At 37.3% G+C, this 144,179-nt stretch overlaps 1 protein-coding gene across 1 annotated transcript; it reads left to right on the top strand.

The window, feature by feature from the left end:
* Positions 1–58,626: 58,626 nt before the first annotated feature.
* CYLC1 (cylicin 1) lies at positions 58,627–135,729 on the top strand. Its single transcript, XM_061137600.1, has 6 exons — positions 58,627–58,709; positions 65,673–65,726; positions 70,035–70,075; positions 71,594–71,712; positions 72,984–74,699; positions 135,619–135,729. The coding sequence occupies exons 1-6, from the start codon at positions 58,627–58,629 to the stop codon at positions 135,727–135,729; spliced, it is 2,124 nt and encodes a 707-aa protein (XP_060993583.1).
* The last annotated feature ends 8,450 nt before the right edge of the window (positions 135,730–144,179 follow it).

Below are 144,179 nucleotides of genomic sequence, written 5' to 3'. Positions count from 1 at the left end.
ATACATAATCCCTGGTTACAGGTCATGGGGCATATGATATTTATCCAAAGATAGATTACTAAGATAAACTTTAGAAAAAATTTTAGAGTGTCCTTTTGATAATTCAATTAAACCTTACATTGATACAATGTAATAGCAAGGAACTATGTGGGAAGTGAGTCAGTGAATACAAACATCCACTAATAAAATTTGGATTTAACTTTTATTTAAATGAGCTTACAGATGGCATCAGTGGTAAAGAATCTGCCTGGAAATGGAGGAGATACAAGAGATGCAAGTTTGATCCCTGGATTGGGAAGATCCTCTGGAGTGGGAAATGGCATCCCACTCCAGTATTCTTGCCTGGAAGATTCCATGGGCAGTGGAGCCTGAAGGGCTACACTCCATGGAATCACAAAGAATCAGACACAACTAAGCACAGACACAGATACACACATTCATTTAAACATAATCTTTTTCTCTCTAAATTTACCCTCATTTCTACCAAATATATCTAAATTAAGACAAATATGCTTACAAAATAAATCTGTTCTCAAAAAAATTGGCCTGATAACTTTATAAAAATAAAATTGATCATACGGGTTTTTGGCTTTGCTGAAACTTTTATAACGAGTCTTAGATTGAACTTTTAAGAAAGCTATTTATGTGTATTCCCATGGCTGATTCATATCAATGTATGACAAAACCCACTGGAAAAAAAAAATAATAATAATAATAAAAAAATTAAAAAAAAAAAAGAAAGTGAAGCTAAAAAAAAAAAAAAAAAAAGAAAGCTATTTATGTCTGCCTTCAAAGATATAATTCACCAAATTACTGCAAGTCATAATTAGTTTGAGAGGAAGGTTTAACTTACACCTGGAAAACACAGATTCAAATCAGTAATTTTTCAGACAGAAACCATAAAAATCATTGCCATACTCACCAAATCACTCTCTTATGTAACTTTTTATTAACAGTTTTATGAAACCATCAGGATTACCATTAGGATTCTTTAATTACTTACTTAATTCAACACTGTGGTCTGAAAGTCAGAAACTTGTATTTCCCTTTTTAGAAATCTTCTTTAAGAGGAAGCATTTTTGCAAAGGCATCAGAATAAAATCATAATTGTCTGTAATGACAAAAGACTTAAGGGAGCATGTTTAAAATCTGATTGCAATGCAATTTACAAAGAAACTTGGTTATTGCTGTGACATACAACAGTATAACTAAAATTACAACTGATAATATTTACCAGGACAAAAAAAAAATATTTACCAGGACATATCAAATTATTAGGAATTTCATACAATTTATAGACTACATATATTAATAGTATTTGTCATATAATATAGCCAAAGAAGATTTATTATTCATTTGACAACACTCCCCTTGTAATTTAACATACTAAATGAATATAATTGGTTTAATATCTTTCTTTGGGTGTTTCAGGGGCCCTTTGAAGCACCTTAAAGTTAGCTAGAGGTCAAAAGACTCCATTAAATTTTTGATTTCGGATGTTTTGTCAATAAATACTAAAAAGGTATAGAACACTCAGTCAAATAAGATCATAGGTCGCTGTAAAACAGTAGCTATTCACTTAGGCAAAGTAACAATAAAAGATTTAAAAGGCAATTACAGAGCAGATCACTTAAAAAGTAAAGAACTTAACATCTGTTATCAAAAGAAGTTCAACACCTTAAGAAAACTTGTCCCCTTAACAGAGAGAAAAGTCAGATTCAAGTTTTGTACCAGCTTACTTTAAGAAGCAACAATTAGAACCCTGTATGCAACAACTGATTCGTTCAGGATTGAGAAAGGACTATGACAGCAGGGTGACAATTGTCTGTTGTCACACTGTTTGTTTAACTTATACACTGAGCACATCATAAGAAATGCCAGGCTGGATGATTTATAAGCTGGAATCAAGATAGGTGGCAGAAACATCAACAAACTCACATATGAGGATTCAGTTCAGTTCAGTTGCTTGGTTGAGTCCAAATTTGCAAACCCATGAACTGCAGCACGCCAGGCTTCCCTGTTGATCACCAACTCCCAGAGCTTACTCAAACTCATGTCCATCGAGTCAGTGATGCCACCCAATCATCTTGTCCTCTGTCATCTCTTTTTCCTCCCACCTTCAATCTTTCCCAACATCAGGGTCTTTTCCAATGAGTCAGTTCTTCACATCCGGTGGCCAAAATATTGGAGTTTCAGCTTCAGCATCAGTCTTTCCAATGAATATTCAGGACTGATTTCCCTTAGGATGAGCCAATTGGATCTCTTGGCAGTCCAAGGGACTCTCAAGAGTCTTCTCCAACATCACAGTTGAAAAGCATCAATTCGATATGCGGAAAATACCAAGCACTCTAGTGGCCGAAAGCAAAGAGGAACTAAAGAGCCTCTTTCTTGATGAGGGTGAAAACCACTACAATATTGTAAAGTAATTAGCCTCCAACTAATAAAAATAAATGAAAAACAAAAAACAAAACAAAACAAAAACAAAAACAAACAAAAAAAAAAAACTAAGACCATAGCATACCTTCCCACTAATTCATGGCAAATAGAATGGGAAAAATTGGAAGTAGTGACAGATTTCCATCTCTTGAGCTCTAAAATCACTGTGGATGGTGACTGCAGCCATGAAATCAGAAGAAGATTGCTTCTCAGCAGGAAAGCTATGACAAGACTAGATAGTGTGTCATAAAGCAGAGACATTACACTGCCGACAAAGGTCCATATAGCCAAGGTTATGGTCTTCCCAGTGGCCATGTACAGTTGTGAGAGCTGGACCATAAAGAAGTCAGAGCACCAAAGAATTGATGCCTTTGAATTATGGTGCTGGAGAAGATTGCTGAAAGTTACTTGAAGAGCAAGGAGATCAAACCAGTCAATCTTAAGGGAAATATACCCTAAATGCTTGTTGGAAAGATTGATGATGAAGCTGAAGCTAACAGCCAACTCACTGGAAAAGTCCCTAATGCTAGGGAATATCAAGGGCAGAAGGAAAAGAGGGTTTCAGAGGATGAGATGGCTGAATGGCATCACTGATGCAATGGGCATGAACTTGGGCAAATTTCAGTAGATGATGAAGGACAAGGAAGTCTGGCATGCTGCAATCCAAGGGGTCACAAAGAGTCACACATTACTGTGGGACTGAAAAACAGCAACAATTTTTGAAATGCGTTTACTTCAATTGAATTTATTTTAAATTTAGTTAACACTGGTCATACACAAAACTTCTTTTCTTAGGATCCACTTGCCACAAAACTTTTTTTTTAAATCATTTTATGTATCCATCTCTTTTCTATTCAGAAGCAGCCACTTGTAAGTCAGACCTACCTCCTTTTTCCCTTAAAAAAATGCAATTCTATTCCTCATGCCTTCTTTACTGAAAACACACATCCTACTCTACTTAAGTAGCCATGAACAGTCTTTTAAACTAGTGTTCTGTAGATTGGTAAACAAAAATCCAAACAAGAATTTCTTTTAAAAATATACTTTCTACTAGAAAGTGTCACCAAACATATTTCCTAATAGTTCTGAACATTCTATTTCTCTGTAAAAGAAAGCCGATGTTCAGTAATAAACGCTTCAGTATCATTTTACTTGGGAGTGATGTAACTATTCAATAACCTTCCATCTCTTAATTTGACCCAATCCTAGAAATTCAATTTACCAAAATCTGGAGAGTCTAAAATATAATCATCCTTAATAAAACTCATCTAAAAGCTCTTGCATTATTTATATTTTCTTTCCTTAAAAGTTTCTTCACATCAAGTTACTTTCCTTGACGACAAATTTTAAATGGATATAGCAAGATTTTATTTAATTTATATTAAACCTAAGTGCATCAAAAGTATCATATTTAATGTTGATACTTCTGGAGAGTATTCAGTTAAGTTCAGTCGCTCAGTCATGTCCGACTCTTTGCGACCCCATGAACCTCAGCACTCCAGGGCCATCACCAACTCCCAGAGTTCACCCAAACCCATGTCCATCAAGTTGGTGATGCTGTCAAACCAGTTCATCCTCTGTTGTCCCTTTCTCCTCCTGCCCTCAATCTTTCCCAGCATCAGAGTCTTTTCAAATTAGTCCGTTCTTCACATCAGGTGGCCAAAGTACTGGAGTTTCAGCTTCAGCATCAGTCCTTCCAATGAACACCCAGGACTGATCTCCTTTAGGGTAGACAGGTTGGATCTCCTTGCAGTCCAAGGGACTCTCAAGAGTCTTCTCAAACACCACAGTTCAAAAGCATCAATTTTTCGGCATTCAGCTTTCTTTATAATCCAACTCTCACATCCATACATGACCACTGGAAAAACCATAGCCTTGACCAGATGGACCTTTGTTGGCAGAGTAATGTCTCTGCTTTTTACTATGCTATCTAGGTTGGTCATAACTTTCCTTCCAAGGAGTAAGCGTCTGTTAATTTCATGGCTGCAGTCACCATCTGCAGTGATTTTGGAGCCCAGAAAAATAATGTCAGCCACTGTTTCCACAGTTTCCCCATCTATTTTCCGTGAAGTGATGGGACCAAACGCCATGATCTTAGTTTTCTGAATGTTGAGTTTGAAGCCAACTTTTTCACTCTCCCCTCTCACTTGCATCAAGAGGCTCTTTAGTTCTTCTTCACTTTTTGCCATAAGGGTGGTGTCATCTGAATATCTGAGGTTATTGATATTTCTCCCAGCAATCTTGATTCCAGCTTGTGCTCCCTCCAGCCCAGCATTTCTCATGATGTACTCTGCATATAAATTAAATAAGCAGGGTGACAATATACAGACTTGACGTACTTCTTTCCCTATTTGGAACCAGTCTGTTGTTCCATGTCCAGTTCTAACTGTGGCTTCCTGACCTGCATAAAGGATTCTCAAGAGGTGAGTCAGGTGGTCTGGTACTCCCATCTCTTTCAGAATTTTCCACAGTTTATCATGATCCACACAGTCAAAGGCTTTGCCATAGTCAATAAAGCAGAAATAGATGTTTTTCTGGAACTCTCTTGATTTTTCAATGATCCAGCAGATGTTGGCAATTTGATCTCTGGTTCCTCTGCCTTTTCTAAAGCCAGCCTGAACATCTGGAAGTTCACAGTTCACATATTGCTGAAGCCTGGCTTCGAGAATTTTGAGCATTATTTTACTAGCATGTGAGATGAATGCAATTGTATTAATATATATATTAATTGTGCTTAGTCGCTCAGTCATGTCTGACTCTTTGTGACCCCATGGACTATAGCCTACTAGGCTCCTCTGTCCATGGGGATTCTTCAGGCAAGAATACTGGAAAGGGTTGCCATGCCCTCCTCCAGGGGATCTTCCCAAATCAGAAATCAAACTGGGGTCTCTGGCATTGCAGGTGGATTCTTTATGAGCTGAGCTCCCATGGAAGCCCCTATATATTAATTAGATCAACAAATATTAATCTGTGTAGTTGCTAAGTCGTCTCCAACTCTTTGTGACCCCATGGACTGTAGCCTGCCAGACTCTCCTGTCCATGACATTCTCCAGGCAAGATTACTTGGGAGTAGGTTGCCATTTCCTCCTCTGCAGGATCACCCTAGCCCAGGATAAAACCCACATCTCCTTCATTGGAAGGCAGGTTCTTTAGCGGTGAGCCAAGAGTGAAGCCCCTAAACCTGAGTTTCTGTTTTGCATGTGTATTCATTTGTATTATTTTTATTTTATTTTTTGCTTTATTTATTTATCTTTTATTTTTATTTTAATTGGAGCCTAATTACTTTACAATATTGTGGTGTTTTTTCCATACATTCACATGAATCAGCCTTGGGTGTACATGTGTTCCCCATCCTGACTCTCCCTCCCACCTCCCTCCCCATCTCTTCCCTCAGGGTCATCCCAGTTTACCAGCCCTGAGCACCCTGCCTCATGCATCAAACCTGGACTGGTGATCTGTTTCACATATGATAGTATACATGTTTTAATGCTATTCACTCAAATCATCTCACCCTTGCCTTCTCCCACAGAATCCAATAGTCTGTTCTTTACATCTGTGTCTCTTCTGCTGTCTCACATATAGGGTCATCGTTACCATCTTTCTAAATTCCATACGTATGCGTGAATATACTGTATTGGTGTTTTTCTGACTTATTTTGCTCTGTATAATAGCCTCCAGTTTCATCCACCTCATTAGAACTATTCAAATGCATTCTTTTTAATAGCTGAATAATATTTCGTTGTGTATATGTATCACAACTTTCTTATCCATTCATCTGCTGATGGACATCTAGGTTGCTTCCATGTCCTGACTGCTGTAAACAGTGCTGCAATGAACATTGGGGTACACGTGTCTCTTTCAATACTGGTTTCCTCAGTGTGTATGCTCAGCAGCAGGATTGCTGGGTCATATGGCAGTTCTATTTCCAGTTTTTTAAGGAATCTCCACACTGTTCTCCATAGTGGTACACTAGCTTGCATTCCCACCAAAAGTGTAAGAAGGTTCCCTTTTCTCCACACCCTCTCCAGCATTTATTTTTTGTAGACTTTTGGATAGCAGCCTTTCTGACTGGCTTGAAATGGTACCTCATTGTGGTTTTGATTTGCATTTCTCTGATAATGAGTGATGTTGAGCATCTTTTCTTGTGTTTGTTAGTCATCTGTGTGTCTTCTTTGGAGAAATCTGTTTAGTTCTTTGGCCCATTTTTTTTTTTATTGAGTTGCTTATTTCTCTGAAATTGAGCTGCAAGAGTTGCTTGTATATTTTTGAGATTAATTCTTTGTCAGTTGCTTCATTTGCGACTATTTTCTCCCATTCTGAATGCTGTCTTTTCATCTTGCTTATAGTTTCCTTCATTTTGCAAAAGCTTTTAAGTTTAATTAGGTTCCATTTGTTTATTTTTGCTTTTATTTCCATTACTCTGGGAGGTTTAAATTGCACATAAGAGATATCAGACAGTAGCATTCAAGTCTCTTCTCCACTCTTGGCTACCCTAAACTCAGTGCAATGCTGTGGCATGGAGGTGGTGGTTTTACCAGTTATGTAATGGGGTCATTCAAAGGAAAGCCTTGAATGCTGCTTCCCAGTGGATAGTCTTGACCACTGAGCATGGAGTTTAATGTATGAGCAGGACTCTTGAGGAGGGAGGCAGGGATAGAGGGTGGAGTAGGTATTCCTTGAGTTCCCCAAGCTGAGTTGGAAGGGAAAGAGGATTACAGTGGCCAGACTCTTCTTGTCCCGAAATAGGCAACCTAATACTGAATCCCAAATACCTGTGCATTGCTGGGAGGTAATAATTAGAAAACACACCTTCTCTATGCCTCAAATTCCTTCCTAGAAATGGTCCATCTGCTGTCTGATGACTGCACTTGTGTCTTCCCATGCTGTTACCACCCCAGATTCCACCAACCCCAGTGCTGTCCTCATTTGCTGCACTCATAAGGCCCCTACTCCAGTGTGAACTCTCTGATGACCAAAAAGACCTGATCTATTCTTTTTTTTTTGGTTGGAGGCTAATTACATCACAACATTTCAGTGGGTAGATTTCCCACATTCACCACAATCAAAAAGCGTTTCTCCAGTGTGAATTATCTGATGATCAAAAAGACTGGATTTATTAATAAAAGGTTCCCTGCATTCACTGCACTCATAAGTTTTTCTCCACTGTGAACTCTGATGATACCAAAGGCCAGAGCTAGCAGGAAAAGATTTCCCACATTCACTGCACTCATAAGACTTTTCTCCAGTGTGGATTTTCCTAATGCAACTGGGGTGGTTCATTTGATTAAAGGATGTCCCATAGTCACTGTCCTTATATGGCATTTCTCCCCTGTGAACTTTCTGATGATAATGGATGCCATGCAGAGTTATAAAAGATTTCCCACATATGCATATTAATACCAGATATAAATTTAATATTGAATATTTCCCAGTGACTTGAACCTGAAATTAATTTAGCTTAATTTCTCTTGTATTTAGAATTGTTTGATTTGTATGCATTTACAATTCTTTAGGCAAAATAAATAAAAAACTGGAAAGAGAACTGCCATATGACCCAGAAATCCCACTTCTGGGCATACACACTGAGGAAACTAGATCTGAAAGAGACACGTGCACCCCAATGTTCATCACAGCACTGTTTATAATAGCCAGGACATGGAAGCAACCTAGATGCCCATCAGCAGATGAATGGATGAGGAAGCTGTGGTACATACACACCATGGAATATTACTCAGGCATTAAAAAGAATTCATTTGAACCAGTTCTAATGAGATGGATGAAACTGGAGCCCATTATACAGAGTGAAGTAAGTCAGAAAGATAAAGAACATTACAGCATACTAACACATATATATGGAATTTAGAAAGATGGTAATGATAACCCTATATGCAAAACAGAAAAAGAGACACAGAAGTACAGAACAGACTTTTGAACTCTGTGTGAGAAGGTGAGGGTGGGATGTTTCAAAAGAACAGCATGTATATTATCTATGGTGAAACAGATCACCAGCCCAGGTGGGATGCCTGAGACAAGTGCTCGGGCCTGGTGCACTGGGAAGACCCAGAGGAATAGGGTGGAGAGGGAGGTGGGAGGGGGGATTCGGGATGGGGAATACTCTATGGCTGATTCATATCAATGTATGACAAAACCCACTGAAATATTGTGAAGTAATTAGCCTCCAACTAATAAAAAAATAAAATAAATAAATAGAGCTCATTTGCAAATTAACCTCAACAATATTATCCAAGGACAAAGACATGTAATGAGATATACATATACCCAGACAACAAGGAATCCACCTTTATTTTCTAAACTTAGTCATAACCCAGGTATCACTGAATAAAACTCACTGATTGTAAATAACAGTTGGGATAAGAAAAAAATTTGAGTTTCATTTTCCTTTTTTTTTTTCCATTTCAGGAATCAAGGATGTCTGTATAAGTGATCTTTGGAGCTCTGGTCTCAAGGCACAGGGAACAAAAATCAGGTTCTCCTAGGACTTATTTTCTCAGGGTCATAATTCTGAAGAATTATTTTTCCTTCAAGCTAGCTTTCTCTATTGGTTTGGAATTAAACTTGTTTGAAGTCAGTTAACATTTGATTGGAATTGGGTACTTAATTAGCTGTTACTTAACTTAATTAACTAAGTTTGTGATTTTTGGAGATACTCCCTTTCCTTCCTTTAATGGTTTTGAAAAGTTGGTCACACAGTGTAACAAGAGCATTTGTGTGTAACTCAGACCAACCTAATTTGTCTTTTGACTCCAGTAGCCAAATCCTCATCTACGTCTTCCAAAAAGATGAGTTAAGTGAAGGATCCCTTTCATGGTTAGAGAATGACTCAGGTGCATTTTTTTTCTTCTTTCACAACTTCTCTAATAGTCCATAATTAATTTATTCAATCTTTGCTTGCATTGTTGAATCTCTGTCTAGTGTACAGTTTTTTGAAAAAGTGCTGAGATAAGTTCGAGTAATTTGTGAACTAACTCCTTGCATTCAGTGTGAGACTCTGGACTATGTGATTCAAAATCCATTAAGAGGTATTTCCATCCCACTTTCTCTATCCATTCCCTTGCTATGATTTCAGAAACTAACAGCTATACTGGTTGATATAGACTTGAAAATCCCAGCTTGTAGGATCAGATGGTTAGCTCAAATTCCTTAGCAAATCCTAATGGATTCTTACTTAGATGGGGAAATTTCTTAGCAAAGCCTCTAAGTTCTGCTAGAGTTCTGGGTATGTATGTAAGCACCAAGGACAGTTCATCTCCTCCTGTAATAGGTTTCTCTCTAAGGGGGCTATAAGCACTTGTGATTTTTTTATCCTCATTCACTGGATAAAGGAGCAGCAGAAGGCAGATTAATTATAAGAGAAAAAGAGATAGTATCTGGCTAGTTAATTCAGATTGAAGGAGATACGTTAGAGGAGCAGAGGGACAGAGTCAGTGACAGTGCTAGCAACCTCTTTTCTTCTGATAATAGTTTCAAGAGAAACTTCTAGATAGCTATCAAAGTAAGCATTCCATTCAGTCTGTTTGAACTTACGGCCAGCTTTTACTAACTGCACACAAAACTATCAATTTTGGAATATAAAAAGAATATCAATTTTGTCATTTTAAGTGGAGATCCTTTTAATATAGCTTCTCCAATTAAGTAGGTACTTGCATGTGTAAGTTTTGCATGTACATAACCCTGGATGTGGTGTTAGAGGTTGGGTTTCTGATGCCCTTTCTTTCTGTGTTTGAGAGGCTATATTTCCCATCTTAAATTGAATTTGTCAGGGATAAAATTTAGCAGTGAAATTATGTGGTGGGCCAGTGTGCTGCTTGTGAGCTCAACACCTCTGGGAATCACCCTAGAGTTGTCTCAGCCATCTTACATGTCTAAGTTTCTCCCTTCAGTGGTCTAAGGTCACTGCTGATGCTTGGATTGGTGAATGGACTATTCTTATCCATAACTCTTGGAAAAGCAAGTGTTTTAATTAATGAGTGGGATACCCTACGGGACCACTGCACAGTATGTGAACTTGGCCTCCACAACTCCTGTAAAATTCTCAGTCACTATAGATAATATACATGCTGTATTCTCGAAACATCCCACCCTCGCCTTCTCCCACAGAGTCCAAAAGTCTGTTCTGTACATCTGTGTCTCTTTTTCTGTTTTGCATATAGGGTTATCATTACCATCTTTCTAAATTCCATATATGTGTGTTAGTATGCTGTAATGTTCTTTATCTTTCTGGCTTACTTCACTCTGTATAATGGGCTCCAGTTTCATCCATCTCATTAGAACTGATTCAAATGAATTCTTTTTAATGGCTGAGTAATATTCCATGGTGTGTATGTACCACAGCTTCCTTATCCATTCATCTGCTGATGGGCATCTAGGTTGCTTCCATGTCCTGGCTATTATAAACAGTGCTGTGATGAACATTGGGGTACATGTGTCTCTTTCAGATCTGGTTTCCTCAGTGTGTATGCCCAGAAGTGGGATTGCTGGGTCATATAGGCGAGGGTGTGATGTTTCAAGAGAACAGCATCGAAACATGTATATTATCTAGGGTGAAACAGATCACCAGCCCAGGTGGGATGCATGAGACAAGTGCTCAGGCCTGGTGCACTGGGAGGACCCAGAGGAATTGGGTGGAATGAAAGGTGGGAGCGGGAATCAGGATGGGGAATACATGTAACTCCATGGCTGATTCATGTCAATGTATGACAAAACCCACTGCAATGTTGTGAAGTAATTAGCCTCCAACTAATAAAAATAAATGAAAAAAAAAAATTCTCAGTCACCTTAGAAAGTCATAACCAGTCCTGAGGATTCTTATCTCTTTTCTTCGGAGCAAAACTCTCATATATCTTCACTTTTATCCCAACAAATTATATTAAGGCAGCCAAATTGAGGGAAAGTATCTGATCAACCTCTTCTTTAACCACTCAGCAAAGACCACTGATTCTCCTACAACTCAAAACAAACAAACAAAACAAAAAACCTAGTATCTTTCAACCAGAACCACCCTCAGCCTCTGTATCCTTCACCTGGATGGATATTTCCTACCATCTTTCAACTGAGCCTTACCCAGTATCTTTCCATTGGGTGAGTAGTACCTGCTATTTGTCAACCCCTCCCTGCCCCCCAGTATCCTTCATTTGGGAGGGTGCAGGAGTCTGATGTATACTTTCAAATAAAACTCAGGATTGTCGACCAACATAGAAAATCTGAAAACCTGGAGAAATGCACCCAAATTCAAATGGACTTTCCAAGGAGGCAGACAAGTGCAAAGGGCCTCTGGTGGTACCAAGGCTCTGGTTCTTTGTAGAGTTCAGGCAAAGGAAAGAAGTCCACTCCGAGTCCCTTCATGGTCACCTTAAAACTGTCAAGTTAAAAGAAAAAAAAAGCACAAATGATAGTTGTGAGTTAAACTGGGGGGGGGGGGTGTTGCAAAATGGGGACTGCAGCCCAGGAAACAGCATCTCAGATGTAGCCCCAAGAAACTGCCCCAAAGAGTTTGGGTGGGGGAAAGGTCAGTATATTTGTGATTTGGCAAAGGGGGAATACACGCAATCAAGCACATATGTTTTGCTGAAGATTTCTACTATTCATAATGAGAAGTTGTCACCCTGAAAGATTTTAGTGCTTTTCTAGACTTGAGGATATATAAGAATTGGGCTCATAAAATCCATTCTTAAAATATCTAACTATCTGAAGACCTGTTCTGCCAGTTCCCCCTCCCCCCAAGCACAGAATGCCTCTTTTCTGCTCTCCGCCCTGAACTCCTTTCAGGATGTGTTGAAAATCAGCAGTTCAGCAGTGATTTGTAGAGGCAGATGGCAGTTGTCAATTTGTAGGTGACAAGCCATAAGGACATATTGGCCTCCTACCTCTTAAAATTCCCTTACTCCTCTCCCTTCAGGGAGAAGGTGTCTATAAAACACTAGTTCTCCCTTCTCCATTGTTCGATCAATGAAATAAAGTTTCTTCTCTGCTATACTGAATTCATTTTCACTTCATTGGCATAGGTGACTCTGGGTAAATGATACATTGAGGGATCACTGACCCATTGAGGATTCATAAGCATTTATATCTACACATATATATGCATTAGGCAATGCCAAATAATGTTCAAACTACTGTACAGTTAGAGAGGCAATGCCAAAGAAAGTTCAAACCACTGCATAATTGAACTTATTTCACACACTAGCAAAGTAATGCTCAAAATTCTCCAAGTTAGTCTCCAATGGTACGTGAACCAAAAACTTTCAGATGTTCAAGCTGAATTTATAAAAGGCAGAGGACCAGAGATCAAACCGACAACATTTGTTGGATCATAGAAAAAGCAAGAGAGTTTCAGAAAAACATCTACTTCTGATTCATTGACTATGCTAAAAACCTTTGTGAGGATCACAAAAAACTGTGGAAAATTCTTAAAGAGATGGGAATACCAGACCATTTAATCTGCCTATTGAGAAACTGATATGCAGGTCAAGAAACAACAGTTAGAACTGGACATGAAGCAATGAGCTAGTTCAAAATTGGGAAAGGAGTGAATGTTAAGGCTGTGTAATGTTACTCTGCTTATTTAAAGTATATACAGAATACATCATGTGAAATGCCAGGGAAGATGAAACAAGCTGGAATCAAGATTGCTGGAGATATATCAATAACCTAGGATATGCAGATGACACAAACCCTTATAACAGAAAGTGAAGAGGAACTAAAGAACCTCTTGATGAAAGTGAAAGAGGAGAGTCCAAAATCTGGCTTAAAACTCAACATTCAAAAACTAAGATCAGTACGAGAATATGGCAGAGGAATAGGATGGGAAGACCACTTTCTCCCCCACAAACTCGTCGAAAGATCATTTGAGTGCTGACCAAATTCCACAAAACAACTTCTGAATGCAGGCGGAGGACACCAGGCATCCAGAAAGGCAGCCCATTCTCTTCAAAAGGAGGTAGGACAAACTATAAAATATAAAAAGAGAGACAAAAGAGTTAGTTATGGACAGAGATGCGTCTCAGGTTGTGAAGGAGGAGAAGTTCCCAAGCACCAGGTTCAGGCTGCAGTGCTTAGGGAAAGGACTGGACCTGAATGCCCTGAGGACAATCTGAGGGACCTAACATGAGGTAGCAACCCAAACTCTGGGATAGCCAGAGAGGGGGAAAAAAAGAGAGAGAGAGAGAAAAAAAAACTTTCCCAAGGAAAGCTGTAAGGCACAATCTAGACCACTCACAGAACAAAGGACTGAATGAATACCAGAGGAGAGGAAGCCAGCTGTGTACCAGTCCCTCCTCCCACTGGAGGCAGAGGCAGGCAATTGACATCCAAAACCGGAGGGTGAGGGGCAGGCAATCTCTGCCCCAGAGAGGCATCCTTCACCAAACTGTGAGCAGGCTCCCACTTGCTAACCAAGTCTCTCTGAGATCCTGGATGGTTGACATCTGCCAGGAGGGCCGCAGTCAAAGATCAGCTCCCCAGAGGAGACACACGGCACACCTGAGATGGTGCTCCTGCAGTGCACCAAGGAAACTGAGGGGCTGGGACCGGGGAGGTGGTAAGATGTACCGCCCACATGGGGAGAGTGTGCTCGCTAAGCACCGGGTTGCCTGAGATGCTTGGACCTGGGAAGGGCACAAAATGCAGGCCCAACTGAGTCTGTGCCTTTGTGGAGTACCCGGGAACCTGAACCGGAGCAGCTTAGACCTGGGAAGTGCACACAACCCAGGGCCCGCTTTAGACAGTTCCCCTGGAGAGCAACCTAGAGCTTGAGCAGTGTAGACCGGGAAAGCAAACAGGCCATGAGTTGGGGCAAACCCAGTGTGACCCAGACACTGACAGCACTCCCCACGCACACCAGTGATAATTGTTTGCAGTGTTCCTCCCTCCCCACAGCACAACTGAACAAGTGAGCCTAAATAAGTGATCACCTTCGTCCACTTGTGTCAGGGCGGAAATTAGACACTGAAGAGGCTTGCAAACAGAGGAAGCCAAAATAAAAGAAAGAGGGAACCGTTTTGGAAGTGACAGGTGCAACAGATTAAAACCCTGTAGTTAACACTGACTACAGTGGAAGGGGCCTATAGATCTTGAGAAGAAGTATGAGCTGGAAGAAGGAACTATCTAAAACTGAACTGACCACATACTGCCTTCAACAACTCCAGAGAAATTCCTAGATATATTTTACTATTATCATTGTTTTAATTTTTCTTTTATTTTTAAGTTCTTTATTATTCCTTTAATTTTCATTTTTATAACTTACTATTACCTTGCTAAAAAGACCCAGTTTTTTCAAGAAAATTTGATATATATTTTTTATATTTTTTTAATACTGTATTTTTGAGAGTCTAACCCCCAGATTTTTAATCTTTGCTTTTTGATATTTTTTTTTTATCAACTTAGTACCTTTAAAAATCCAATCTTCAGTACCCATTTTTACTTAGGAGTGTGATTGCTGGCTTGATTGCCCTCTTCCCCTTTTGACTCTCCTTTTTCTCCCCCAGGTCACCTCTATCTCCTCCTTCCCCCTTCTCTTCTCTATCCAACTCTCTGAAACTCTTTGGTTGTTCCAGGCTGTGGAGAACACGTAGGGAACTGACTACTGGCTAGATCTGTCTCCTTTTGACTCCCACTCTTTTCCTCCTGGTTGCCTCTGTCTCCTTCCTCCCATTTCTCTTCTCTATGTAACTACATGAACTTCTCTGAATATTTCAGGATGTGGGAGCATATAGGGAATTAATTACTGACTAGATTGTTCTCTCCCCTTTTGATTCCACCTCCTCTCCTCCTGATCACCTTTATCTCCCTCCTCCCTCTTTTATTCTCTATGTAACTCTGAAAACCTCTCTGCATGTCTCTCAATGTGGAGAATTTTTTCACCATTAATCTAGATGCTTTATCATCAGTGTGGTATCAATGGAGAAGTCTTACGTCTATTGTAAGAATAAGACTGAAAGTCAGAGGCAGGGAGCTTAAATCCAAAACTTGAGAACACCAGATAACTCCTGATTCCAGGGAACATTAATCCACAAGAGCTCACCCAAAAGACTCCATACATACACTGAAACCAAGCTCCACCCAAGAGCCAATAAGATTCAGAGCAAGAAATACCAAGCTAACTGTCCAGCAACACAAGAAGATAAAACTAAGCATTAAAATACTGGCAGCCAAAAGTCACACCAAACCCAGAGACACCTCAAAACTCTATACTGGACACTTCATTGCACTCCAGAGAGAACAGATCCAGCTCCACCCACAAGAACCCTGATGGAAGCTTCATTAACAGGAAACCTTGACAAGCCATTCTTCCAACTCCAACCACAGGTAGGAACTTCCACAATAAAGAGGAACCACAAACTTCCGGCATACAGAAAACCCACACCAAACAAAGCAATCTAAACAAAATGAAAAGGCAGAGAAACATTCAGCAGGCAAAGGAACATGATAAATGTCCACTAAACCAAACAAAATAGGAGGAGATAGGGAATATAACTGAAAAATAGTTCAGAATAACGATAGTAAAAATGATCCAAAATCTTGAAAACAAAATGGAATTACAGATAAGTAGTCTGGAGACAGGATTGAGAAGATGCAAGAAATGTTTAACAAGGACCTAGAATAAATAAAAAAGAGTCAATTAATAATGAAAAATGCAATAACTGGCATCAAAAACATGCTGGAGGGAATCAACAGTAGAATAACTGAGGCAGAAGATAGGATAAATGAGGTGGAAGATAGAATGGTGGAAATAAATGAAGCAGAGAGGAAAAAAAGAATGAAAAGAAATGAGGACAACCTCAGAGACATTTGGGACAATGTCAAATACCAAAAGATTCAAATCATAGGAATCCCAGAAGAAGGAGACAAAAAGAAAGGCCATGAGAAAATACTTGAGGAGATAACAGTTGAAAACGTCACTAAAGTGGGGAAAGAAATAGTCACCCAAGTCTAAGAAAACCAGAGAGTCCCAAACAGGATAAACCCAAGGCAAAACACCCCAAGACACATATTAATCAAATTAGCAAAGATCGAACACAAAGAATAAATATTAAAAGCAGCAAGGGAAAAACAACAAATAACACACAAGGGGATTCCCATAAGGATAACAGCTGATCTCTCAATATAAACTCTTCAGGCCAGAAGAGAATGGCAGGACTTAATTAAAGTGATGAAAGATAAAAATCTAGAACCCAGATGACTGTACCCAGCAAGGATCTCATTCAAATATGAAGGAGAAATCAAAAGCTTTACAGACAAGCAAAAGTTGAGAGAATTCAGCACCACCAAACCAGCCCTCCAACAAATGCTAAAGGATCTTCTCTAGACAGAAAACACAGAAAACGTGTATAAACTCAAACCCAAAACAACAAAGTAAGTGGCAAGGGGATCATACTATCAATAATTACCTTAAATGTAAATGGGTGGAATGCCCCAACCAAAAGACAAAGACTGGCTGAATGGTACAAAAACAAAACCCCTATATATGCTGTCAACAAGAGACCCACCTCAAAACAAGAACACCTACAGACTGAAAGTGAAGGGCTGGAAAAAGATATTTAATGCAAATGAAGACCAAAAGAAAGCAGGAGTAGCAATACTCATATCTGATAAAATAGACTTTGAAATAAAGGCTGTGAAAAGAGACAAAGAAGGACACTACATAATGATCAAAGGATCAATCCAAGAAGAAGCTATAACAATTATAAATATATATGCACCCAACATAGGAGCACTGCTATATGTAAGGCAAATGCTAACAAGTATGAAAGGGGAAATTAACAGTAACACAATAATAGTGGGAGACTTTAATACCCCACTCACACCTATGGATAGATCAACTAAACAGAAAATTAGCAAAGAAATACCAACTTTAAATGATATGATAGGCTAGTGAGATCTAACTGATATCTATAGGACATCTCACCCCAAAACAATGAATTTCACCTTTTTCTCAAGTGCACATGGAACCTTCTCCAGGATAGATCACATCCTAGGCCATAAATCTAGCCTCCGTAAATTAAAAAAAAAAAATGAAGTCATTTCAAGCAGCTTTTCTGATCACAATGTGGTAAGAGTAGTTGCCAACAACAGGGAAAAAACAATTAAATATACAAAATATGGAGGCTAAAAACACGCTTTTTAATAACTAGCAAACCACAGAAGAAATCCAAAAAGAAATCAAAATATGCATAGAAATGAAAGAAAATGAAAACACAACAACCCAAAACCTATGGGATTCAGTAAAAGCAGTGCTAAGGGGAAGATTCATAGCAATATAAGCTTACCTCAAGAAACAAGAGAAAAATGAAATAAATAACCTAACTCCACACCTAAAGCAACTAGAAAAAAGAAGAAATGAAGAACCCAAGGGTTAGTAGAAGGAAAGAAATCTTAAAAATTACGGCAGAAATAAATGAAAAACAAGCAAAGGGGACAATAGTAAAAATCAACAAAGCTAAAAGCTGAATCTTTGAGAAGTTTAATAAAATAGACAAACCAATAGTCAGACTCATCAGAAAAAAAAGGGAGAAGAATCAAATCAACAAAAATAGAAACTAAAATGGAGAAATCATGACAGACAACACAGAAATACAAATGATCATAAGAGCCTACTATCATCAACTATACGCCAATAAAATGGACAACTTGAAAGAAATAGATAAATTCTTAGAAAAGTACAACTTTTCAAAACTGAACCAGGAAGAAACAGAAAATCTTATCAGACCCATCACAAGCACGGAAATTGAAACTGTAATTAGAAATCTTCCAGCAAACAAATGCCCAGGACCAGAAGACTTCACAGCTGAATTCTACCAAAAATTTAGAGAAGAGTTAACACCTATCCTACTCAAATTCTTCCAGAAAATTGCAGAGGAAGGTAAACTTTCAAATTCATTCTATGAGGCCAACATCACCCTAATATCGAAACCATACAAAGATGCCTCAAAAAAAGAAAACTACAGGCCAATATCACTGATGAACATAGATGCAAAAATCCTCAACAAAACTCTAGCAAATGGAATCCAACAACATATTAAAAAGATCATAATTCATGACAAAGTGGGCTTTATCCCAGGGATGCAAGGATTCTTCAACATTTGTAAATCAATCAATGTGATACACCACATTAACAAACAAAGATAAAAACCATATTATTATCTCAGTAGAAGTTGAAAAAGTCTTTGAAAAAAGTCAACATGAATTTATGATAAAAAACCCTCTAGAAAGCAGGAATAGAAGGAACATATCTCATTATAATAAAAGTCATATGTGATAAAACCACAGCAAACATTATCCTCAATGGTGAAAAATTGAAAGCATTTGCCCTAAAGTCAGGAACAAGCCAAGGGTGCCCACTCTCATGACTACTACTCAACATAGTTTTGGAAGTTTTAACCACAGCAATCAGAGAAGAAAAAAACTAAAAGGAATCCAGACTGGAAAAGAAGAAGTAAAACTCTCACTGTTTACAGATAACAGAATCTTCTACATAGAAAACTCCAAAGACTCCACCAGGAAATTATTAGGGGAAATCAATGAATGTTGTAAAGTTGCAGGATATAAAATTTACACACAGAAATCCCTTGCATTCCTATACACTAACAATGAGAAAACAGAAAGAGAAATTAAGGAAACAATTCCACTCACCATTGCAACGAAAAGAATAAAATACTTAGGAGTAAATCTACCTAAAGCAAAAAAAAAAAAAAAAAAAAAACCTTTATGTAGAAAATGATAAAACACTGATGAAAGAAATCAAAGATGACACAAATAGATGGAGAAATATACCATGTTCATGTGTAGGAAAAATCAATACAGTGAAAATGAGTGTACTAGCCAAAGCAATCTATAGATTCAAGGCAATCCCTATTAAGTTACCAACGGTATTTTTCAGAGAATTAGACCAAATAATTTCACAATTTGCATGGAAAAGCAAAGAACATTGAATAGCCAAAGCAATCTTGAGAAAGAAGAATGGAACTGGAGGAATCAACCTGCCTGACTTCAGACTCTACTACAAAGCTAGTCATCAAGACAGTATGGTCCTGGCACAAAGACAGGAAAAATAGATCAATGGAACAAAACAGAAAGCCCAGAGATAAATCCATGCACCTATGGACACCTTATCTTTGACAAAGGAGGCAAGAATATACAATGGAGAGAAGACAATCTCTTTAACAAGTGGTGCTGGGGAGACTCATCAACCACATGTGAAAGAAAGAAACTAGAACTCTCTCTAACACCATACACCAAAATCAACTCAAAATGGATTAAAGAGCTAAATGTAAGACCAGAAACTACAAAATTCCTAGAGGAAAACATAGGCAAAACACTCTCACGTAAATCTTAGCAGGATCTTCTATGACCCACCTCCCAGATTAATGGAAATAAAAGCAACAATAAACAAATGGGACCTAATGAAACTTAAAAACTTTTGCACAATGAAGGAAACTATAAGCACGGTGAAAAGGCAGCCTTCAGAATGGGAGAAAATAATAGCAAATGAAGCAACTGACAAAGAATTAGTCTCCAAATTATTAAAGCAGCTCCTACACCTCAATCCCAGAAAAATAAATGACCCAATCAAAAAATGGGGCAAGGAACTAGACAGACATTTCTGCAAAGAAGACATACAGATGACTAACAAACACAAGAAAAGATGCTCAACATCACTCATTATCAGAGAAATGCAAATCAAAACCACAATGAGGTACCATCTCACACCGGTCAGAATGGCTGCTATCAAAATGTCTACAAACAATAAATTCTGGAGAGGGTGTGGAGAAAAGGGAACCGTCTTATACTGTTGGTGGGAATGCAAACTAGTGCAACCACTGTGGAGAACAGTGTGGAGATTCCTTAGAAAACTGAAAATAGAACTGCCATATGACCCAGCAATCCCACTGCTGGGCATACAAACTGAGGAAACCAGAACTGAAAGATACACATGTACCCCAATGTTCATTGAAGCATTGTTTACAATAGCCAGGAAATGGAAGCCGCCTAGATGTCCATCAGCCAACAAATGGATAAGAAAGCTGTGGTACATATACACAATAGAATATTACTCAGCTATTAAAAAGAGTACACTTGAATGAGTTCTGATGAAGTGGATGAAACTGGAACCTATTATACAGAGTGAAGTAAGTCAGGAAGAAAAACACCAATACAGTATACTAATGCATATATATGGAATTTAGAAAGATGGTAATGATGACCCTATATGCGAGACAGGAAAGAGACACAGATGTAAAGAACAGTCTTTCGGACTCTGTGGGAGATGGCGAGGGTGGGATGACTTCAGAGAATAGCCTTGAAACATGTATATTATCATATGTGAAACAGATCACCAGTCAAGGTTTGATGCGAGCAACAGGGTGCTCAGGGCTGGTGCACTTGGGTGACCCTGAGGAATGGGGAGGGAGAGGGAGGGTGGTTCAGGATGGGGAACACATGTACATCCATGGCTGATTCATATCAATGTATAGCAAAAACCACTACAATATTGTAGAGTAAGTAGCCTTTTAGTTAATAAATCAATTAAAAAAAAAAACACTAAGATCATGGTATTCAGTCTCATCACTTCATAGAAAATAGATGGGGAAATAATGGAAACAGTGACAGACTTTATTTTTTGGGGCTCTAAAATCACTGCAGATGGTGACTGCAGCAGCAAAATTAAAAGACCCTTGTTCCTTGGAAGAAAAACTATGAACAACCTCGACAACATATTAAAAATCAGAGATATTACTTTACCAACAAAGTCCATACAGTCAAAACTAGCTTTTCTAGTAGTCATGTATGGATGTGAGTTGGACCATAAAGAAGGCTGAGCACTGAAAAACTGGTGCTTTTGAACTATGGTGTCGCTTGGACTGCAAAGAGATCAAACCAGTCAATCCTAATGGAAATCAGTCTTGAATAGTCATCAGAAGGACTGATGCTAAAGCTGAAGCTCCAATACCTTTGCCACCTCATGCCGATAGCTGACTCATTAGAAAAGACCTTGATGCTTGGAAAGATTGAAGGCAGGAGAAGGGGATGAGAGAGGACAAGATATTTTGATGGCATTACTGACTCAATGGACATGAGTTTGACCAAGCTCTGGGAGATAGTGAAGGGCAGGGAAGCCTGGTGTGCTGCAATCCATGGAGTCACAGAGAGTCAGACATGACTGAGTGACTGCACAACAACAACAATATGTACATAGTTTTACAATACAGCTATATAGTGTATGTATATATATATATATATATGTGTGTGTGTGTGTTTTATACCTATTCTTTATGAATTTAACAATCTGTAGATACTTATATTGTTTTTATGATTTGGCTATTTTTTTCCATTTATTTTTATTAGTTGGAGGCTAATTACTTTACAATATTGTAGTGGTTTTTACCATACATTGACACAAACCACCCCAATGTTGATTTGGCTATTTTGAATAACAGTCATTGAACATGGAGTTGTGGATATCACTTTGAGATAGTTATTCCCTTCCCTTTGGATAAAAACCCAGAATGAAGCAGGAGGCAGATGGGCCCCCAAGGTAAAGCAGTTGGAGATTCATTCTCTATTGACCAAAACTCTTAGACAAGAATAGCAAGGCAATTAAGGAAGGAGGCTGGACCCTGAACAGACCACATATTTCTCATTCCTGAAGTAAGGAGGCATCCCGACACATCCCCACACAGGCACAAAACCGTCTCCTTGGAGGCCAAAGCAGAGTCACGTCAACAGATGTTCTACCCAGACACCTTTTTGGTAAAATCTATCTTAGCTAAAAGATGAATGCACATACATGGGAAGATCCTGAGATGTACCAAATACAGTCTGTGAGCCATGCAAATCAAATGATTGGCCAAAGGAAATCCAAAAGAAATGCCCCATAAAAGTAATTCAAACTAGGTGTGTAAAACTGGAGCCTCTTATTCAGAGTGAAGTAAGACAGAAAGAGAAACACCACTACAGCATGTTAATGCATATATGTGGAATTAAGGAAGATGGTAACAATGATTTTATATGGAAGGCAGCAAAAGAGACACAGATATAAAGAACAGGCTTTTGGACTAAGTGGGAGTAGACAAGGGTGGCATGATTTAAGAGACTAGCACTGAAACATGTATATCACCATATGTATAGATGACCAGTGCAAGTTCGATGCATGAAGTATGGCACTCAAAGTCAATGCTCTGGGACAACCCAGAGGGATGGGGTGGGGAGGGATGTGGGAGCAGGTTTCAGGATGGGGGTGGACACATGAGTACCCATGACTGGTTCTTGTAGATGTATGACAAAACCCACCAAATACTGTAAACTAATTATCCTCCAATTAAAATAAATTAATTAAAAAGAAAAAAAGTAATTCAAGCTGCCACAAAGGCTTAACTCATCAACACTCTCCCTCTGAGTCTGCCTGCATGTCTATCCACACATATTGTACTTTTTCCCTCTTAATAAAAATTCTACTTCACTACTTTCTGTCTTTGTGGAAATTCTTTTCTGCAAAGCTGAAGGGCCAGGGCCCTTGTCACTGACCACTGATCTAGTGGCTAGGATTTGGTGCTTTCACTGCCATGACCCAGCTTCCATCCCTGGTTGGGAATCCAGGCCCCACTCCAAGCTGCTGCAGGCTGAGGCCACCTGAGATCAAGAAGTGGGATTGATGGATTATAAGGTAGTTCTACTTTTAATCTTTTGAAAAGCCTCCATACTGTTTTCCATGATGGCTATATAAATTTATGTCTCCACAAATAGGGTACAGGGTTCTCTTTTCTCCACATCCTCATCAACACTTACAGTCTCTTGTATTTTGATAATAGTGTTGAATAAAAAATGTGCAACTTGAGATTTGCAAGTTAAGTTTTATTTGGAGCAAAATGAGGACTGCAGTCCGGGAGACAGCACCTCAGTTAATTCTGAGGGACTGCTCCAAAGAGGCAGTTGGGAAAAGTCAATATAAAAGTTTTCAGTGAAGGGGGAGTTCAGTGCAATCAAGGGCTTACTTTGCAAAAAGGCTTTATGCTAGTCATAAGGAATTGATATCACCATGAATGGACTTAGTGATTTTCTAGATATGAAGAAATACAAGGATTGGGATCATGAAATCATTTCCTGAAAATATTTATCTAAAGACCTGCCCCATTGAATTCCCTGGAGAAAAGAGTGTTTCAGATGATATTTCTAAAATACCACTCTGTTACCTCACTATCAATCAATCAGAAGAAAGTCATGCATCCTGCATCCCTCACCCCAAATGTTGCCTTTAAAAACAATTCTCTGAAAATGATTCCTTGAAAGTTTTCATCTTTACAGATGAGCCACTTTTACTCCTTGCTTGGCCCTGCAATAAACATTTTTCTGCTCCAAATCTGACATTTTTACTTGCTTAGCCTCACTGTGAGGCAGGCACACAAACTTGGATTTGAAAACAATGTCAAGAATCTGTTCCTGCTATTTTCTTTTCTATGTAGCCTATTTGTTAGTCACTGCCTTTACCCACTCTATTCTGGTATGCTGGATAATTTCCTTTCTTTCAGATGTTTCCTTTTATCCAATAAAGTTCCCAAATGCAAGTGCAAGTTTTGTGAATTTGGAAATATCTATATGACTTTTAAATTCTTGGTTTATGAGTATTAATGTAATTAGAGATATTCAAACAGTACTCATTAGCAAGTAGAATAAGCTAATTCATAGGTAGTGTCCTTGACCTTAGAATTAACACAAGAAATGAGAACCCTAAACATAAACTAATCTGTCAGGAAAAGGTACATTATTAGTGTGTGGGTAGATATAACTTTCTAAATTAAAATGGAAGTTTTGCCCATGTAGCATATTTTTTAATGTGAAAATATCACACTGATAAAACATTACAAGAATGTTTGAAAAAAAACATTTTTTTTTTCCATAAAACTAATGCCAATTGTCAGAGGATAGAAAAGCTTAAAAGGCATAGAGATTAAATGAGGATGAAAAAGCCATTAATGTAAAAGAAAAAAAAAACAGTATTGGATTTGTAACATATATTTACTATTCTCAGAATGGCAAATGTAGTACTAAATCTGTAGCAAGTTATCTCAGCAATTAGAATTCAACACACTTAAAGCCAAGGTCTGGGGCTCTCTTTCCACATGACTTGCCATCTTCTATTTTATGACCATAGATGATATATTTAATACTGTTCAACTATCTTTCAGACAGTCACAAAGGAACTGGGATGATATTAAATCAAACTTGCCACCACTATTAAAAAAAGTACATGTCCTAAAGGTAATAGGTCAGTAGTAAGACAATTGATCTAAAAATAATCAGCAATGTGTTGCTGAGTGGGCAACCTAGTTATTCTAAAATTGACAGCTTTTAATAAATCCAAATGCAGAGAATCAAGATGGCAAAGGAGTAGGAGAATGTGGAGTCCATCTCTCCCCCAAAGGCACCAAAATTACATATACAAATGGAACAATTCATATGGAGCACATGCAGAAGATAGCAGGCACCTAAAAGGACAAGAAAGACCCCCACATATCAGGGTAGGATGAAAGAAAGAAAAAGGGAAAAATAAGAGCAGAGGAAGAAATACAAGACCTGCACCCCTGGGGGGAGGGGGAGCTGAAGGAGAAGAGAGGTTCCCCTCACCAGCTGGGAGATAAGTTGGGACAGAAAGGGAGCTTTGGGAGTTGTTGGTGGAGAGCACCACATTCTGTCTGTGGCAAACAGGACAGAGTTAGACCTACACAGATGGCCCTTCATGTCCCAGCCTGAGAGGTGTGTCCACTGGTGCAGACAGAAGCTGGGTGCTGGAACATGGAGTTTATAGAATAGGCCCAGGGAGAGGACTGCCATTAGCTGCAAAGGAGACAGTCTGAGGGAACAGAGTGAGGAAACTGGCAGCAAAGAATGCTTGTGAAGGAAACCTGGAACACCATAGAAGCCAGGTATCATTGTTGAGTAATGCAGAAGGGGCAGGGCTGCCACTGCATCATCTCTCCCTAAGCACAAGGCAATGCCTCCTAGGCACTAGGAAGGGCTTCTGTGAGGGTAAGCACTCTCATGACCCAGTGGCCACCACAACCTCTACACTTATACCCATTGCAGTGGGAAATACCACAACCCTTTCAGCTACTGTCCCTTCCTCCACACCATCTCTGCTGCAGCAGGTGCTCTCATGATCCCAGTCTTCACCGACTCTGGCCCCCCTCCTAGCAGGGGCAAAATCATGGGCTCTGAAGCAGTACTGGGAGCAGATCCTTGTGGTTAGCTCACATGCAGAGGTGGGGCTGAAACCACAGCTGAGCCCCCAGAGGCTGTGCAATTAAGGAAGAAAAGCTGAAATCTCTCCTTGCAATTGTGCAAACTGCAGATTGACACCCCTGCAACTAACTTTGCAAACTCAGCACCTACAGAATATCTGAATAGACAATAAGTTTTTTTCTCAGCCAAAACAGATTTAGCTTTAGCAGCTAAACTTTGTGGGCACTTACATGCAGAGCTTGGGCTAGACAGAAGAGGATACAATGAATGAATTGTGGACTTGAATGAATACATTGAATGAATAAATGGGCTTCTTTCCTCTGCCTGAACTCTAGGAGGAATTAGAGCCTTGGTACAAACAGAGGCCCTTTGCACCTGTCCGCCCCCTTGGAGAGTCCAGATGAATTTGGGTACATTTCTCTAAGTTCTCAGATTTCCCATGTTGGTCGACAGCCCTGAGTTTTATTTGAAGGTATATAACAGTCACCTGCCCCCTCCCAAGTGAAAGATTCCTGGGGAGGGGGGGTGCAGTTGAAAGATAAGGGTTAATATCCACCAAGTGGAAAGACATGCAAGGGGGACATCATCTGGTTGGATGATATCAGGGTTTGCCGAGTTGTAGGTGACTCAGTAGTCTTTGCTGAGTGGTTAAGGTAGAGGCTGATCTGATCTGATGCTTTCCCTCAATTTGGCTGCCTTAATAGCATTTGTTGGGATAAAAGTAAAGATGTTATATGAGAACTTTGCTCCAAAGGAAAGGGGTAAGACTCCTCTAATCTGATATATGATAGAGGTAAATATTATCTTTGTGGACACTTATATACAGGAATTGGGCCAGGCCAGAGTCTGAACTGCTCTGATACTACAGTGAGTCCAGATCCATGATTACCGCAATCTTGGGACCTGACTTCAGTGAAACTATGCTGGTGGTCTGATAACAACAATACCTGAGAGAAACTAGGGCCAATTTCCAGCATACGCATGGTTAATGTGGGGCTGAGAGCAGTGCCAACAACAATGTAATCTGAGAGTTTGTGCAATGGATAAAAGGTGACACAACAGAGCACACCCACAGGTGAACATTTCCAGAGGAGGAATATTCAGTGGATTCTCTCATGGGAGTGTTCCAATTCTGCCTACTTTATACTGAAGATCAGAAAAACAGCTAAGAAACAAATCTGGTGGCCTTTACTCTAACAACTAGGGACCAGGCCCCACCTATCACAAAACAGTGACAACCACAGAACAGAAGAGAGAACCTGCTCAATATTTAGTGCAGGCTCTGGTCACCTTAATGTCAGTCATGAATCCTATCAAGGGGATAATGGCGAGCATGCACTGAGAAAAGTGGAAGCAGATATCTATACTAAACACAGATCTTGTACCACAAAATATTAAAACTATGCAAGCTACACAGGGACATTCTCACATGAAAATAATGTTCCAAGATAGTCCAAGTGTCTGGCATCAGGAGGAAAAGCCACTAAATAATTTAGTCTTGAAGATCAGCAGGGCTTCAGTGCAAGAGCACCACAGGGCAGGGGAAAACAGAGACACCACTCTTGGAGGGCACACAAAAGGCCTCATGTGCATTGGGACCCAGTAAAAAGCAGGAAATGGAGTTAGACCAACTTAAGGGTGTTGGGAGATCTACTGGCAAGGTGAAGGTCAACCATAGTCCACTCTGGAGGCAGAGATACTAGTAGGAGAAACCCGAGGGAAATTTGATCAGAGTGAGCTATCCTGGAGGTCCACATTTCACTGCAAAGACATGATTCCACCCAACAATCTATAGGCTACAGTGCTGAAAAGCCTCAAGCCAAACAACCAAAAAGAACATAGCCCCACCCATCAGAAGACAGGTCCACTAAAGTTGTACCAAGCTCATGGTCAGCTCAAAGCACACCCTTTGACACATCCTTTTCCATCAGAGGGACAGGACTCAGTTCCACCCACTACAGGGCAGGCACCAAGAAGCCCACTCAAAAAACTGAATCAACCTGACCCACCAGAGGGCAGGCACCAGAAACAAGAAAAAAATGTGATCCTGCAGCCTGTGAAAAGGAGACAGCAAACACAGAAATTTAGATAAAATGATACAACAGAAAAATATGTTGCAAATGAAGGAACAAAATAAAAACCCACAAAACTAAATGATAAAGATATAGGCAATCTACCTGAAAAATAATTCAAAATAATTATAGTAAACATGATACATGATTCAAAATCTAGTAAAAAGGATAAAAACACAGATACTGAGATACAAGAAATTCAAAAAGGAGCTATAATATTCAAAGAACAACAAAGATGAGCAATTGCTGTTGTTCAGTGGCTAAATCATGTCTGGTTTTTGTGACTGAGTGAACTGTAGCATGCTAGGTTAATCTGTTCTCCACTATCTCATGGAGTTTGTCCAAATTCAGGCCCATTGAGTCAGAGATGTTATCTAACCACATCACCCTCTGTTTTTTCTACTTTTCCTTTTGCCTTCAATCTTTCTCAGCATCAGGGTATTTTCCCATGAGTTGGCCCCTCAAATCAGGTGGAGAAAAATATTGGAGCTTCACCTTCAGCATCAGTCCTTCCAGTGAATATTCAGGGTTGATTTCCCTTAAGTTTGATCTCCTCACAGCCCAAGGGACTTTCAAAAGTCTTCAGCACCACAATTTGAAAGCATCAATTCTTCAACGCTCACCCTTCTTCATGGTTCAACAATCACATCCATATAAAACTACCGGAAAAACTATAGCTCTGACTATACAAACCCTTGCCAGCAAGGTGATGTCTCTGTTTTTTAACATGCTGTCTAGGTTTGTCATAGTTTTCCTACCAAGGAGAAAGCATCCTTTAATTTCATGGCTGCAGTCTCTGTACACAATGATTTTGAAGCCAAAGAAAAGAAAAGAAAAGAGAATATATCACTTTTGCTTCCACTTTTTCCCCTTCTATTTGCCATGAATTGATGAGACCGACTGTCATAATCCTAGTTTTTTGTTTGTTTGTTTGTTTGTTTTTAATGTTGACTCTCAAACCAGGATTTTTACTCTCCAGCTAGCATTTACTCTCCTCATTCACCCTCATCAAGAAGTTCTTTAGTTCCTCTTCACTTTATGCTATTAGAATAGTATAATCTGTATATTTGAGGTGGTTGATATTTCTCCCAGCAATCTTAATTTTAGCTTGTGATTCATCCAATCTGGCATTTTGCATGATGTACCCTGCATATAAGTTAAATAATCAGGATTACAATATACAACCTTGTTGGACTCCTTTCCCAATTTGGAACCACTCAACTGTTCCATTTATGGTTCTAACTGTCACATCTTGATTTGTATACAGGTTTCTCAAGAGACAAGTAAGATAGTCAGGTACTCCCATCTCTTCAAGATTTTTTCATATTTTATTGTGATGTGTAGAGTCAAAAGATTTAGTGCAGTCAATGGAGCAGAAGTAGATGTGTTTCTGGAATTCCCTTGCTTTCTCCTCAGTCCAATGAATGTTGTCAATTTGACTTCTGCTGTATCTTTCTCTTTGAAACCCAGTCTATACATCTGGAAGTTCTTAAGTTTTGTACTGCTGAAGCCTAGCTTGAAGGATTTTGAGAATAACCTTGTTAGCATGTGAAATGAGTGTAATTGTACAGTAGCTTGAATACTCTATGGCATTGCCTTTCTTTGGAATTGGAATGAAACTGACCTTTTCCAATCCTGTGGCCATTACTGACTTTTCCAAATTTTCTGCATATTAAGTGCAGCACTTTAACAGCATCATCTTTTAGGATTTGAAATAGCTCAGTTGGAATCCCATCACCTCCCTTAGCTTTGTTTGCAGTAATGATTCCTAAGGCCTACTTGACTTCACACTCCAGGATGTCTGTCTCTAGGCGACCGATCATATTATTGTGGTTATTCGGGTCACTAAGACCTTTTTTTGTATAGTTCTTTGCATTATTGCTATCTCTTCTGCTTCTATTAGATCCTTGCCATTTCTGTCCTTTATCATACCTATTCTTACATGAAATGTTCCCTTGGTATCTCCAATTTTCTTTAAGAGAAATCTAATCTTTCCCATTCTATTGTTTCCCTCTATTTCTTTGTACTGTTCATTTAAGAAGACCTTCTTATCTCTCCTTTCTGTTCTTTGAAAGTCTGCATTCAGGTAGATATAACTTTAACTTTCCCCTTTGCCTTTCACTTCTTTTCTTTCCTAAGGTATTTGTGAAGCCTTCTCAGACAACCACATTCCCTAATTACGTTTCTTTTTCTTGGAGATGTTTTTGGTTATTGCCTCCTATACAATATTATGGATATCCATCCATAGTTCTTCAGGCACTATTCTACCAGATCTAATCCCTTGAATCTATTTGTCATCTCCACTGTATAAGACATTTTATTTAGGTCATTCCTGAATGGCTTTTCCCTACTTTCTTCAACTTAAGCCTGAATTTTGCAATAAGTAGTTCATGATCTTAGCCACAGTCAGCTTCAGGACTTGTTTTTACTGACCATACAGAGTTTCCCCATTTTGGGCTGCAAAGAACATAATCTGATTTCCATATTTATCACCTGGTGATGTCCATGTGAAGAGTCTTCTCTTGGGCTGCTGGAAATTGGTGTTTGCTATGACCATTGTGTTCTTTTTTATAAAACTCTGTTAGCCTCTTCTGCTTCATTTTGTACTTCAAGACAAACATGCCTGCTACTTGAGGTATCTCTTGATTTCCTATTTTTTCATTCTAATCCTCTATGATGTAAAGGACATTTTTTGGTTAGGGTTAGGGTTGGGGTTACAACAGCTTTACAACAAATGTTAAACATGTAGTCAAGAAACACAAGAGAAGAAAAAATATCTACACAGTCAACTCTGAAGTATTAGAAAATGGCAATAGGAACATATATATCAATAATTACTTAAAATGTAAATGGATTAGATGTTCCAACCAAAAGACAAGGACTGACTGAATGGATACAAAAACGAGACCCATATATATGCTGTCTACAAGAAACCCACTTCAGACCTCAAGACACATATAGACTGAAAGTGAGAGGATGGAAAAATATACTCCATGCAAATGGGAAGCAAAAGAAAGCTGGAGTTGCAATCCCCATATCAGACAAAAAGATGTTAAAATAAAGATTACAAGAGATAAGGAAGAACACTACATAATGATGCAGGGATCAATCCAAGAGGAAAACATGACAATTGTAAATATCTGTGCACCCAACATAGGAGCACCTCAATACATAAGACAAATACTAACATACATAAAAGGATAAATTGACAGTAACACAATTATAGTAGGAGACTTTAACACCCCACTCACACCAATGGACAGATCATCAAGTCAAAAAAATTAATAAGGAAACACAACTCTTAAATGATATACTAGATGAGATGGATCTCACTGATATCTTCAGGACATTCCATCCAAATGCAGAAGAATACACCTTATTCTCAAGTGCACATGGAACATTCTCCAGGATAGACCACATTTTGGGTCACAAATCAAATCTCAGTAAATTTAAAAAAGTTGAAATCATATCAAGCATCTTCTCTGATCACAAGGCTATGAGACTAGATAGCAACTACAGTAAAAAGCTGTAAGAAAAACAAACACATGGAGATTAAACAGAATGTTTCTAAATAACCAACATGTTACTGAAGAAATCAAAAGGGAAATTTAAAAATTTCTAGAAACAAATGACAATGAAAACACCTGTGGGCTGCAGCAAAAACAGTTCTAAGATGGAAGTTTATAGCAGTACAATCCTACCTCAAGAAACAAGAAAAACTTTGAATAGACAGCCTAAGTTTACACCTAAAACAACTGGAAAAAGAAGAACCAAAAAAAATCCCAAAAGTAGTAGAAGGAAAGAAATAATAAAGATCCAAGCAGAAATAAATGAAAAAGAAATGAAATAAACAATATTAAAGATTAGTAAAATTAAAGCTGTTTTTTTGAGAAGATAAACAAAACTGACAAACCCTTACCCTGACTCATCAAGAAAAAAAGAAAGAAGGATCAAATCAACAAACGATTGGGAATACATGTAAATCCATGGCTGATTCATATCAATGTATGACAAAACCCACTGGAAAAAAATAATAATAATAATAATAAAAATAAGTTAAAAAAAAGAAGGGAAAAAAATAAATAAAAAATAAATGAAAAAGAAGCAGTTACAGCAGACAAAGCAGAAATACAAAGGATTTAAAGAGACTATGATGAACAACTATATGGCAAAAAAATAGATAACCTGGAAGAAATGGAAAGATTCTTAGAAAAGTTCAATCTTCCAAGACTGAACCAGGAAGAAATAGAAATTATGAACAACCCAATTACAAGCACCAAAATTGAATCTGTGATTTAAAAAAAAAAAAATCTTCCAGAAAACAGAGCCCAGAACCAGATGGCTTCACAGGAAAATTCTAGAAACATTTAAGGAAGAGCTAACACCTATCCTTCTAAAACTCTTTCAAAAAATTGCAGAGGAAAGAACACTTCCAAACTCATTTTATGAGGCCACCATCACCCTGATACCAAAACCAAAGACAACACAAAAATGAAAAGTACAGGCCAATATCACTGATGAACATATATGCAAAAATCGTCAACAGAATTTTAGCAAACATAATTCAGCAACACATCAGAAAGCTCATACACCATGATCAAGTTGGGTTTATTCCAGGGATGCAAGGATTCTTCAATATATGGAATTCACTCAATGTGATACACCATATTGACAAATTGAAAGATAAAAACCATAAGATCATCTCAATAGATGCAGAAAAAGCCTTTGACAAAATTCAGCACCTATTTATGATTAAAACTCTTCAAAAAATGTTCATAGAAGAAACCTACCTCAACATAATAAAGGCCATATATGAGAAGTCTACAGAAAACATTATTCTCAATGGCAAAAAATTGAAAGCATTTCCCCTAAGGTCAGGAACAAGACAATGGTGTCCATTTTCACCACTATTATTCAACATAGTTGTGGAAGTACTAGTAACAGAAATCAGAGAATAAAACAAAATGAGAGGAATCCAGATCAGAAATGAAGAAGGAAAGCTCTCACTGTTTGCAGATGACATAATACTTTACATAGAAAACCCTGAAGATAGTATCAGAAAATTACTAGAGCTAATCAGTGAATATAGCAAAGTTGCAGGATACAATATCAATACACAGAAATCACTTGCATTTCTATATACTAACAATGGAAAAATCAGAAAGAGCAATTAAAGAAACAATTTCATTCCCCATTGCAAAAAAAAAAAAAAGAATCAAATATCTAGGAATAAATTTACCTAAGGAGACAAAAGAACTGTACACGTAAAATTGTAAGACACTAATGAAAGAAATAAAAGATGACATAAACAGATGGAGAGATATTCCATGTTCTTGGGTAGGAAGAATTAATATTGTGAAAATGACTATGCTACCAAATGAAATCTACAGATTTAATGCAATCCCTATCAAATTACCAATAGCAATTTTCACAAAACTAGAACAAAAAGTTTCACAATTCATATGGAAACACAAAAGACCCCAAATAGACAAAGCCATCTTGAGAAAGAAGAATGGAGCTGGAGGTATTAACCTTCCTGACTTCAGATAATGCTACAAAACTACAGTCATCAAGACAGTAAGGTACTGTCACAAAAACAGAAAAATAGACCAACGGAACAAGATAGAAAGCCCAGAAATAAACCCATGCACCTATGGGTACCTTATTTTTCACAAAGGAAGCAAAAATATACAATGGGGTAAAGACAGCCTCTTCAATAAATGGTGCTGGGAAAATTGGACAGCTACATGTGAAAGAATGAAATTAGAACACTTCCTAACACCATCCACAGAGAAAAACTCAAAATGGATTAAAGACACAAATGTAAGACCAGAAACTGTAAAACTCTAAGAGGAAAACACAGGCAGAATACTCAATGACACAAGTCAAAGCAAGATCCTCTATGACCCACTTCCTAGAGTAACAGAAATAAAAACAAAAGTAAGCAAGTGGGACCTGGTTAAACTTAAATGCTTTTGCATAGCAAAGGAAACTATAAGCAAGGTGAAAAGACAACCCTCGGAATGGGAGAAAATAATGCAAATGAAACAACTGACAAAGGATTAATTTCCAAAATATACAAGCAGCTCATACAACTCAATACCAGGAAAACAAACAACCCAATCAAAAAGTGGGGGAAAGACCTAAACAGACATTTCCCCTAAGAAGCCATACAGATGGCTAATAAACACATGAAAAGATGCTCAAAGTCACTCATTATTAGAGAAATGCAAATTAAAACACAATGAAATATCACGTCTCACTGGTCAGAATGGCCATCATCAAAAAGTCGATATACAATACATGCTGGAGAGAGTTGGAGAAATGGGACTGCTCTTGCATTGTTGGTGGGAATGTAAATTGATACATCCACCATGGAAGATGGTATGAAGGTTCCTTAAAAAAAATTAGGAATAAAACCACCCTGTGACCCAGCAATCCCACTCCTAGGCATATACCCTGAGGAAACCAAAACTGAAAGAGAAACATGTGTCCCATTATTCATTGCAGCACTATTTATAATAGCTAGAACATGGAAGCAACCTAGATGTCCATCAACATATGAATAGATAAAGAAGTCGTGGTACGTACACACAATGGAATATTACTCATCCATAAAAAGGAACACATTTGAATCAGTTCTGATAAGGTGGATGAACCTAGAACCTATTATACAGAGTGAAATGAGTCAGAAAGAGAAGGTTATATACTGTATTCTAACACATATATTCAGAATCTAGAAAAATGGAACTGAAGAATTTACCTACAGGGCAGCAATGGAGAAACAGACTTAGAGAATAGAATTATGGACATGGGGAAAGGAGAGGGGAGAGTGAGATGTATGGAAAGAGTAACATGGAAACTTACATTGCCATATGTAAAATAGATAGCCAATGGGAATTTGCTGTATGGCTCAGGACACTCAAACAGGGGCTCTGTATCTACCTCAAGGGGTGGGATGGGGAGGGAGATGGCAGGGAGCTTCAAAAGGGAGGGGATATACGTATACCTATGACTGATTCATGGAAAAGTAAATGGCAACCCACTCCAGTATTCTTGCCTGGAGAATTCCATGGACTGAGGAGCCTGGTGGGCTATAGTCCATGGGTTCGCAAAGAGTCAGACATAACTGAGTGACTAACACACACACACATGACAGCTTCATGTTGAGCTTTGGCAGAAAACAGCAAAATTCTGCAAAACAATTATCCTTCAATAAAAATAAATTAAAGAATCAGAGAGATATTTATATTAATGAAAGATTTTGGGGATAAACAAAAGAAAATATAATTTTAAAAAATCAAACCAATTGTTCAGTTGTGGCCAGTTACCTGTTTCTGGTACCTCTAGATTGCCTTGGTGGATTTCTCCACTCCAAGGCTCTATTTGGAAGATCTCTAAAAATTTTATTTTAGAAGAAAAAAGTCTAGTCATGTTCAGGCTAGTCTTTTTTTAATTTTTTGTTTTATTTTAAATTTATTTATATATTTAATTGGAGGATAATTACTTTACAATCTTGTGATAGTTTTTGCCATATATCAATGTAAATCGACCATAGGTATATGTATGTCCCCTCGATCCTGAAATGTGTCCCCACCCTCCCCACCCTATCCCTCCAGGTTGTCACAGAGCAGCGACTTTGTGTGCCCTGCTTCGTACATCAAATTCACACTGGTTATCTACTGACATATGGTAATGCATATGTTTCAAAGCAATTCTCTCAAATCATCCCACCCTCTCCTCTTCAACTGAGTCCAAAAGTCTGTTCTTTATGTCTGTGTCTACTTTGCTGCCCTGTACATCAGATCATTGATACCATCTTTCTAGATTCTGAATATATGCTTAAATATATAATCTTTCTCTTTAATATAATACTTTATTTTCTTGGGCTCCAAAATCAACTACAGATGGTGACTGCAGCCATAAAACTAAAAGACTCTTGCTCCTTGGAAGAAAAGCTATTACAAACCTAGATACCATATTAAAAAGCAGAGGCATTGCTTTGTCGACAAAGGTCTGTATAGTCAAAGCTATGGTTTTTCCAGTAGTCATGTATGGATGTGAGAGTTGGACTATAAAGAGGGGTGAGTGTCAAAGAACTGTTTTCAAACTGTGGTGTTTGAGAAAATTTTTGAGAGTCCCTTGAACTGCAAAGAGATCAAACCAGTCAATCCAAAAGGAAATAAACTTTGACTATTAATTGGAAGGACTGATGCTGAAGCTGAAGCTCCAATACCTTGGCCACCTGGTAGGAAGAGCTGACTCATTGGAAAAATCCCTGATGCTGGGAAAGATTGAAGGCAGGAGGAGAAGGGTCGACAAAGGATGAGATGGCTGGATGGTATCACCGACTCAATGGACATGAGTTTGAGCAAACTCTGGGAGATGGTGAAGGATGGGGAAGCCTAGTGTGCTGAAGTCCATGGGATTGCCAAGAGCCAAACACAACTGAATAGCTGAACAATAAAAATAACTTTCTCTTTCTGACATATTTCACTCTGTATAATAGGTTCTAGTTTCATTCACCTCATTAAAACTGACTCAAATGTGTTGTTTTTAATAGCCAAGTAATATTCCATTGTGTATATGTGCCACAACTTCCTTATCCATTCATCTGCCAGTTGACATGTAGGTTGCTTTCATGTCCTAATTATTGTAGAAAATGCTGGGCAATGAATATTGGTGTACATGTGCCTTTTTCAATTCTGGTTTCCTTGGGGGTATTGCTGGGTTGTATGTTAGCTTTATTTCTAGTTTTTTTAAGGAGTCTCCATACTGTTCTCCATAGTAGTTGTATCAGTTTGCATTCCTATCAGCAGTGTAAGAAATTTCCCTATTCTTGACATCTTCTTAAATATTTGTTGTTTGTAAACTTTTGGATAATAGCCATTCTGACTGGTGTGAGATGACAATTCATTGTGGTTTTGATTTGCATTTCTCTACTAATGAGTGATGTTGAACATCTTTTCATATGTTTATTAGCCATCTGTATATCTTCTTCCCATTTAGGTCTTCTGCCCACTTTTAGATTGGGTTGTTCATTTTTCTAGTATTGAATTGCATGAACAGCGTGTATATTTTTGAGATTAATTATTTGACAGCTATTTCATTTGCTGTTATTTTCTCCCATTCTGAAGGCTGTCTTTTCACCTTTCTTATAGTTTTCTTCATTGTGCAAAAGCATTTAAATTTAATTAGATCCCAATTGTTTATTTTTATTTCCATTACTCTGGGAGGTGGGTCATAGAAGATCTTGCTGTGATTTATGTCAGAGAGTGTTCTATGTTTTCCTCTAAGAGTTTTATAGTTTTTGGTCTTACATATGGGTCTTTAATACATTTTGAGTTTATTTTTGCGGATCATGTTGGAAAGTGTTCTAAATTCATTCTTCTGCACATGCTTGACCAGTTTTCTCAGCACCACTTGAAGAGACTGTCTTTTCTGCATTCTGTATTTTGGCCTCCTTTATAAAAGATAAGGTGTCCATAGGTGCTTGATTTTATCTCCAGGATTTCTAGTTTGTTCCACTTTTTTCTGTATTTCTGCTTTGTGCCAGTACCATACTCTCTTGATGACTATAGCTTTGTAGTATAGACTGAAGTGGGGGAAGTTGATTCTTCCAGTTACATTCTTTTTTCTCAAGTTGCTTAGGCTATTCAGGGTCTTTTTGTGTTTCCATATAAATTGTGAAATTATTTGTTCTACTTCTGTTAAATACCATAGGTAATTTGATAGAGATTGCATTGAAACTATAGATTGCTTTGGGTAGTAGTCATTTTAATTATAGCCAAAGTCAATTTAATTCCAGTGCAAGAACATGGTATATTTCTCCGTTTATTTGTGTCATAGTTTATTTCTTTCATTAGTGTTTTATAGTTTTTTGTATACAGGTCTTCTTAAGTAAATTTATTCCTAAGTATTGTATTCTTTTTGTTGCAATGGTGAATGGGATTGTTTCCTTAATTTCTCTGTTTTTTCATTGTTAGTGTATAGGAATGCAAGGGATTTATGTGTATTAATTTTATATCCTGTAACTTTACTATATTCATTGGCTAGGTCTAGTAATTTTCTGGTGGCATTTTGATATTACTGGGTTCCTGTCACCTAGTCGGAGATTAATACCTGCTCTGACCATGGCCATAAATATGAATTTTTCTCTAAATTTATTCAACCTCAAACAAAGCAACAAGCAAAAAGTCATCCAAGCAGTTGTGGGAATCCAGTTCCAGTAAGGGATGAATTCATGTAGTTAACACCAATCTGTGGCCATTTGAGTTTTTTTTTTTTTAATTAATTTATTTATTTTAATTGGAGGCTAAATACTTTACAATATTTTAGTGGTTTCTGCCATACATTGACATGAATAAACTATGGGTGTACATTTAAGTTTTAAGACCTTCTTTTATCTTAAGAACAGTTAAATTATGGTGGTGTTAGTGTTAAAGAACTTGCCCACCAATGCAGGAAATGTAGAAGATGAGGGTTCAAGCCCTGACTCAGGAATATCCCCTTACAGAGGACATGGCAATCTAATCCAGCATTCCTTCCAGAAGAATCCCATGCACAGAGGAGCCTGAAGGTCTATGGTCCATAAAGTCACAAAAAGTCTATCATGACTGAAGTGGCTTAGCATGCACACAAGGATAACCAGAATAGCAACAGTAGGAAATTAGACTGGGAACCTTTTGGACAGTGTCAATATATAATTTCTTGAAAGACAAAGATTGGTACATAATAGACTAAGTCAGATGACCTGAAAATATACTGGGCAATAGCTATTGGAAGCTCTTGACTTAATTGTTACTGCATTATTTGTATTTTACCTGTTTTACAAAACAGGCCTGTTTTGTTATTTACATTACTATATGTGACTGAATCTCCAATAAAACTTCAGATCAGTTCAGTTCATTTCAGTTGCTCAGTCCTCTCAGACTCTTCGGGACCCCATGAATCACAGCATGCCAGGCCTCCCTGTCCATTACCAACTCCCGGAGTTTACCCAAAATCATGTCCATCAAGTCGGTGATGCCATCCAGCCATCTAATCCTCTGTCGTCGCCTTCTCCTCTTGCCCCCAATCCCTCCCAGCATCAGGGTCTTTTCCAATGAGTCAACTCTTTGCATGAGGTTGTCAAAGTATTGGAGTTTCAGCTTCAACATCAGTCCTTCCAATGAACACCCAGGACTGACCTCCTTTAGGATGGACTGGTTGGATCTCCTTGCAGTCCAAGGGACTCTCAAGAGTCTTCTCCAATACCACAGTTCAAAAGCATCAGTTATTCAGTGCTCAGCTTTCTTCACAGCCCAACTCTCACATTCATACATCACCAATGGAAAAACCATAGCCTTGACCAGATGGACCTCTGTTGGCAAAGTAATGTCTCTGCTTTTCAATATGCTATCTAGGTTGGTCATAACTTTCCTTCCAAGGAGTAAGTGTCTTTTAATTTCATGGCTGCAATCACCATGTGTAGTGGTTTTGCAGCCCCCCCCCCCCCAAAAAAAAAAATAAAGTCAGCCACTGTTTCTACTGTTTCCCCATCTATTTCCCATGAAGTGATGGGACCAGATGCCATGATCTTAGTTTTCTGAATGTTGAACTTTAAGCCAACTTTTTCACTCTCCTCTTTCACTTTCCTCAAGAGGCTTCTAAGTTCCTCTTCACTTTCTGCCATAAGGGTGGTGTCATCTGCATATCTGAAGTTATTGAGATTTCTCCTGGCAATCTTGATTCCAGCTTGTGCTTCTTGCAGCTCAGCGTTTCTCATGATGTACTCTGCATATAAGTTAAATAAGCAGGGTGACAATATATAGCCTCGATGTACTCTTTTTCTTATTTGGAACCAATCTGTTGTTCCATGTCCAGTTCTAACTGTTGCTTCCTGACCTGCATATAGGTTTCTCAAGAGGCAAGTCAGGTGATCTGGTACTCCCATCTCTTTCAGAATTTTCCACAGTTTATTGTGATCCACATAGTCAAAGGCTTTGGCATAGTCAATAAAGCAGAAATAGGTGTTTTTCTGGAACTCTCTTGCTTTTTCAATGATCCAACAGATGTTGACAATTTGATCTCTGGTTCCTCTGCTTTTTCTAAAACCAGCTTGAACATCTGGAAGTTCACAGTTCACATATTTCTGAAGCCTGACTTGGAGAATTTTGAGCATTACTTTACTAGTGTGTGAGATGAGTGCAATTGTGTGGTAGTTTGAGCATTCTTTGGGATGGCCTTTCTTTGGGATTGGAATGAAAACGGACCTTTTCCAGTCCTGTGGCCACTGCTGAGTTTTCCAAATTTGCTGGCATGTTGAGTGCAGCACTTTCACAGCTTCATCTTTCAGGATTTGAAATAACTCAACTGGAATTCCATCACCTCCACTAGCTTTGTTCGTAGCGATGCTTCCTGATGCCCACTTGACCTCACATTCCAGGATGTCTGGCTCTAGGTGAGTGATCACACCATCGTGATTATCTGGGTCGTGAAGATATTTTTTGTATAGTTCTTCTATGTATTCTTGCCACCTCTTCTTAATATCTTCTGCTTCTGTTAGGTCCATACCATTTCTGTCCTTTATCAAGCCCATCTTTGCATGAAATACCCCTTGGTATCTCTAATGCCTCACAAGACTAGCAGAAACTTTCTGTAAAAAATATGTGCTTGATTGTATGTATTCCTCTTCACAAAAACCACATATATACTGATATTCCCCTTTGCCTCTTTGGAGCAGTTTCTCAGAGTTATCTGAAGTGCTGTCCCCAGAGTTGCAGTCTTCATTTTATCTCCAATAAAACATAACTTTCAGCTCTCACATTGTGTATTTTTGACACTGGAAGAATTTATAAACTAGCATGTACTGTTAGAGCAGTTATTATTACATTCTGAAAAAAAGAAGGGGTAAAGTGGATAGGCAACCTATAAAGTCTATCACAGCATTTTTCAGTGGGGGAATAGATATCAAGGATATGAGAGGACTAGCAGAAAAATGTTTGAATGAATAGTTTGCATACACATACTCACCTACTGAAACATGGGAATTTCATATTTAGCATTTGTATTGATAAGAATAGCCATAAAAAGTAGTGCCTGGATATTGCTTTTTAAATTTTCTGATTCTGTTGCCTTTTTGATATGTCTCCATTTGAAAAATCACAATAAGTATGTAATGAATTTTGTCAATGATATTCAGTTGTCTTCTTAAAATTTAAACCCATTTTGTTGTTTGGGGTCTTACATATAAATATAACATTTAGTAAAGTTTTCTCATCAGCTTTAGAAAATTGCCTTTTTTGAATAAGTTCTTCTGATTCTGTGATTCACAATTGTGTCTCTGGATGCATGTGTTTATAGTACTTAGAAAATGAGAATTTCTGAGCACATGTTTCAAATAAGACTATCTAAAGCTATAGAAGACCACAATAATTGCAACACAAACCTACTTTAGCTTCCCTGATAGCTCAGTTGGTAAAGAATCCACCTGCAATGCAGGAGATCCTGGCTCAATTCCTGGGTAAGGAAGATCCCCTGGAGAAAGGATAAGCCACCCACTCTAGTATTATTGGGCTTCCCTTATGGCTTCAGCTGGTAAAGAATCCACCTGCAATGTGGAAGACCTGGGTTTGATCCCTGGGTTGGAAAAATCCCATGGAGAAGGGAATGGCTACCCACTCCAGTATTCTGGCCTGGGGAATTCCATGGAATGTATAGTCCATGAGATCGCAGAGTCAAACACGACTGAAAGACTCACTTTCACCTACTTTAGTATTAAATGTCACTCAGGAGCTATAAAAATATCCACTTTTGTACTATTTAAGTTGTAGCCTCTCAGCCCTTTACTTTACTAAACTCTTTCCTCCTCATACAGTCTCTTACACATCTATGCATTCAACAAATCTTTGGTGATCATCTACTCTGAAGCAACACTCTGCTAGGCACGGGAGATTAAATTATGAACAACAACAATAGCAAAAAAAAACCAAAACAGACATAGCCAAAATTTAATGTAAGGCTTGGACTTCCCAGGTGGTGCTAGTGGTAAAGAACCTACCTGCCAGTGCAGTAGGCACTGCAGGTTAGACCCTGGGTCCAGAAGATACCCTGGAGTAGGAAATGGAAACCCACTCCAGTATTTTTGCCTGGAAGATTTCATGGACAGGGGAGCTTGGCAGGGTATAGTCTATGGGGTCACAAAGAGTCCGACACAACTGGACCCATGCATGCACACACACACACACGTAGGGCTTGCTTTTCATGTTCCAGGAAACATAAGATTGTTGGCTCATTTCACATAACACTTTACCCCTTTTAATTTGCTCCAAGTTTATTCAGATTATTGATTCACCTCAAGGTTTATTTTTATAAACCTTTAAGCATTCATCTTCACTTGTAACATCCATGAGTAATTAAAATATAAGAGTTGATGGAAATATATCCAACTCTTTTTAACCTACTGGAGCTTCCTGGGTATGATAAGAATAGGTGGAAGAGACATTTCAGATTTTATTTTTTACCTTTAAGTTATAGTATTAACATTTATCTTCATTACATAGGTTTGCCAATCAGAATGTCTCATCAATATGAAATAGAGATATTACCTTATTGGGCTAATATTTTATATGCAAAGCATTCAAATTTCTTTGTTTTACATAGGATTTATCAACACAAGATTCAAACTAATTCCATTTTTGAAATGTGGAATATAGCTCTGGATGACTCTATTACTACCTTCCTACATGCTTAATATTCTATGTCATGCCAGGTAAACCAGTTATTTGGTCCATCCCTATTAAACATTGAGACCCTAGAGGAAATTTAATTAGCTTGTCCAAGGCTACCATATTAGTGACAAAGACCAACATTTGAACACTGGCCTCCTGAATCCCAATTTATTTATTTATTTTTTTACTTCCGAGTTCTTGTGTGCAAAATCACTTCAGTTTTGTTTTACTCTATACAACCCTATGGGCTTCAACTTGCCAGGCTCTTCTGTCCATGGAATTCTCCAGGCAAGAATACTGGAGTGATTTGCTGTCCCCTCCTCCAGGAGATCATCCTGACTCAAGGGTTGAACCCATGTCTCTTACATCTACCTGCATTGGCAGATGCATTCTTTTCCATTTAGGCCACCTGGGAAGCTTTCATGTGTGTGCATGTGTGTATGCTCAGTCATGTCCAAATCTTTGTGACCTCATAGACTGTAGCCCACCAGGTTCCTCTATCCATGGGATTTTCCAGGCAAGAATACTGGAGTGGGTTGCTACTTCCCTCTCCAGGGGCTCCCAAGTACACCTCTTCAAAACATTTCCGTCTTCATCACCAGGGTCAGCTGGAGACCAGTGCAAAGTGAAAATGCAGCATAGTCATAAATTCTGGCTCAAAATAAATGGCCAGCTTGGTGTATAAGTAATAGATAACAGAACCTATGTTGACAGAACTTGAACATTTCAGTCTCAGCTTTTAAGTGACTCAGACTTTAATGATGCTTCCATAGTGAAAGAAAGCAACTGAGAGAGCCAACATTTCCTTACATAATAATAGTTCGATTTGTAGCATTTATTTTTTCCTTCAATAAAAAATTTTGCATGCCATCACTGTGCTAGGCACTGGGAATACATAAGTAAATAAAATAGACAAAAAATCACTGTCTTCGTGGACCTTATATTCTAGTGGTTGGAGTAAGCAATAAATAAGTTATAAAGAAGGTAATAAGTGCTATGGGAAAAAAATAAAGAAACAGGGTGACAGGAAGGGTCAGAATAGAGGAGAAGGTAGATGAGATCTTTAGGTTCAGTTGAAGATGTGATCTCCTGACATTCTGCTTGTGAATGTTGTTAAGGAAAGAAACTGATAACTGAACAGGGTGGAGATTCCTTAAAAAACTGGAAACAGTACTGCCATACGACCCAGCAATCCCACTGCTGGGCATACACACTGAGGAAACCAAAAATGAAAGAGACACATGTAACCCATTCATCACAGCACTGTTTAAAATAGCTAGCACATGGAAGCAACGTAGATGTCCATCAGCAGATGAATGAATAAGAAACCTGGGGTATATATACACAATGGAATATCACTCAGCTTTTAAAAGAATGCATTTGAATCAGTCCTAATGTGGTGGATGAAACTGGAGTCTATTGTACAAAGTGAAGTAAGTCAGTAAGGAAAACACCAATACAGTATATTAATGCATATATATGGAATTTAGAAAGATGGTAATGATGACCCTATGTTCGAGACAGCAAAAGAGACACAGATGTAAAGAACAGAATTTTGGGCTCTTTTGGAGAAGATGAGGGTGGGATGATTTTAGAGAATAGCATTGAAACATTTATAGTACCATATGTGAAATAGATCACCAGTCCAGGTTCGATGCATGAGACAGGATGCTCAGGACCGGTGCACTGGGATGACCCTGATGGATGGGATGGGGAGGGAGGTAGGAGAGAATTTGGGGATGGGCGACACATGTACTCCCATGGCTTATTCATGTCAATGTTGGGCAAAAAACACTATAATATTATAAAGTAATTAGCCTCCGATTAAAATAAGTAAATTAATTTAAAAATAATGAAAAATTCAATGACAAAGAAATTAGCTTAAAAAAAAAACTAATGAGAATAGCTAATGAATTTCTCTTCCTCCCAGGGCCAAAATGATGCTCACTTATGTTTACCTAGGATAGATAAGAGACAATTATATCTGTACACATCCTTACCTACTGCACAAGTTTTCTTTTCGTTTGATGAAAAGTTCACATTTGTAAATTTCCTATCAAGTACAATTTGATAAGTTGTTCTAACATAACTCTGTACATAACCAACAGTTATGTTCAGATTTGGAGAGGGGGGAAAAAAAAAACGTTTTTCATACTCTTTGGTACTATTTTAATAGGCATTTTACCTTTGCTTAATTTAAATATCTAAGAATAAACTATATTCAAGTATTTTTTGAGGATAATCTCTGCAAGCATATATATAGTTTTGGAGGAAAAGGAGCCTAAACATGCAGAAAATGTACACATTACAATTGCTCTTTAGAGAGGAATATTCTTGTGTTTTCCTTTCAGCCCATATATCTCTCATGCACACATATGTATACAGGTACACAGATTTGTGTGGACATATACATGTTCAAAACTCATGTTAAAATAAACTGATATCAAGCAATTAGTTGTTTCTTAAGCATCAGATTCATTTCTAGTTTAAGTAATCTCCATACTGTTCTCCATAATGGCTCTATCAGTTTACATTCTCACCTAATGTGTAGGAGGGTCCCTTTTTCTACCTATCCTCTCCAGCATTTATTGTCTGTAGATTTTTTGATGATGGCCATTCTGACTGGTGTGAGGTGATACCTCACTGTAATTTTTATTTGCATTTCTTTAGTAATTAGTGAGGTTTAGCATCTTTTCATGTGTTTATTGGTCATCTGTATGTCTTCTTTGGAGAAATGTGTGCCTAGATCTTTTGCCCACTTTTTGATTGAGCTGGTTTCTTTTCTTTCTGATTTTGAGTTGTTTGAGGTGCTTGTATATTTTGGAGATGAATCACTTGTCAGTTGTTCCATTTGCAATTATTTTCTCCTATTCTAAGGATTGTCTTTTAATCTTTTTTGTCATTTCCTTTGCTGTGCAAAAACATTTCAGTTTAATTAGATTCCATTTGTTTGTTTTATTTTTATTTCCATTACTCTATGAGATGGGTCAAAGAATAAATCTGCCATATGACTCAGCAGTCCCACTACAGGGACTATACTCTGAGAAGGTCACAATTCTAAAAGACACAAGTATACATGCTGTTCTTTTGAAATATCCCACCCTCACATTCTCCCACAGAGTTCAAAAGTCTGTTCTGTATTTCTGTGTCTCTTTTTCTGTTTTGCATATAGGGTTATTGTTACCATCTTTCTAAATTCCAGAGGAATCGGGTGGGGAGGGAGGTGGGAGCGGGGATCGGGATGGGGAATACGTGTAAATCCATGGCTGATTCATATCAATGTATGACAAAACCCACTGAAATGTTGTGAAGTGATTGGCCTCCAACTAATAAAAATAAATAAATAAAATAAATATTATATATTTTTCTTTGAAAAAAAAAATAAATAAAAGACACAAGTACCCTGATATTCATTGCATCATCATTTACAGTAGCCAGAACATGAAAACAACCTAGATATCCATCTACAGATGAATGGATAAAGCAGAAGTGGTATATATATATATATATATATATATATATATACAATGCAATATTATTCAACCATAAAAAATAATGAATTTGAGTCAGTTCCAGTGAGGTGGATGAACCTAGAGCCTGTTATACAGAGTGAAGTCAGTCAGAAAGAGGAAAACAAATATTGTATATTAACACATGTATATGGAATTTCAGAAAATGTTATTGATGAACTTATTTGCAGGGAAGGAATGGAGACATAGATTTAGAGAATGCATTTATGGATACAGTTGGGGAAGGAGAGAGTGGAACGGATGGAGAAAATAGCATTGACATATATACACTACCAAGTGTAAAATAGATAACGGGTGAGAAGTTGCTGTATAACACATGGAGCCCAGCCTGGAGTTCTGTGATGGCCTAGAGGGGTGGGATAGGGAGAAGTTTGGGAGGTTCAAGATGGGGGTGATATATGTATAATTATGGCTGATTTGTGTTGTTGTAGGGCAGAAATCAACACAAAACTGTAAAGCAATTTTACTCTAATTAAAAAAAATAAAAATAGATTCAATCAATGAAAAACTGATTCTCTCAGTTCAAACTGTGAAACATTGTGTGTGAACACATCTAAAGTTATTGAATAGATTTCAGAAGTGCTTATGCACTGTAAAATGTAATTACTGTGTCTTATCCCTTTAAGTTCCTGCTGTTTACAGTCTCTTTATGATGTCATCACTCAGCATTACCAGTTTGAACTTACAGTGCTAAAGTCCTGGCAACCTATAGGCAGGGGAAATGTCTCTTCCAAGACTGTAAGTCCTCTTTTCAATCATTTTTAGCATTTTTAACGGTTAGTATGCTCAATTTAGCTTCATATTTATATTTTAATATAAATAATGTTCCTCTAGTAGTAGCTATTTATAGATTAAAAATTGTATTTTATTAGCATCATGCTCTAACCAACTGAGCTAACTGGTCATGACTGAAAGTTGTATTTAAACAGAGGTACAAAATTTCCATTAACATCTTAAGTGTTTTACTTTGAAATTTAGCTAGTTCAGGCTCTTTCACAAAATACCTGCATGGCCTTGAGTATTTTAATCACTCTGAGTGTGTGTATATGTGTACTTATAACCATATCTTATTTTAGGGAGAAGGGAAGTAATTACTGTGTGTGAAGGCACTTTAAAATGAAAAGCAGAATAAAACATAATAAGACTCTATTATGGTACTCTGGTATACTTAATTTTATATGTAAAGAAGATTAGCCCATCCTGTTTTTCTGATAAAAAGGAAGACTTTATATTATTGCCAATTAAGACATTATAGTGAGTTGATTTTTAAAGGTATCATTAAGTGTATGATAAAATGCTATTCATAGGAATTAAACAAAAGCATTTCTTCAGGATTTAGTGGCTACATCATTGAGTGTTAGTCTATATTTTAAAAGCCAATCTCCTTTAAAAGAGTATTACTGACAGTAATACAAAAAATTATGATGATGTAAGCCATATTGACAGAGCTAACAGCTAATATCCATATGTATTAAGTTGAACCATATAAAACTATCAATATTCAGCCATTTTGACTTACAAAAATGGAAAATTCTGTGATACAACCTAATATTAAAAGCATGTAAAAATCAGTAAGAAAGCTATAGTTAAGATAGAATAGGTAATTTGTAGGGAAAAAAAAGTCAAAGATCAGTAAAAATATGAAAAACTGCACAATTTCACCAATGAAAATAAAGTTTATAAAACCTTTGACTCAGAAATTCAAATTCTAAAAACTTAGAGATCTATTCCCTTTTAAAATGATGCATTTTTATAATCAGAAAATGCAACATAGTTTGGGGAAAAAAAAGGAAAGAATGATTTTACCTAGAAATCAACGATTTAGTTCCCTAGTGCTTTTAGAATGTATTTCTAGTTTGATGTTGCCTACATCTGATTTTGCCTCTTACATCACAAAGGGCTCAGATTATGTCACTACTGGACATTATTATCTCTTTTAAACACAGTGTTATAAGTAAATCCCTCTCTAGTGAGAAGTATTTTCTCCCATAACCCCTCATAAAACAGAACTCAGAGGTACTGTAGGTTTGTTTCCTCAATGGCATTTCCAAATATTTTCTTTTCTCTATTCCTTAAAACGAGCTAGCTTGGAATCTCATGCCATCAGATCATGTCACCTGATAGCTTTCCCTACTATATTCATCTGCTGATTCCATTATTGCTCCACTTCATTTTGCCATGATTTTCTTATATGGCCTACTATCATGCTGTACAGTACTATAAACTGTACTCTTGTCAATTCCTTGTGATTTATCTGTTGTTGTTCAGCCACTCAGTCATGACTGACTCTTTGTGACACCATGAACTGCAGCACATCAGGCTTCCCTGTCCTTCAACATATCCCAGAGCTCGCTCAAACTTATGTCCATTGAATCGGTGATATCATACAACCATTTCAACCTCTGTCGTCCACTTCTACTTCTGCCTTCTGTCTCTCCCAGCATTAGGGTCATTTCCAATGAGTCAGTCCTCCACATCAGGTGGCCAAAGTATTGGAGTTTTAGCTTCAGTATCAGTCCTCCCAATGAATATTCAGGATTGATTTCTTTTAGAATTGAGTGATTTGATCTTGGAGTCTAAGGGACTCTCAAGAGTCTTCTCCAACACCACAGTTCAGAGGCATCAATTCTTCCATGCTCAGCCTTCCTTATGGTCCAAATCTCACATCTGTGCATGACTACTGGAAAAACCATAGCTTTGACTAGATGGATCTTTGTCAGCAAAGTAATGCCTCTGCTTTTTAATATGCTGTCTAGGTTTTCAATGATTTTTTTTTTTTCTCCAAGGAGCAAGTGTCTTTTAATTTCATGGCTGCAGTCACCATCTGCAGTTATTTTGGTGCCCAAGAAAATAAAGTATGGCACTATTTCCAATGTTTCTCCATTTGTCATGAAGTGATGATACTGGATGCCATTATCTTCATTTGTTTGAATGTTGAGTTTTCAGCCAGCTTTTGCACTCTCCATTTTCACTTTCATTAAGAGACTCTTTAGTTCCCCTTCACTTTCTGCCATAAGGGTGGTGACATCTGCATATCTGAGGTTACTGAAATTTCTCCCAGCAATCTTGATTCCAGTTTGTGCTTCATTTAGCCTGACATTTCACTTGATGTACTTTGCATATAGATTAAATAAGCAGGGTGACACTATACAGTTTTGGCGTGCTCCTTTCTCAATTTGGAACCAGTCCATTGTTTCATTTCCTGTTCTGTTGCCTCTTGACCTGCATACAGGTTTCTCAGGAGACAGGTAAGGTGATCTGGTATTCCCATCTGCTTAGGAATTTTCCACAGTTTGTTGTGATTCACACAGTCACAGGCCTTAGCATAGTCAATGAATCAGAAGTAGATGTCTTTCTGGAATTCTCTTGCTTTTTCTATGATCCAACAGATGTTGGCAATTTGATCTCTGGTTCCTCTGCCTTTTCTAAAACCAGCTTGAACATCTGGAAGTTCTTGGCTTTTATATACTGTTGAAGCCTAGCTTGGAGAATTTTGAGCATTACTTTGCTAGTGTGTGAAATGAGAGTGATTGTGGGGTAGCTTGAACATTCTTTGTCATTGCCTTTGTTTGGATTGGAGTAAAAACTGACCTTTTCCAGTCTTGTGACCACTGCTGAGTTTTCCATATTTGCTGGCATATTGAGTGCAGCACTTTCACAGCATCATCTTTGAGGATTTCACATAGATCACCTGGCATTTCACTGACTCCACTAGCTTTGTTTGTAGTGATGCTTCTTAAGGCCCACTTGACTGTGGACTCCAGGATGTCTGGCTCTAGGTGAGTGATCACACCATCGTGATTATCTGGGTCATGAAGATCTTTTTTGTACAGTTGTTCTGTGTATTCTTGCCACCACTTCTTGATATCTTCTGCTTCTGTTAGGCCCATACTGTTTCTGTATTTTATTGTGCCTATCTTTGTTTGAAATGCTTCCTTGTTATCTCTAGTTTTCTTGAAGACATTTCTAGTCTTTCCACTCTATTGTTTTCCTCTATTTCTTTCCATTGTTCACTTAAAAAGGCTTTTTACAACCCCCATGTATATGTGTCCTTTTCTCCTTTGCCTTTTGCTTCTTTTCTTTTCTCAGCTATTTGTAAGGGCATCCTAAGACAACCATTTTGCCTTTTTGCATTTCTTTCTTGGGGATGGTTTTGATCACTGCCTCCTACAATGTTACAAGCCTCCATCCATAGCTTTTCAAGCTCTCTGTCTATCAGGTCTAATCCCTTGAATCTATATGTCACTTCCACTGTTTAATCATATGGAACTTGTTTTAGGTCATACCTGAATGACCTATTTGTTTTTTTCCTACTTTCTTCAATTGAAAACTGATTTTGACACTAAGGAGTTCATGATCTGAGCCACAGTCAGCTCCCAGTCTTTTTGCAGACTGTATAGAACTTCTCCATCTTTGGCTGCAAAGAATATAGTCAATCTGATTTTGGTATTGACCATCTGTTGATGTCCATGTGTAGAGTCATTTCTTGTGTTATTGGAAGAGGGTGTTTGCTATGACCAGTGTGTTCTCTTGGCAAAACTCTGTTAGCCTTTGCCCTGCTTCATTTTGTACTCCAAGGCCAAACTTGCTCATTACTCCAGGTATCTCTTGACTTCCTACTTTTGCATTCCAGTCAGCCATGATGAAAATGACATCTTTTTTTGGTGTTAGTTCTAGAAGGTCTTGTAGGTCTTCATAGAACCATTTAACTTGAGCTTCTTTGGCATTAGTGGTCGGGGCAAAGACTTGGATTACTATGATATTGAATGGTTTGCCTTAGAAACAGAGATCATTCTGTTGTTTTTGACATTGCTCCCAAGTATTACATTTTTGACTCTTTTGTTGACTATGAGGTCTATTGCATTTCTTCTAAGGGATTGTTTTCCACAGTAGTAGATGTAAAGGTCATCTGAATTAAATTCACGCATCCCAGCCCACTTTAGTTCACTGATTCCTAAAATGTCAACATTCACTTTTGCCATCTCCTGTTTGACCACCTCCAATTTACCTTGACTCATGGACTTAACATTCCAGGTTTCTATGCATTATTGTTCTTACAGCCTTGGACTTTACTTTCACTACCAGACACATCCACAGCTGGGCATTGTTTCCACTTTGACTCAGCCTATTCATTCCTTCTGTAGATATTTCTCCACTCTTCTCCAGTAGCATATTGGGCACGTACCAATCTGAGGAGTTCATCTTTCAGTTTTGTATCCTTTTGATTTTTCATACTGTTCACGGGGTTCTCAAGGCAAGAATGTTGAAGCGGTTTGCCATTCCTTTCTCCAGTGGACCATTTTTTGTTAGAACTCTCCATCATGACTCATCTGTCTTAGGTAGCCCTGCATGCCATGGCTCATAGTTTCATTGCGTCATACAAGGCTGTGATGCATGTGATCAGTTTGGTTGGTTTTCTGTAATTGTCCTATTCATTCTGTTTGCCCTATGATGGATAAGGATAAGAAGCTTGTGGAAGCTTCCTGATGCTAGGTACTGGCTGTGGGCAAACTGGGTTTTGCTCCGATAGGTGGGGCCTTGCTCAGTAAATCTTTAGTCCAATTGTCTACTGATGTGGTGCTGTGTTCCCTCCCTGTACTTTGGCCTGAGGCAAAACTATGGTAGGAGTAATGGCAGTAATGGTGACCTCTTTCAAAGGACTATGCCAGCACCCTGCGGCTCCCAGGACTGTTGAAGTCAGTGCCCCTAACCCTGCAGCATGCCACTGTTGAGCCTTGCCTTCACCAGAGACTCCTGGACACTCAAAGGGAAGTCTGTCTCAGTCTCTTGCGGGGTCACTGCTCCTTTCTCCTGGGTCCTGGTGTGCACAAGATTTTGTGCCATCCAAAAATTTGTTTCCCCAATCCTGTGGACGTTCTGTAGTCAAATCCCACTGGCCTTCAAATTCCCTGGGAGTTCACAGCCCCTTCACCAGATCTCCAGGTTGGGAAATCTGTTGTGGGCCACAGAAATTTTGCAACACTGCAAGAATTTCTTTGGTATTACTTTTCTCCAGTTTGTGAGTCCTCTGCTCTGTGGCTCTATGATGGGGCTAATGGCAACCTCCTCCAAGAGTTCTTATGCCACATGTCGTGCCACCCAGGTCTGCTGCAGTCAGAGACCCTGTCCCTGTGGCAGGCCACTACTGACCCGTGCCTCTGCAGGAAACACTCAAACACTCAAAGGCAGGTCTGGCTCAGTCTCCCGTGGGGTCCCTGGGTCCTGTGCACACAAGGCTTTATTTGCACCCTTCAAGCATCTCTGGCCTGTATAAGGTTTGATTCTAAATTAAATTTTGCCCCTCCTACCATCTTGTTCGGGCTTCTTCTTTGCCCTTGGATGTGGGATATCATATTTCGATTGGATCTAACTTTTTCCTGCCCATGGTTGTTCAGCAGCTAATTTCAATTGTGGAGTTCTCCCAGGAAAAGGTGAGTGCACATCCTTCTTCTCTGCCATCTTTAATGTCCAATTATCTTGCCTTTCATCTAATTTCAGTGGCTCACTTCCATACATATCCCTCCAAAACCTCTGTTTCTAGCATTTCACTCTTCAACCACTGCCTCGGGTAACTTTAATAACCCCACTCCAACAATGTTTCCACCCCTCCAAAACCTACCATTGGTTTACAATCTTTGAACTGTCACTCATCAATCCCTTCTCCATGGCTTTACTAATATTCTTACCCATTATAAATTCTTACCTATCTTAGATTCTTACAAGCTCATGGTGAATCAGCACAAATGTTTTCCTGCATAAATCCTCAATTCCATTTCCCCACTCTCCTTTAAACATCTCTTCCAGCAAAAACTCTAATTTTAGTTAAATCTGATTCTCCTATTACTCCATAATGGTTGGTGGCGCTTTTGCAACTGAACATGACTAAGGAAAAACATGTAGCCATGATGATTGGCTTCAATTCATGTTTATGATGACGAACTGCAAGTGTATTGTTAATGGTACCTGGCAATAATATTAAACTTCTATCATCTATTCATAGCTCTCATATTCTTGAAGATGAGTGTTCCCCACTTTTTCCTCTCTTCTCAAATCTATAATAGCTACACTCTACCCTGCTCTCAGCTAGGGGAAAATTTCACCATCATCACTACTGAATATACTAATCTACAGTCATCTTACAACCCTATTTTCTGCCTTCTCTTCTATTATAGCAAATGCCCTTTTCTTGCTCATGCCTGAGTATAATTTGAAGTGTGACAATTTCTTAGGGCAGTCAAAACAAATTACCACAAATCAAGTGGCTTAATTGTCTCACACTTCTGGAAGCTTTAAGTCCAAAGTTAAGGTGCCAGCAGATTTGGCTCCTTGAGGCTCTGAGGGAGGTCTATGTCTCTACTCTAGGTTACAGCAATTGCTGGCAATCATTGATGTTCTTTGGTTTATAGATGCATCACTTCAATCTGCCTCCAACATCATAGAATTCACTCTCCCTGTGTGTGTGCCAAGTTTCCCCTTTTCATAATGACACCAGTCGTTGTAGTAGGCCCCACTATAATCCAGAATTATCTCATCTTAAATTGACTACACCTGTAAAAGACACTATTTTCAAATAAGGTCAAATTCACAGGTACCAACTGGTAAGACTTGTATGTATCTTTATAAGAAGCACAAATCAACTCACAACACTGGCTGCTGGATTTTCTCCACTAAAAGTATAGCTCCTATAGTTAACTCTTCTTCTGTATCCTCATTGTCTTTCCTTTTATTACAGAATTCTGCTGATATGATTAACATGTAACATTGTTTAAGTTTAAGGTGTACAATGTGATGGTTTGTTATGCATGTATATTGTAACATAGGATTAGTTAATACTTCCATCACATCACAAAATTACTATTTCTTTTTGTGGTGACAACATTTATGGTCTACTCTCATACCAAATTTCAAGTATATAATATAGCATTGTTAACTATAGTCAACACACTGTACAATAAATACCCAGAAATTACCCATATTTTAACTGAACGTCTGTACACTTTGAATGGCATTTCTGCATTTTCCCCCACCTCTCAGTTTGTTCTTTAAGTATGGCTTCTTTAGAATCCATTTATAAGTGAGATTGTACTGTATATGTCTTCAACTGACTTACTTCACTTATCATAATGCCCTCAAAGTCCTTCCATGTTGTCATAAATGCCATAACTTCCTTCTTTATCATGGCTAATTAGATAAATGATTGAGAGATGATACATAAGTCTCACATCTCTTCAAATGTGATTCCATTTCCTTTAGATATATGTCCAGGAGTAGAGTTGCTACAAAATATGGTAGTTTTGTTTTTAATTTTTGAAGAAACTCCCTCTTGTTGCCCACAGTGGCTGTACCAATTGACATCTGTACCAAGAGTGCCCAAATTTCCCTTTATCCACAGCCTCACCAATACTTGTCTCTACTCTTTTTGATAAGAGCCATTCTAATAGATATGAGATGATATCACATTCTAGTTTTGATATTAGTTACCCTGATTATTATATTGGGCATCTTTTCATATACCTGTTCGCCATTGTTATAAATACTTTGACAAAATGTCTCTAGTTTCTTTGCTCATTTAAAAAAAAATAGGGTTGTTTGGATTATTTCTGCTGATGAGCTGTATCAGTGTCTCATATATTTTAAATATTAACCCTTTATCAGATAGACAATTTGAATACATGTTGTCTCATTCCCTAGTTTTTATTTTTTATTTTTTTAGTATTGTTTCTTTTGCTGTAAAAAAGCTTTTCAGCTTATTCATTTCTCTTTTTGTTAGCCTGTACTTTCCTGGTGTCATATAAAAAAAATCAGGGACAAGAGAATATCAAAAACTTTTTTCCTGTTTTCTTCTAGGAGCTGAACAGTTTTAGCTTCTATGTTGAAGTCACTAATCCATTTCAAACTTATTTTTTGAGTTGTGTAAGATAGGAGTCCACTTTTACTCTTTTCCATGTGGATATCCAGTTTTCAAAGAAACATTTATTGAAGAGCTATCTTTTCCCCATTTTGTTCTCTTGGTACTTCTGGGTTCTCTATTCTGTTATAATAATCTCTCTCTCTCTCTCTCTCTCTCTCTCTCTATATATATATATATATATATATATATATATTACATAACTATATATATATATATATATATATATATATGCAAGTACATTCTAGTTTTTAAGAGTAGTTTACAATCAGGAACTGTGAGTCTTCAGCATTATTCTTTCTCAAGAATTCTTTGGTATTCATAGTCTTTTGTGGTTTTGTACAAATTTTAGATTTGTGTTTTCAATTTTTGTGAAAAACACCATTGACATTTTCATAAAGATTGCATTTAAACTATAGATGGCTTTTGGTTGGTAGTCTGGATATTTTAACAATATTATTCTTCTGATTCGTGAACTTGAAATGTCTTTCCATTTATTTGTATCTTCTATATTTTCTTCCATCAAAATCTTATAGCTTTTAGTGTGTAGCTATTTAACTTATTTGGCTAAATATATTTATAAGGATTTTGTTACTTTTAACTCTTGTAAATCAGATAGTTTTCTTTATTTTTCAGATATTTTGGTTTTAGTGTATTAAAGTGCAACTGATTTCTATATGTTTTGTATACTGCAACTTTACTGAATTTGCTGATTAATTCTAATAGTTTTTGGTAGAATCTTCAGGACTTTCTATATTCAAGATCACATATCTGCAAACAGAAATAATTTGACTTATTCCTAATTTAGATGTCGTGTGTTTATTTTCTTGCCTAATTGCTCTGGTTAAGGTTTCCTCTACTATGTTGACTAACAGTGGCAAGAGTGGTCACACTTGTTCCTGATCACAGAGGAAAAGCTTTCAACATTTAAACATTCAGTGTAATGTAAAATGAGTGTTTCTCATTGATGGGCTTTATTACATTGAGGTACATTTCTTCTATAGCCAATTTGTTGACAGCATTGTTTCTATATGGAAGAATCTTATATTTTATCAATGCTTTTTCTGTGCCTATTGAGATAATTATGTGATTCTCAGTTTTCATTCTATTAATATAGAGTGTCACATTTACAGATTTGTAATCATACTGTATAATATTTGTAATATCATAGTGGTTGGAAAAGATGTCTGATATGATTTCAATCTTCTTAAATTTTCTAAAATTTGTTCTTTGACATATGATCTTTTGTGGAGACTGTTCTGTGTGCTCTTGAGAGGAATATGTATCCTGCTGTTATTGGATGGACTATTATGTATAAGTTTATTAGGCCCACTTGGTATAAAATATATTTCAAATTTAATTGTTCCTTATTGATTTTATGTCTGGAGGATCTATCTATTGTTGCAAGTGGGTATTGAAGTCCCACAATATTATTGTATTGGTGTATATTTTCACCTTAAGACCTGTTAGTATCTGCTTAATATATTTAGGTATTCTAATCTTTGCTGAGTATATATTTAACATTGATATATCTTCTTATGAATTGATCTCTTTATCATCATAGAAGGACCTTCTTTTTCTCTGATTATGGCTTCTGGACTAATGTCTATTTCTTATGATGAAAGCTCTCTTTTGATTTCCACTTGTATGGAATATATTTTTCCATCACTTCATTTTGAATCTATATGTGATCTTAAAACTGAAGTGCCTCTCGTGTGCATATCATATAGTTATGTCTTGTTTTTACATTCATTCAGCCACTCTATGTATTTTATTTGGAGAATTTAATCCATTTACTTTTAGAGTAATTATTGATAAATAAGAACTTACTGATGTTATATTATTCTTTCTGACAGTTTTATAGTTCCCTTGTTTCTTTCTTCCTTCATCTCTTGCTGCCTTCCTTTGTGAATTGATTAATATCATACTAAGTTGTTTTTATTTCCCATTTCCTTTATCTTTTGTGTATCTACTATAAGTTTTTGCCTTGCAGTTACCATCAGTTTAAAAAACTCTTATTAATGCAATACTTTATTTTCCACTGATAAATACTTAACTTCAATTAAGTTAACATATAATCATATTACTGTATTAAAGTATCCTGAATTTGACTATACTCCAAGTGTGTTGAATATATTCATATCTTTTCATATTACTAGTTATTATCCTTTAATTTCACCTTGAAGAACTTTCATTTCTTGTAAGAAACATCTAATGGTGATGAACTCTGTAAGGTTTTTTTGGTCTGAGATTTTTTTTCCCATTTATTTATGAAGGAAAACTTTTATTAGATAGAATGATCTTTGTTGGCAGGGTGTTTTTTTTTTTTTTTCTTTTTTCCAACTGGAAGTTAATTGCTTTACTATATTGTGGTGTGGTTTTTACCATATAATGACGTGAAACAGCCACAGGTGTACATGTGTCCCCCCATTTTGAACTTCCTTCCGCATCCCATCCCTCTGGGTTGTCCCAGTACATCTGCTTTGAGTGCCCTGCTTCATGCATCAAACTTTCACTAGTTATCTATTTTATATATGGTAATATACATGTTTGAACACTATTCTCTCAAATCATTCCACCCCTTCCTTCTCTGACATGGTCCAAGTCTGTTATTTATGTCTGTGTCTCTTTTTCTGTCTTGCATACAGGGTTGTCCTTATTGTCTTTCTAAATTCCATATGTGTGCATTAATATACTGTATTGATGTTTCTGTTTCTGACTTACTCTGAATAATAGGCTCCAGGTTCATCCACCTCATTAGAACTGACTCAAGTGTGCTGTTTGTTATATCTGAATAATATTCCTTTTGTTCTTTCAGCCCTTTGAATATATCATCTCACTCTCTCCTGAATTGTAAGATTTCTGACTTCAATAATTCACGAATTGTTTCTTTTGATGATATCCCATAGATCACATAGGATTTCTCCAGTCTTTTTCATTTGTTTTCTTTGTTCTATTCTGACTCAATAATTTCAAAAGTCCTGTTTTTCCATTCTTAGAATTTTTCTTCTGTTTGATCTATCCTACTTGGTGCTCTGCTGTGTATTGCATTTTTATTTAATTCACCATATTCTTCAGCTTGAGAATTAGTTTCGTTTTTTTTGTGTGTGTGATTTCCACCTCTCTGTTAAACTGCTAAATTTGTTAGTGTATTGTTTCCCTAATTTCAGTGAATTGTCTTTCTGTACTTTCTTGTAGCTTATCGAACTCTCTTAAAATAGCTGTTTTGAATTCTTTATCAGATAAATCATAAATCTCTATGTCTTTGTGATTGGTTGCTGGAAGATAATTATGATACTTTTGTGGTATCATGTTTCTTTGATTTTTCATGTTTTTTGAAGTCTTGCATTACTGGCTTCACATTTGAAGAAGCAGTGACTTCCTCCATTCTTTGAGAGAGAAATACCTTCCATCAGACCTGCTTGGGATTCTGGGGTTTTCTCAGACCCTCTATGGATATTTCTGCTCCATGCTTCTTGATCCCTTTTCCAGCAGAATTCTTAAGCTTGTAATCATCTTTTGATCTTACAATGTACCAGGCCCACTGATGACAGTCTCCATTTTACTTTCCTAGTGGCAGAACCAAAGCTCATGTTTGTGGTCTCTCCTTGGCCCACAGATTCATGCCAGCTTTCTGTGCATGTTCACTGTCTTTCAAAGCTCACCCTTACCATCATTAAAAATATGTACAAGGAACCAGCCACAGGGTGGGAATATGTATGGATAAAGCACATGATATTCTGGGGGTGCCTGTGGGCCAGCTGGGGGTATCCCTAAGCAAGTCATCTCCAGCAGCTTGTGGGTAGGCTTCATGATGTAGTTTGCAACACTATAGGATTTATTTCCCTTTAATGTCCTCAGAGGGTCATATCTGCTGCTCCCTCAGCTTCTTGCTTCCACCCATGCTGCTTATGACTCAGTACTTTAGAGGTGGTGACAGAGAAATAATCCTTTTTGACAGCATCAGACACTGCAGAGGAAGCTGGATGCTCACTCACACAACCTTACTGTCTCTCACGGGAGAAATCACAGGCCAAGGAGATTTCTTTTAGCAGTATACTGTGCTACCTTAAGGGAGGGATGATGTCTATAAAATCAAGTATTCTCTGACCCTCTCCAAGCACCCAAATTTATATTTTTTGCTCTCATTATAACCTATAATCATTTTCCTGGAAATTTGGACTTCCACAAAGGCTGTCTTATCTGTGGGAGATTATCTAAAGCAATGTTCTCCGGGGAATCCTGGACCATAGTTGAGAGGGGTTGAGGCTAGTTCTTGGACCACAGCTGGAAACAATGCCTATCATCAGCCTGCTTTCTTCTTCACTAACCCCGTTGTTTCCCTCTTTATAAGAACTCTGGTGGCTATATCTAGTGTCTTCCTGGGTAATCTAGAATAATTTCCTGTTCACAAGGTTTTAATTTAGTCACACGTGCAAAGTCCTTTTTGCCATATAAAACAACATTCATATGTTTCAGAGATTTGGATATGAATACTTTGAGGAGTCGTTTATCAACTTTTCACAGTGATCAATATTAATTAGTTGAATGAACAGATTAGTGAAAATCACATAATATTTTCTTGTTCAAATTTGAAGGATGGACTCATTCAGTTACTAGGGAATACAGCTGCAAGTATAGGAATGAGTGAAAACAAGTGGAGCAAAAACAATAGGACAAGAAGGAAGTAATTTTATAAAAGGTAGATTTGAAGTAAGGTATATATAAACTGAAAAAGAATAAAGAATTTTGAGGGAAAAATTTCACTTCAGAAAAACCTGAGTAAATAATTGTACAGTTATATGAAATGATATAGTATCTTTGAAAGTATATTTTAAACAGCAACAATTTTAAACAGAAAGCATAATAAGCATATTAATTATTACTGTTATTACTATTGTCATGACTATACTATTTCTCTCAAGATATTGAAAGAACAAATGTGTCTTTTCTTCTATTCATTTTTTTTTACATTTCCATTACTGAAAAAATAAAGAGTATTAGAGTTAATAATAATTGGATAACAGAAGCCAAATCTGTCATTCTATTCCATTATGGTTATAGATTTTTGTGTCATGTTTAAGAAATGTTTACACCACTATCACTAAGATAGTCTCCTTTGTTACCTCCTGGAAACTTTACTCTTTTACCTTTCACCTTTGGGTCTACTTTACATCTAGGATTGATTTTAGTGTGTAATGTGAGATCAGGTCAAGAAACACTTTTTTTTTCCCCCTTGAAGATATCCAATTGATTAGTACTGTTTATTGAAAATCTAATTTTTCCTCAATGCATAACAACTTTGGGAGAATTTATATGACCATATCTATATAGGTCTCTTATTTTTTAACTCCTTAATCTGTATTGTAGGTTATTTGTCTTCAGGCTGATACTTGTTGTTGTTGCTCAGTTGCTCAGTCATGTACGACTCTGTGATCCCATGGATTGCAGCATGCCAAGCTTCCCTGTCCTTCACCATCTCCCAGAGCTTGCTCAAACTCATGTCCATTGAGTCAGTAATGCCATCCAACCATCTCATCCTCTATCATCCCCTTCTTCTTCTGACTTCTATCTTTCCCAGAATCAGGGTCTTTTCCAATGAGTTGGCTCTTTGCATCAAGTGCCAAAAGTATTGGAGATTCAGCTTCAGCTTCAGCCCTTCCATCCCTGATAGCTCAGTTGTTAAAGAATTCACCTGCAATTCAAGAGACCCTGGTTCAATTCCTGGGTTGGGAAGATCTGCTAGAGAAGTAATAGGCTACCCATTCCAGTATTTTGGGGCTTCCTTTGTGGTTCAGCTGGCAAAGAGTCCTCCTGCAATGAGGGAGACCTGGGTTCAATCTCTGGGTTGGGAAGATCCCCTGGAGAAGGAAAAGGCAACCCACTCCAGTATTCTGACCTGGAGAATTCCATAGGCTGTATAGCCCATTGGGTCACGAAGAGTTGGACGTGAATATTCAAGGTTGATTTCCTTTAGGATTGACTGGTTTGATCTCCTTGCAGCCCAAGGACTCTCAACAGTCTTCTCCAACACCACAGTTCAAATGTGTCAGTTCTTTGGCGCTCAGCTCTCTTTATGCTCAACTCTCACATTCATACATGACCACTGGAAAAAACGTAGCTTTGACTATATGGACATTTGTTTGCAAAGTAATGCAAACAAATTTTTAATTTGTTTTTAATATGCTTCTTTTTAATATGCTGTTTAAGTTTGTCATGGTTTTTCTTCCAAGAACAAGTGTCTTTTAATTTCATGGCTACAGTCACTGTCACAGTGATTCTGGAACCCAAGAAAATAAAATCTCTCACTGTTTCCATTATTTCCCCCATCTATTTGCCATGAAGGGATAAGACCAGATGCCATGATCTTCGTTTTTTGAATGTTGACTTTTAAGCCAGCATTTTAACGCTCCTCTTTCACCTTCATCAAGATGCTCTTTAATTCCTCTTCACTTTCTGCCATAAGGGTGGTGCCATCTGCATACATGAGGTTATTGATATTTCTCCTGGCAATCTTGATTCCAGCTTGTGCTTCATCCAGCCAGGCATTTCACGTGATATACTCTGCATGTAATTCAAATAAGCAATGTGACAATACACAGCCTCATTGTACTTCTTTCCCAAATTTGAATCAGTGCATTGTTCCATATCAGGTTCCATTTGTTGCTTCTTGACCTGCATACATCATCTTAATTGCTCTCACTTTGTAATAAATGATATTTGGTAACATATATCAATATATAATATTGATATTTTGTAATACATATCCTTCACATTGATTGTTTATCTTTCAAATTGTCTTGTATATTCTTGGCTCTTATTTTCATATAAAATTTAAAATTATCTAGTCAGTTATCACAAAAAGTCAGAGCAAATCTTATTGGGATTACATTGAATCAGTGTATCAATTTGGGAAGAATTGTTACATTTATAGCATTGAACCTTCTGAATACAGTATATAGCTCTATTTACTTATATTTTCTTTAATTTATCTTAATATTGATTTGTACCCTTCAGTGTAGAGGCATTGCACATATATTTTCAAATTTATTTTGAGTATTTTATACTTATACTATATGTCATTAACATAAGTACAAAATGCTTAAAACCACATGCAGGTATGACCTAAATCAAATCCCTTACGATTATACACTGGAAGTGTCAAATAGATTCAAAGAATTAGATCTGATAGACAGAGTGCCTGAAGAACTATGGATAGAGGTTCATGACATTATACAGGAGGTAGTGATCAAGGTCATCCTCAAGAAAAATAAATGCAAAAAAGGCAAAATAGTTGTCTGAGGAGGCCCTACAAATAGCTGTGAAAAGAAGAGGAGCTAAAGGCAAAGGAGAAAAGGAAAGATATTTCTATTTGAACTCAGAGTTCCAAAGAATAGTAAGGAAAGATAATAAAGACTTCCTCAATGATCAATGCAAAGAAACAGAAGAAAACAGTAGAATGGGAAAGGCTAGAGATCTCTTCAAAAAAATTAGAGATACCAAGGGAACATTTCACTCGAAGATAGTCACAATAAAGGACAGAAGTGGCATGGACCTAACAGAGGCAGAAGATATTAAGAAGAGGTGGAAAGAATCCACAGAATAACTATACAAAAAAATATCTTCATGACCTAGATAACCACGATTGTATGATCACTCACCTAGAGCTAGACATCCTGGAATGTGAAGTGAAATAAGCTTTAAGAAGCATCCCTATGAACAAAACTAGTGGAGGTGATGGCATTCCAGTTGAGCTATTTCAAATCCTAAGAGATGATGTTGTTAAAGTGCTGCACTCAGTATGCCAGCAAATTTGGAAAACTCAGCAGTGGTCAAAGGACTGGAAAAGTTTAGTTTTCATTTCAATCCCAAAGAAGGGAAATGCCAAAGAATGTTCAAACTACCACACAATTGTACTCATTCCACGTGCTAGCAAATAATGCTCAGAATTCTCCATTCAGGCTTCAACAGTACGTGAACCAAGAATTTCCAGATGTTCAAGCAGAAATTAAAAAAGGCATAGGAACCAGAGATCAAATTGTCAACATCCGTTGGATCATAGAAAAAGCAAGAGAGTTTCATAAAAACATCTACTTCTGCTTTATTGATTATGCCAAAGTCTTTGACTGTGTAGATCACAACAAACTGTGGAAAATTTTTCAAGAGGTGGGAATACCAGACCACCTTACATGCCTCCTGAGAAATCTGTATGAAGGTCAAGAAGCAACAGTTAGAACTGGACATGGAACAACAGACTGGTTCCAAATTGGGAAAGGAGTACGTCAAGGCTGTATATTGTCACCCTGCTTATTTAACATATATGCGGAGTTCAGTTCAGATCAGTCCCTCAGTCGTGCCCGACTCTTTGTGACCCCATGAACTGCATCACACCAGGCCTTCCTGTCCATCACCAACTCCTGGTGTTTACTCAAACTCATATGCATTGAGTCGGTGATGCCATCCAACCATCTCATCCTCGGTCGTCCCCTTTTCCTCCTGCCTTCAACCTTTCCCAGCATCAGAGTCTTTTCAAATGAGTCAGTTCTTTGCATCAGGTAGCCAAAGTATTGGCGTTTCAGCTTCAGCATCAGTCCTTCCAATGAACACCCAGGACTGATCTCCTTTAGGATGGACTGTTTGGATCTCCTTGCAGTCCAAGGGACTCTCAAGAGTCTTCCCCAACACCGCAGTTCAAAAGCATCAATTCTTGGTGCTCTGTCTTCTTTATAGTCCAACTCTCACATACATACATGACTACTGGAGAACCATAGCTTTTACTAGACAGGTCTTTGTTGGCAAAGTAATGTCTCTGCTTTTTAATATGCTGTCTAGGTTGATCATACATTTTCTTCCAAGGAGCAAGCTTCTTTTAATTTCATAGCTGCAGTCACCATCAGCAGTGATTTTGGAGCCCAAAAAAATAAAGTCTGTCACTGTTTTCACTGTTTACTCATCTACTTGCCATGAAGTGATGAGACCAGATGTCATGATGCAGAGTGCATCATGTGCAATATCAGGCTGAATGAAGCACAAGCTGGAGTCAAGGTTGCTAGGAGAAATATCAATAACTTCAGATACATAGATGACCCCACCCTTGTGGCAGAAAGTAAAGAGGAACCAAAAAGCCTCTTGAGGAAAGTGGAAGAGTGAAAAAGCTGGCTTAAAACTCAACAGGGAGGGAGGTGGAAAGGGGGTTCAGGATGGGGAACACATGTACACCCATGGAGGATTCAAGTCAATGTATGGCAAAACCAATACAACATTGTAAAGTAAAAATATAAATAAATAAATTTTTAAAAAATGGAAGAGGAGGAAAAAAAAAAAAAACTCAACATTCAAAAAACTAAGATCCTAGGATCCAGTCCCATCACTCCATGTCAAACAGATGGAGAAACAATGGAAACAATGATAGACTTTATTTTTCTTTGGCTCTAAAGTTACTACAACTGGTGGCTGCAGCCATGAAATTAAAATACACTTGCTCCTTGGAAGAAAAGCTATGACCAACCTAGACAGCATATGAAAAACCAAAGACATTACTTTGCATAAAAAGTGCATCTAGTCAAAGCTATGGTTTTTCCAGTAGTCATGTGTGGATGTGAGAGTTGGACTATAAAGGAAGCTGAATGCCAAAGAATTGATACTTTTGAACTGTGGTCTTGGAGAAGACTCTTGAGAGTCTTGAACTGCAAACAGATCAAACCAGTCATTCATAAATAAATCAATCCTGATATTCATTGGAAAGAATGATGCTGAAGCTGAAGCCCCAATACTTTGAACACCTGATGTGAAGAACTGACTCATTGGAAAGAACTCTGATGCTGGGAAAGGTTGAAGGTGGGATGAGAAGGTGACAACAGAGAATGAGATGGTTGGATGGTATCACTGACTTGATGGACCTGAATTTGAGAAAGTTCTGCGAGTTTGTGAGGAACAGGAAAGCCTGGCGTGCTACAGTCCATGGGTCACAAGGAGTCGGACACAGTTGAGTGACTGAACTGAACTGACAAATTGTATTATTAAAATATTTTCTACTTGCTTTGTTGTATATATAAATATAATTGATTTTCACATTTAATCTTATATCTATTTTGTTAAATTAGCTTATTAATTCTAATTGTGTGTCTATAGGTATTATGGATTTTCTACATATACATGCTGTCTGTAAATACTAACAGTTTTATTTCTTTTTTCCCCTATTCTTAGACGTTTTGTTTATATTTTTTTCTTGTCTTATTGCACTAGCTAGAATGTCCAGTAAAATATTACATTGAAGTTGTGCTAGCAGATATCCTTTTGTTGTTCCTGAGCTTAAGGGGAATGTTTCTGATGCTTCAGCACTGAGTATTCGTATTTTCTCTAGTTTTCTGTAAATATCCTTTATCAGGTTAAGGAAGTTTCTTTCCAATTTTTATTTGCTAAAATTTTACCATGAATTTGTTAGACTGCATATTGAAATGTTCATATAATTTTCCCTTCTTTATTTTCATGTGTTAATGTGGTGAATTTCAAATGTTAAACTAACCTGAATTAAATCCTGTTTGATTGTGATAGAGTATCCTTTCTATATATTGAATTAGATTGAATGTTTAAGGACTGGGGTATTTATATTTATGAGGGATATAAGTCTGTGATGTTTTTCTATTAATGACTTCATCAGATTTTGGTATCAAGGTCATGTTATTTTCATAGAATAAATTGATAAGTCCTTCTTTTTCTGTTCTTTGGAAGATTTTTTGAATAATTGTTACTTTCTCTTCCTTAGGTGTTTGGGAGACTTAATCAATGAAGACATCTACACCTGGAATTATCTATGTCTGTAAGTTTTTAATGATCAAACAATGTCTTTAGTATACAACAGTAATCCATATTTTCTACTTAACCCTTGTTTCAGATTTGATACGTTTTCTTTTAAAGGAATTTGCCTATTTCATCTAAATTTTGAATATGTTAGCATAAAACTTTTGCTTCTTTAATTTCTTTCTGATGATAATTTTATTATTTTTTCCTTTTATATATGTTGGCTTTATTTTGCTGTTCTGTTTTTAGCTTCTTAAACTAGATACTTGAAGCATTGACTTTTCAGCTATTCTTTTCTAATTTACAAATTTAAAGTTATAAAGTTTTAAATAGGTTTTTACATCTCACAAATATTTCAATACTGTATTTACCTTATGCTATTCAAAAAGTTTTAAAAATATTTTCTAGCTTCCATTGTAATTTATTCTTTGATCCATAGATTGTATTTTTAATTTCCAATTGTTTAGGTATTTTTTTTTAGTTTTTATTGTTGATTTCTAGCTTTATTCAACTGTAAGTAGCAAACATATGCCATATGATTTAGTACTTTGATACTTGTTGAGATTTGCTTGTTGCCTAGTCTATGGTCACTTTTGTTAAATGTTCCATGTGAACTTGAAAAAAATGTATAGTATTGTGCAGTTATTTGGTGTAATGTCTTTATATTTTGCCAAGTTTTGTCAACTTTTCTATATCTCTACTCTATATTCTTTTCCTCTTGTTCTATTAATTATTTAAATAAATATGCTAAAGTTCCCAACTATAATTGTCAGTTTGCACACTACTTTTTCTTTCATAAACTATAGTTTTATGGTTTTTAGAGCTATGTCAGTGGGTACATACCTATTTAGAATTATTACATCTTTCTGTTGGATTAACCCCTTTACCATTATAAAATATTCCTATTTATTTTTATGTATCTTAAATTTAACTTTGACATTAGTTTAGCTCCATGAGCTTATTATCCATTAAGGTACACAGTGTATCCCTTTTCCATTAAAAAAAGAAACAAACAATAAAACATCATGTTCTCTTACATTTTAGGTTTATTTATTATAATCCAGTGACAAATTCATGGTTTAAGTGGTGCACTTAGTCCATATACTTTTCTGTGGTAAGAAAATTAAACATGAGAACTACTCACCAAATTTTTAAGTGTAAAACACAGTATTGTTAATTATAGGCCCAATGTTACGCAGAAAAACTATATAACTTGTTGATTTTAGTCCATTTGCTTTTTTAAAGTTTATTATTTATTTATTTATTTTTGGCAGCACTGGGTCTTTCTTGACCTTCCCTGGTAGCTCAGTTGGTAAGGAATCTGCCTACAATGCAGGAGACTCTGGTTTGATTCCTGGGTCAGGAAGATCCCCTGGAGAAGGGACAGGTTACCCACTCCAGTATTCTTGGGTTTCCCTGGTGGCTCAGAGAGTAAAGAATTCACTGCATTGTTGCTGCTTGCGGACATTTCTCTAGCTGTGGTGACCAGGAGCTACTCTTGTTGGGCATGAGCTTCTCACTGCAGTAGCTTCTCGTTACAGAGCACAGGATCTAGGTTCACAGGCTTCAGTAGTTGTGGCAAACAAACTCAGCAGTTGAGGCTCTCAGGCTTTGTTGTTCTGCAGCATGTGGAAACTTCCCAGACCAGGGATCAAACTTGCGTCTCCTGCTTTGGCAGACAAATTCTTACTCAATGCACACCAGGGAAGTCCCCAGTCCATTTGCTTTTAATGTAACCGCTTTATGTTTGGATTTACATCTATCATTTTAGTTTTATTATTTGTCCCATATTTTTGTTCATTTATCCTTTATTGCTTTCCCTTATATTAATCAAACATTTTAATTGCATTTCCTTCTCTATTATTTTATTTATACACTTTTCATTATTCTTTAGTGGTTATATTTTAATTTATAGAGGTATATAACAAATTAGTATCTTTACGACTCCCAGAGAATCAAGCTTCTTATAACACCTTAACTCCAATTATTTCACCAATCTTTATTACCATTATAAATTTTGTGTTTAAATTTATAATTTTTATTTTAAACTCACCAGATTATCATTATTATGTGTAAATACTTAATATTCATGTTCTGCACCCAAATATGTGCTCTCTTATGCTCTTTAAGTATGTATTATCTTAGGTCATTTCCTTCTACGTCAAGAATTCTTTTTTTTTTAACCTAAGAATTCTTACTTGCATTTGTTTTAGTACTTTCTGCTAGCCATACAACTTTCACAATTTTTTTTATTTTAATACAAAAACAATGTTTTTATTTCAAACTCACTTTTGAAAAATATTTGTGCTGTGATAAAATTCTTAAATTAAATTGTCAGGGTTTTGTTTTTTTTTTTCTTTTTAGAACTAAATAAAAAATAAAAAAAGAACGAAATATTCCTTCCATTCTCTTCTGGCTTCTGTCACTAATTTTCCCCTTTATTTCAAAATATAGGTTCAGATCACCTATGTAACAAAACTGTATGCACACAATCATTTATTGCACTAAAATGTACTCTTTGAAATGAATAAAAATTCTCAGGATTTTAACTATATTAAAGCCCTAATCATTTGAGACTGAGGCCACTTGTATACGAGGCAGTGTGTGCTAAGTCACTTTAGTAGTGTTCAACTCTTTGTGACCCTATGGGCCATAGCTTGCAAGGCTCCTCTATCCATGGAATTCTCCAGGCAAAAATACTGGCAAAAATCTTCCCAACCCAGAGATCAAACCCACATCTCTTTCATGTCTTGAATTGGCAGGCAGGTTCTATACCACCTAGGAAGCCCATATACAAGGTAGACATGTTGTGATATTTGACTCTTTTCCCATTTCTCATTGTTTCTTGATTGCCTTTTCTAGTGTTTTCCAAAATGAGATGCACATGCAAGATAATCAGTTGAAATGTGGGAACAGGGTATTACAGCTTCAATTTATGTATTTTATTTCATCTCTTAAAATTTTCTATCTTAATGCATAATTTATAAGGTATATTATTACAGTAGAATTTGAACTATCCACACATCATCTATATTGAATCGTGCTCAAAAGAAAGTTTGAAAAGGATTACTTTAGACTGTAGCAAAGAAGTCAAAATCAATACAGGTGCAAAGTATTTTTCCCAGAATGTGAAGGCAGTGATCCAGCCAGCGTTTCTAACTTTTAAACTATACAATTTCCAGGATCCCAGGCCATTTAACCTTCTAGCTATGCTATAGAATAAATGTGGTTTCAATACAGATGAATAGACCATTGATCTATTTTTTTTTTTTTTTTGAAAAAGCAAACATCACAAGCTTGGACTATTTCAGAAATCTATGAAGTTTTCTTTTTCAAGACCATTAATTCATACATAGAACTGAGTGTGATTCATAACTAGAACTGAGTGTCCAAATAACCTGTGAGAGTTTTTAAATAGACTTGATCAAGCCACATCGAGACTCTGGGTTGCAAAGAGTTGGACACAACCGAAGTGACTTAGCACACAGAAGTACAATCTCAGAATTAGCGATGGTCACATTCTACTGTTCCTGCTAATTAATAAGGAAGCAATACTTAAATAAAATACAATTTTAAAAAGATAAAAATTTTAAAATAAAAAACAAATTATACCATGTGTATATTCGATAGACAACACAATCATTACAAAATTAAATGAGTACTTTCCAAATGGAAAATACCATGGACCAATTTTCCTATGTGTAGGAGCAACTCAAAATACAGATCAACAGTTATATGTTTCCCTCTCACACATCATTAGTGTTTTAATTTAATTTAAGTACTAAAAATATTAAAAAGTGGTGAGTTGTCTTCAAAATTTATGTAGTGAATTTAGAAGATATATGGTTCATACTGATTTAGATGTTTTCATTAGAAAATTGCAGGGGAACTAATTCTATTTATTGCTCTATATAATTAAATAAGATATTTTACATGTTATAGAATTTTTCAAATTAGTGGATTTTTTTTACTAAGTTAAATTTGTCATTAGTAAGTTTATTTAGATATGCACATAAGATCATATTTCCTTCTCTTTACCAAGTTTTTAAAATTAATTTATTTACTTTAATTGGAGTGTTTTTATTTCAGTTTTGATCTATAGTCTATTTTTATTCAAGTTTCTGATGAGAAATACAGTCATATACATCTATAACTTGATTTAGAGGAAGGTAATTGTGGATTACAGGTAGACAGTCTTAGATAATGGAATACAGAGAACACATCAGATTTCTGACAGCATTACTATTAAAGGCATCTTAGTAATAATAGTTATTATTATTATTAGCCATAGTACAAATTCAATTAAAACATTTTCTTTTTTAAACAGGCAAGAAATAAACATCAAAACATATGATAATTCCATACCAAGTAAGAATTTAAATTATATTTGAAAATAATTTTAGGGAAAATAACTAATGTCTTCCATTCAATGTGATAAAGCATAAAAAATCCTTGAGTTTTTGTTAAAATCTAAGAGAAGCATGAATATTGGTATGTGTGTCTGTGTGTTTAAAGTATTCCTGTAGTCAGAAAGAAGAAAGTTGACAGTTCATGTGTTGAACAGCTAAAACCTTAGGAAATTTCTTAATATATTGAGTTGAAATTCACCTGCAATGCTACAACTTTTATCCATTGATTCTAGTTATTCCCTCAGGAAGCAAAAAAGTCTCTGACATTGTAACTAAGAGCATGGACTCTGGAGCCAAACTATCTGTGCTTGAATCTTAACTCTTCTGCTAAATTTATGATTTGGGGGCAAGTAATTTAACCTCTCTAGGTGCTTTATTTTTTTACATCTGTAAAATGGAGTTAATCATAAATTATATTAACTAATTCAAAGTGTTGCAATGACTAAGAGTTGATATATATAAAGTGCTTAAAACACAGTCCAGCATATAGCAAGTGCTATATATATGTTAGCAGTTGCAGCTATCTTATTACTACTATTACTACTACTCTTTTATGTAACAGCTCTTTAAATATTTGAGTATAATGATCACATCTCTTGTTAATCTCCAGAAGAACTATCTAAACTATCCCACTTTTCTTCTTTTGATAGCTTCCAGATAGCTTGATCCTCCTGATCACTCTATTCTGGATGCCCTCGAATGTGTGCATGCCCCTTCTTTAAATAAGAGTGTCAGAACTGAATGTAGCATCTGGGCCTGTGGCCCTAATTTTTATGGCTTGGGATGTCATTGAGGACAGAGGAGAAGTAACATAAACATTTAATCAATTGAGACTTTCAACTGATGCTCTGTTAATAGCTATTATGGGGACTATAGAAGAAGTCATATGCTCTGCAATCTGAACAAAATGACATGAAGGTAGTGGAGACGATGGAGATGTTTGGAAGGAAACAGTTTCTTTATTTTCCATTCCTATTGTTTGGTTGTATTACTGTAACTATTATTTTCATTATATTTTAAATTGGAGGATAACTGCTTTACAGTGTTTTGTTAGTTTCTGCTGCACAGCAACATGAATCAGCTATAAATATTCATACATCCCCTCCCTATTGAGCGTCCCTTCCACTCCCCCATCCCACCCCTTCTGTCATCACAGAGCACTGAGCTGAGCTCCCTGTGTTATACAGGAGCTTCCCATTAGCTATCTATTTTACACAGGGTAGTGCATATGTTGGTTTAATCTAGAAAGTAAAATTACAAATGTCATTTTAAACTTAATTTGGTTCTAAACGAAATAATCAATTTTTATTTTCCCTTAACTGGCATGCAAATAAACTACAAACTCTAGGCGGGGGGACTGTATTTTGAGTTATAATTTAGTTTAAATTAAACTATATTCCTTGCTCAGGAATATTTCAGGACTGATGAAAATCTGGCTATTAGCTGCAAAATTGTTTCTTATCCTCTCTCATTTCAGTCATTGAATCAAGCAAAAAATTATGGAATCAACAATATTTCACTATAGCATTTCCCAAACCATCCCAGCCAGGTGGAAAAAAGAGATTAAGACCTTCAGAAATACAAATCACAGCTCCTGTGAGTATTGACAAGATCATTTTTAATTAAATATAATATGTTACAATACATACATACAAATAAAATACATAATTTGAATTTTGATACCTTTAGGAGGCAAATATTTTAGGTGTATAATTTCCTGTGTAGCAGATTGTCTCCAGCTGTTTCTGATTGAACTTCTATGTGTTTCTCCATTTCAAAGGCATTTTAAAGCTCATAGGCTAGGTAAGCTGGAGAATCTAATACTGAAACTGGTGGGATCTCTTAGGAAATGTTTACCAGCTGCAAAAACATGTAAAATTTGAGTCTTAGAATAGGAGCCAATCTTGAGGTTTCAGGGCCTTTACATTTTCTTTAATCTAGAATTCAAATACCAGATACTTGGAGATTCAAGTTTTCTATTTTTTTTTATAAAGTGGAGTTATCCTTTCAACTAACCAAAAGAAAAGTTAGCTTACAGAGGTCACCCATAGTGATAGCAAAATATGTTTTAAAAGCATCTCCCAAAGCAGAGCTATAGTCAATGCATTTATTCAAGGGCCATTTATTTACATCTATAGAGATCCAAGTTTCATGCTTCTCTTCATGGTCTTCCTTTCATTCCATATAACAATGGAAGAAATATAAGAAGTAAATGTAAAATTAGTCTATGTGGTCACTATGACAACCAGCCTTGACAAATGTTTGGACAGAAGTAAAAAATATATATAATTATAATAATACGCTACTGCTACACTAATTAATGCAGATAAGACACTTGTTTTATTTTATGTATTTGTTTTCAGCAGTGCTTCACAGCAGAGATCTTAGGTTTTCGATTTGGTAAGAAAATCTTGAAAGTAGATGTAGAAATCAGGCTAACCCTGAAGCCTACAGAATTGTAAACTATCATAAGAATTATCATGACTAACTTCAAGAGTATCAGCTTATTTTTTTATCTATTTTGGGGCAGAAGGGTATGCAAAATGTTTCAAAATATCTCTCCCATGTAAGAGTTCTAAAGGAATTTATTATCTATTGTGAGGCCAGGTCCTGAAATGTCATGAATCATTGTGGACCCCTTCTTATCCTAATATGAATCACTGAGGATATTCTGAGGTTCCTCTTAAATTCATTTTATTTCCAAAGTGGAGTTTTCTCACATACACATACAAACACACAGAGAATGTTGAAAAAGAAACAAGACACAATCTAAATAGATGGTCATCGAAAAGCTAGACTATTTGTTTCAATATAAAAAAGATAAAACTCATTAAAAAACTTATCATTATTCAAACCATTTTTTTCAGAGACATGACAAAAGAAATGTAGATGAACTTCAGAAGCCAGCTCATATATGGATAAGGCATTCTTTAAGGAAAAAAATTCAAAGTCCATCTATTAATTTAACCATCAGGAGACAGGCCTCATTCAGACATAGAACCCATTCTAAAAAGTGCAAAGATGACCAAAAAGGAACAACTTTGAAGAAAATTTCCAAGAAAGACACAGGCCCACATGAAATAGATGAGAAACCTAAAAGAGGAAATAAAGCAGATAAAACTCCATCAAAATCATCACATGAAAGTCAACTATCTAAGAAGTTAAAGTCCAAATCAGAAGCAAACCCAGAATCCAAAGATTCTATACAAGTTTCAATACAGCATCCAAAAAAAGATAAGAGATATTCAAAAGATTCCAAGGAGATGGATTTTGAATCCATAAGTACAAAGAAGTACTCTAAGAGCTCAAAGAATAATTCTGATGCCATATCAGAGACTTTCTCAAAAAATAGTTCAAATGTGGGTTTAATGATGCATTTAGGGGAATCAGATGCTGAATCCATGGAATTTGATATGTGGTTAAAGAATTATTCACATAATAATTCAAAGAAGCCCACAAAGAAGGATGCAAAAAAAGATGCAAAGGGGAAGGGCTCTGATGCTGAATCTGTAGATTCAAAAGATGCAAAGAAAGATAAGAAGGGTGCAGCAAAAGACACCAAGAAGGATGCAAAGAAGGATGCAGAGTCTACTGATGCAGAATCTGGAGACTCAAAAGATGCAAAGAAAGGCAAGAAAGAGTCAAAGAAAGATGACAAGAAAAAGGATGCCAAGAAGGATGCTGCATCTGATGCAGAATCTGGAGACTCAAAGGATGCAAAGAAAGATTCAAAAAAGGGCAAGAAAGATGATAAGAAAAAGGATGCCAAGAAAGATGCAGAGTCTACTGATGCAGAATCTGGAGACTCAAAGGATGCAAAGAAAGATTCGAAAAAGGGCAAGAAAGATTCAAAGAAGGATGATAAGAAAAAGGATGCCAAGAAAGATGCAGAGTCTACCGATGCAGAATCTGGAGACTCAAAGGATGAAAAGAAAGATTCAAAAAAGGGCAAGAAAGATTCAAAGAAAGATGATAAGAAAAAGGATGCCAAGAAGGATGCTGTGTCTACTGATGCTGACTCTGAATCTGAAGGGGATGCAAAAAAGGGTGGAAAAGATTCAAAGAAAGATAAGAAAGATTTAAAGAAAGATGACAAAAAGAAGTCTGCAATGAAATCTGAAGAGTCTACTGAAACTGAGTCTGACTGGGAGTCAAAGAAGGTTAAACGAGATTCAAAGAAAGATGCCAAAAAGAGTGCAAAGAAGGACACAGAGTCTAGTGATGCTGAATCTGATGTGTCTTCCAAAAGAGACCTAAAGAAGACTGAAATGTTCAAAAGTTCAGATGCTGAATCTGAAGAGTCTCTATTTAAACCTGGGCCTAAAAAGAGAGTTGATGAATCAGATGCCACATCTACAGATTCAAAGAAGGATGCAGTGGAACTAAAAAGAGGAATCAAAATGCCATCCCGGAGGACTACATTCAAAGAAAAAGGAAAAAAAATAGGTACAGGTAGAGTTCCTGCATCAAGAGAAAGACCACCACTACCTCCTTGTGAGCCTTTACTACCATCACCTAGAGTCAAACATCTCTGTCAGTGCCAGATGCCTCCTCCACCTCCAAAGCCAAGATACGCTCCTTTGGTATGTTTGCTCCTGTTTTATTTTTTAGAGAAAATTTGATTAAAAATGACAGATATATTTTAAATTTTGAATTCATATTTTCTCTGAAGATTAGTTCTCTTTTACTGGAATATTGACAAGTTTGAGACTCACAGATGAGAAAAGATAGAGTACTTCCATAGGACCCAAAAGGGATGCAAAGCAAATGTCAAAAAGTTAAGAATAGTATTTAGACCGGAGCAGAGAGAACTGGCTTGGTATTTAAGAAATTATTTATAATTATTTGTAAAAAGGATCATATTACAGATGTGGTTAACTGCCCTATACTTATGAAAGAACAGAAAGGAAAATAGCTAAAATTTCTAAGGGGCATATTTTAGTAGTATATAAAGACATTTCCTAGGAAGTGCTGAATATGGTAAAAGCTCAACCAAATTCAGATACAGCAAGATAGAAATATAACATACTAGGATTCAGATATGCAAAAAAGCATATTTAATTGTTTAATTTTTTAACAGTATCTTTATAAGTTGTCACTAGTACTGATAATCAGGGGTGCGAAACAGTATTTTCAAGGTTGATCCAATCTCTTTGGATCTGTAAATTTAAAGTTTTCTATTTTTCTCCTACAGAGGATCTCCCTTTCAATCCCCCTTCCTTTAAAACCTGGCTGTAAAGGGAAGCTTAGTTAAACATTTCACTTTGGATGGAAGGTCTGCTCTTCCCATTCTTGTCCTCCCTTGTTGGCTCTCTGATTTTTGGTTGAGGTGTGATTCATTTGCATTGTTTCTGGGCATCAGTCTGTGTTTCCTCTGCTTTTCCACAGTGTTAATTGACTATTCTCAGCATGGTAGGTCTCATGCTGTCTGTCCTGCTAAATTCAGAACATCTGTAGTTATGTCTGGGTCTTGACCTTATGTTTAATTAATTTTCCCCCACCCTTTCTCCTCTTCCTCTCTGTCCCCCTATTCTTGTTCTTATATCTCAAAGGGCTTCCATTTCCTCTTATGAATGGTGGGAATCTCACTTTACCTTGTATTCCAAGTTTTTTTTCTATCCTTGGTTTATTTATAATAAAACTTTTTGTATTGACTTCCATTTGTTCTTCATATATTTTACATTTGTGGGAGAGATGAATGAATCCCTATTATCTCTTTCAAAAAGGCTGATTTTAAGTCCATTTTTCTCCTGGCAGACTCAAAATGTCAGCTTTGTGACAAAGCTGATTAATGACCCCATTGTTTAGGGCTCAGTCTAAGTCAACGGGGCAGATAACCAGTAAAGCAACAAAATTTGGAATGAAAATATATTGGTGTATAATTTTAAGGTAATTGAAAAAAGAGACCCTTGAAAAGCTGAACTCTTTTCCAAAAGCAGTTTTTATGAAAAATATGTAAAATACAAGAAAGTAATACTACAAAATCCTTGAATCTGAGGATTAATTTTAATTGTAAAAAAAAAACTTTCAGGATATGTTCTGGCCTTGCATATATTCATACCATCACTGTAATAAGCTTAAATTTGTATAGCTACCATGTAATCAGGCTCTTCCATCCCTACCACTTTACTAAAAGTGCTCTTTTCAGGATTACCAAATACCTTCTTGTAGCCACACATACTGAGCTCTCTTCTCTCCTCATGTTATTCTATAATTCAGCAGCATTTAAACCAACCTCTTCTTCTTTAAAAAAATACTTACTTTACTTGAGTCTATCCCATCCTGTTCTTTCTACTTACTGGAAGCTTTTCACCCCCTTTATTATATCTTACGCTTCCTCACCTTTAACGTTAGTATGATCTAAGTCTTGGTCCTGGACCTTCTCTCTAAAATTCTCCTTTGGTGAGTTCATCCAATTCAATAGTTTTAAATATCATTTATGTATTGATAACTGCAAAAGTAATATAGCCAACTTTGGTCTTTCCAATGAGTTCCAAATTCTAAACACCTACTTGGAAGTTTCAGTGTAGTCTACTGGACATGTCAAATTTAACATATATGAATAACACTCTTAACCCATCTCAAAACCTAGTCCTTCCCAATATTCTCCATCTTAGTAAATGGCACTGCCATCCACCCATTTAATCTTTTAAAATCTGGATATCATCTATGATTCTGCTCTTTACCTCATCCCTCATATGTGATCAATCACTAAAACTTGTATACCTTATGTCCAAAATATATCCTGAATCAGTCCACTTCTTCCATCTCAATTACTACTACCTAAATAGTCCCAATATTCATCATAATCTTTGCTGAAGTACTGCAAGAGTCTTGCTGCCTCTACTGTTCACTGCTTAAAATACTAATGGTTTCCCATTACATTCATAAAAAACTCAGACTTCTTACCCTGGCTTTCAATGCTTACATTATCCAGCCTCTATCTATTTTCTACCCTCATCTTGAACCAGTTTCCCATTTTATTTTTTGACCTACCCAAACTAGAGTATTTTTGCTTCTCATATACATTAAGATTGCTCTCTTGGCAAGCTTTTGCATATACTGTCCCGTCTGCTTGGAATTCTTCTCCCCAGTTTTTGCATGACTAGTCCTTTTCATCATTTGTTTTTTCAACTTAAATATTATCATTTTGGAGAAGCCTTCCCTGATTTACTATATCTTATGTTATCCCCTCCCACAACAACTGTCCAGTTACTCTTCTAACCCAGAATCCTACTTTATTTTTCTTCATAGAATATTTCTATTGTTGTTGTTGCTGTTGTTCAGTTGCTACATCATGTTTGACTTTTTTTCAACCCTATGGGGCTATAGTCCACCAAATTCCTCTGTCCATTGGACTTCCCAGGCAAGAATACTGGAGTGGATTGCCATTTCCTTTTCCAAGGGGTCTTCTCCACCCAGAGATCAAACCCACACTTGCATCAGCAGGTGGATTCTTTACCACTGAGCCACCAGGGAAACCCCTTCATAGAATGTATCTTAATATAAAATGTTATGTTTACTCATTTGTGTGGTAGTTACATTAACCATTAGAATTTAGGCTCCATGCAACAGTGAACCTGATCTTTTTTTTTTTTTTTCCTTCATTTCTGTATCCACAGTTCAAAAAGTGTCACCTGGCCTATATTTGACTGGTTAAGAATTTGATATCTCTAAAGGAGCTGCAGATCATATCATATCTGACATCCATTTTCCTAAGTATTTCTTTTCTAGCAACATTAGACTAAAATGAACAAATAAGACGTTTTAGAAGGAAAGAAGTCACAATAGTGCAAGTTACATTCTAAATTGACATCTGAATAGAAAATATATATAACCTCACTTTTGTGTGGGAAATTAATGATTAGATAGTGTTAATGCATCTTAAGTCTTCTTTTGTATGAGCTTGAAAAACCATGTCCTTAGTCCTCCTACCAGAGTCCTTCTGATTCTTATAGCAGCACATAAATAAGGCTAGTACCTTGTTTCAGGGTCAACATTATTCCTGGATTAAAATAATTCACATTGAAATTATGCTTGTGAAGATTGACATGCTCCTCAAGATTGAATGAAGAATTATTTTTGTTCCATTTAATGGAAGTAGAAAACTAAGTTTAGAGTGTTTGTTTTCCATTCTAATTTTTTTCTATTTTTTATTTAGATATAATTGGCATATACTGATATTTTAGTTTCATGTCTACAACATAAGATTTGATATTTTTACATATTTAGAAATAATCATGACAATAGCATATTCAACTCTATCACTGTGCACAGCTACAAACTATTTTTGTGTGATGAAAAATTTTAAAAAGTATTCTATCAACATTGTCAAATATGCATACAGTATTATTAACTGTAGTTGCCCTCCTTTACTTTATATTTCCATGACATTTTTTTTTATAGCTGCAAGTTTGTACTTGCTAACTCCTTTGAACCGTTTTGTCCACCGCCCACCCTCCCCACATCTGACAACAACCAATCTGTTCTCTGTAATTCAATTTTGTTTTTCTTTCTAAATTTTCTGCATATGATATCAGACAATATTTTATTATTATTTTTTTAATTTTTACTGGAGTATAGTTAATTTACAATGTTGTTGGTTTCCAGTGTACAGCAAAGAAAATCACTTGTACATGTCCATCAGATCTGTTCAATTGCTTAGTCATGTCCAACTCTTTGTGACCCACGGATGGCAGCAAGCCAGTCCATGGGGTCTTTGTCCATCACCCACTCCCAGAGCTTGCTCAAACTCATGTCCATAGAGTTGGTAATGCAACCCAACCATCTAATTCTCGGTCATCCCCTTCTCTTCCTGCTTTCTATCTATCCCAGCATCAGGGTCTTTTCTAATGAGTCAGTTCTTCACATCAGGTGGCCAAAATATTGGAGCTTCAACTTCAACATCATTTCTTCCAATGAATATTCAGGACTGATTTCCTTTAGGAAAACTGATTTGATCTCCTTTCAGTCCAAGGGATACTCACGAGTCTTCTCCAACACCACAGTGCAAAAGCATCACTTCTTTGGTGCTCAGCTTTCTTTATGGTCCAACTCTCACATCCCTACATGACTACTGAAAAAAACATAGCTTTGACTATATGGACATTTGTTGACAAAGTAATGTCTCTGCTTTTTAATATGATGTCTAGGATGGTCATAGATTTTCTTCCAAGGTGCAAGGGTCTTTTAATTTCATGCTGCAGTCACCATCTTCAGTGATTTTGGAGCCGAAGAAAATAAAGTCTGTCACTGTTTCCATTGTTTCCCCATCTGTTTGCCGTGAAGTGATGGGACCTAATGCCATGATCTTCGTTTTTTGAATGTTGACTTTTAAGCCAGCTTTTTCACTCTCTCTCAATTTCATCAAGAGGCTCTTAGTTCCTCTTCACTTTCTGCCATAAGTGTGGTGTCATCTGCATATCTGAGGTTATTGATATTTCCCCTGGCAATCTTGATTTCGGCCTGTGCTTCATGCAACTGGCATTTCGCATGGAGTATTCTGCATATGAGTTAAATAAACAGGATAACAATATACAGCCTTGACATGCTCCTTTCTCAATTTGGAACCATCCCATTGTTCTATGTACAGTTCTAACTGTTGCTTCTTGACCTGCATACAGACTTCTCAGGAGGCAGGTAAGGTGGTGTGGCATTCCCATATCCATAAGAATTTCCCCAGTTTGTTGTGATCCACACAGTCAAAGTTTTAGCATAGTCAGTGAAGCAGAGCAGATGTTTTTCTGGAATTCTCTTGCTTTTTCTATGATCCAACAGATGTTGGCAATGTGATCTTTGGTTCCTCTGCCTTTTGTAAATCCAGCTTGGACATCTGGAAGTTATTGATTCACATACTGTTGAATTTACACAGTGTTGCATAATTTTGAGCATTACTTTGCTATTGTGTGAGATGAGTGCAATTGTGCGGTTCTTTGAGCATTCTTTGGCATTGCTTTTCTTTGGGATTGGAATGAAAACTGACATTTCCCAGTCCTGTGACCACTGCTGAGTTTTCCAAATTTGCTGGCACATTCAGTGTAGCACTTTAACAACATCATCTTTTAGAATTTGAAATAGCTCAACTGGAATTCCATCACCTCCACTAGTTTTGTTCGTAGTGTTGCTTCCTAAGGCCCATTTGACTTCACATTCCAGGATGTCTGGCTTTAGGTGAGTGATCACACCATCGTCGTTATCTGGGTCATGAAGATCTTTTTTGTATAGTTCTTCTGTGTATTCTTTCCACCTCTTCTTAATATCTTCTGCTTCTGTTAGGTCCATGCCATTTCTGTCCTTTATTGTGCCCATCTTTGCATAAAATATTCTCTTGCTATCTCTAAGGATACATGGTATACATGTACATATATTCACTTTTTTATAGATTCCTTTCCCATATAGGTTGTGACAGAGTATTGAAGTCCCTGGCCTGCACAATAGGTCCTTATTAGGCATCTGTATTATATATAGTACTGTGTATATGTCCATCCTAATCTCCCAATTTATCCCTCCCTTTCTATTATCCCTCTGGTAGGCATAAATGTATTTTATACATCTGTGACTCTATTTTTGTTCAGGAAATGTGTTCATTTGTACCATTTTTTTTAACTCTACATATAAGTGATAACATATATTTGTCCTTCTCTTTCTGACTTACCTCACTCAGTATGACAATCTATAAGTCCATTTATGTTGTTGCAAATGGTAGTATTTTGTTATTTTTAATAGTTTCATAATATTCCATTGTATATATGTACCACATTTTTAACAATTTATTTTTAATTGTAGGATGATTGCCTTACAATGTTGTGTTGGTATCTGCCACACATCAATATAAATCATCCATAGGTACACATATATTCCCTCCCTCTTTAACCTCCACCCTCCTCCTACCCTATCCTACACCTCTAGCTCATCACAGAGCACTAGGTTGAGCTCCCTGTGTCATAGCAAATGCCCACTGGATATTTATATATAGTAATGTATATGTTTCCATGCTACTCTCTCAGTTTATCCTACCCTCTCCTTCCCCCACTGTGTCCACAAGTCTATTCTCTATGTTTATGTCTCTAATTCTGCCCTAGATATAGCTTCATTAGTACCATTTTTCTAGATTCCATATATGCACATTATTATGTGATATTTGCTTTTTTTCTGACTTACTTCACTCTTTATAACAGGCTTTAAGTTCATCCACCTCACTAGAACTGATGCAAATGTGTTCCTTTTTATGGCTGAGTAATATTCCACTGTATATATGTACCATTACTTCTTCATCTTATCATCTGCCAATAGGTATCTATGTTGCTTCCATGTCCTGGCTATTGTAAATAGTGTTTCAGGGAATACTGAGATACCTGTGCCTTTTAAAGTTGTGATTTTCTCAGGATATATGCCCAATAGTGGGATTACTGAATCACATGCTAGTTTTATTCCTAGTTATATTGTTTTTGTTTTTAAAGAAATCTCTATACTGTTCTCCATAGTGGCTGTATCAATTTACATTCACACCAACAGGGCAAGAGCATTCTCTTTTCTCCACATTCTCTCTAGCATTTATCATTTGTAAATTTTTTGATGATGGCCACTCTGACCAGTGTGAGGTGGTACTTCATTACAATTTTGATTAGCATTTCTCTAATAATAAGAGATATTGAGCAGTTTTTCATGTGTTTATTAGCTATCTGTATGTCTTCTTTGGAGAAATGTTTGTTTAGGTATTCTGCCCATTTTTTATTGGGTTGTTTGTTTTTCTGATGTTGAGCTGCCTGAGCTCCTTTCATATTTGGAGATTAACCTTTGGTCAGTTGGTTGCAAAGAGTCAGACATGAATGAGTGGCTTCAATTTTCACTTTCACTTGCAATTATTTCTCTCATTCTGAGGGTCATCTTTTCATCTAGTTTATGTTTTTCTTTGCTATGCAAAAGCTTTTAGATCCCATTTGCTTATTTTTGTTATTATTTCCATTACTCTAGGAGGTGAGTCATAGAAGAACTTACTATAATTTATGTCAGAGAGCATTCTGCCTATACTGTCCCCTAAGAATTTTAAAGTATCTGATCTTATATTTATGTCTTTAATCCATTTGAGTTTATTTTTGTGTATGATTTTATAGAATTTTCTAATTTTATTCTTTTACATGTAACTGTCCATTTTTCCCAGAAATACTTACTGAAGATGCTGTCTTTTCTCCATTGTATATCCTTGCCTTCTTTGTCCTAGATTAGTTGACCATAGGTGTGTGGGTTTATTCTATGCTTTTTATCCAGTTCCTTGGATGTATATTTCAATTTCAGTGCCAGTACCATACTGTTTTGATGACTGTAGCTTTGTAGAATAGCCTAAAATCAGGGAGTCTCATTCCTCAAGCTCTGCTTTTCTTTTGCAAAATTGCTTTGGCTATTTGGGGTCTCTTTTTGTTTCCATACAAATTGTAAGTTTTTTTGGGGGGGGTTCTACTTCTGGGGAAAATTTCATTGGTAATTTGACAGGGATTGCTTTAAGTAGGATAATTTTTGATGATAGCGATTATTCCAATCCAAGAACATAATGTATATCATCATCTGTTTGTGTTGTCTTTGATTTCTTTAATCAGCATCTTATAGTTTCTGGACTACAGGTATTTTGCCTCCTTAGGTGGGTATATTTCTAGGTATTTCACTATTCTTTTTGATGCAATGGCAAATTTAATTATTTCTTTAATTTCTCTGTCAGATATTTAATTGTTAGTGAACAGATATACAAGAAATTTCTGTGTATTTATTTTGTATCATAGCTTTATCAAATTCACTGATGAGCTATACTAGTTATTTTAGGATTTTCTATGTATATAAATTCAATATCAATATTATCTTTTTCTGATTGACTTATTTTACTAGCATAATTCCCTCAATTTCCATTCATGTTGCTGTATATTGCAAGATTTTCTTTTTATGGCTAAATAATATTCCACTTTTTATACATTCCACAACTTCTTTATTTATTCAACCATTGGTGAGTACTCATTTTTCTATGTCTCAGATATTATAACCAATGTGGAAATGAACATGAGGGTGCATATATCTTTTGGAGTTATTGTTTTGTTTTTGTTTTTTTTCTGGTAAATACCCAGAATTGGGATTGCTGGGTCATAGGCAATTTTATTTTTGATTTTCTGAAAGACATCAATATTATTTTCCCTAGAGACTGCACCAATTTGCATCACTACCAACAGTATACAAGGGTTCTCATTTCTCCACATCATCATCAACCCTTATTTCTTGTCTTTTTGATAATAGCCAATCTAAAAACTGTGAGACATTGTTGTTTTGATTTGAAATTCCCTGATGACTAGTGATCTTGAACATCTTTTCAAGTACCTGTTGGTCATGAATGTGTCATCCTTAGGAAAATGGCTATCCAGATCTTTTTTGCAATATTTTAATCAATTTATTTTAATTGGAAGATAAATTCTTTACAATGTTGTGCTGGGTTTTGCCGTACATCAATATGAATCACCCATGGGTGAACATGTGTCTCCCTATCCTGAACCCACTCCCTCCTCCTGTCCCATGCCATCCCTCTGGGTTGTCCCAGAGCACCAGCTTTGAGTGTCCTGCTTCATCCATCAAACTTGCACTGGTCATATATTTTCCATATAGTAATATATATGTTTCAATGCTATTCTCTCAAATCATCCCACCCTCACTTTTCCCACATAGTCCAAAAGTCTGTTTGTTACATCTGTGTCTCTTTTCTGCCCTGCATATAGTATCATCATTACTGATTCTAAATTCCATATATATGCATTAATACACTGTATTAGTGTTTCTCTTTTTGGCTTACTTCACCCTGTATAATAGGCTCCAGTTTCTGGAAATAGAACTGCCATATGACCCAGCAATCCCACTTCTGGGCATACACACTGAGGAAACCAGATCTGAAAGAGACACGTGCACCCCAATGTTCATCGCAGCACTGTTTATAATAGCCAGGACATGGAAGCAACCTAGATGCCCATCAGCAGATGAATGGATAAGGAAGCTGTGGTACATATACACCATGGAATATTACTCAGCCATGAAAAAGAATTCATTTGAACCAGTCCTAATGAGATGGATGAAGCTGGAGCCCCTTATACAGAGTGAAGTAAGCCAGAAAGATAAAGAACATTATAGCATACTAACACATATATATGGAATTTAGAAAGATGGTAATGATAACCCTATATGCAAAACAGAAAAAGAGACACAGAAATACAGAACAGACTTTTGAACTCTGTGGGAGAATGTGAGGGTGGGATATTTCAAAAGAACAGCATGTATACTATCTATGGTGAAACAGATCACCAGCCCAGGTGGGATGCATGAGACAAGTGCTCGGGCCTGGTGCACTGGGAAGACCCAGAGGAATCGGGTGGAGAGGGAGGTGGGAGCGGGGATCGGGATGGGGAATACGTGTAAATCCATTTATATCAATGTATGACAAAACCCACTGAAATGTTGTGAAGTAATTAGCCTCCAACTAATAAAAAAAAAAAAAAAAAAGAAAGAAAGAAATAGGCTCCAGTTTCATTCACCACATTAGAACTGATACAAAAGTATCTATCACTGACTGGATGGACATGAGTTTAAGTATAAACTCCGGGAGTTGGTGATGGACAGGGAGGCCTGGCATGCTGCGATTCATGGGGTCGCAAAGAGTCTGACAAGACTGAGTGACTGAACTGAACTGAACTGAATATTCCATTGTGTATATGCACCACAACTTCCTTATCCATTCATCTCCTAATGGATATCTAGGTTTCTTCCATGTCCAAGCTATTGTAAAAAGTGCTGCAATGAACACTGGGGTGTGTGTGTCTCTTTCAATTATGGTTTCCTTAGTGTGTGTGCCCAGAAGTGAGATTGCTGGCTCACATGGCAGTTCTATTTTCAGTTTTTTAAGGAATCTCCACACTGTTCTCCATAGGGGCTAGATCAGTTTGCATTCCCATCACCAGTGTAAGAGGGTTCACTTTTCTCCACACCCTCTCTAGCGTTTATCTTTTATAGATTTTCTCATGGTGGCCATTCTGACCAGCATGAGATGATACCTCATTGTGGTTTTGGTTTGCATTTCTCCAATAATTAATGATATTGAGCATCTATTCATGTGCTTTTTTTTTCCATCAGTTCAGTTCAGTCGCTCAGTCATGTCTGACTCTTCACAACCCCATGAATCACAGCATGACAGGCCTCCTTGTCCATCACAAACTCCCGGAGTTTACTCAAACCCATGTCCATCGAGTTAGTGAAGCCATCCAGCCATCTCATCCTCTGTCTCCCCCTTCTCCTCCTGCCCCCAATCCCTCCCAGCATCAGGGTATTTTCCAATAAGTCAACTCTTCGCATGAGGTGGCCAAAGTAATGGAGATTCAGCTTCAGCATCAGTCCTTCCAAAGAAAACCCAGGACTGACCTCCTTTAGGATGGACTGGTTGGATCTCCTTGCAGTCCAAGGGATTCTCAAGAGTCTTCTCCAACACTGCAGTTCAAAAGCATCAACTTTCGGTGTGCAAGTTTCTTCACAGTCCAATTCTCACATCCATACATGACCACTGGAAAAATCGTAGCCTTGACCAGATGGACCTTTGTTGGCAAAGTAATGTCTCTGCTTTTAAATATGCTATCTAGGTTGGTCATAACTTTCCTTCCAAGGAGTAAGCGTCTTTTAATTTCATGGCTGCAGTCGCCATCCGCAGTCATTTTGGAGCCCAAAAAAATAAAGTCTGACACTATTTCCACTGTCTCTCCATCTATTTCCGATGAGGTGATGGGACCAGATGCCATGATCTTAGTTTTCTGAATGTTAAGCTTTAAGCCAACTTTTCCACTCTCTTCTTTCACTTTCATCAAGAGGCTTTTTAGTTCCTCTTAACTCTCTGCCATAGGGTGGTGTCATCTGCATATCTGAGTTTATTGATATTTCTCCCGGCAATCTTCATTCCAGCTTGTGCTTCTTCCAGCTCAGCGTTTCTCATGATGTACTCTGCATATAAGTTAAATAAGCAGGGTGACAATATACAGCCTTGATGTACTCCTTTTCCTATTTGGAGCCAGTCTATTGTTCCATGTCCAGTTCTAACTGTTGCTTCCTGACCTGCATACAGGTTTCTCAAGAGGCAGGTCAGGTGGTCTGGTATTCCCATTTCTTTCACAATGTTCCACAGTTTATTGTGATCCACATAGTCAAAGGCTTTGGCATAGTCAATAAAGCAGAAATAGATGTTTTTCTGGAACTCTCTTGCTTTTACAATGATCCAGTGGATATTGACAATTTGATCTCTGGTTCCTCTGCCTTTTCTAAAACCAGCTTGAACATCTGGAAGTTCTCGGTTCATGTATTGCTGAAGCCTGGCTTGCAGAATTTTGAGCATTACTTTACTAGTATGTGAGATGAGTGCAATTGTGCAGTAGTTTCAGCATTCTTTGGGATTGCCTTTCTTAGGGATTGGAATGAAAACGGACCTTTTCCAGTCCTGTGGCCACTGCTGAGTTTTCCAAATTTGCTGGCATATTGAGTGAATCACTTTAACATAATCATCTTTCAGGATTTGAAGTAGCTTAACTGGAATTCCATCACATCCACTAGCTTTGTTCATAGTGATGCTTTCTAAGGCCCACTTGACTTCACATTCCAGGATGTCTGGCTCTAGGTGAGTGGTCACACCATTGGGATTATCTGGCTTGTGAAGATCTTTTTTGTACAGTTCTTCTGTGTTTTCTTGCCACCTCTTCTTAATATCTTCTGCTTCTGTTAGGTCCATACCATTTCTGTCCTTTATTGAACCCATCTTTGCCTGAAATGTTCCCTTGGTATCTCTAATTTTCTTGAAGAGATCTCTAGTCTTTTCCATTCTATTGTTTTCCTCTATTTCTTTGCATTGATCGCTGAGGAAGGCTTTCTTACCTCTCCTGGCTATTCTTTGGAACTCTGCATTCAAATGGGAATATCTTTCCTCTTCTCCATTGTTTTTCACTTCTCTTCTTTTCACAGCTATTTGTAAGGCCTCCTCAGACAATCATTTTGCCTTTTTGCATTTCTTTTCCATGAGGATGGTCTTGATCCCTGTCTCCTGTACAATGTCACGAACCTCCATCCATAGTTCATCAGGCTTTCTGTCTATCAGATCTAGTCCCTTAAATCTATATCTCATTTCCACTGTATAGTCATAAAGGATGTGATTTAGGTCATACCTGAATGGTTTAGTGTTTTTCCCTGATTTCTTCAGTTTAAGTCTGAATTTGGCAATAAGGAGTTCATGATCTGAGCCACAGTCAGCTCCTGGTCTTGTTTTTGCTGACTGTATAGAGCTTCTCCATCTTTGGCTGCAAAGAATATAATCAATCTGATTTCGGTGTTGACCATCTGGTGATGTCCATGTGTAGAGTCTTCTCTTGTGTTGTTGGAAGAGGGTGTTTGCTATGACCAGTGAGTTCTCTTGGCAAAACTCTGTTAGTCTTTGCCCTGCTTCATTCTGTACTCCATGGCCAAATTTCCCTGTTATTTCAGGTGTTTCTTGACTTCCTACTTTTACATTCCAGTCCCCTATAATGAAAAGGACATCTTTTTTGGGTGTTAGTTCTAAAAGGTCTTGTAGGTCTTCCTAGAACCATTCAACTTCAGCTTCTTCAGCATTACTGGTTGGGGCATAGGCTTAGATTACCGTGATATTGAATGGTTTGCCTTTGAAATGAACAGAGATCATTCTGTCATTTTTGAGATTGCTTCTAAGTACTGCATTTCAGACTCTCTTGTTGACCATGATGGCTACTCCATTTCTTCTAAGGGATTCCTGCCCACAGTAGGAGTTACAATGGTCATCTGAGTTAAATTCACCCATTCCAATCCATTTGAGTTCGCTGATTCCTAGAATGTCGACATTCACTCTTGCCATCTCCTGTTTGACCTCTTCCAATTTGCCTTGATTCATGGACCTAACATTCCAGGTTCCTATGCAATATTGCTCTTTACAGCATCGGACCTTGCTTCTATCACCAGTCACATCCACAAATGGATATTGTTTTTGCTTTGGCTCCATCCCTTCATTCTTTCTGGAGTTATTTCTCCTCTGAACTCCTGTAGCATATTAGGCACCTATGGACCTGGGGAGTTCCCCTTTAGTATCCTATCATTTTGTCTTTTCATACTGTTCATGGTGTTCTCAAGGCAAGAATACTGAAGTGGTTTGCTATTCCCTTCTCCAGTGGACCACATTCTGTCAGACCTCTCCACCATGACCCAACCGTCTTGGGTGGCCCCACATGGCATGGCTTAGTTTCATTGAGCTAGACACGACTGTGGTCCTATGATCAGATTGGCTAGTTTTCTGTGATTATGGTTTTAGTATGTCTGCCGTCTGATGCCCTCTCACAACACCTACCATCTTACTTGGGTTTCTGTTAACTCGGATGTGGGATATCTCTTCACAGCTGCTCCAGCAAAGCACAGCCGCTGTTCCTTACCTTGAACTAGGGGTAGCTCCTCTCGGCCACCGCCCCTGACCTCGGATGTGTGGTAGCTCCTCTCAGCCCTCTTGCGCCCCACAGCCGCCGCTGCTTGGAGGTGGGGTTGCTCCTCTCGGCTGCCTGTCGCGGCCTGGCGCTCTCAGTCCCTACCCCTGACTTTGGGCGAGGGGTAGCTCCTCACGGCCACACTTCTGCATGGTCTGTCGCAGCTGGCATAGGTATGTCATTTTTGGAGAAATTTTTGTTTAGTTCTTTGGCCCAATTTTTGATTGGGTTGTTCGTTTTTCTGATATTGAGCTGCATGAACTGCTTATATATTTTGGAGATTAATTATTTGTCAATTGTTTCATTTGCTATTTTCTCCCATCCTGAAGGCTGCCTTTTCATGTTTCCTACAGTTTGTGCATAAGCTTTTAAGTTTAATAAGGTCCCACTTGTTTGTTTTTATTTCCTTTATTCTGGGAGGTGGATCATAGAGGATCTTGCTGTGATTTATGTTATAGAGTGTTCTGCCTATGTTTTCCTCTAGGAGTTTTATAGTTTCTGGTCTTACATTTAGATCTTTAATCCATTTTGAGTTTATTTTTGTGTAAGGTGTTAGAAAGTGTTCAAGTTTCATTCTTTTACAGATGGTTGACCAGTTGTCCCAGCACCACTTGTTAAAGAGTTTGATTTTTTCTCCATTGTGTTTTTTAGCCTCCTTTGTCAAATATAAGGTAGCCATATGTCCATGGAATTATCTACGGGCTTTCTATTTTGTTCCATTGATCTACGTTTATGTCTTTGCACCAGTACCATACTGCCTTGATGACTGTAGCTTTGTAGTATAGTCTGAGATCAGGAAGGATGATTTCTCCAGTTCCATTCCTCTTTCTCAAGATTGCTTTGGCTTTCCATGTTTTTTTGTATTTCCATACAAATTGTGGAATTATTTGTTCTAGTTATTTGAAAAATACCATTGGTAACTTGATAGAGATTGTGTTGAATTTATAGATTGCCTTTTGGAGTACACTAATTTTCACTATATTTATTCTTCCAATCCATGAGCATGGTATATTTTTCCATCTATTTGTGTCATCTTTGATTTCTTTCATCAGTGTTTTATAGTTTTCTGTATACAAGTCTTTTGTTTCCTTAGGTACATTTACTCCAAAGTATTTTATTCTTTTCGTTGCAATGGTGAATGGGATTGTTTCTTAATTTCTCTTTCTGTTTTTTTCATCAATAGTTTATAGGAATGCAAACGATTTCTGTGTGTTAATTTTATATCCTGCAACTTTACTATATTCGTTGATTAGCTCTAGTAATTTTCTGGTGGTATCTTTAGGGTTTTCTATGTAGAGTATCATGTCACCTGCAAACAGTGAGAGTTTTACTTCTTCTTTTCCAATCTAGATTACATTTATTTCTTTTTCTTCTCTTGTTGCTGTGGCTAGGAATTAAAAACTGTGTTGAATAGCAGTGGTGAGAGTGGGCACCCGTGTTCTGTTCCTGATTTTAGAGGAAATGGTTTCAATTTTTCACCATTGAGGATAGTGTTTGCTGCAGGTTTGTTGTATAAGGTTTTTATTATGTTGAGATATGTTCCTTCTATGCCTGCTTTCTGGAGAGTTTCTATCATAAATGGGTGTTGAATTTTGTCAAAGGCTCTCTCTGCGTCTATTGGGATAATCATATGGTTTTTATCTTTCAATTTGTTAATATGGTGTATCACACTGATTGATTTGCAAATATTGAAGAATCCTTGCATCCCTGGGATAAAGCCCACTTGGTCACCATATATGGTCTTTTTAATATGTTTTTGGGCTCTGTTTGCTAGAATTTTGTTGAGGATTTTTGCATCTATGTTCATCAGTGATATTGGCTTGCAGTTTTCTTTTCTTTCTTTCTTTTTTTTTTTTTTTTTTTTGCGACATCTTTGTCTGGTTTTGTTATTAGGGTGTTGGTAGCTTCATAGAATGAGTTTGGGAGTTGATTTTACACTGCAGTTTTCTGGAAGAGTTTGAATATGATAGATGTTAGTTTTTCCTCTAGTTTTTTGGTAGAATTCACCTCTGAAGCCATCTGGTCCTGGGCTTTTGTTTCTTGGAAAATGTTTTATTATAGTTTCAGTTTCCATGTTTGTGATGGGTCTGTTCAGATTTTTATTTCTTCCTGGTTCAGTTTTGGAAGGTTCTTCTTTTCTAAGAATTTGTTGATTTCTTCCAAACTGTCCATTTTATTGGCATATATTTGCTCACAGTAGTCACTTATGTTCCTTCATATTTCTGTTTGTCTGTTGTTATTTCTTCATTTCCATTTCTAATTTTATGAACTTGATTCTTCTCCCTTTTTTCTTGATGAGTTGGCTAACAGTTTGTCTATTTTGTTTATTTTCTCAAACAACAAACTTTTAGTTTTGTTGTTCTTTGCTATAGTCTCCTTTGTTTCTTTCTCATTTATTTCTGCTCTGATTCTTATGATTTCTTTCCTCCTACTAACTTTGAGTTCTTTTTCTTCTTTTTCTAGCTGTTTTAGGTAAAAAGTTGGATTGTTTATTTAATGATTCCCTTGTTTCTTGAAGCAGGCTTGTATTACTATGGATCTCTGTCTTAGTATTGCTTTTACTGAATCCCATATGTTTTCAGTTGTCATTTTTTTAAATGTTCATTTGTTTCTATGCATGTTTTGATTTCCTTTTTGATTTCTTCCATGATCTGTTAGTTATTTAGATGTGTGTGATTTAGCCTCCATATGTTTGTGTTTTTAATACATTTTCATTCCCTGTAGTTGACATCTAATCTTAGCACATTGCAATTAGAAAAGATACTTGAAATGATCATGTTTGTTAAATTTACCAAGGCTGATTTATGGCCTAGGATGTGATCTACCCTGGAGAATGTTCCATGTGCACTTGAGAAAAGTTGAAATCCATTGTTTTGGGGTGATATGCCCTACAGATATCAATTAGGTCTAACTGGTCCATTGTATCATTTAAAGCTTATGTTACATTGCTAAGTTTCTATTTTGTTGATCTATCCATAGGTCTGTGTACAGTGTTGAAGTCCCCCTCTATTATTGTATTATTGTTAATTCCCCCTTTCATATTTGTTGGCATTTGCCTTATGTATTTGGTGCTCCTATGTTGGATGCATATATATATTTATAATTGCTATATTTTCTTCTTGGATTGATCCTTTGGTCATTATGTAGGGTGCTCTTTGTCTCTTATCACTGTCTTTATTTCAAAGTCTATTTTATCTAATACGGGTATTCCTATTCCTGCTTTCTTTTGGTCTCCATTTGCATAAAATATCTTTTTCCAGCCTCTCACTTTCAGTATGCATGTGTCCCTAGGTTTGAGGTGGGTCTGTTTTAGACAGCATATAGAGGGGTTTTGTTTTTGTATCCATTCATTCATCCAGTCTTTGTCTTTCTGTTGGAACATTCAGTCCATTTACATTTAAGGTAATTATTGATAAGTGTGATCCCCTTACCATTTACTTTTTTTGTTTTGGTCTCTTTTTTATAAGACTTTTTTCTGTTTCTGAGTAGAGAATATCCTTTAGCATTTGTTGAGGTGCTCATTTGGTGTACTGAATTCTCTCAGTTTTGCTTGTCTGTACAGCTTTTTAGTTCTCCTTCATATCTGAATGAGATCTTGGCTTGGTAGAGTAGTCTTGGTTGTAGATTTTTCTCTTTCTTCACTTTAAGTATGTCCAACCATTCCCTTCTGGTTTTAACCTTGCTGCTTTTAATATTTGCTCTTTGTTTTCAATTTTTGTAAGTTTGATTAATACATGTTTTGGGGTGTTTCACCTTGGGTTTATCCTGTTTGGAGTTGTCCGGGTTCTTGGACTTGGGTGACTATTTCCTTCACCATTTTAGGGAAGTTTTCAACTAGTATCCCCTCAAGTATTTTTTTCATGCCTTATCGTTTTGTCTTCTTCTTCTAGGACACCTATGATTTGAATGTTGGGGCATTTAACATTGTCCTCGAGGTCTCTGAGATTGTCCTCCTTTCTTTTAATTCTTTTTCTTTCCTCCTCTCTGCTTCATTTATTTCTACCATTCTATCTTCCACCTCACTTATCTTCTCTTCTGCCTCAGTCATTCTACTGTTGGTTCACTCCATAGTGCTTTTAATCTCAGTTATTGTATTGTTCAATATTGATTGACTCCTCTATATTTCTTTTAGGTCTTGTAAATATTTCCTGCATCTTCTCAATTCTTGTCTGTTGTCTATTTACCTATAACTCCATTTTGTTTTTAAGATTTTGGATCATATTTACTATCATTATTCTGAATTATTTTTCGGGTAGACTCCCTGTTTCCTCCTCTTCTGTTTGGTACAGTGGGTTTTCATCATGTTCCTTCACCTGATGAATATTTCTCTGCCTTTTCACCTTGTTTAGATTGCTGTGTTTGGGGTGCCCTTTCTGTAGGTTGGAAGTTCATGGTTCCTGTTTATTGTGGAGACTGCTCCCTGAAGATGGGGTTGGACCAGTGGTTTGTAAAGGTTTCCTGGTTGGGAGAACTCGTGTCTCTGTTCTGGTTGGTGGAGCTGGATCCACTCTCTGACTTGCAATGAAGTGTCCAGTAGAGAGTTTTGGACAGTCTATGGGCTTGGCATGTCTTTGGGCAGCCTGTCTTTTAATATTCATGGTTGTGTTCTTATTTTGCTGGAGAATTAGTGTGGTGTGTCTTGCAGTGGAACTTGTTGGCTCTTGGGTGGAGCTTGGTTTCAGTGTAGGTATGGAAACTTTTGGGTGATCTCTTGTCTATTAGTATTCCCTGGAGTCAGGAGTTCTATGATGTTCTAAAGTGTTCGACTCAAGCCTCCTGCCTCTAGCTTTTGGTCCTTCTCCAAAAGTAGCCTCAAGACTTCAACATACTTATTCTATGTAAAATCAGCCAAATTACAAATTGAAGTTAAACAGATAGGAATTATTGAATTATAAAACTTGCTTAAAAATATGCTTCATTCCTAAAACTCGTGTTGCTTCATGATAAAATAAGGCACATAAATGCCTTTCTTATTCCAAACGTGTTTCTTCATTTCCAGAATAAGGTATCAAACTAGATGAACTATAAAATGTAACTGTAGACAGCACAGGAGGAAGAGCTTGGTGTTCCCTACTGGTGGTTTAAAGATGTAGGCAATATGTCTGCCCATAATTGGATTAGAATAGAGATCAGTCAGTCAGTCAGTTCAGTCGCTTTGTGACCCTTCTGTATCTCTACATAATGTATTTATATAGTTTTTTCTCAGTTTTATATATTTTCCATTGGCTCGCTTCCAAAATGGGTGAAGATTTTATTCATCTTCTCTTTTTCTAATATGATTCTTTGTTTTTAGTTCATTTGTTAATTACACTTATAACTTGAAACATTGTATTTGTAACTTCATTTTTTCCTAGTGCTCTTAATTTTTTCTCTTCAGTTCTCCTTTCTTGTTCTCTTACTCTAGTTTTTCTATTAAAAGCATTCTTTTAGGGATGTCCTGAAATAATCTTTTACCAAATACTATGGCCTTATCTCCATCCTCATTACCTTGTGACTTCTTGCTTTCATTGGAAATGTCTCCTCCCTTAACTAGTTTGAATTTCTACACTTACTGTTCTCTTTTATCCTTCCTAATTACTATGTATCTATATTCATGTCTGTCACTTATTCTTCATCCCATGTCCAACTCAGTGTTTTTCCTATGGTTCATTTTTGGGGTTAACCTTGAAAAGACTGTTATAAGCCATAAAATATATATTATTTCCAGCAAGTTAATTTTTCTGCCCCTAGTTATCAGTACTAGCAACCACTCCTCAGTTCAGTACAGTTCAGTTGCTCTGTCGTGTCTGACTCTTTACAACACCATGCACTGCAGCACACCAGGCTTCCCTGTCCATCACCAATTCCAAGAACTTACTCAAACTCATCGAGCTGGTGATGCCATCCAACTTTCTCATCCTCTACCATCCCTTTCACCTCTTGCCTCCAGTCTTTCCTGGCATCAGGGTGTTTTCCAGTGAGTCAGTTCTTCACATCAGGTGGCCAAAGTATTGGAGTTTCAGCTTCAGCATCAGTCCTTGCAATGAATATTCAGGACTGATTTCCTTTAAGATTGACTGGCTTGATCTTGCAGTCCAAAGGACTCTCAAGAGTCTTCTAAAACACCACAGTTCAAAGGCATCAATTCTTTGGTGCTCAGCTTTCTTTATGGTCCAACTCTCACATCCACACTTGACTCCTTGACAAACCATAACTTTGGCTAGTTGGTCTGTTGTTGATAAAGTAATGCCACTGCTTTTTAACATGCTGTCTAGATTGGTTATAACTTTTCTTCCAAGGAGCAAGCGTCTTTTAATTTCATGCTGCAGCCACCATCTGCAGTGATTTTAGAACCCAAAAAAATCAAGTCCTTCACTGTTTCTTTTGTTTCCCTATCTATTTGCCATGAAGTGATGGGACTGGATGCCATGATCTTAGTTTTCTGAATGTTAAGTTTTAAGCCAGCTTTTTCACTCTCCTCTTTCACTTTCATCAAGAGACTCTTTAGGTCTTCGCTTTACGCCATAACGTTGGTGTCATCTGCATATCTGAGGTTACTGATATTTCTCTAGGCTATCTTGATTCCAGCTTCTGCTTCATCCAGCCCCAGAATTTGGCATGATGTACGCTGCATGCAAGTTAAATAAGCAGGGTGACAATATACAATAAGTGTACAATATACAGGAGTGACAATATACAGGTATCAGTTCGGTTCAGTTCAGTTCAGTCGCTCACTTGTGTCTGACTCTTCACAACATCATGAACCACAGCACATAAGGCTTCCCTGTCCATCACCAACTCCCAGAGTCCACCCAAACCCATGTTCATTGAGTCAGTGATGCTATCCAACCATGTCATCTTCTGTCATCCCCTTCTCCTACTGCCACCAATCCCTCCCTGCATCAGGGTCTTTTCAAATGAGTCAGCTCTTCACATCAGGTGGCCAAAATATTGGAGTTTCAGCTTCAACATCAGTTCTTCCAGGGAACACCCAGGACTGATCTCCGTTAGGATGGACTGGTTGAATCTCCTTGCAGTCCAAGTGACTGTCAAGAGTCTTTTCCAACACTACAGTTCAAAAGCATCAATTCTTTGGTGCTCAGCTTTCTTTATAGTCCAACTCTCACATCCATACATGACCACTGGAAAAAGCATAGCCTTGAGTAGATGGACCTTTGTTGGCAAAGTAATGTCTCTGCTTTTTAATATGCTGTCTAGGGTGGTCATAATTTTCCTTCCAAGGAGTAAGTGTCTTTTAATTTCATGGTTGCAATCACCATCTGCAGTGATTTTGGAGCCCAGAAAAATAAAATCAATCACTGTTTCCTCTGTTTCCCCATCTATTTGCCATGAAGTGGTGGTACTGGATGCCATGATCTTAGTTTGCTGAATGTTGAGCTTTAAGCCAACTTTTTCACTCTCCTCTTTCATCAAGAGCCTCTTTAGTTCTTCTTCACTTTCTGCCAGAAGGCTGGTGTCATCTGCATATCTGAGGTTATTGATATTTCTCCCGGAAATCTTGATTCCATCTTGTGCTTCCTCCAGCCCAGCGTTTCTCATGATGTACTCTACAAATAAGTTAAATAAGCAGGGTGACACTATACAGCCTTGATGTACCCCTTTTCCTATTTGGAGCCAGTCTGTTGTTCCATGTCCAGTTCTAACTGTGGCTTCCTGACCTGCACACAGGTTTCTCAAGAGGTAGGTCAGGTGGTCTGGTATTCCCACCTCTTTCAGAATTTTCAACAGTTTATTGTGATCCACACAGTCAAAGGCTTTGACATAGTCAATAACACGGAAATAGATGTTTTTTTCTGAAACTCTCTTGCTTTTTCAATGATCCAGCAGATGTTTGCAATTTGATCTCTGGTTCCTCTCCCTTTTCTAAAACCAGCTTAAACATCTGCAAGTTCATGGTTCACATATTGCTGAAGCCTGGCTTGGAGAATTTTAAGCATCACTTTACTAACGTGTGAGAGGAGTGCAATTGTGCAAATATACAGGTATAGTAACAGGCAAATTTGGCCTTGGAATACAAAATTAGGCATGGCAAAGACTAACAGAATTTTGACAAGAGAACTCACTGCTCATAGCAAACACTGTCTTCCAAAAACACATGCAACCACTCATAAATATATGGATTAAATAAATAGATATGCTTTTTTGCATATTTGAATCCTACTATGTTATATTTCTATCTTCCACTGTACTTAGAAGCATTCATCTATTTTATGTGTTTAATTTTCACCTTTCTGTGTGTATTTCCAAATCTGTGTCTCTAGACTATTTTCTCATCCATACTCTTGTAGGCTATCTCCTTTCATTCAACTTCTAAGTTGAAAGAAACACAAAAACTGGACTTGAGACTTAGCTCCACCACTAAATAGGAGTTATTTTGTGCTTTTGGTTAAGTCGTCCACCAAGAAAATAGCAGTGTAAGGAAGTTAATACATATATTTGACTGATGAACTTTCAGATGTTGCCAGACCAATCTCTGGTTTTGTTATCAGTTACATTAAAATTTTATATTTAGAATGATTTATATTTGAATTCTAAATATATTTAGGAAAATTTGATATTCATTAGAATCATCGATCTTCATTTTTTGTTTCATCAGTCAACAAATATTTCTTGAACAAATATTTTGTGCTGAACACTGAGCTAAAGAAAGCAGATACACAGATACATGTCTACTTCTGTCGTAAAACATAAGATCTTTCCCCAGGAAATGAAAATGCCTGCAGCACATCTTTCATTTGTCCCCTTTCTTGAAGCTCCCCTTCATGGATAACAACCTTGTCATGACAAGAGAACTTGCATAACTCAGTGAATCTATGAGTCATGCCATGCAGAGCCACCCAAGATGGACAGGTCAGAGTGAAGAGTTCTGATAAAACATGGCCCACTTGTGGAAAGAATACTAGAGTAGTTTGCCGTTTCTACTCTAGTTTGACAAACTACTCTAGTATTGTTTCCACAAGAACCCCATGAACAGTATGAAAAGGCAAAAAGATATGACACCAGAAGATGAGTCCTCCAAGTCAGAAGACATCCAATACGCTACTGGAGAAGAGTGAAGGGCAGTTACTAATAGCTTCAGAAATAATGAAGTGGGTGGGCCAAAGAAGAAATGATGCTCTGCTGTGACTTTGTTTGATGGTGAAAGGAAAGCCTGGTGCTGTAAAGAAAAATACTGCATAGGAACCTGGGATGTTAGATCCATGAACCAAGATAAATTGAACGTGGTAAAGCAGGAAGTGGCAAGAGTGAACTTTGCCATCTTAGGAATCAGTGAATTAAAATGGACAGAATTGAGTGAACTTAATTCAGATGACCATTATATCTACTGCTGTGGGAAAGAATCCCTTAGAAGAAATAGAGTACCCTCAAAGTCAACAAAATAGCCTGAGATAGCATATTTGGATGTGATCTCAAAAATGAAAGAATGATCTTGGTTTGTTTCCAAGGCAAGACATTTATTATCATAGTAATACAAGTTGATGCCCCAATCACTGATGCTGAAGAAACTGAAGTTGACTGGTTCTCTGAAGACCTACAAGAACTAAACTTCTAGACAATCTTCTAGAACTAACACCAAAAACAAAGGGTGTCATTTTCTTCACAGGATAACAGAATGTAAAACTAGGAAGTCAAGAGATATCTGGAGTAACAGGCAAGGTTGTCCTTGGAGTACAGAATGAAGCAAGGCAAATGTTAACAGTTTTGTCAAAAGAACATATTGGTCATAGCAAACACCCTCTTCCAAAAACACAAGAGATAATTATACACGGACATCACCAAATGGTCAATACCAGTATCAGACTGATTTTGTTCTTAGCAGCCAAAGATGGAGAAGCTCTATACAGTCACCGAAAACAAGGCCGGGAGCTGACTGTGACTCAGAGCATGAGCTCCTTGTTGCAAAATTCAGGCTTAAATTGAAGAAAGTAGGGAAAACCACTAGGCCAATCATGTATGATCTAAGTCAAATCATTTATACAGTGGATGTGATAAATTGGTTCAAGGAATTAGATCTGGTAGACAGAGTGCCTGAGGAACTATGGATGGATGTTCATAGCACTGTATAAGAGACAGTGACCAAAACCATCCCAAAGGTAAAAAAATTGCAAGAAGGCCAAATGGTTGTCTGAGGAGGCTTGACAAACAGTGGGGAAAGAAGAGAAATGAAAGGCAAAGGAGAAAGGGAAAGATATACCCAACTGAATGCAAATTTCCAGAGTATAGCAAGGAGAGATAAGAAGGGCTTTTAAATAAACAATGCAAAAAAATAGAGGAAAACAATAGAATGGGATACTAGAAAACTGTTCAAGAAATTTAGAGATATCAAGGGAACATTTCAGACAAAGATGGGCATGCTAAAGGACAGAAACTGTACGGACCTAACCAAAGCAGAAGAGATTAAGAAGTGTTGGCAAGAATGCACAGAAGAACTATACCAAAAAATTGTATTAATGATACAGATAACGATGATGGCATGGTAACTCACCTAGATCCAGACATCGTTGAGTGTGAAGTCAAGTGGGCCTTAAGAAGCATTACTACGAACAAAGCTAGTGGAGGTGATGGATTTCCAGCTGACTCATTTAAAATCCTAAAAGAATGCGATTAAAGTGCTGTACTCAATATGTCAGCAAATTTGGAAGACTCATCAGTGTCCACAGGACTTGAAAAGGTCAGTTTTCATTGCAATCCCAAAGAAGGGCAATGCCAAAGAGTAATCAAACTACTGTACAAATGCACTCATTTTACATGCTAGCATGGTTATCCTCAAAATTCTCCAAGCCAGGCTTCAATAAGACATGATCAAAGAAGTTCCAGATGTACAAGCTGGGTTTAGAAAAGAGAGGAATTGGAGATCAAATTTATAACATTCAATGGATCATTGAGAAAGCAAGAGAGTTCCAGAAAAACATCTCCTTCTGCTTCATTGACCATGCTAAAGACTTTGACAATGTGGGTCATGAGAAACTATGGAAAATTCTTAAAGGCATGAGAATATCAGACCACCTTACCTGTCTTCTGAAAAGCTTGTATGCAGGTCAAGATGCAACAGAAAAAAACAGAAAGAGTACCACAAGGCTGTATGTCATCACCCTACTTCTTTCAAATTCTAAAAGATGATGCAATTAAAGTGCTGCCCTCAATATGTCAGCAAATTTGGAAACTTCAGCAGTGGCTACAGAACTGGAAAAGGTCAATTTTCATTCCTATCCCAAAGAAGAGAAATGCCAAATAATGTTCAAACTACTGTACAGTTGCACTCATTTCACATGCTAGCAAGGTTATGCTAAATATCCTTCAAGCTAGGCATCAATAGAACATGATCCAAGAACTTCCAGATACAAAGTACATTATGCAAAATGTCAGGCTGGATGAGTTACAAGCTGGAATCAAGATTACCAGGAGAAATATCAGCAACCTCATTTACACAGATGACACCACCCTAATGGCAGAAAGTGAAGAGGACCTAAAGATCCTCTTAATGATGATGAAAGAGGAGACTGAGAAAACTGGCTTAAAACTCAAAATTAGAAACCTAATTAATGGCATCCAATACCATCATCATGGTAAATAGAAGGGGAAAAAGTGAAGCAGTAACAGATTTTATTTTCTTGGGCTCCAAAATCACTTCTGATGGTTACTAAAATCATGAAATTAAAAGATGCTTGCTCCTTGGAAGGAAAGTTATGACAAACCTGGACAGCATATTAAAAAACAAGGACATCACTTTGCCAACAAAGGACCCTATAGTCAAAGCTATGGTTTACACAGTAGTCATCTATAGATGTGAGATTTGAGTCATAAAAATGGCTGAGTGCTGAATAATTGATGCTTTCGAACTGTGGTGCCAGAGAAGACTCTTGAGAGTCCCTTGGACTGCAAGGAGATCAAAAGAGTAAATCCTAAAGGAAATCAACTCTAAATATTCATTGGAAAGGCTGATGCTGAAGTTGAAGTTCCAATACTTTGGCCACCTGAAGCAAAGAGCTGACTCATTGGAAAAGACCCTGATGCTAGGAAAAATTGAGGGCAAGAGAAGAAGGGGGCAACAGAGGATGAGAATGTTAGATAGAACCACCAACTCAATGGACATGAATCTGAGCAAACTCCAGGAGATAGTGAAGGACAGAGGAGCCTGACATGCTGCAGCCAATAGGGTCACAAAGAGTCAGACACAATTTAGCAACTGAACAACAATAATCTTGAAGATAGTCTTCCTCGAGAATTGTTGTTGCTTAGTCACTAAGTCATGTCCAACTTTAATTCATGTACAATCCCATGGACTGTAGCCCTGCAGGTTCCTCTGTCCATGGGATTTCCCAGGCAAGAATACTGGTATAAGTTGCCATTTCCTTCTCCAGGGGATCTTCCTGACCCAAGGACTGAACTTCTGTCTCTTGCTTGGCTGGCAGATTCTTTACCACTGAGCCAACTGGGAAGTTCCCTGAGAATAGAAACAGTCAAAATACCACACAAACTTTCCATCTTTATGTTCTTTGCTCATCTACTTTATTCTTGAGAACTGGAATTGGATGTCTTTGGAAAAGTATTTGATAAATTTCAGCACTTACTTAAGATGAAAACACCAATTTAAAAAGGAATAGAGAATTCCCTTATCTTGATAATAGCTATCTATCAAAGATTGAATGGAAACAGTAAATTCTCAAGACACATTTTCTTGAAAATCAAGAATAAGATTATAATTCATTAGAAACATCTTAATTATCTTTCTTTCACAGCCCTTCTTGGATCCTGTTGACTCAGTATATATCTAAAATCTGACTACTTGTGAACCACATTGCTATCAGCCTGGCCCTCATCACTATTATCTATCTCCTTTATTACTGCAGTAGCCTCCTAATATACCTCTTGCTTCTAATCTTTCCTCTTCATATCCTCAACATGGATGCAATTTATTGAATATCATTTAATTGATAAAGTTTATTAAAATGTATACTTAGAATTAACAAAGTTAAATTAAACCTAATGAAACAAAACAAGAACAACAACAAACTCTAGTACTTAATTTCACTCAGAATGAATGTCAAAATGCTTATAATTGCCAGTAAGATCCTAGATAATCTGACTTGCTATTCTCTCTGATCTCACCTTTTCACCAGTCTGATAAAACCACACTGGCATCCTTCCATACATCCCAGGAGTAGGACTTTGCACAGATCCACTCTTCAAGCTAGAATCTTATTTCCTCAGATTTCCATGTGGTTAATTCTCTCTTCAAATATTTGCTCAAATATCAATTTTTCAATGAGGTTAATTTAATCATACAATTTAAAATTGCAACAATCCCCACTACTGCGTACTAGTCCTCACCTCATCTACATTTTTTCCTATGAAATTTGTTACCTTCCACTATGTAATTTACTTATTTATTATGTTTATTTTGTGTATCCTTTGGTAAAACGTAAGCTCTGTGAAGATAAAAACTCTTTGCTTATATGTCCAAGAGAGTGGCTGGCACTCAATATTAATTTAATAAATCAATTAATTTGTCATTTATTAGAAATTAGCAAGAAATGAATGAACGAATTGCTGGGCATTTTTAAAACTCCAGATGGTACTAGATAGTATGAAATTTTAGTCTGCCCAGTTTATGAATTAACTTACTCATTCACCCATTCAGTTAGGGTGAAAAAGTGATATATGAACTGGGTCATGAAAGATAAAAAAAGATTTTTAAAGGGCAAAGGCAATGGGAGAAGTTTCTATTCAAGAATACCCAGCTAGTTAATACCAGAACCAGTCTATGAAATTGTGTCATGAAACAGAATATGAGTATGACATTGAAAGATGATATTAACTGAAGGAAGAAACAAAATTTCCAGACCAGGATGCAGATAAAGTGGTTGATGGGAGTGACACAGAGTTGGCAACAGGCATAGTAATCATAATGCAAGGCTAAGGGGCATAAAAGCAGCAATAGAAAATTTTGATACCTCTACTACAGCTTCAGTTTTCTTTTTAAGAAATACTAAACTATAAATAAATGGAAGATAAACAAAGTACTGATTTGTTCCATGATGATTCTTTGATTTAAAATATATATATATATATATAGTTTCAAGATATTTCTTTTTACCTGTTATATAACAGTGTTGATACACTGCTTCTTTGCTCTGCTCTAAGTGTGCAACTAATCTACCCTTTCCCCTCACTCACCATTAGTTTTGATGTCTTCTTGCTGATGTCTGACTGTCAAGAATAAGCTCTAATTCCATGATCTGCCTTCCTTAGGCAAAGTTCCATTTTCTGAACATTCCCAAAACTCTTTTATGTATGGAAAAAATTCTACTACTACTCTCTGAATTGTGAATAAATGAATAAATACACCACTATCCCTGAAGCCTCAATAGTTCCAAGTAAGATACACAGATATATGTATATCTATGTATCTATACCATTAATTCACTGCTGATGGCAAAAGAGGAACAACACAAACTGGTTAAATTTCTTCTAGACCTATATGGTACTATGTTGGAAGAGTCACAAATGGGATGGTACTATTTGATTCAGTAATCCCATTAGTAAAAATGTATCATAACAAAAACAAGTCAGCAGAAGGTAAAAATAACTCTGGGCATAAGGATGATAATTGCAATACTGTCTATAAGACAAAAAATTTTGGAATTAAACTAAATGTAGAAAATTAGAAGATTGGCTTACTGAAATATAAAACATAGTATTTATTCATTGAAATACTAGTTGTGAGACCTTGAATTTAGAGGGGAAAGTTTATACTATAATACTAAGGGAGAACGTAGAGGAAAATACTATAGATTTACAACTATATGTAATTTGCAACTACTCTACAAACAATAGACAGTGATGTGCAAATGTGAAAACACTTGTATTAATGTGGTGAAATTTAGAGAGACTATCAGTATTTTAAATGTATTTTTGTGTTTTTATATTATCAATTTTTGAAGTCCTTGTCCATTAAAGTAGTTGTGTTCATAATGTAACATTGCTTAGGACTTGGTTCCTACACAAATGGTGGTGTTTGGACTAGTATTCAGTATTTCACATCTTTAAATGAACATTAGGATCATGCAGAGAAATTATTAAACATGCCATTGCTGACTCCATCTCAGGCTTTTACTTGGTAACTCTGGGGTGGGATGTAGGGATCTACATTTTTAATAAGAAAATGTAAAAATCATATCCAAGTTTGCTTCCAATTGTGTGTTTCATTGTGGTCTTTAACACACCAGGAACTCTCTATAATTACTAGCTTTTTCTTAATCCTACTATTTATTTTAATCTTTTTTCTACTTTATTCCTCAGCCTGAAGCAAAATGGATCCATAAGCTGCTTTAAAGTACAACTGAGCACTTCATTTCACAGAATGGCCTTACCACAGTTAACAATAGCTACTCTCAAATGAGCATTCCTACTTCTGTGGAACTGTAATAAATAAAAATAAGTCTTCTGTGAGCACCAGGAGTTGATTTTTTACACATAATTTATAAAGGTGATGTATAGAGGTGTGATTTATTTACTAAAAGCCTGACCTACTCAAGACAAAGTTTTGCAGCATTTTACATCACTTCACTTTGGAAGCTACTTCTGTGTTCAGGTTGTAACAGCAATCTTCTTTGGGATTCTCTTGTGTGTTCTGTTAAATTTCTGTTTTACTTTATATTTAGAAAAAGTAAATAAAATGGAAGGAACCAGATCTTTCACACCATTAAAATAAACAGAGATATATGTAGATCATAATCCTCACCACCCACATACATAAACAAAATTCCAAATGCAATCATTTATCTTTAGAAATTATTTCTTTAGTTTATTATTTTATTTAATGATACACTGCAAGTGACCATAGGAGGATAAAACATGCTTATCAATCATTATACAAATTCCTATGAATATGCTTTTCATATTCCTTCTGGAGAGAGGAAATGGATGTGGAAGGAAAGATACATGCATGTATCCATGCATGCATATAGACATACATACAAAGAGACAATCTGTTCAGGCTGCTATAATAAAAATACCATGAACTGAGTAGCTCATGCCAAGATGGGCACAATAAAAGACAGAAATGGTATGGACCTAACAGAAACAGAAGAGATTAAGAAGAGGTGTCAAGAATACACAGAAGAACTATTTAAAAAAAAACCTAATGAACTGGATAACCACAATGGTCTGACCAGTTACCTACAGACTGACATCCTGGAATGTGAAGCCAAGTGGGCCTTAGGAAGCATCACTACAAAGCATCAAGCATCACCACCATCACTAGTGGGGGTGATGGGATTCCAGCTGAGCTATTTCAAATTCTAAAGATAACGCTGTCAAAGTGCTGCACTGCATATGCCAGCAAATTTGGAAAACTCAATAGTGGTCACAGGGCTGGAAAAAGTCAGTTTTCATTTCAGTCCCAAAGAAGGGCAACGCCAAAGATGCTCAAACTACCACACAATAGCACTCATTTCACATGCTAGCAAGGCAATGCTCAAAATTCTTCAAGCTAGGCTTCCACAGTATGTGAATTGAGAAATTACAGATGTACAAGCTGGATTTAGAAAAGGCAGAGGAACCAGAGATCAAACTGCTAACATTTAGTGGATCATAGAAAAGGCAAGAGAACTCCAGAAAAATATTTATTTCTGCTTAAAGACTTCAACTGTGTGGATCACAACAAACTATGGAAAATTCTTAAAGAGATGGAAGTACCAGATCACTTTACCTGCCTCCTGAGAATCCTGTATACAAGTCAAGAAGCAACAGTTAGAACCTGACACGGACAGCAAGGCTGCATATTGTCACCCTGCTTATTTAACTTATATGCAGAGTACATCAATGTGAAATGCTGTACTAGATGAAGCACAAAGTGGAATCAAGATTACCAGAAGAAATAGCAATAACCTCAGATATGAAGATGACACCACCCTTATGGCAGAAAGCAAAGAGGAACTAAAGAGCCTCTTGATGAAGGTGAAAGAGGAGAGTGAAAAAGCTCACTTAAAACTCAACATTCAAAAAACTAAAATCATGGCATCCAGTTCCATCATTTCATGACAAATAGATGGGGAAACAATAGAAACAGTGAAATAATTTATTTTCTTGGGATCCAAAATCACTGTAGATGGTGACTGCAGCCACAAAATTAAAAGACCCTTGCTCCTAGACGGCTTATTAAAAAGCAGAGATATTACTTTGCCAGCAAAGGTCCATATAGTCAAAGCTATCATGAAATTAAAAGATGCTTGTTCCTTGGAATAAAAGCTATGACCAACATAGATAGCATATTAAAAGGCAGAGACATTACTTTGCCAGCAAAGGTCCATCTAGTCAAAGATATGGTTTTTCCAGTAGTCATGTATGGATGTGAGAGTTGGACTATGAAGAAAGCTGAGCACAGAAGAAATGATGCTTTTGAACTGTGGTGTTGGAGAAGACTCTCGAGAATCCCTTGGACTACAAGGAGAGCCAACCAGTCAATCCTAAAGGAAATCAGTCCTGAATATTCATTGGAAGAACTGAGACCGAAGCTGAAATTCCAATACTTTGGCCACCTGATGGTGGCCACAGACAGACAAAAATTTGGTGACTTTCCTTCACTTTACTCGGTCTGCTTTCTGTCCTTTTATTATTATATTGACTTCCATTTTCTCTTAGAAATTACTAGATTTCAAATGCAATTCTTAAATAGGTGTCATTTTTATAGCTCATTTTATAAATTTACACATGCCTTAAATGACACATGAAAGGTTTTTCATTTAGACATTGTAAATACAGAAAGTTTAGAAACAATCCAATCTTCTATCAATAAGTGATTGGTTGATACATAAAAATACTTCTCAGGGAAATGTCATATGGATGTGAAAAAGAATGTTACCTCTCTATATCGTGAGATGGAAAGATGTCCAGTATAAATATAAGTGAAAAAGTCGAGGTGCAGAAGAGAGCATATGGTGTATGAGCTATAGTATTTTTTAAAAGGGTATAATTTACATGAATATATATATACACACACATATACATATATATATGTATATATATATACATATATATATACACACACACACACGCACACACACACAGATTCACATAAATAAACCTACCAATAAAGGAGGAATGATGCTTCAAGAAATGAATAGACGAAGGAGAAGAATGAAGTTCAGACCCCGTACTCAGCTAGCATGCACAAATCAAGCCATATTTTTTGATAAAATACTTCCAAAAGAGTTGGTAAATGGCACCTATATTGTTTACCCTACAACTTAAATGTTACTCTGGCCTCCTCACCTAAAGCCCCAGGAACTCACAAGGAATCAAATGCTAAAATATAATGAGAAGTATAAAAGACTTTTTGAGGGAAACAATGGTGAGAAGTAAAGGAAAAGGGGAGCAGGAGTAGGTGGAGAGAGCCTACAAACTACCATGCAGTTTTGGCTGCTGTGAAAGGAAAAAGGAAAGAAAGGAGAGGTGAGTAGGAAGAGCCACGCTGCACTGTAGCTCAGAGAAAGTTTCAACTAGACTAATGAGGAGCACAGGAGTGTCTGTTGGGCAGGAATATCCTGGCCTGTGTTCTTCCATGGTGTTCAATTACTGGCTGGGAGCAGTCTAGTGAGAGTGTGGACACAGATTTCACACTGGTGGATTTCAAATTTGCAACAGCTAGAAACTGTCAGGTGACTACACTGCTCACAACAGGATCTCCAAGTGAGATCTGAGCAGCAAACTCCCATAACTATCAATACAAGGATCCACTTCTCCATCCATATTCGCTCCTCCAAAGTTTGTCTGTGCTTCCCCTTCTTAGGGGAAATTTAAAGGAGAAGGGATGAACCTTTCTTCTCCCAAAGAAAACATATAGACACATGAAAAATGTTCAATATTGCTAATTATTATAGAATTGCAAATCAAAACCACAATGAAAATCACCTCACACCAGTCATAACGGCCATCAATAAAAGGCTACAGACAAATACATCAAGAATACATCTAGAGGGGACTTCCAAGATGGTGGAGGAATAAGATAGGGAGATCATCTCCCTCTCCACAAATACATCAAAACTTCATCTGCATATGCAACAGCTACAGAACACCTTCTGAACAAGGCAGAAGAATCCAAACTTCAAAAGGGCAAGCCAATCTCCTTAGAATGAAAACAGGAAAAAGATGATTTTGAAAAGTGAGAGATAAAAGATTTTATGACAGAGAACTGTGCTCCCAGAAGGGAGTCCTGAAAATTTCCATACACCCATAGACTCCCACATGGGTGGGGATAGGAAGGAATTCAGGAATTTCAGTGGGGAACACAGCAATAGGTGCTGAGAAGGCAAAGCAGAAAGAATTCACAATGAACAGCACTTCCAAGTCAAGAAAAGGCTTACATGCTCATGCCTACAGCAGTGAGTGGGGGCTGGGTGCTCAAGCTCGGGTTTTGGGGGTTAGGCCCAGGTAGTGGACTGCAGTTGACTTCAACGAAGATATTCAGGGGGCTATTATGACACAGCTGAAGGAATTCAGAGAAAGTCTGGACCTCCCATAGAGGCAAGAGATAATTGCCGCTGGTACATTCTAATACCACATGCTTGCAAAGAGCATCTGTGCGCCCAGTGGTGGCCGAAAAAGCCGGTAAGAGCACCAGTGGTGGGACTAGATTCAACTGCAGTTTACTATTTCAGATGGGGAAACATAAGCCAGTAGTCATTGCCAAACCCAGGGAGAGTACCTGAGGCAGTGGGAAAAATGCCAACACTACAGTCCTGACTACAGAGGCGGCAGTTGCCACCAAGCTGTGAGTGGGCACAGGGCTCACATCTTGCTAGGAGCCTTATCAGCTTGGATCAACCTAGGGACCCATAAGTCTAGGCCAGATCCTTGAGGGAAATGCACAACCTCCTTCAGACTGTAAATAAATCTGGCAGGTATCTAATGCCATATGCAGTCCCTCAGTTCAGTTCAGTCGCTCAGTCGTCTCTGACTCTTTGTGACCCCATGAATCACTGCACGCCAGGCCTCCCTGTCCATCCCCCAATTCCCAGAGTCTACCCAAACCCATGGCCATTGAGTCGGTGATGCCATCCAGCCATCTCATCCTCTGTCGTCCCCTTCTCCTCCTGCCACCAATCCCTCCCAGCATCAGGGTTTTTTCCAATGAGTCAACTCTTCGCATAAGGTGGCCAAAGTAATGGAGTTTCAGCTTCAGCATCAGTCCTTACAACGAACACCCAGGACTGATCTCCTTTAGGATGGACTGGTTGGAACTCCTTGCAGTCCAAGGGATTCTCAAGAGTCTTCTCCAACAACACAGTTCAAAAGCATCGATTTTTTGGCACTCAGCTTTCTTCACAGTCCAACTCTCACATCCATACATGACCACTGGAAAAACCATAGCCTTAACCGGACGGACGTTTGTTGGCAAAGTAATGTCTCTGCTTTTTGATATGCTGTCTAGGCTGGTCATAACTTTCCTTCCAAGGAATAAGCGTCTTTTAATTTCATGGCTGCAGTCACCATCTGCAGTCATTTTGGAGCCCAAAAAAAATAAAGTCTGACACTGTTTCCACTGTATCCCCATCTATTTCCCATGAGGTGATGGGACCAGATGCCATGATCTTAGTTTTCTGACTGTTGAGCTTTAGGCTCATTTTTTCACTCTCCTCTTTCACTTTCATCAAGAGGCTTTTTAGTTCCTCTTCAGTTTCTCCCATAAGTGTGGTGTCATCTGCTTTAACAAGTGGGGCTGGGAAAACTGGTCAACCACTTGTAAAAGAATGAAACTAGAACACTTTCTAACACCATACAAAATATAAACTCAATATGGATTAAAGAGCTAAAGGTAAGACCAGAAACTATATACTCCTAGAGGAAACATAGGCAAAACACTCTCTGACATAAAACACAGCAGGATCCTCTAAGACCCACCTCCAAGAGTATTGGAAATAAAAGCAAAAATAAACAAATGGGACCTAATTAAACGTAAAAGCTTTTGCACAATGAAGGAAACTATAAGCAAGGTGAAAAGACGGCCTTCAAAATGGGAGAAAATAATAGCAAATGAAGCAATGGACAAAGAATTAATCTCAAAAATATACAAGCAACTCCTGCAGCTCAACTTCAGAGAAATAAACGACCCAATCAAAAAGAGGCCAAAGAACTAAACAGACATTTTTCTAAAGAAAACATGCAGATGGCTAACAAACACACGAAAAGATGCTCAACCTCACTCATTATCAGAGAAATGCAAATCAAAACCACAATGAGGTACCATTTCACACCGGTCAGGATGGCTGCTATCCAAACGTCTACAAGCAAGAAATGCTGGAGAGGGTGTGGAGAAAAGAGACCTCTCTTACACTGTTGGTGGGAATGCAAACTAGTACAGCCACTATGGAGAACAGTGTGGCAATTCCTTAAAAAACTGGAAATAGAACTGCCATATGACCCAGCAATCCCACTCCTGGGCATACACATCGAGGAAACCAGAATTGAAAGAGATACGTTTACCCCAATGTTCATCGCAGCACTGTTTACAATAGCTAGGACACGGAAGCAACCTAGATGTCCATCGGCAGACGAATGGATAAGAAAGCCATGGTACATATACACAATGGAATATTACTCAGCTATTAAAAAGAATGCATTTGAAACCGTTCTAATGAGCTGGATGGTACTGGAGTCTATTATACAGAGTGAAGCAAGTCAGAAAGAAAATCACCAATACAGTATATTAACACATATATATGGAATTTAGAAAGATGGTAGTGATGACCCTATATGCGAGACAGCAAAAAAGACACAGATGTAAAGAACAGAATTTTGGACTCTGTGGGATTATAAAGGGTGGGATGATTTGAGAGAATAGCATTGAAACATGTATATTATCATATGTGAAATACACCACCAGTCCCGGTTCACTGCATGAGACAGGGTGCTCAGGGCTGGTGCACTGGGATGACTCTGAGGAACGGGAATGATATGGGGATGGAGGTGGGAGGGAGGGTCAGGAAGGGGAACATATGTACACACATGGCTGATTCACACATTTGCTTTTTAATACACTGTCTAGGTTTGTCATAGATTTCCTTCCAAGAAGCAATCCTCTTCTAATTTCATGACTGCAATTCAAAAAGTCACATGTACCCCCAATGTTCATTGCTGTACTATGTACTATTTACAATAGCTAGGACATGGAAGCAACCTAGATGTCCATCAACAGATAAATGGATAAAGAATTTGGGGTACATGTATAAATGACATATTATTCAGGCATAAATAAGAGTGAATTTGAATTTGTTCTAGTGAGATGCATGAAACTAGAGCCTATTATACAGAGTGAAGTAAGTCAAAGAAAAACAAATATTATATAACAATGTGTATATATAAATGTTACTGATGAACCCATTCACAGGGCAGGCACAGAGACACAGATACAGTGAACACACTTGTGGACATAGCAGGGGAAGGAGAAGATGGGACAAATTAAGAGAGGAGCATTGAAACACACATATTATCATATGTAAAATAGGTAGTTGGAGCTTCTGTAAAACAAAGGGAGATCAATCCAATCATCTGTTACAACCTAGAAGGGTGTGATGGAGTGAGGTGTGGGAGGAAAGTTCATGAGAGAGGAGACATATGTATACTTATGCCTGATTCCTGTTGTTGTATTGCAGAACAGTTAAAAATTAAATGAAACGTTGTGTTCCCTGATTTCAAAATATATACTACAAGCCTATAGTATCCAAAACAGTATAGTACTTGCATAAAAAGAAAGACACAGGTCAATGAAACAGAACAGAGAACTCAGAAATGAACTCACACTTATATGGAAAGTTAATCTATAATAAAGAAGGTGAGAATTACAGTGGGGAAGAGACAGCCTCTTCAAACAATGGTGCTAGGAAAACTGGATAGCTATATGTAAACGAATCAGTCTCTACTACTTTCTCACACCATATACAAAAATAAACTCAAAGTGGATTAAAAACTTAAATATAAAACTCCAAATCTTAAAACTTATAGAAGAAAACATAGGCAGTATGTCTTTTACATTGATCTTAGCAGTGTATATTTTTAATATGTCTCTTCAGGCAAGGGAAACATAGGAGAAATAAACATATAAAAGCTACATCAAACTATGAAGTTTTGCACAGTGAAGAAAACTATCAAGAAAACAAAGAGATGGCCTGTTGAGTGGGAGAATATATTGTTTGACCATATAACTGATAATTGTTTGACCATATAACTGATAAAGGGACTAATATCCACACTATACAAAGAATTTATACAACTGAACATCAAACAACTCAATTTTTAAAAAATGGGCAGAGGAACTAAATTGGCATTTTTACAAAGAAGGTACACAGATGGCTAATAGGTACATGAAAAGATATTCTAAGCCGTTAATTATCAGGGAAATGTAAATCAAAACCACAAGGACATATTGACTTACACCTCTCATAATGGCTATTATCAAAAAGACAACATATAACAAGATATTAGAAGATGTATAACAAAGATGGAGTTCAGTCAGCAAAAACAAGCCTGTGGCACAGACCATGAACTCCTTATTGCAAAATTCAGACTTAAATAGAAGAAAGTAGGGAAAACCACTAGATCATTCAGGTACAACCTAAATCAAAACTCTTATGATTATACAGTGAAAGTGAGAAATAGAGTAAAGGAATTGGATCTGATAGAGTGAAGGACTATGTTCAAAGGTTTGTGACATTGTACAGGAGGCAGGGATCAAGACCATCCCCAAGGAAAAGAAACAGAAAAAGGCAAAGTGGTTGTCTGAGGAGGGCTTACAAATAGCTGTGAATAGAAGAGAGCCAAAAGCAAGGGAGAAAAGGAAAGATATACCCATTTGAATGGAGAGTTCCAAAGAATAACAAAGAGAGATAAGAAAGCCTTTCTCAGTGATCAATGCAAAGAAATAGAGGAAAACAACAGAATGGGAAAGACTAGCAATCTCTTCAAGAAAATTAGAGATCCCAAGGGAATATTTCATGCAAAGATGGGCACAATAAAGAACAGAAATGGTATGGACCTAATAGAAGCAGAAGATATTAAGAAGAGGTGGCAAGAATACACAGAAGAACTATACTAAAAAGATTTTCATGATCCAGATAATCACGATGGTGTGATCATCAACCTCAAGCCAGACATCCTGGAATGCGACGTCAAGTGGGCATTGGGAAGCATCACTGTAAGCAAAGCTAGCGGAGGTGATGGAATTCCAGTTGAGTTATTTCAAATCCTAAAAGATGATGCTGTGAAAGTGCTGCACTCAATATGCCAGCAAATCTGTAAAACTCAACAGTGGCCACAGAACTGGAAAAGTTCAGTTTTCATTCCAGTCCTAAAGAAAGGAAAATGTCAAATAATGCTCAAACTACCACACAATTGCACTCATCTCACACACTACTAAAGTAATGCTCAAACTTCTCCAAGCCAGGCTTCAACAGTACATGAACCACGAACTTCCAGATGTTCAACCTGGATTTAGAAAAGGCAGAAGAACTAGAGATCAAATTGCCAACATGTGTTATATCATCAAAAAAGCAAGAGAGTTCCAGAAAAGCATCTACTTCTGCTTTATTGACTATGCCAAAGCCTTTGATTATGTGGACCACAGCAAACTCTGGAAAATTCTTAAAGAGAAGGGAATGCCAAACCACCTCACCTTCCACCTGAGACATCTGTATGCAGATTAGGAAGCAACAGTTAGAACTGGACATGGAACAACAGACTGGTTCCAAATAGGGGAAGGAGTACATCAAGGCTATATACTCTCACTCAGCTTATTTAACTTATATGCAGAGGACATCGTAAGAAACGCTGGGCTGGAGAAAGCACAAGCTGGAATCAAGATTGCAAGGAGAAATATCAATAACCTCAGATAAGCAGATGACACCACCCTTACGGCAGAAAATGAAGAACTAAAGAGCCTCTTGATGAAAGTGAAAGAAGAGAGTGAAAAATTTGGCTTCAAACTCAACATTCAGAAAACTAAGATCCATGGTATATATGTACCACAGCTTCCTTATCCATTCATCTGCTGATGGGCATCTAGGTTGCTTCCATGTCCTGGCTATTATAAACAGTGCTGTGATGAACATTGGGGTGCACGTGTCTCTTTCAGATCTGGTTTCCTCAGTGTGTATGCCCAGAAGTGGGATTGCTGGGTCATATGGCAGTTCTATTTCCAGTTTTTTAAGAAATCTCCACACTGTTTTCCATAGCGGCTGTACTAGTTTGCATTCCCACCAACAGTGTAAGAGGGTTCCCTTTTCTCCACACCCTCTCCAGCATTTATTGCTTGTAGACTTTTGGACAGCAGCCATCCTGACTGGCGTGTAATGGTACCTCATTGTGGTTTTGATTTGCATTTCTCTAATAATGAGTGATGTTGAGCATCTTTTCATGTGTTTGTTAGCCATCTGTATGTCTTCTTTGGAGAAATGTCTGTTTAGATCTTTGGCCCAATTTTTGATTGGGTCATTTATTTTTCTGGAATTGAGCTGCAGGAGTTGCTTGTATATTTTTGAGATTAGTCCTTATTACTCAGCCGTTAAAAAGAATTCATTTGAATCAGTCCTAATGAGATAGATGAAACTGGAGCCCCTTATACAGAGTGAAGTAAGCCAGAAAGATAAAGAACATTACAGCATACTAACACATATATATGGAATTTAGAAAGATGGTAATGATAACCCTATATGCAAAACAGAAAAAGAGACACAGAAATACAGAACAGACTTTTGAACTCTGTGGGAGAAGGTGAGGGTGGGATGTTTCAAAAGAACAGCATGTATACTATCTATGGTCAAACAGATCACCAGCCCAGGTGGGATGCATGAGACGGGTGCTCGGGCCTGGTGCACTGGGAAGACCCAGAGGAATCGGGTGGAGAGGGAGGTGGGAGGGGGAATCAGGATGGGGAATACGTGTAAATCTATGGCTGATTCATATCAATGTATGACAAAACCCACTGAAATGTTGTGAAGTAATTAGCCTCCAACTAATAAAAAATAAATAAAAAATAAAACAGAAAACTAAGATCATGACACCTGGTCCCATAAATTCATGGCAAAGAGATGGGGAAACAGTGGAAACCATGACAGACTTTATTTGGGGGGCTCCAAAATCACTGCAGGTGGTGACTGTAGCCATGAAATTAAAAGGTGCTTACTCCTTGGAAGAAAAGTTATGACCAAACTAGCCAGCATGTTAAAAAGCACACACTGACGTTACTTTGTCAACAAACATCCATATAGTCAAAGCTATGGTTTTTTCCAGTAGTCATGTATGGATGTGAGGGTTGGACTATAAAGTAAGCTAAGTGCAGAAGAATTGATATTTTTGAACTGTGGTGTTGGAGAAGACTCTTGAGCGTCACTTGGACTGCAAGGAGATCCAACCAGTCCATCCTAATGGAAATCAGCCCTGAGTATTCATTGGAAGGACTGATATTGAAGCTGAAACTCCAATACTTTGGCCACCTGATGCAAAGAACTGACTCATTTGAAAAGGCCCTGATGCAGGGAAAGGTTGAAGGTGGGAGGAGAAGGGGATGACAGAGAATGAGATGGTTGGATGGCATCATCAATGGACATTAGTTTGAGTAAACTCTGGGAGTTGGTGATGGACAGAGAGGCCTGGCATGCTGCAGTCCATGGGGTTGCAAAGAGTTGGACACAACTGAGTCACTGAACTGAACTGGACATATGTTGACAAGGATGTACAGAAAGAGAAATCCTCATGTATTGTTGGTGGAAATTTAAATGGGTGTTAGCAGCCACTTTGGAAAACAGTATGGAGATTCTTCACAAAATTCAAAATAGAAATAAAATACGATTCATCAATTGTGGATATTTATCCAAAGAAAATGCAAACGCCAATTTGAAAAAGTATATGCACCCCTATGTACATTGCAGAATTACTTACAATAACCAAGATATAGAAGCAATGTAAGTGCCCATCAATAGATAAATGTATAAAGAACATGTGGTATATATCTGAAATGGAATATTACTTATCCATGAAAAAGAATGAAATCTTGCCATCTCTGAACACATGGATGGACGTAGAGCATATTATGCTCTGTGAAATAAGTCAGACAGAGAAATACAAATAGTATAATATGTCAATTATGCATGGCATCTGAAAAAAGTAAACATAACTGAAAAATAGTCACAAACACAGAGAACAAATAGGGCAGGACGATGGTAAGAGGAAATAAATAGGTGAGGGAGACTAATGTACAAACTTTCAGTTACAAACTAAATGAATCACAGGTATGCAGTTCACAGTGTGAGGAATGCAGTCAGTAATTATGTAATACTTTGTATAGTGACAGGTGGTAATTAGACTTTAGTTGTGGTCATTTGGTAATGTATAGAAATATCAAATCACTATGTTTTTTGTTTTTTTTTTAACCAGGAACTTAACATAGCATAGTTCAATGATAGCTCAAATGCAAGCAAACAAACTCATACAAAAAGGAATCAGATTTGTGGCCACCAGAGTCTGGGGGTGGGTGGAAGGGACTTGCATGAAGGTATTTATATGATAGATAAGTAATAGGGATATAATGTACAATATGATAAATATTACTAACACAGTTTTACATATGAAAGTTGTAGTCCTCACACAAGGAAAATCTTGAGTCCTCACACAAGGAAAATAACTTTTTTCTCTTTGTAAAATTTTGTTTTAGTATGAGATGATGGATATGCTTATTGTGGTAATTATTTCATGATATACACTTCAAATAATTATGTTGTATACCTTAAACTTATACACTGCTATATGTCCATTGTATCTCAACAGAACTGCAAGAAAAAATGAGACAACAAATGCAGGAAAAGATGGGAAGAGAAGATGTGGATATGGAAAGATGTGGAAAATAGTATGGAGGAATATGAAAAACTAAAAAAATAGAACTAACATATATGATCCAGCAATTTCATTCCTGGGAATATATCCAAAGGGAAAGAAAACACTAACTGAAAAAGAAATATGTACCACATGATCATAGTAGCATTGTTTACTATAGGCATGACATGGATGTAACCTAAATGTCCATGAATTAATGAACAGATAAAGTATTTGTGGTACACATGTAATATTATTTAGCCATATAAAAAATAATTTTTGCCATTTGCAACAATATGAATAGATCTTGCAGGCATTATGCTACATGAAATGTCAGGCATAGAAAGACAAATACTGTAGGATCTCACTTATATGTGAAATAAAAAAACACACAAGATAAAGAGATCAGACTTGCTACTACCAGAGGTGGAGAGTAAGGGAAGGGATAATCAGAGAAAGGTGTTCAAAAAGTACAAATTTTGAGTTATAAGATAAATAAATATTAGAAATTTAATGTACAACTTAATGACCATAATTAGCACTACAGTTGATATATAGGAATGTTGTTCAATTAGCAAATCCTAAGAGTTCTCATCACAAGAAAAAATTTCCTTTATTTGTTTTCTTCTTTCTTTTTTTTGTATCTATATGAAAAAAATCAATGTTAGCTGAATGTATTGTGGTAATTATTTAATAATATATGTAAATAAAGTTATCATGCTGTACACCTTAAATTTATACAAGGATTATTATTTCTCAGTAAAACTGGAAAAATACATACAAAAACATATGAAGCAATTATTTTTAAACATTGTACAACAAGGCCTCACAGGGTCCCTGAGACTAGGAAAACAATAATGTAAGCCCTACAATTGCCCTAGCATGCTGCTGGAAAAGACTCATCAATACATAATACAGAATGCAAGAGCCCAAACAGTCTGATATTCTCACTCAGTTGAGGAGAAAGGGCAGAGGATTTGAGGAGGCCAAAGTGAAGAGACCTAAGAGATCAATGCAAAGAAATAGAGGGAAATAATAGAATAGGAAACACCAGAGATCTCTTCAAGAAAATTAGAGACCCCAAGGGAATATTTCATACAAAGATCAGCCCAATAAAGGACAGAAATGCTATGGACCTAACAGAAGCAGAAAATGTTAAGAACAGGTGGCAAGAATACACAGAAGAACTATACAAAAAAAAAAAAAAAAAAGATCTTCATGACCCAGATAGCCACAATGGTGTGATCACTCACCTAGAGCCAGGCATCCTGGAGTGTGAAGTCAAGTGGGCCTAAGAAACATCACTATGAAAAAAGCTAGTGGAGGTGATGGAATTCCAGTTGAGCTATTTCAAATTCTAAAAGATGATACTGTTAAAGTGCCGCACTCAATATGACAACAAATTTGGAAAACTCATCAGTAGCCACAGGACTGAAAAAGATCAGTTTTCATTCCAATCCCCAAAAAAATCAATGCCAAAGAATGTTCAAACTACTTTAAAATTGCACTCAACTCACACTCTAGCAAAGTGATGCTCAAAATTCTCCAAGCCAGTCTTCAATAGTATGTGAACTGAGTACTTCCAGATGTTCAAGTTGGATTTAGAAAAGACAGAGGAACCAGAGATCAAATTGCCAACATTGGTTGGATCATAGAAAAAGCAAGAGAATTCCAGAAAAACATCTACTTCTGCTTTATTGACTATAGCAAAGCTTTTGACTATGTGGATCACAATAATCTCTAGAAAATTCTTAAAGAGATGGAAATACCAGACCACCTCACCTGCCTCCTGAGAAAACTGTATGCTGGTCAAGAAGCAATAGTTACACGTACGTGTAAATCTATGGCTTATTCATATCAATGTATGACAAAACCCACTGAAAAAAAAATAAATAAAGGAAGAAAAAAAAGAAGCAATAGTTGGTACTGAACATTGAACAATGGACAGGTTTCAAATTGGAAAAGGAGTACATCAACACTATATATTGTCACCCTGCTTATTTAACTCGTATGCAGAGTACATCATGTGAAGTGCTGGGCTAGATGAAGCGCAAGCTGGAATCAAGATTGCCGGGAGAGATATGCAGATGACACCACTCTTATAGCAGAAAGTGAAGAGGAACTAAAGAGCCACTTGATGAATGTGAAAGAGGAGAGTGAAAAAGCTTGGTTAAAACTCAGCATTCAAAAAACAAAGACCTGGTCCTATCACTTCATGTTGGATAGATGGGGAAACAATGGAAAAACAGGGCCAGACTTTATTTTTGGGGGACTCCAAAATCACTGCAGATGGTGACTGCAGCCATGAAATTAAAAGACACTTACTCCTTGGAAGTAAAGCAATGACCAAGCTAGACAGCATATTAAAAAGCAGAGGCATTACTTTTCCTACAAACATCCATCCAGGCAAAGCTATGGTTTTTCCAGTAGTCATGTACGGGTGTTAGACCATAAAGAAAGCTGAGTACTGAAGAATTTATGGTTTTGAACTGTGGTGTTGCAGAAGACTCTTGAGAGTCCTTGTACTGCAAGGAGATCAAACCAGTCAATCGTAAAAGAAATCAGTCCTGAATATTCATTGGAAGGACTGTTGCTGAAGCTCCAATACTTTGGCCACCTGTTGTGAAGAACTGGTAAAGGCCCTGATGCTGGGAAAGATTGAAGGCAGGAGGAGAAGGGGACAACAGAGGATGGATGGCATCATTGACTCAAAGGACATGAGTTTGAGCAAGCTCCGGGAATGGGTCATGGACAGGGAAGCCTGGCGTGCAGCAATCCGTGGGGTCACAAAGAGTCGGACACTACTGAGCAACTGAACAGAAATTGTTATAAAGGGCATAGCACTAGAGAGGAAAAGTCTGCACAGAGTGAGAGCTCTGGAGATCTTCAGAAGCCTCTCACAACTTTGACTGAGTTCTGATCATGTGTATGAAGAAACTACCAGCAGATTATTAGAAATGAGTAGGCAGAACAATTCTTGACGCTTAAACAGGGTTGTGAAGAGTTCACATTTCCAAAAACCAAAGTCAAGCAATCTCTTAATGAGTAGGACATCAGAGTATTCAAAAGTATATTACCTCAAAACACAGGACAAATCAGCCCTAAATCAAAATATTTTTGTAGCTTTCATATTGTCTAAAAACTTTTAAAAGCAAGCCTTGAAATGATCACACTGTTTCCAAATATCTTAACTGTATTGGAGATCAAAGCCTTCAAAAAAATGGAAAAAAAAATCAGCATCCGACAATTTAACTTTGCAATGTCTGGTATCAAATCAAGTAGTACCAGGCGTGCAAAGAAGCAGGAAAATACAACCCATAATAAGGAGAAAAATCGATCAACAGAAACAGCTGCCAAAATAACACAGATAGTAGACAAGGATATTAAAACAATTATTGGTAAATGCACCTACATGTTCACTGCTTACCCACAAGGTCATACATATATTCTCTTTGTTAAACCTGTAGGGATGGACTTTGTGTATATTCATAACAGAAGTCAAGATACAAACTTTTTTTTTTTTTACTGTGTGGCTATCCAATTGGCCAAGAATCATGAATTGACAAAGAATATCTCTGTCACAAATGAAGTTTTCACATATGAATGTCTCCTTTTGGTCTATTCTATTTTGTTAGTCTATTTGTCTAAATTCCCAGAACTGTTTTATATTAAGAACTCTTCAAGGAAAAGTGATAGTTTGGTTTCTTTCCACATGTTTCTTGGGTGCCAATGTATAGATCCACAGATTAGACCAAGCTGATACTTACCTGTCTCTTTTTCTGCAACTTGGCTTAGATTCATGTGAAACTGGGTAATATCTGTCATGGCTGACTCATATCTATAGGAGACTATGAGGAAGAATAATTTTTTCCCTATTTCAGTCAATGATGTAACTTTGCCCGAAGGTCATTTCTCAAAACTTGGTCTGCTTGTACTAGAGTTCTCAGACATTAACCAAAGAATGAGATGCCTGTTGCTCCTTCATTGCAGCTGCTGCTAAGTCACTTCAGTCGTGTCCGACTCTGTGCGACCCCATAGATGGCAGTCCACCAGGCTCCTCTGTCCCTGGGATTCTCCAGGCAAGAATACTGGAGTGGGATGCCATTTATTTCTCCAGCTCCTTCATTGAGACACCCCCAAATGTCTCAGGGGACCCCTGATCTTTGGGATGTCTCCTCAGAAAACTCTTCTATTGGGATGCCTAAAACATTTTGCCCTCAGCACTGAACCACCTTTAAAATAATGTTTGCATTAGCTCCTGTAAAACTCAATTACATTTGTGAGGACTCTTTTCAGCATCGGATACTTTTTATATGGCTCGTACCTAAACTCCTTTATTGGAGAGACTTGGTGGCATTCTTCTCTATCTCCACAAGGGGTCAGAATGCTCCTAAATTTTTTATGCAACTGAGGTTTCAAAGTAACCATACCATTTTCAAACGTTTTGACTACAGTTTGTAGTTTTCAGCTGCACAATGATTCTTGTGAACCACAGACAAAGTCAACAAATGTTTGGCTAAGTAACATGTGCAGAGATATGTGTAGAGAGGAAGCTCTCTACTTTCATAACTCCACACACTGTCCTTGGCTCTGAGACACTCAATCTGTGTACAGTGCACATCTTATTTGTATCCTCTTTCAAACAAAGTCCTAAGTGGTTATTAGTATGTAAACTTCTCTCAGTCCATATCAGTACCTACTTAATACACTCACATATTGAAATATAAAATATATTTTATATAATGAAAACATTTAGCATAGTCCATAAACAAAATACCCTGTTCTGTTGTGTCATTAATTTTATGGACATTTTAACATTTCTTCATTCATTTATTTTTTGGATTATTTTCCCATTCCCTAATTATTTTCTCTGTAACATGGTTTTTATGAAGCTTCAAGCAAGAATGCTAATGATGAAATCAACTCCTCCCTAATTTAACAGTAAACTGCATATGAGTAGTTAAAGAAAGCTAAAATCAACAAGAAGATAGATACTCGATGTGTTATTATTCAAATGTTGTGACCCTCTTCAAATGTGTTTTGTTAGCATCCTTTTAATATAGTCTTATTAATGTTTGCTGCAAGATTTGTCCTCTCCTCTCTTTCACCAATCTCAGGCTTATTGAGCTATAATTGACACATCCCATTGTGTAAATTTAAAGTGCACAGCATGATAATCCAATACACATATTTATTGTGAAATGATTACCACAATAAGGTCAGTTAATATACCCATTACCTCAAATAATCACATTTTTGGTAATGAGAACTTTTAAGAAAATCTCTTAGCAACTTTCAAGTATAATGCAGTGTTAATTAACAATAATCACCAGACTGAATATTAGAACTGCAGAATTCATTCATCTTTTAACTAGAAGTTTATAACATTTGACCAATATCCCTTCATTTCGTACAACCTCCAGCGCCTAAAAAAATGATGCTGTGAATGTGCTGCACTCAATATGTCAGCAAACGGCCACAGGACTGGAAAAGGTCAGTTTTCATTCCAATCCCAAACAAAGGCAATCCCAAAGAATGCTCAAACTACAGCACAATTGCATTCATATCACACACTAGTAAAGTAACGCTCAAAATTCTCCAAGCCATGCTTCAGCAATCTGTGAACCATGAACTTCCAGATGTTCAAGCTGGTTTCAGAAAAGGCAGAGGGACCAGAGATTAAATTGCCAACATTCGGTGGATCATCGAAAAAGCAAGAGAGTTCCAGAGAGACATCTATTTCTGCTTTATTGACTATGCCAAAGCCTTTGACTGTGTGGATCACAATAAACTGTGGAAAATTCTGAAAGAGATGGAAATACCAGGCCACCTGACCTGCCTCTTGAGAAAACTGTATGCAGGTCAGGAAGCAACAGTTAGAACTGGACATGGAAAAAAACACTGGTTCCAAATAGGAAAAAGAGTATATTCCAAATAGGAAAAGGCTGTATATTGTCACCTTGCTTATTTAACTTATATCAGAGTACATCATGAGAAATGCTGGGCTGGAAGAAGCACAAGCTGGAATCAAGATTGCCAGGAGAAATATCAGTAACATCAGATATCCAGATGACACCAGCCTTCTGGCAGAAAGTGATGAAGAACTAAAGAGCCTTTTGATGAATGTGAAATAGGAGAGTAAAAAAGTTGGCTTAAAGCTCTACATACAGAAAACTAAGATCATGGCATCTGGTTCCATTACTTCATGGCAAATAGATGGGAAAACAGTGGAAAATCACCACAGATGGTGAATGCAGCCATGAAATTAAAAGAGCCTTACTCCTTGGAAGGAAAGTTATGACCAACCTAGACAGCGTGTTAAAAAGCAGAGGCATTACTTTGTCAGCAAATGTCCGTCTAGTCAAGGCTATGGTTTTTCCAGTGGTCATATATGGATGTGAGAGTTGGACTATAAAGAAAGCTGAGCGCCAAAGAATTCGTGCTTTTGAACTGTGGTTTTGGAGAAGACTCTTGAGAGTCCCTAGAACTGCAAGGAGATCCAATCAGTCCATCCTAAAGGAGATCAGTCCTGGGTGTTCATTGGAAGGACTGACGTTGAAGCTGAAACTCCAATACTTTGGCCACCTGATGCGAAGAGCTGACTCATTTGAAAAGACCCTGATGCTGGGAAAGATTGAGGGCAGGAGGAGAAGGGGGTGACAGAGGATGAGATGGTTGGATGGCATCGCCGACTCAATGGATATGAGCTTGGGTAAACTCCGGGAGTTGGTGATGGACAGGGAGGCCTGGCATGCTGGGGTTCATGGGGTCACAAAGAGTTGGACATGACTGAGCGACTGAACTGAACTGAACTAAACCATCCCCTGGAAAACTGACTCTATTTTGTCTCTGCAAATTTGAGTTACATTTTTCTTTAGTAGATTCCACATAAAAGTGAGATCTCATGGTATTTGTTTTTCACTGTGTGACATACTTCACTTATCAATAATGCCCTCAGGTTCCACTATGTTATCAAAAATGCCAGGATTTCCTGCTTATGTCTAAATAATATTCCATTGCATATATGCAATGGGATACTATCATATGCAATGGGATATTATTCAGGAATTATATATGTGTGTGTGTGTATACATATATATACCACATTTCCTTTGTTTATTGATCCATGGATAAATTTAGGCTGTTTCTGTATCTTATCTATGCTGAATAATCTGCAATGAACTTGAGGTGCAAATAACACTTTGAAATGGTGATTTCACTTCCTTTGGCTATATACTCAGAAGTGGGAATTGTTGGATGATATGCCAGGTCTATTTTTTTATCAAAAATATTTGATATTTTAAAATATTTTATCAAAATATTTTTAATATTTTGAGAAATCGCCATACTGTTTTCCATAGTAGTTGTATCCACATTCTTATCCAAAGTGCACCAGGGTTCCCTTTTCTCCATATACTTGCCAATGCATGTCTTCTCATTATTTTGATAATAGCCATTCTAACAAGTTTGAGATGATATCTCATTATGGTTTTGACTTGCATTTTCCTGCTTATTATGGATGTTGATCATCTTTTCATATGATTGTTCGCCATTTATAAGCTTTCTTAGGTAAAACTGTCTATTCAGAATCATCGCTCATTTTTAAATTGGATTATTTGGGGGTGTGATTTATTCATAGGAGTTTCTTAAGTATCTTGGATATTAACCTTATAACAGATATATATCTATTTATAAGTACTGTCTATTCTTTAAATTACTTTTAATTTTGTTGATTGTTACTTTTGCTGTACAGAAACATCTTAGTATGATGTAGTCCCATTTGTTAACTTTTACTTTGATTGCTTCTGCTATTGGTGTCAAATTTTAAAAAATAAAATATTTGTCAAAATCAATACCAAGGAGCTCTTCCCCTGAGTTTTCTTTTAGGAATTTTATGGTTTCAGTTCAGTTCAGTCCAGTCGCTCAGTTGTTTCCGACTCTTTGAGACCCCATGAACCACAGCACGCCAGGCCTCCCTGTCCATTACCAACTCCCGGAGTCTACCCAAACTCATGTCCATCGAGTTGGTGATGCCATCCAGCCATCTCATCCTCTGTCATCCCCTTCTCCTCCTGCCCCCAATCCCTCCTAGCATCAGGGTCTTTTCCAATGAGTCAACTCTTTGAATGAGGTGGCCAAAGTACTGGAGTTTCAGCTTCAACATCAGTCCTTCCAATGAACACCCAGGACTGATCTCCTTTAAGATGGACTGGTTGGATCTCCTTGCAGTCCAAGGGATTCTCAAGAGTCTTCTCCACCACCACAGTTCAAAAGCATCAATTCTTCAGCACTCAGCTTTCTTTATAGTCCAACTCTCACTTCCATACATGACTACTGGAAAAACCATAGCCTTGACTAGATGGACCTTTGTTGACAAAGTAATGCCTCTGCTTTTAAATATGCTGTCTAAGTTGGTCATAACTTTTCTTCCAAGGAGTAAGCATCTTTTAATTTCATGGCTGCAATCATTATCTGCAGTGATTTTGGAGCCCAAAAAGTAAAGTCAGTCATTGTTTCCACTGTTTCCTCATTTATTTGCCATGAAGTAATGGGACCGGATGCCATGATCTTAGTTTTCTGAAAACTTTCTGAAAAGTTGAGCTTTAAGCCAACTTTTTCACTCTCCTCTTTCACTTTCATCAAGAGGCTTTTTAGTTCTTCAGGTCTTACATTTCAGTCTTCAATCTATTTCAAGCTTATTTTTTCAGTGGTGCATGATAGGGTTGCTGTTTCTTTCTTTTCCATGTGTATATTCAACTTTCCCAACATCATTTATTGCAAACTGTCTTTTCCCTGTTGAGTATTTTTGGCTCCTTAGTATTAGTTGCATGATGCAACTAATGCAATGCATAAATGCATTGATTTATTTCTTGATTCTTTTCTTTTTCTGTTCTATTGGTCTGTTTCTGCTTTTATACCAGTACCATACTGTACAATACTAATGCATATGTAATGCAGTTTGAAATCACAAAGTGTGATACCTTCAACTTTGCTCTTCTCTTTAAAGATGGCTTTAGCTATTTGAGGTCTTTTGAGATTTCATACAAATTTTCATATTGTTTTGTTCTATTTATGTTTACTATTGGACTTTGGTAGGAAGTAAAACAAATCTATAAATGTCTTTGGTTAGTACAGACATTTTAACAATATTTAAGACTTCTAATTCATGAGTGTAGGAAACCTCTGCATTTATTTGTATCTTCTTCAAGTTATTTCATCAATGTCTCCATAGGTTTCAGTGTATCGATGTGCCTCTCCCTTCGTAACATTTGTTATTAAGTATTTTATTGTTTTGGGGGCTATTGTAAATATAATTACTATTTCTCTTTCAGATATGTGTTAGTGTGCAGAAAAGCAAATCATTTTGCATGTTGATCTTGTATTCTGAAACATTACTGAATTTGTTTATTCTAACATTTTGGGGGTTGGTATCTGTGTGGTTTTCTATACATAAGATCATATCATCTGAGATCTGATTAGAGATAATTCTACATCTTTCTTTCAGTAGTTGGTGTCTTTTTTTTCTTACCTAATGACTCTGGCTAAGACTTCCAAAACTATGCAGGATAGGAGTGGTGAGAGCAAGGACTTTTTTCTTGTTCCTAACTTTAAAGGGAAGGCATTTATCCTTTCACCATTATGTGATTTTACCATATATAGCCCTTATTATGTTGAGGTATGTTCCTTCTATACCCATATTGAGAGCTTGTATCAAGAAAAGATGTTGAATTTTGTCAAATTATTTATTATTAATATGATGATCATAAAATTTTTATCCTTCACTCTATTAATGTGGTGTACTATATTCATTGATTTGCATATATTGAACTCTTTTAAATCCCAGGGATAAATCTCACTTTTTCATGGTGTATGATCCATTAATGTGCTGTTGAACTCAGCTTACTAGAATTTTGTTGAGAATTATTCATTTACATTGATCTGTTTTCTTGTATTTAATATTTATTTATTTATTTGGCTACATCAAGTCTTCGTCATGGAACACAGGATCTTTGTTTTGGCACACAGGCTTCTCTCCAGGTGTGGCACACAGACTTAGCTGCCCCACTACATGTGGGATCTTAGTTCCCCAATGAGGGATCTGACATATTAAGTGCAGCACTTTAACAGCATCATCTTTTAAGATTTTAAATAGCTCCACTGGAATGCCACCATCTAGTTTTGTTTGTAGTAATACTTTCATGAGGCTTACATAAAGAATATTTAGACATAACAGTCTATTTTAAGTTGAAAACAACTTACCTTCAATCTCATACAGAAATTGTTTAATTTTATTCTTCTCCTCTCATGTTTTATTCAATTGACATCACACTTTACATCTTTTTATATTGTGTGTGGATGTGTGCTAAGTGGCTTCAATCGTGTCTGACTCTTTATGACTCAATGGACCAGAGCCCATCAGGCTTCTTTGTCCATGGGATTCTCCAGGCAAGAATACTAGACTGAGCTTCCATGCCTTCCTCTAGGCCATCTTCCCAAATGAGGGGTCAAACTCACACCTTTTACTTCTCCAGCATTGGCAAGCAGGTTCATGACCAGTAGCACCATCTGGGAAGCCCTTTGTATTGTGCATCTACTAGCAAGTTATTGTACTTATAGTTATTTTTAATATTATTATTTTTTAACTTATACTAGAGATAAAAATGATTTACCTACCAGCAGTACAGTATTTGGGTATTTTGAATTTGATTGTATATTAATTTCTACCAGTCAGTTGACTACATTTATACTGTTAATTATTGCCCTTTCATTTTTACTTGAATAACTATCTTAGTATTTCATGTAAGGCAGATTTAGTGATCCCCTTATGCACTTTTATCTGGAGAAAACTATAATTTGAAAAGATGTATGTACTCCAATGTCATGGCAGCACTGTTTACAATAGCCAAGACATGGAAGCAACCTATGTGTCTCCCAAGAGATGCATGGATAAAGAAGATTTAGTATATATACACAATGGAATATTACTCAGACATAAAAAAGAATGAAATATTGCCACTTGCAGCAACATGGATGGACCTAGGGATTACCATACTAAGTGAAGTAAGTCAAGAAGAGAAAGACAAATATTAAATGAAATTGGATATAGTGAAATCTTAAAAAAATAAATACACTTTTCTACACAACAGAAAAAGGCACAGAATGTCAAGGTCCATCCATGTTTTTACAAATAGTGGTATTTCATTCCTTTTATGGTTGAGCAGTATTTCATTTTACATCTATATACCTATCTACATTTATATCTATATGCAAAGATATCATATCTTTTCCTTTCATTCATTCATTCATTCATTTACAGGTACTAAGGTTATTTCCATATCTTGGTTATTATAAATACTGCTGTAATGAACATGATAATGCATAAATGTTTACAAATTAGTGTTTTGTTTTATACAGAGAAATATTCAGTAGTGGAACACCTGGGTTGTATGGTGGTCCCATTCTTAATTGAGAAGTCTTCATAGAGTTTTCCATAGTGGCTGCACCAATTTGCAGCCCAACCAACAGTTTACAAGAATTCATTCCTTTTTCTCCATATCCTCCCCAATGTTTGCTGTTATTTATTATTTTGAAAATAGTCATTCTAAGAGATGTGATGTGATGTCTTGTTGTGAGTTTGTATTTCCCTAAAATTAGTATAATTATACAATGGAGATGTTGAGTAGATTCAAGGGATTACATCTGGTATACAGGGTGCCTAAAAAACTATGAAGAGAGGTTCATAACATTGTACGGGAGACAGTGACCAAAATTATTCCAAAGAAAAAGATTTGAAAGAAGGCAAAGTGGTTGTCTGAGGAGGCTTTACAAAGAGCCAAGGAAAGAAGAGAAGCAAAAAGCAAGGGAGATAGAGAAAGATATACCCAACTAAATGCAGAGTTCCAGAGAACAGCAAGGAGAGATAAGAAGACCTTTTTTAATGAACAGTGCAAAGAAGTAGAGGAAAACAATAGAATTGGAAAGACTAGAGATCTCTTCAGGAATATTGGAGACATCAAGGGAATATTTCATGGAAGGATGGACACCATAAAGGACAGAAACAGTAAGGGCCTAACAGAAGCAGCGAGATTAAAAAGAGGTGGCAAAAATATACAGAAAAACTATACAAAAAAGGTCTTAATGACCTAGATAACCACGACAGTGTGGTCACTTTCCAAGAGCTTGACATCCTGGAGTTTGAAGTCAAGTTGGCCTTAGGAAGTAGTACTAAAAACAAAGCTACTGGAGATGATGGAATTCCAGCTGAGCTATTTAAAACCCTAAAAGATGATGCTGTTAAAGTGCTGCACTTAATATGTCAGTGATTGCAAAACTCAGCAGTGGTCACAGGACTGGAAAAGGTCAGTTTTCATTCCAATTCCAAAGAAGGACAGTACCAAAGAATGTAAAAAACTACTGTACAACTTCACTAATTTTGCATGCTAGTATCATTATGCTCAAAACCTTCAAGCTAGGCTTCAGCAGTATATGAACCAAGAACTTCCAAATGTATAAGTGGAGTTTAAAAAAGGCAGAGGAACCAGAGATCAAGTAACCAACATTCACTCGATCATAGAGAAAGCAAGGGGATTCCAGAAAAGGGAATTTCAGAAAATCGACCTCTAGCCTTTGACTGTGTGGATCACAACAAACTGGAAAATTCTAAGAGATGGGAATACCAGACCATTTTACCTGCCTCCTGAGAAACTTGTATGCCTGTCAAGAATCAACAGTTAGAACTGGAACATGAAACAATGGACTGATTTAAAATTTGGAAGGGAGTATGTCAATGTTGTATATGGTCACCCTGTTTTCTTTAACTTATACGCAGAGTATATCATGCGAAATTCTGGGCTGGATGAATCACAACCTGGAATCAAGATTACTAGGAGAAATATCAACAACCTCAGATATGCAAATGATACCACTCTAATGCGATAAAGTGAAGAGGAACTAAAGAGCCTCTTGATGAGGGTGAAAGAGGATTGGAAAACTTGACATATAACTCAACATTCAAAAAACTAAGATCACGGCATCTGGTCCCACCACTTCATGGAAAATAGAAGGAGAAAAGGTGGAAACAGTGACAGATTTTATTTTCTTGAGCTCCAAAATCACTGTGGATGGTAACTGCGCTCATGAATTTAAGACACTAATTCTTGAAAGGAAAACTGTGACAAACACAGACAGCGTATTAAAAAACAAAGACATCACTTTGCCAACAGAGGTCCATATAGTCAAAGCTATGGTTTTTCCAGTAGTCATGTATGGATGCAAGAGTTGGACCATAAAAAAGCCTTAGTGCTGAAGAATTGATTATTTCAAATTGCAGTGCTCGAGAAGACTCTTAAGAATCTCTTGGACTGCAAGGAGATCAAATCAGTCAATTCTAAAGGAAATCATCCTTGAATATTCATTAGAAGGACTGATGCTGAAGCTAAAGCTCCAATATTTTGGACACCTGATGCAAAGAGCCGACTCATTGGAAAAGACCCTAATGTTGGGAAAATTTAAGGGAAAAGGAGAAGGCGGCAGGGGATGATGTATTTAGACAGTGTCCCCGACTCAGTGGACATGAATCTGAGCCATTTGAGATAGTGAAGGACAGGGGAACCTGGCATGCTGCAGTCCATGGGGTCTCAAAAATTTGGACATGACTTAGCGACTGAACAACAACAATAATTGGTAATGCTGAGAATATTTTCATATGCCTTTTGGCAATCTGTATGACCTCTTTTGAAAGATAATTATTTAGATTATCTACCCATTTCCTAATCATATTTTTTGTCTTCTTGCTCTTTAATTATTTGTGTTCTCCATGTATTTTGGAAAATAAAAACTGATCAAACATATTTGGAAATATTTTTCCATATATTAAGTTGCTTTTTCTTTTTTTTTTTTTTTTTGTAATGTGGTTTCCTTTGCTTCCCTTTGCTGCGAAGAAGCTTTTTAGTTCAGTGTAGTCCCACATGTTTATTTTTGCTTTTGTTAACTTTTACAATAGTTTGAAATCAGGGAGCATGGTACTCCCAGCTTTGTTCTTCTTCCTCAAGATTGTTTTAGTTATTCAGGTTCTGTTGTGATTCCTTAAAAAATTTAGGATTGTTTGTTCTTGTATGTCTTCTTTGGAGAAATGTCTGTTTAGGTCTTCTGGCCATTTTTTTTTTAATTTGGTTGTTTGTTTTTCTGATATTGATCTTTAGGAGTCACTTATGGATTTTGGAGTTTAATCCTTTGTCAGTTGCTTTATTTGCAATTATTTTCTCCCATTCTGAAGATTTTCTTTTCATCTTGTTTATAGTTTCCTTTACTGTGCAAAAGCTTTTAAGTTTGCTTAAGTCCCTTTTGTCTAATTTTGCTTTTATTTCCATTACTGTAGGAGGTGAGTCAGAGAGGATCTTGCTGTGATTTCTGTCAAAGAGTACACTGCCTATTTTTTCTTCTAAGACTTTTATAACTTCTGACCTTACATTTAAGTCTTTAATCCATTTTAAGCTTATTTTTGTGTATGGTGTTAGGAAATGTTCTAATTTCATTCTTTTACATGTATCTGTTTAGTTTCAACAGCACCATTTATTGAGGAGACTATTTTTTATGCATTGTATATTCTTGTATCCCTTATCAAAGATAAAGTGTCCATATGTTTGTGGGTTAATCTCTGGGCTTTCTAGATTATTCTGTTGGTCTATATTTATGCCTTTGTGCCAGCAGCATACTGTATTTATGACCATAGCTTTGTCATATAGTCTGAGGTCAAGCAAGCTAATTCTTCCAATTCTGATTTTATTTCTCAAGGTTGTTTGGTCATTTGGGGTCATTTGTGCTTCCATACAAATTGTAAATTTTTTTGTTTTGGTTCTGTGAAAAACTGTATAGAACAGAGAGTTACACTAAATACTGAGAGGGTGACAGGCAGGAAGGCTAGTGGTCCCTAAACAGAGGAAACAGGCTGCAAGTGTCAGATGTTTTTTCACCTCTCTCTTAAGCAGCAAGAGGAAGCAAATGACAAGGGTCAGACATTTTCCTCTTCTCTACACAAAATTAAAAGGAGATTTATTTTAAAATTTTGTTTTGCACTTGTCTCATGCATCCAACCTGGGCTGGCTCAGGGCTGGTGCACTAGGAAGACCCAGAGGGATCAGGTAGAGAGGGAGGTGGGAGGGGGGATCAGGATGGGGAATACATGTAAATCCATGGCTGATTCATGTCAATATATGGCAAAAACCACTACAATATTGTAAAGTAATTAGCATCCAACTAATAAAAACAAATGGAAAAAAAATTCTGTGTTGTGCACGTGTCTGAATAACCAACAAATCATAGAAGAAAACAAAAAGAAATCAAAATATGCATAGAAATGAATGAAAATGAAAACACAACAACCCAAAACCTATGGGACATGGTAAAAGCAGTGCTAAGGGGAAGGTTCATAGCAATACAGGCTTACCTCAAGAAACAAGAAAAAAGTCAAATAAATAACCTAACTCTATACCTAAAGCAACTAGAGAAGGAAGAAATGAAGAACACTAGGGTTAGTAGAAGGAAAGAAATCTTAAAAATTAGGGCAGAAATAAATGCAAAAGAAACAAAAGAGATCATAGCAAAAATCAACAAAGCTAAAAGTTGGTTTTTTGAAAAGGTAAATAAAATTGACAAACCGTTAGCCACATTCATGAAGAAACAAAGGGAGAAGAACCAAATCAACAAAATTAGAAATGAAAATGGAGAAATCACAACAGACAACTCTGAAATACAAAGGATCATAAGAGACTACTACCAGCAGCTCTATGCCAATAAAATGGACAGCTTGGAAAAAATGGACAAATTCATAAAAAAGTATAACTTTCCAAAACTGAACCAGGAAGAAATAGAAGATCTTAACAGACCCATCAGAAGCAAGGAAATCAAAACTGTAATCAGAAATCTTCCAGCAAACAAAAGCCCAGGACCAGGTGGCTTCACAGCTGAATTCTACCAAAAATTTAGAGAAGAGCTAACACCTATCTTACTCAAACTCTTCCAGAAAATTGCAGAAGAAGGCAAACTTCCAAACTCATTCTATGAGGCCACCATCACCCTAATACCAAAACCAGACAAGGATGCCACAAAAAAAGAAAACTACAGGCCAATATCACTGATGAACATAGATGCAAAAAAATCCTTAAAAAAATTCTAGCAAACAGAATCCAACAACATATTTAAAAGATCATACATCATGACCAGGTGGGCTTTATCCCAGGAATGCAAGGATTCTTTAATATCCACAAATCAATCAAAATAATTGATTGTAATGTAACCACATTAACAAATTGAAAGATAAAAACCATATGATTATCTCAACAGATGCAGAAAAAGCCTTTGACAAAATTCAACATCCATTTATGATAAAAACTCTCCAGAAAGCAGGCATAGAAGGAACATACCTCAACATAATAAAAGCTATATATGACAAACCCACAGCAAGCATCACCCTCAATGGTGAAAAATTGAAAGCATTTCCCTTAAAGTCAGGAAAAAGACAAGGGTGTCCACTCTCACCACTACTATTCAACATAGTGTTGGAAGTGTTGGCCATAGCAATCAGAGCAGAAAAAGATATAAAAGGAACCCAGATAGGAAAAGAAGAAGTAAAACTCTCACTGTTTGCAGATAACATGATCCTCTACATAGAAAACTCTAAAGACTCTACAAGAAAATTACTACAGCTAATCAATGAAAACAGTAATGTTGCAGGATATAAAATTAATACACAGAAATCTCTTGCATTCCTATACACTAACAATGAGAAAACAGAAAGAGAAGTTAAGGAAACAATACATTCACCATTGCAACAAAAAGAATAAAATACTTAGGAGTAGATCTACCTAAAGAAATGAAAGACCTATATATAGAAAACTATAAAACACTGATGAAAGAAATCAAAGAGGACACAAATAGATGGAGAAATATACCGTGTTAATGGATTAGAAGAATCAATATTGTGAAAATGGCTATACTACCCAAAGCAATCTATAGATTCAATGCAATCCCTATCAAGCTACCAACAGTATTTTTCACAGAACTAGAACAAATAATTTCACAATTTGTATGGAAATACAAAAAACCTCGAATAGCCAAAGCAATATTGAGAAAGAAGAATGGAACTGGAGGAATCAACCTGCCTGACTTCAGGCTCTACTACAAACTCACAGTCATCAAGACAGCATGGTACTGGCACAAAGACAGAAATATAGATCAACGGAACAAAATAGAAAGCCCATGAACCTATGGACACCTTATCTTTGACAAAGGAGGCAAGGATATACAATGTAAAAAAAGACAACCTCTTTAACAAGTGTTGCTGGGAAAACTGGTCAACCACTTGTAAAAGAATGAAACTAGAACACTTTCTAACACCATACACAAAAATAAACTCAAAATGGATTAAAGATCTAAATGTAAGACCAGAAACTATAAAACTCCTAGAGGAGAACATAGGCAAAACACTCTCTGACATAAATCACAGCAAGATCCTCTATGACCCACCTCCCAGAATATTGGAAATAAAAGCAAAAATAAGCAAATGGGACTTAATTAAACTTAAAAGCTTTTGCACAACAAAGGAAACTATAAGCAAGGTGAAAAGACAGCCCTTAGAATGAGAGAAAATAATAGCAAACGAAGCAACAGGCAAAGGATTAATCTCAAAAGAATACAAGCAACTCCTGCAGCTCAATTCCAGAAAAATAAATGATCCAATCAAAAAATGGGTCAAAGAACTAAACAGACATTTCTCCAAAGAAGGCATACAGATGGCTAACAAACACAAGAAAAGATGCTCAACATCACTCATTATCAGAGAAGTACAAATCAAAACCACAATGAGGTACCATTACACGCCAGTCAGGATGGCTGCTATCCAAAAGTCTACAAGCAATAAATGCTGGAGAGGGTGTGGAGAAAAGGGAACCCTCTTACACTGCTGGTGGGAATGCAAACTAGTACAGCCGCTATGGAGAACAGTGTGGAGATTTCTTAAAAGACTGGAAATAGAACTGCCATATGACCCAGCAATCCCACTCCTGGGCATACACACTAAGGAAACCAGATCTGAAAGAGACACGTGCACCCCAATGTTCATCGCAGCACTGTTTATAACAGCCAGGACACGGAAGCAACCTAGATGCCCATCAGCAGACGAATGGATAAGAAAACTATGGTACATATACACAATGGAATATTACTCAGCCATTAAAAAGAATTCAATTGTATCAGTTCTAATGAGATGGATGAAACTGGAGCCCATTATACAGAGTGAAGTAAGCCACAAAGATAAAGACCAATACAGTATACTAATGCATATATATGGAATTTTAAAAGATGGTAACAATAACCCTATATGCAAAACAGAAAAAGAGACACAGATGTACAGAACAGACTTTTGGACTCTGTGGGAGAAGGCGAGGGTGAGATGTTCTGAGAGAATAGCATTGAAACAAGTATACTATCAAGGTTGAAACAGATCACCAGCCCAGGTTGGATGCATGACACAAGTGCTCAGGGCTGGTGCACTGGGAAGACCCAGAGGGATGGGATGGGGAGGGAGGCTGGAGGGGGTATTGGGATGGGGAACACATGTAAATCCATGGCTGATTCATGCCAATGTATGGCAAAAACCACTAAAATATTGTAAAGTAATTTGCCTCCAACTAATAAAAAGAAATGAAAAAAAAAAAAATTCTGGGTTGCAACGACAACAATTTGTTTCACTTGAACTTAACTTTTCTCAAACCCTGAAATAACCAGTGCGTTTTTCTTATGGAAATGCTTTTCTTAAGCTATGTTAATGAACTGTGTATTTACCTTAGACTCAGTCTTTCTTCAAGTTGGTTCTGCCTAAGACTTAAAACCAATAACAGCTCAACAAACCAGTATGTTTTACTCATGGAAATGTTCTCTTCAGCTATATTAATGAAGTTTTGTATTTGCTTAGAAATCTGCCTTTCTTCAAGATTCATGTCGATTATTTTATGGCCCAGGATGACTCACCTTGTGCCAATGTTATCTCAAAAGGCATGTTGTGGGTGAGGTTCCACTCTGAGTTTTGAGACATTTCCTTTTCTCTAATTAGCAGCTTGCTAAGCTGCGACGGACCGCGCAGAAGCACTCTGGCTGCAAAGGAACGCGCAGAAGCATGGCCATAAGGAGCTACCCCTCACCCAAGGTCAGGGGTTTCGACTGAGAACACCAGGCTGTGACGGCACAGGAGCTGCCAAGAGGAGCTAACCACACCTGAGGTAAGGGGCGGCAGCCGAGAGGAGCAACCCCACGTCCAAGGAGTGGTGGTTGTGCGGCACAGGAGTGCCGAGAGGAGCTATTCCACATTCCAGGTCAGGAGGGGCAGCCGTGAGGAGATACCCCTCATGCAAGGTAAGGAGCAGCGGCTGCACTTTGCTGGAGCAGCCGTGAAGAGATACCCCAAGTCCGAGGTAAGAGAAACCCAAGTAAGATGGTAGGTGTTGCCGGAGAGCATCAGAGGGCAGAGGCACTGAAACCATAATCACAGAAAACTAGCCAATCTGATCACATGGACCACAGTCTTGTCTAACTCAATGAAACTAAGCCATGCCATGTGGGGCCAACCAAGATGGTCGGGTCATGGTGGAGAGGTCTGACAGAATGTGGTCCACTGGAGAAGGGAATGGCAAACCACTTCAGTATTCTTGCCTTGAGAACCCCATGAATAGTAAGAAAAGGCAAAATGATAGGATACTAAAACAGCAACACCCCAGGTCGGTAGGTGCCCAATATGCCATTGGAGATCAGTGGAGAAATAACTCCAGGAAGAATGAAGGGATGGAGCCAAATCAAAAACAATACCCAATTGTGGATGTGACTGGTGATAGAAGCAAGTTCTGGTGCTTTAAAGAGCAATATTGCATAGGAACCTGGAATGTTAGGTCCATGAATCAAGGCAAATTGGAAGTGGTCAAACAGGAGATGGCAAGACTGAATGTCGACATTCTAGGAATCAGCGAACTAAAATGGACAGAAATGACTGAATTTAACTCAGATGACCATTATATCCACTACTGTGGGCAGGAATCCTTTAGAAGAAATGGAGTAGCCATCATGGTCAACAAAAGAATCTGAAATGCAGTACTTGGATGCAATCTCAAAAATGACAGAATGATCTCTGTTCGTTTCCAAGGCAAACCATTCAATATCATGGTAATCCAAGCCTATGCCCCAACCAGTAACACTGAAGAAGCTGAAGTTGAATGGTTCAATGAAGACCTACAAGACCTTTTAGAACTAAGACCAAAAAAAGATGTCCTTTTCATTATAGGGGACTGGAATGCAAAAGTAGGAAGTCAAGAAACACCTGGAATAACAGGCAAATTTGGCCTTGGAGTAAAGAATGGAGCAAGAAAAAGGCTAATTGAGTTCTGCCAAGAGAATGCACTGGCCATAGCAAACAATCCTCTTTCAACAACACAAGAGAGGATTCTACATGTGGTCATCACCAGATGGTCAACACCGAAATCAGACTGATTATATTCTTTGCAGCCAAAGATGGAGAAGCTCTATACAGTCAGCAAAAATAAGACCAGGAGCTGACTATGGCTCAGATCATGAATTCCTTATTGCCAAATTCAGACATAAATTTAAGAAAGTAGGGAAAACAACTAGACCATTCAGGTATGACGTAAATCAAATCCCTTATGACTATAAAGTGGAAGTGAGAAATACATTTAAGGGACTAGATCCGATAGAGTGTCTGATGAACTATGGACAGAGGTTCCTTACATTGTACAGGAGACAAGGATCAAGACCATCCCCATGGAAAAGGAATGCAAAAAGGCAAAATAGTTGTCTGAGGAGGCCTTACAAATAGTTATGAAGAGAAGCAAAAAGCAAAGGAGAAAAGGAAAGATATCCCCATTTGAATACAGAGTTCCAAAGAATAGCAAGGAGAGATAAGAAAGCCTTCTACAGGGATCAGTGCAAAGAACTAGAGGAAAAAAACAGAATGGGAAAGACTAGAGATCTCTTCAAGGAAATTAGAGATACCAAGGGAACATTTCAGGCAAAGATCAGCTTGATAAATGACAGATGGTATGGACCTAACAGAAGCAGAAGATATTAAGAAGAGGTGGCAAGAAAACACAGAAGAACTGTACAAAAAAGATCTTCACGACCCAGATAATCACAGTGGTGTGATCACTCACCTAAAGCCAGACATCCTGGAATGTGAAATCAAGTGGGTCTTAAGAAGCATCACTATGAACAAAGCTAGTGGAGGTGATGGAATTCCAGTTGAGCTATTTCAAATTCTGAAAGATGATGCTGTGAAAGTGCTGCACTCAATATGCCAGCAAATTTGGAAAACTCAGCAGTGGCAACAGAACTGGAAAAGGTCAGTTTTCATTCCAATCTCGAAGAAAGGCAATCCCAAAGAATGCTCAAACTACCGCACAATTGCACTCATCTCACATGCTAGTAAAGTAATGCTCAAAATTCTCCAAGCCAGGCTTCAGCAACACATGAACTGAGAACTTCCAGATGTTCAAGCTAGTTTTAGAAAAGGCTGAGGAACCAAAGATCAAATTGTCAACTTCCGCTGCATCATCAATAAAGCAAGATAGTTCCAGAAAAACATCTATTTCTGCTTTATTGTCTATGCCAAAGCCTTTGACTTTGTGGATCACAGTAAACTGTGGAAAGTTCTGAAAGAGATTGGAATATAAGACCATTTGACCTGCCTCTTGAAAAACCTATATGAAGGTCAGGAAGCAACAGTTAGAACTGGACATGGAGAAACAGACTGGTTCTAAATAGGAAAAGGAGTACATCAAGGCTGTATATTGTCACCCTGCTTATTTAACTTATATGCAGAGTACATCATGAGAAACGCTGGGCTGGAAGAAGCACAAGCTGGAATCAAGATTGCCGTGAGAAATATCAATAACCTCAGATATGCAGATGACACCACCATTATGGCAGAAAGTGAAAAGGAACTAAAAAGCCTATTGATGAAAGTGAAAGAGGAGAGTGAAAAAGTTGCCTTAAAATTCAACATTCAGAAAACTAAGATCATGGCATCTGGTCCCATCACTTCATGGCAAATAGATAGGGAAACAGGGGAAACAGTGTTAGACTTTATTTTTGGGGGGGCTCCAAAATCACTGTAGATGGTGATTGCAGCCATGAAATTAAAAGACGCTTACTCTTTGAGTGGAAAGTTATGACCAAACTAGATAGCATATTAAAAAGCAGAGACATTACTTTGCCAACAAATGTCCATCTAGTCAAGGCTATGGTTTTTCTAGTGGTAATGTATGGATGTGAGAATTGGACTGTGAAGAAAGCTGAGCACTGAAAAATTGATGCTTTTGAGCTGTGGTGTTGGAGAAGACTCTTGAGAGTCCCTTGGACCAAAAGGAGGTCCAACCGTTCCATCCTAGAGGAGATCAGTCCTGGGTGTTAATTGGAAGGACTGATGCTGAAGCTGAAACTCTAAGACTTTGGCCACCTCATTCGAAGAGTTGACTCATTGGAAAAGACCCTGATGCTGGGAGGGATTGGGGGCGGGAGGAGAAAGGGACGACAGAGGATGAGATGGCTGGATGGCATCACCAACTCGATGGACATGAGTTTGAGTAGACTCCGGGAGTTGGTGATGGACAGGGAGGCCTGGCATGCTGCGATTCATGTGTTTGCAAAGAGTCGGACACTGCTGAGTGACTGAACTGGACTGAACCTAACTGAATAGTGTATAACTTCTTGCTAAAAAACCAAGGGAGAACTCTTTCTTCCCTCTTCTGATGTCTGTGTCAGAAGCTTTCTCTATCTTTTTTTATACTTTAATAAAGCTTTAGTACACAGAAGTGCTGAGCAATCAAGCCATGTCACTGGACCTGGATAGAATTCCTCTCTTCTGGAGGCCAAGAATCCCAGCATGATTCACGGCTCATAGTGGCAAATTTTCAATACATTATAACAACTTACAATGGAACAGAATATATTCAGATAATATGATATATAATAAACATATTCAGATATGTGTTTATATATATATATATATGAAAGATTTGTTGCACACTTGAATATAACACATTTTATCTACCAGATTTCAATAAATATTTTCATTATAAATAAATTAAATTAAATTTTTTAAATGACATTAAATTTGATAGGGATTGCATTGAATCTGTAGGTTGCTTTGGGTGGTACAGTGATTTTCAAAAATATGAGTTCACTCCAGTCGCACAGCCATGTCTCACTCTTTGTGAACTCATAGACTACTACTCCCTGTCCATCACCAACTCTTGGAGCTTGCTCCAACTCGTGTCCATTGATTTGGTGATGCCATCCAATCATCTCATCCTCTGTCATCCCCTTTTCCTCCCACCTTCAATATTTCCCAGGATCAGGGTCTTGGTCAGTGAGTCAGTTCCTCACATCAGGTGGCCAAAATATTGGAGTTTCAGCTTCAGCATCAGTCCTTCCAATGGATATTCAGGACTGATTTCCTTTAGGATGGACTGGTTGGATCTCCTTGCAGTCCATGGGACTCTCAAGAGTCTTTTCCAACACCACAGTTAAAAAGCACCAATTCTTTGGCCCTCAGCTTTCTTTATAGTCCAACTCTCACATCCATACATGACTACTGGAAAACCATAGCTTTGACTAATAATGTCTCTGCTTTTTAATATGGTGTCCAGATTTGTCATAGTTTTTCATCCAAGGAGTGAGCATCTTTTAATTTCAAGTGGCTGCAGTCACCATGTGCAGTGATTTTGGAGCCCCCCAAAATATAGTGTCTCACTGTTTCCATTGTTTACCCATCTATTTGACAGGAAGTGATGGGACTGGATGCCATGATCTTAGTTTTTTGAATGTTGAGTTTAAAGCCAACATTTTCACTCTCCCATTTCACTTTCATCAAGAGGCTCTTTAGTTCTTTTACGCTTTCTTCCATAAGGGTGGTGTCATCTGCATATATGAGGTTATTGGTATTTCTCCCAGCTATCTTGATCCCAGCTTGTGCTCCATCCAACCCGGTGTTTTTCATGATGTTCTCTGCATATAAGTTAAATAAGCAGGGTAACAATATACAGCTTTGATGTACTGCTTTCCCAATTTGGAACCAGTCCATTGTTCCACATCCAGTTCTAACTGTTGCTTCTTAATCTGCATACAGATTTCTCAGGAGGCAGGTAAGGTGGTCTGGTATTCCCATTTCTTGAAGAATTTTCCACAGTTTGTTGTGATCCACACAGTCAAAGGCTTTGGTGTACTCAATAAAGCAGAAGTAGATTTTTTTTCTGGAATTCTCTTGCCTTGTCTATGATCCAACAGATGTTGGCTATTTGATCTCTGGTTCCTCTGCCTTTTCTAAATCCAGCTTGAACATCTGGAAGTTCTCTGTTCACGTCCTGTTGAAGACTTGCTCAGAGAATTTTGAGTATTACATTACTAGTGTGTGAGATGAGTGCAATTGTGCAGTAGTTTAAGCATTCTTTGGCATTTCCTTTCTTTGGGATTGGAATTAAAACTGATCTTTTCTAGTCCTGTGGCCACTGCTGAGTTTTCCAGATTTGTTGTTATATTGACTGCAACACTTTCACAGCATCATCTTTTAGGATTTGAAATAGCTCAACTGGAGTTCCATCACCTCCACTAGCCTCATTCATAGTGATGCATCTTAAGGCCCACTTCACTTCGCATTCCAGGATATCTGGCTCTAGGTAAATGATCACACATAATGGTTATCTAGGTCATGAAGATTTTTTTGTATGTTCTTCTTTGTATTCTTGACACCTCTTCTTAATATCTTCTGCTTCTGTTATATTTATACCATCTGTCCTTCATTTTGCCCATCTTTGCATGAAATATTCCCTTGGTATCTCTAAATTTCTTGAAGAGATCTCTAGTCTTTCCTATTCCATTGTTTTTCTCTATTTCTTTGCATTGATCACTGAGGAAGGCTTTCTTAGCTCTCCTTGCTGTTCATTGGAACTCTCCATTCAAATGGGTATATCTTTCCTTTTCTCCTTGACCTTTCACTTCTCTTCTTTTCTCAGTTATTTTTAAGGCCTCCTTAGATAATCGTTTTTCCTTTTTGCATTTGTTTTTCTTTGGGATGGTTTTTATCACCATCTCCTGTACAATGTTGTGAACCTCCATCCATAATTCTTCAGGCACTCTGTCTATCAGATTTAATCCCTGGAATCTATTTGTCACTTCCACTGTATAGCTGTAAATGATTTTATTTAAGTCATACCTGAATGTTCTAGTGGTTTTCCCTACTCTCTTTGATTTAAGTGTAAATTTTGCAATAAGGAGATCATGATCTGAACCACATCGAGCTCCTGTTCTTGTTTTCACTGACTGTGTAGAGCCTCTCCATTTTTGGCTCCAAAGAGTATAATCAATCTGATTTTGATATTGACCATCTGGTGATGTTCATGTGTAAAGTCTTCTCTTGTGTTGTTGGAAGAGGGTGTTTGCTGTGACCTATGCATTCTCTTGGCAAAATTGTGCTAGCCTTTGCTCTGCTTCATTTTGTACTCCAAGGCCAAATTTGCCTGTTACTCCAGGTATCTCTTGACTTCCTGCATTGCATTCTAGTCCCCTATGATGAAATGGACATGTTTTTTTGGTTGTTAATTCTAGAAGGTCTTGTTTGTCTTCATAGAGCCACTCAACTTCTGCTTCTTCATCATTACTGTTTGGGGCATAGACTTGGATCACTGTGATATTGAATTATTTGCCTTGGAATGAATGGAGATCATTCTGCCGTTTTTGAGATTGCACCCAAGTACTGCATTTCAGACTCTTTTGTTGACTGTGAGGGCTACTCTGTTTCTTCTATGGGATTCTTGCCCACAGTAGTAGATATCATCGTCATCTGAGTTAAGTTTGCCCATTCCAGTCTATTTTAGTTCACTGATTCCTAAAATGTCGATGTTCACTCTTGCCATCTCCTGTTGGATCCTTGCAATTCAAGAACATGGTATATCTCTCCATCTATTTGTGCCATCTTTGATTTTTTTCGTCACTGTCTTATAGTTTTCTGCATATGGTCTTCTGTCTATTTAGATAGGTTTGTTCATAGGTATTTTGTTATTTTTGTTGCAATGCTTAATAAGATTGTTTCCTTAATTTCTCTAACTTTTTCATTGTTAGTGTATTAGAATGGAAGGGATTTCTGTGTATTAATTTTGTATCCTTGGAATTTACTAAATTCATTGATAGCTCTAGCAATTTCTGGTAGCCTCTTTAGGGTTTTCTATGTATAATATCATGTTTTCTGAAAACAGTGAGAATTTTATTTATTCTTTTCCCACCTGGATTGCTTTTATCTCTGTTCTTCTCTGATTACCGAGGATATGACTTTCAAAACTATATTAAATAATAGTGGTGAGAGTGGGCACTCTTGTCTTGTTCCTCATTTAGAGGAATTGCTTTCAGTTTTCCACCATTGAAAATAAAGTTTACTGTGGGTTGGTCATATATGGCCTTTACTGTGTTGATGCAAGTTCCTTCTATGCTGATGTCCCCTTTCATCCAGTCTGTGGCTTTTGGTTGGAACTTTTAATTCCTTTACACTTATTGTAATTATTTGTATATATGTTCCTATACACATATTCTTAATTGTTTTGGGTTTGTTTTTGTAGGTCTTTTTCCTCTCTTGTGTTTCCTGCCTAGAGAAGTCCCTTTATCATTTGTTGTAAAGCTGGTTTATTGGTGCTGAATTCTTTTAAATTTTGCTTACCTGTAAAGCTTTTCATTTCTCTATCAGTTCTAAATGAGATCATTGCTGGATAGAGTAATCTTTTTTGTAGTTTTCTCCCTTTCATTACTTTAAATATGCCCTGCAGCTCTCTTCTGGCTTGCAGAATTTCTGGGGAAAGATCAGTTGTTAAACTTATGGGGTTTCCATTGCATGTTACTTGTTGCTTTTCTCTTGATGAGTGAACGAGTGAGTGAAGTCACTCAATCGTGTCCGACTCTTTGTGACCCCATGGACTGTAGCATACCAGGCTCTTCTGTCCATGGGATTTTCCAGGCAAGTGTACTAGAGTGGTTTGCCATTTCCTTCTTCAGAGGATCTTCCCAACTCAGGGATCGAACCCGAGTCTTCCACATTGCAGGCAAATGCTTTACCATCTGAGCCACCAGAGAAACCTTCCCTTGATCACTTTAATGTTTTTTTTTTTCCTTTGTGTTTAATTCTTGTCAGCTTGATTAATATGTGTTAGTGTGTATATCCTCAGGTTTATCTTCTATGAGACTTGATTATCTCCTTTTCCATTTTAGGGAATTTCTCAACTATAATCTCTTTAAAAATTTTCCAGGGTCTTTTTGTCCTCTTCTTCTTCTGAGTCCCCTATCATTCTAATGTTGCTGAATTTATTACTGTCCCAGAGTTCTATGAGACTATCCTCAATTCTTTTCATTCATTTTTCTTTATTCTGATCTTCAGCAGTTATTTCCACTATTTTATCTTCCAGTTCACTTATCCATTCCTTGTTGTTTGTTGTTCTTCAGTCACTCAGTCATGTTGGACTCTTTGCAAACCCATGGACTATAGCACACCAGACTTCCCTGTCCGTCAGCATCTCCCAGAACTTGTTCAAACTCATGTCAATTGAGTCAGTGATGCTATCTAGCTCATCTTCT

Source organism: Dama dama, chromosome X (assembly GCF_033118175.1).
Source record: "Dama dama isolate Ldn47 chromosome X, ASM3311817v1, whole genome shotgun sequence".
NCBI lineage: Eukaryota > Metazoa > Chordata > Mammalia > Artiodactyla > Cervidae > Dama > Dama dama.
The sequence above is the reverse complement of the archived record's forward strand: the minus strand, read 5'-3'. Positions and strand labels throughout refer to the sequence as shown.

What these genes read in the sequence shown, in the direction of transcription:
- CYLC1 (XM_061137600.1), top strand. Translation starts at nt 58,627, where the DNA reads ATGGATAAAGCACATGATATTCTGGGGGTGCCTGTGGGCCAGCTGGGG. An exon ending in TCATCTCCAGCAGCTTGTGG is followed by an intron (nt 58,710 to 65,672) that starts GTAGGCTTCATG and finishes TCTCTTCCTTAG; the next exon opens with GTGTTTGGGAGACTTAATCA. An exon ending in AAATACAAATCACAGCTCCT is followed by an intron (nt 71,713 to 72,983) that starts GTGAGTATTGAC and finishes CATTTTTTTCAG; the next exon opens with AGACATGACAAAAGAAATGT.